Source organism: Anopheles gambiae, chromosome X (genome assembly GCF_943734735.2).
Source record: "Anopheles gambiae chromosome X, idAnoGambNW_F1_1, whole genome shotgun sequence".
Classification (NCBI taxonomy): domain Eukaryota; kingdom Metazoa; phylum Arthropoda; class Insecta; order Diptera; family Culicidae; genus Anopheles; species Anopheles gambiae.
The window spans coordinates 223,165-345,060 of record NC_064600.1 but is presented as its reverse complement, the minus strand read 5'-3'; the positions used below and the strand labels follow the sequence as shown (position 1 = coordinate 345,060).

At 47.4% G+C, this 121,896-nt stretch overlaps 8 protein-coding genes and 2 long non-coding RNA genes across 36 annotated transcripts in view; 3 read left to right on the top strand and 7 right to left on the bottom strand.

Annotated features, from left to right (window-relative positions):
- Window positions 1-2,306: 2,306 nt before the first annotated feature.
- On the bottom strand, window positions 2,307-3,569 carry LOC1272255 (uncharacterized). Of its 3 annotated transcripts, XR_009765837.1 has the most exons (4): window positions 3,277-3,566; window positions 2,885-3,183; window positions 2,625-2,813; window positions 2,307-2,528 (listed from the first exon to the last, which is right to left on the bottom strand). XR_009765837.1 is itself a non-coding variant. In XM_001238808.4 (3 exons), the coding sequence occupies exons 1-3, from the start codon at window positions 3,335-3,337 to the stop codon at window positions 2,727-2,729; spliced, it is 447 nt and encodes a 148-aa protein (XP_001238809.3). In that variant the 5' UTR covers window positions 3,338-3,566; the 3' UTR covers window positions 2,307-2,726. The 3 variants fall into 3 exon arrangements, 2 of the variants coding, with proteins under 2 accessions (XP_001238809.3, XP_061510941.1); XM_001238808.4 differs by having other exon boundaries at window positions 2,307-2,813; XM_061654957.1 differs by having other exon boundaries at window positions 2,307-3,183; window positions 3,277-3,569.
- Window positions 3,570-4,513: 944 nt separating this feature from the next.
- LOC1272256 (uncharacterized) lies at window positions 4,514-8,981 on the top strand. Its single transcript, XM_311140.6, has 6 exons — window positions 4,514-5,187; window positions 5,727-5,950; window positions 6,183-6,538; window positions 7,086-8,054; window positions 8,342-8,497; window positions 8,576-8,981. Exons 1-6 carry the CDS (start codon window positions 5,040-5,042, stop codon window positions 8,649-8,651), a joined length of 1,929 nt encoding a protein of 642 aa, XP_311140.4. The 5' UTR covers window positions 4,514-5,039; the 3' UTR covers window positions 8,652-8,981.
- Window positions 8,982-10,753: 1,772 nt separating this feature from the next.
- Window positions 10,754-27,313, bottom strand: LOC3289598 (ectopic P granules protein 5 homolog). Its single transcript, XM_061654877.1, has 14 exons — window positions 27,173-27,313; window positions 26,281-27,068; window positions 24,843-26,199; window positions 23,975-24,315; window positions 23,060-23,903; window positions 22,432-22,976; window positions 22,251-22,377; window positions 20,585-21,580; window positions 20,354-20,515; window positions 19,829-20,267; window positions 18,993-19,758; window positions 18,575-18,904; window positions 12,215-12,607; window positions 10,754-12,142 (listed from the first exon to the last, which is right to left on the bottom strand). Exons 1-14 carry the CDS (start codon window positions 27,197-27,199, stop codon window positions 11,548-11,550), a joined length of 7,710 nt encoding a protein of 2,569 aa, XP_061510861.1. The 5' UTR covers window positions 27,200-27,313; the 3' UTR covers window positions 10,754-11,547.
- On the bottom strand, window positions 27,173-58,450 carry LOC3289597 (chaoptin). The gene is made up of 10 exons (XM_061654893.1): window positions 57,953-58,450; window positions 33,342-33,575; window positions 32,374-33,281; window positions 31,495-32,296; window positions 31,347-31,421; window positions 30,616-31,275; window positions 30,118-30,476; window positions 29,928-30,042; window positions 29,300-29,859; window positions 27,173-29,228 (listed from the first exon to the last, which is right to left on the bottom strand). The coding sequence occupies exons 1-10, from the start codon at window positions 57,959-57,961 to the stop codon at window positions 28,931-28,933; spliced, it is 4,020 nt and encodes a 1,339-aa protein (XP_061510877.1). The 5' UTR covers window positions 57,962-58,450; the 3' UTR covers window positions 27,173-28,930.
- On the top strand, window positions 54,994-57,910 carry LOC133392850 (uncharacterized). Its single transcript, XR_009765838.1, has 2 exons — window positions 54,994-56,772; window positions 56,843-57,910. It is a non-coding gene; the product is annotated as an uncharacterized LOC133392850 (long non-coding RNA).
- A 2,431-nt stretch (window positions 58,451-60,881) lies between the features above and the next one.
- On the bottom strand, window positions 60,882-77,040 carry LOC1272257 (phosphatidylinositol 4,5-bisphosphate 3-kinase catalytic subunit beta isoform). 3 transcript variants are annotated; one of them, XM_061654909.1, is made up of 6 exons: window positions 75,726-77,034; window positions 75,600-75,655; window positions 71,443-72,676; window positions 66,286-69,144; window positions 66,082-66,201; window positions 60,882-66,019 (listed from the first exon to the last, which is right to left on the bottom strand). In XM_061654909.1, exons 3-6 carry the CDS (start codon window positions 71,743-71,745, stop codon window positions 65,891-65,893), a joined length of 3,411 nt encoding a protein of 1,136 aa, XP_061510893.1. In that variant the 5' UTR covers window positions 71,746-72,676; window positions 75,600-75,655; window positions 75,726-77,034; the 3' UTR covers window positions 60,882-65,890. The 3 variants fall into 3 exon arrangements, with proteins under 3 accessions (XP_061510893.1, XP_061510903.1, XP_061510911.1); XM_061654919.1 differs by lacking the exon at window positions 75,600-75,655 and having other exon boundaries at window positions 75,726-77,040; XM_061654927.1 differs by lacking the exon at window positions 75,600-75,655 and having other exon boundaries at window positions 76,890-77,014.
- LOC133392853 (uncharacterized) lies at window positions 77,032-78,536 on the top strand. Its single transcript, XR_009765839.1, has 2 exons — window positions 77,032-77,496; window positions 77,709-78,536. It is a non-coding gene; the product is annotated as an uncharacterized LOC133392853 (long non-coding RNA).
- Window positions 78,537-79,675: 1,139 nt separating this feature from the next.
- On the bottom strand, window positions 79,676-107,960 carry LOC1272258 (neurobeachin). Of its 22 annotated transcripts, none has more exons than XM_061654768.1 (24): window positions 107,644-107,960; window positions 104,800-104,973; window positions 103,369-103,600; window positions 103,097-103,293; window positions 102,899-103,020; window positions 102,557-102,803; window positions 102,333-102,479; window positions 101,940-102,245; window positions 100,756-100,896; window positions 100,487-100,623; window positions 100,355-100,424; window positions 100,142-100,285; window positions 98,314-98,900; window positions 95,153-98,219; window positions 94,832-95,003; window positions 92,562-93,311; window positions 91,651-91,760; window positions 90,657-90,914; window positions 85,989-88,929; window positions 85,568-85,908; window positions 85,263-85,359; window positions 84,982-85,178; window positions 84,747-84,898; window positions 79,676-84,680 (listed from the first exon to the last, which is right to left on the bottom strand). In XM_061654768.1, exons 2-24 carry the CDS (start codon window positions 104,956-104,958, stop codon window positions 84,590-84,592), a joined length of 10,665 nt encoding a protein of 3,554 aa, XP_061510752.1. In that variant the 5' UTR covers window positions 104,959-104,973; window positions 107,644-107,960; the 3' UTR covers window positions 79,676-84,589. The 22 variants fall into 22 exon arrangements, with proteins under 22 accessions (XP_061510752.1, XP_061510748.1, XP_061510735.1 ...); XM_061654764.1 differs by having other exon boundaries at window positions 107,663-107,960; XM_061654751.1 differs by having other exon boundaries at window positions 107,693-107,960.
- Window positions 107,961-110,700: 2,740 nt separating this feature from the next.
- LOC1272260 (protein peste) lies at window positions 110,701-114,210 on the bottom strand. Its single transcript, XM_311144.5, has 3 exons — window positions 113,314-114,210; window positions 112,056-112,221; window positions 110,701-111,962 (listed from the first exon to the last, which is right to left on the bottom strand). The coding sequence occupies exons 1-3, from the start codon at window positions 113,422-113,424 to the stop codon at window positions 110,728-110,730; spliced, it is 1,512 nt and encodes a 503-aa protein (XP_311144.5). The 5' UTR covers window positions 113,425-114,210; the 3' UTR covers window positions 110,701-110,727.
- Window positions 114,211-114,908: 698 nt separating this feature from the next.
- Window positions 114,909-121,896, bottom strand: part of LOC1272261 (protein sevenless) — a 32,459-nt gene continuing 25,471 nt past the window's right edge. Inside the window, exons 6-14 of one of the 2 annotated variants that reach the window (XM_061647048.1) lie at window positions 120,164-121,896; window positions 119,610-119,829; window positions 118,838-119,544; window positions 118,562-118,755; window positions 118,394-118,501; window positions 117,699-118,324; window positions 117,473-117,618; window positions 117,261-117,320; window positions 114,909-116,724 (exon numbers count right to left, since the gene is read on the bottom strand). The exon at window positions 120,164-121,896 is cut by the window's right edge and continues 2,399 nt beyond it. In XM_061647048.1, the coding sequence (XP_061503032.1) occupies window positions 116,246-116,724; window positions 117,261-117,320; window positions 117,473-117,618; window positions 117,699-118,324; window positions 118,394-118,501; window positions 118,562-118,755; window positions 118,838-119,544; window positions 119,610-119,829; window positions 120,164-121,896 (4,273 nt within the window). In that variant the 3' untranslated portion in view covers window positions 114,909-116,245. The remainder of the gene's footprint in view (window positions 116,725-117,260; window positions 117,321-117,472; window positions 117,619-117,698; window positions 118,325-118,393; window positions 118,502-118,561; window positions 118,756-118,837; window positions 119,545-119,609; window positions 119,830-120,163) is intronic. The other variant, XM_061647057.1, reaches the window with a different exon arrangement.

Here is a 121,896-nt window from a genome sequence, read left to right as displayed (position 1 = left end):
TTTTCTTGCTAATGCTATGATCCCGCACCCCTTGGAATGAATGAATGGCTAATACGAAAATAATAGTGTTATAATTTAATCTCTTTGCGCCACCGGGCCCCCGGCCAGCCAGAGGGTATGATCTCCTTGCTCATTGCTTGATCGGCAGTTTATGTCGAGCGGTTTCCGTTTCACCCGACCCGAGCGTGCAGGGAGGAGGAACGTGGACGGTGGCGCGGGGCTGCCTGAAGGTGCGACACCAAACGCTTCTGACCATTAGCGCGCTCATGTTCATGATCATTGTCGAGGTAAGACACCAGACACGGTCCCAGACACTGATGTATGTGCGGTATGTTTGTTTAAATGATAATTAGCGCTAGACGCGTCTAGACGCTGGACAGCAGTAAAACTATTTGCAAGTGCAAGGGTGCACCGGTCCGGATTAGGAGGGGGAAGGGTCAGAATGCGCTTCTCGGTCCAGTGGTCGAGTGGGTGGAGGTGGTGGTGCTGTTATAACTTACTAACCATGAGCAGCACGAACAGCATGCTACCTGTGCGTGTTTTTTTTATTAAACTATTTTTATGCTCCGATCCGATTTCATACATTCGTTATTTCCTTCACTGCCTCCGAGGCGATGTAATACACCGGAGATGAATGATTGTAATGGAGTTATTAGCTCGTTCGAGCGCAAGGCCGTAAACGACCAGACAGGTCGGTTTCGGGGCACCGTAACGCCGATGTAGAACGCTTTGGCCCGTTGCGAACGGCCGTAACCCGCACTGGATGTTTGTTTGTTTTACAGTTCTCTTTCTCTCTCTATCTCTCGATGACATGGCTCCACACGGTAGCACGAGGTGACACATTTGGCACTCATATTAGCCGCTCCGTTTAAGGAATGTCGTTTCGGCTACCGCTGCACGAGAACGGTGGATGGAACAAGGGGGTTTGTTGCCGTGAGAACTACCGAAATGCAAGAAAAAAAACACGAACTTCAAGCTGAGCAAACAGGTGGTGTTTAACAGCTAAGACTGGTAGAGTTCGTTAGGGTGGACGCGAGATGTTTCGTCTAATTGATTACACTGCAATCTGCGTGTAAAGGCTTGTTTTCATTAGTCGGAGTGTGTTCGGTTTTTTTTTCATTGCAAAAAATAAATACGAAAATATAGCAATGACTCGAACGTTTTGCGTATACATAATTCAGTACAAAAAATCATACTCCAGTGCTACACAGGTAGTCAGCAACAGTATAGTTTAGTAATTGTAAACTTTTTCTAAAACAATTACAATTAATATAAATTTATTTGGGAACTTCATTTCTGAGCATGTGATTTCCCAAAACTGTCGAAAAATTCAGATGAAAATGAATTCAACTCCCTGTTGATCAGATCAGATGAAAGTGTATGTATGAAAGTGTATGTATCCTTGTCACTTGTATGCTTTGTAACTATCAGCCTTATTCTATTCTTGCAAATGAGCTGCATCGACGTCGAGATTAAAATTGCTAAAATAAACAAGGGGTATCTTTGCAATTAAAGTGCTTTGCTTTGAAGAGCAGCTTGCAGCGCAGTACATCAAATAGTAGAGCTTTACGCATGACATCGCCGACATGTTCTATCGACTCGAAAGCCGGTTCAAGGACTCGACGACAAACCCTAGCGGGAGATGGGCATTTTTAAGGCGTCTGTTTTCATTTTGAACTATAACTTATGATTCGTTGTAAATTAATTTTAATAGTTTTAACGATGTTTCATCTCCTACTAGGGAATCTATATCATTGGTTTAAATGTACGATCCAATCTTTTGATGTTGATGATGATTTTAAAATCATCTTCGAAATTTGATCTGAAAGCTTGACGCCTATTTTGACTGCTCATGTCGATAGATTTGTTTTATTAGTTTTTAAACACAAAATACAACTATCAAAGGAGCAATCGAGCCAAATGTCTTGTCTCGCCTCGATCCTACTTTAATAAAAGAATGATCCCCTATATCTTATATCAGAAATGTAGTTAATTTTCTCATACAATTTCGCTCTATAGATACAACAGAGCAAACTAGGAATAAACTGCACATCTGCCAGCATTGTTTCTAAGCTCATATGAAGCTCGTATAAATAAAAGCAAGTTTACTTTTACCATTCCTGTTCGTTCTAAAAACAGTTAATTCTATGATTATTTTGTGGATTTAATCAAATTTATTAACTTTTCATCATGCGTGTTAGCATTTATAGAGAAAATTGTTTTTGCGGTTTAAATTGTGATATCATCATTGCACGTAAGCCAAACACAACCTTTTCTCGTGCTAATATAAAAAAAAACCGTTAGTGTTACTGTTACACGTGTTGGTATATTTCAACAGCGATGACCTTATCTGGTTCTGAGAGCGGTCAAGAAGAATTTGTATACATAGAAAAATAATTGGACGGATACGTTTCATACACCATTTAAGGCGATTAACTTTAGTTGCCCCGTGCGTAGGGGTTCACGTACGGCTGCAATCACTATAACTACTTTTACCTATCGCTAGAGGCACGATTGTTTGCGTCTGTCTATCGTTTGGGGAGGGAAAAGGACGAGCTTCTTACTTACTCTTACGCGCAATAGATTCGATAGAAAAGTGCAACTGAATACTGACGATTGCTTACTTGCGGATGGAATGTACGAAGAGATGGATTGAAGGTGCTAGCAGCCGATGTTCGCTGGATTTGTTTTCCCACCGGTGCTTCCCACTGCTCTACGTCCAATTTTCAGCTAGCCATAACGCTTCGCAGTAACACACCGAGGGCCACCAGTGTGGCGAGCACGGTCGACAGCATAGCCGTGGGCGCGGCACTCTGTAATGGAAACGATCACACCTATGAGTCAATGGCACACCCCAACGCCCCCGTCCCTCCTCTCTACTCACGATCACGTAGTAGTTGCAGCGGTCGCCGAGGCAGCAGGCGGAACAGGTCCAGTCCTCGTACCAGATGTGCGTACAGTACGGCATGTGCTTGGTGCGGATGCGCTGGCAGATCTCCTTCTTGGCGCAGCGCTTCGACACGTAAAACTGCTTCTGGGCGCCGAGCGAAAAGTATGGCGTGCTGCCCCACCGGATCTCCGTCAGGCAGGCGTCCTCGCCCTGCTGGCAGATCTTGACCGTGTTGAGACACTTCTCCGTGTTGCCGGTCTGGTTCGAGCAGACGTAACACTCGTGAGCGGCACCTGGAGGGAAGTGTCGGGAGCAAAACAAAGACGGCGGCGTCAAGTAATTTGGGGAGGGCGATGCACCATGGTTTGGAAGACGCGATTACTTACATTCGCCAACGAGCCCGATCAGCAGCACCGCGACCAATGGCAAGAGCTTCGAGTAGTCCATGGCTTGTGTGGCGTTTGCACAGCAAGGGAAATTATACAATCAGGTGGCAGTGTGGGGAAATATCGGGAGGATTGGAAAACTGGGATGAGATTCTGTGTGCAGGGTGGAAAAGCGCGTACACCCGAAACCCGCAAAAGGCACAAAAACAACGTAAATGGGCTACGAGGGGGAAAAAACGAACCGTAAACAGCGTTTGACGTTTGTCAGTCACACCCAAACGAAGAATGTCGAAAGGGGCGCGTAGCTGCCCATGCAGCAAAACTGCCCTAGGAACGAACCAAGGTGTTATAAATGACAAGGTGAAGTTGTTCAGAGCAAAATGACATTTCTCGACTTGACATTTCTCTTCCGTGGGCTCCGGTATAAAAATCGGGGAGGACTGGTGCGGGGTAATGAAATTTGTATGCAGAGAATGACAGATGTCCCCCACAATGTCGCCCAGCAAAAGCGATAAAAATCAACCTTCTAAATACATTATCTTTGGAACGAACGGCCTGTAGATGCGGTCGGCTTACATGGCCGGAACGGTTCAATTTGACGGTTGGTGTGCTACAAGCATTTGCTTGCGTCACAAATGCTAACCGATTATTTAAAACAATCGTTTAATTAAATTAATTAAACAAATAATTAATTTGGTTGCTAAAACCACACCCTACTTGCAAAATTACACGAAGATTAGTGATATTTTGGCTGGAAATCACAAGATTCGACTGACACGGAGATTCGAGATACGCGGTATTTTGTGGCCGTTTTCGGTCCCCATTAACCGTGTATCTCGGGGACCGCCTGTATCGTTCATCAGAAAAAAAATCATTTCATAAAAAATAGGGTTTTAACAATGAAGTCACAAAAAACAATGCACAAAACAGCTAAAAACAAAGCAAAGTAACAAGAAACAAGTAAAGCAAGTAGAAAGCATGCTTCTATAATTAAAAAGAAAATTTAATATCCTGTCATTTCATATCATTGGCTCGTTTATGGTACGATACGAGAAGCAATTGCAGCACATTTTACACGAAAAACGGCTGCTATTACTGTTTGCGATGGTAAAAGATATTGCGAACAAAGAATACCCGCTCGTCGCTATATGTGAACGGCCGCCCGACGCCATCTTGTGGCTCTCGTGAAGATGAAAAAAAAAACGGCGGCTACATGGTGCGTAAGCAAGGCCAAAAGGAAAGCGTGAAAGAGATCGTTGAACGGTTGCTCGCAAGCGCACCAGGCAAGAGCGAGCGAGATGCTTTCCAGACCTGGCAACAAGGCGCGCATATCACCACATTCCTTAGCGTCGGCCCCGCAACAACGCGGTGCGCTTGTATTGAAAGTTGCTATTCGCTCTCCTCTAACCCATCTCCACCTTTCCCGCCGTGCAAGATCGTGCCTGCGTAGGCACGCGTTTGTCGTCTCGGAAACTACCTTTCCAACCACAGCCACCTACACATAAGAGACATACACACACAGTGCGCGCGTAGGCCGACCCGCGTGCCTACGGATATACCAACACCGAACCAAGCGCCAAGCACTCCGTACACGCACACACACCAGCGTTAGCGAGCAGCAGGCGCAGCGTATCTATTTCTATTTCTACGTGTCATCCCGTCCCTGTCTGGCAGGCGGTACGCGATTAGGTTCGATTCCAAATCGCCCGAGCGGCTGTCCCCCTTGCGCACGACGAATCCGGGCCGCACCAGCACCAGCAACGATGGATGAGAGCGTACGGAATAGTACGAAGCTCGATATCGAGGGAGTTAGACAGCAGTCCGCGACTGAGGCACTGCGCGCTGAAAGTGAACCGAAGGAAAGCTACAGGAAGCTCGGCGAACCAGACGTTAATAGGAACGGGTTTGACGGTTGGTATTTAGCTAGAATATTTGCATGGAATGCATGAATGTCCCCTTCCCTAGTAGCTGGTAGTAGAATGGGTTGTTCCACGAGAACACTGAGCACAAAATTTAATGAAACAGAAGCAAACGCACCAAACGAGGTGTGTACCACATGACCCCGACAGCAATGAAACCTGCCTGTGGGTCGCAGATCTTTATCTCCATCGATCCGTCCCAGCAATCTGTCATAATCTCATTTGAACAAATCTCAACGCCATATCACTACACTGCGCTTGAGCTGATGCTGCATCGGTGCACCTTGGGTAAAGATAATCGACAGTGGGATAACAGTATCGTTGTAGCGTAACCCGTGTTTGGACTGACGTCACATGGGTCGTGCGATTGCGTAGGCATCATCGGCAGCACAGTACACCGCGCTGTCGTCAATCCGTCTCTGGCACTGCCACGGACCGGGGTTGTTTTATATTTAAAAACCTTCCTCTTACCGCATCCACTGATTCGTTTCCTCTCTACCACTTTATCCATCATGACACGCACCATCACAGCTACGACGACCATCCGGGCGGAAAACGGCCACCACGCGATGCCACGCGAGAACGGAACGGGCGCCAAGGATGGCGAGGAGGAGCGGATGCTAAATGGTGCCGGGGTGGAGCCGTCCGGAGCCGAACCAACCGAGAAGGACAAGCTCGCCCAGAAGGAGGTGGAGGTGAAGTTCATCCCGTCGCAGAACGGGGACGCCCGTATTGACATGGAGCTGGAGAGTCAGGTAAATTGACAATTGGGTGAAGCAATTAGCATCACCCGCGGCAATTACATGAGCACACACGGGTGTGTACCGCGCGACGAAAGTCTCAGCCCACGGACCATTACACGTAGCAAGTGTCCGCAGACGGGTGTAAGCTTTCGTCCTGAGTGGAAGTTGCTGCTGCAGCGGAAAACATTACTTTCATCCCTTGCGTTTTTGGTCGTCTTTCCACCGGTTTCCCTCCCCCGTACAGCAAGCACTCACCGGCATGACCAAGGAGGAGCTGATGAAGTACGCCAACGATCCGTTCTGGGTGAGGCTGCGCTGGCTGCTGTTCGTGCTGTTCTGGGCCCTGTGGGGTGCGATGCTGCTCGGCTCGTTCTACATCATCTATGATGCGCCCAAATGTGCCGCGCCGGTCCCGCTGTCCTGGTGGCAGGAGGGACCACTGGTGGAGCTGGACGGTGAGCGCCAGTTCGCCGACCAGCTTCCCGAGGTGGAGCGGTACGGTGCGAAGGGTGTGATCTATCGGCTGCCTGCGGATGAAACGTACCTGGTGGAGACGGCGGCCGTACAGGGCAAGCTAAAGCAGCTGGTCAGCACGTTCGGGTAAGTGAGAGCCGCTAATCAGTTTGACCTTGAGCAGGCCATTCGGGAGGAGGGGGCGGGTAACCGACGGTGCACACATTTTCGGCACACAAATCTCTATTTAAGCTGCTCAATTAACCGTCTCCGGAAGTGGAATTCCTTTCATCACCCTTATTGGTACGGTTGCTCGTTAGTGTGTGCCGTCTGAGCCGTTGTAGTTTGAATAGTGCTACAGATTTATCATCCATTGAGGCTACTTGGAGAATCTAGACAGCGAAATAGCAACTGCAGGTCAGATAATCTAATCGGTCGTCTAAGGGCAATGTTCCTCTTTAAGAGACAACCAATGTATCTAAAATGACGGAACGATTCAAACTGTTGAGAAACAGAGAAACAATTGATCTTACACTGCTGCAGCCTGGAGAGACTTTAACCCAATATTGACGTTCATACTCACTTAATGATGGGTTTTTGTGAAATTATGTGCATTTCCGAAGTGTGCCTGTTTCAACACATCTCCGCTACCATTTTGTTAATACCATTCCCATTCACATTTTACCATTTGCAGCACCAAGGACGTGAAGGTCGTGGTGGACATCACTCCCAACTACGTCACCAAGGAGGATGCGCTGTTCCAGGAGGCGCTCCAGAAGCCGGACAGTGCCGCCCACTCGGCGTTCGTGTGGCGCGAGGCAGGCATGAAACCCCCGAACTGGCTGTCGATTGCCGAGGAGGGTAGTGCGTGGAAGAACGCCTCCAACAACCAGTACGTGCTGTCCCAGTTCGGAGCGGATCGGTACGATCTGCAGCTCGGCGAACCGGCGGCCCGGGACAAGCTGAAGGCGACCCTCAAAGCACTGCTGGGCCAGGGCGTGCGGGGCGTACGGTTGGCCAACGCGAAGCATCTGCTGATCAACCGCGACGGTGGCGACGAGGCGCCCATGAACCTGGAGGAGGCGGACAAGTCGCTCACGCACACCGACTACGGCTTCTGGACGCACAAGGAGACGACGTACCGCGAGGGGCTCGGCGAGCTGTTCCGCGAGCTGGTGGAGCTGGTGCACGAGCAGACGGACGGCGAAGGGTTCCTGTCCGTGACGGAGGACATTCTGCGGCCGGAGGTTTTCGCCGTGAACGGGACGCTGCAGATGGATGCCCCGCTGTACGGCAACATTGAGTTCGATTTGCGCGAGGGCAGCGGGCCGGATGTGGCGCGCAAGCTGCGCCACGACATCGAGAACGCTTACCGAACGATCAGCGAGTACGCGGTGGTGGCTAGCGGGGCCGGTTCGGGCAAACCCTGGCTGCAGCTGCGCTACGATCGGGCCTCGCTCGAGCACGTGCCAGCGTCCGAGTACACCGTGTTCCACTTCCTGCTGCCCGGCGTGCCCGTCTTCCCACTGGACGTGCTGACCCGCGGTAATGTGTCTAGCGAGAGTGTGGAAACGTTGGAAAAGTTCCGCGCCACACCCTCGTTCCAGCACGGGCTGTTCAACGCGTACACCGATGCGAACGCGTCGGCCATCGCATACACACGGTAAGAGGTTTTAAACCACTGGCTTTAACGCTGCCGAATCTCGCTAACTAACCCATTCACACATCTCTCTGATCTTCTTTGTAAAATGCTTTCCTATCGCTCTACGATGCGCTAACAATAATTCACAATTACACGTTCAACACAGCTGTTTGTAAGTGACCCGTTTTCGTTACTAACACCCATTTGTTCTGTTTTTTTTTTGAGTTTAAATGTAGTTCGATTTCGTTGACTCAATTCACTCAATTCAACTGCTAACTGCTATTTACTTAATCTCTCACCTCCTTTAGGCTAAAGTCGGGCAACCCAGGATACTTTGTCGTGCTGAATCTCGCTTCGACCGACCAGAAGACGACGTTCGACTTCAGCGGTATCGATGGCATCGGCAGCGAGCTGACGGTGGTGCTGACGAGCCAGAACTATGCCGTTCCGAATGTTGGCGTAAAGTAAGTCACCACTCACCCTTCTCTCGGCTCGTTGCTTGTCTTAATACCGCATGTTTTCGTCTTCTTTTTCTTCCGTAGAACCAAGGTACCGGTCGATGCCGTACCGTTGTCGCCGAAATCTGCCCTAATTGCCACCTACGTACCGACCAAGTAAACCCGCAACCACTCAACACCAAACGTGGAGCGAGTGAGTGTGTTGGCGGGCACGGTTGGCAGGTGAATAATGTCTCTTGGACGTATAATCTAATACCTATCCTTGCTTGGGGGGTATATGCGTGTGTGCATTTTGCTATTCTATTATCTATCGCTTTCGAGCGCATCTGCAATTGCGCTGCCGCGTTTAAATTTGCTCACTTTTTTCCGCCCTTAGCCGGAATGGGTGTATATCTCATGTACGTGGCAGTTTTGCAGAAGGTGTACGCTCAGCTTCTCAATAAAGTAAAATAGCCATTAGGCTATAACAGCATACAGAACTGGAACAAAATGTTATCAATTATTATTAAGGCATGTGTAATTGCCGTAGGTTTTTTTGCATACAGAAAGAAACGAACTTACACTTACCATCAGAGCGATTAGGGACAGTGCCAAATGTTCGCCTTGCTACTCTCGTTCGCTTGTTCACTCTCTTCTTCGGTGCATTTTTTTTTTGCTGTAATTTGGTCACGCCCGTTGCAATCTGACCAGCATGTCGAAATCTCTTCCGTTGCAGTCGGCAAATGGTAATTTGAGCCTCCTCCGTTGCAGTCTGGAAACATCAATGACTTTATCCAACATTTTTCTTCTTCTTTTGTTAATCTACTGCACTGTTTCATCGCCAATCCTTTCCTTCGTTGACGTAACAGAGTATGCTACGGTTCATTAAGGTTCATTTTAAATTATTGTGCAACCGTGGCTATCCGGCTATCCAGAGGGACGTTCTGAATGGGAATCGAACTCGATGAAAAATTCATAGCCCTCTAGATGAAAAATTAGAAACCCGTATAGATTTTGTACTGGCCAACCTAGTGGTACAACCCTGTCCACTCATGAGCGACGAATGTTTCTCGTCGAACGAGTTCGTCGGTACGGCTGAATAATAAATAATAAAAAAAACACAACAAATTAAGTAAGGGGCCGCGCGCACGAGCCGCACCGTAAGCCCTACCGGGAGCCCTGCTCGACCGGTAGCCTGTAGCACACTAGGTCAGGTGTGTTCTCCACACACTTAGCGCGCATCGCTAAGTGCAGTGTAGCAGTTTGCGTGAGCGCAGTGTCGATCCCTGGATGTCGATATTAGCAGCGAACACCCATCCTATTGTTATTCACATCCCGTTGCAGATTCCCATTAAGACGATCGTGGCAAGGATGATTCGCTCCAGGCAGGGCCACTTACAAACGTGCCGAAAAATAATGGTTGTTTGTGAAAGCTGTGGAACAAAATGGGTTGGTTCATAGTTGTTCCTCAACCAATCAGTATTTTCGACGTAAAATTAATTTCCGGGATGTTGATTCCTGGTGTTGAGTTCTCGGAATCGCACCCAGATCTCGGAACCGCTTCCGAGAATTGTTGTTCGTGCGAATTCCGGATTAACAGAATCGACGACAGGTGAAGTTAGGAATCGTCTGGTGCTGTTTTTACGCCAAATATACGAACAATACGGCCAACGATCATTGCTCGTGCCTACGTGCTCGTCCAGTCATGCTCCATGCCTCAATTGCTCAAGCTGAGCGCCATAGTTCTTACAGTGCCCAGCCCACTCATTTTCCATCGCTTTTACTAGCACCTGGGAATGATTAAGCCATTCACCAACGCTTTGTTCTGCCATGAGCTCTCAGAGTCCGACGTTGCAGTCAGGTGAGCGAATTTTAACCGCACGCCATCGCACAGTTTTCACAATCCAATGCCCGGTGAGCTCGTCTGATGCATTTTGCGTACATAAGAGGTGCTTGGTTTTGATTGGCTCTAACATTTGGATAAAAACTGAGTTGGGACAGTTAGGGACTTTGCGCGCAACGTTTTGGTGCGACCTCCTAGATTAGCTCACCAGGTAAATAATATAAATGAGCAACAATCCTCCTCGAACCAACGGGAGCTGATGCGTAATATTTCCAGCGTTAGATAGGAAGAAAAGATAAGTAAGATAGAAAGTAAAGTGAGAAAAACTAGTAAGTCGTAGAGTACGAGAACCTAATACAGAATAGCATATACGTACACACACATACAATTTCATTTCGGATCCTAACACTTAACTTAGGGAATGAACAAAAACCTTAACATTCGCCTACAGATTGCCATATGTTCTTATTTTGACCATGCATAATAAGGAAAAGAAAGCCTCCCACATTCTAGCCATAAGCAAGGAAATACCCTCAACGCCCTGTTAATAATAAAGTCACTTGTTTATCAAAACTCTACGAGTCACGTCTTATTTCGTTCTAACCATTAGCACAGCAATATTGATTTGAAGAAAAAAGAAAGGTGTTGAATGTTTATCCTGAGCGTGAATGATGGTAAATGTGATCTCAAAACCGCCAATGAATAGATGACCTTTGTTCTTCTCGTTTATCGTCGAATAAGGCAGTTGAGCCAATTTGTTCGTGTGTTACTTTAGTGTGATGGAAGCGATTTGAGGAACATGTTCTATAACAAACAAGATAGATTTAACAGCAACAAAAAGTGAAAAAGGAAACTGAAGCTGTAATTCTGAGGAATGTGTTCTTATGATCTGAACACATTCTGTACTCTGGTTATATTCAAGGCGCTAGAACGCCTACCTGGAACTTACTAAAAATAAAATTTAAATTTAACTTTCAAAACCACTCGACTACCAAGTGAGTCGACGTTTTTGCTAACACACTGCTGAGTATATAGTTGTCCTTGATATGATATGAAGAAAGAAATCCTAAACATTCCTAGCGCAAAAACTTAAGCTTGTAACGATCAATGATTGCACATTTCCTCGAACATGCCAAAGGTAATGCTATGGTAACATAACAAATTAACTAAACTGGAATGAGGTAAGCAAACTTCCCGTTTTCCTTTAATCAACAAAAAATCCACACCTTAGTTACTAACGCTGAGCAACGATAGCCTCCTCTAGCGTGCTCAGAAACGGTTCTGCCCTACCGTCTAGCGATACGATAATGTCTTTGGCCTGCTGCAAGATTTGGCGCGGTTCTACGTCCACCCCGGTCGTGTCTACGATCGTTTGGATTCGGACCTGATACTCTTTCGGCGCCGATGCACCACAAACGGACTTCAAATTTTCCATCGCCGCCGACGCAATTCTGTCCCTGGACACTCGCTTCTCCGGTGCGCTCAGCAGCTTCGCGAGTGTGAACGGTTCGGTCGCCTCGCTGTAGTCGTCCGATTCTGGCAACTGTGTTGCGTCCTGCCCGGTTCGGCGAGCAGCGTAAGCGTGCGCCAGCAGCACAGCGAACGCGTACGCGACCAAACACCGGGACGCGCTCACCCGCTCGGTGGCCGTTCTCTCCTTGCCGAGGATTTTCTTCAACATCCCCACCACCCAGAATGAGCTGCTCTCGCTAACCGTGCCGAACTGGGCGATAGTGCTGCGGATGGCCGCGTGTGGTTCTGGTCGCACGGTAAGCAGGGCGTACGCTAGGGTATACCAGAGCGGGTACAGCCGATATTCGATCGGTTCGCTGGAATGGAGAAGTATATGTTCGGTTAGATTACTCTAACCATCACTCGTCAGTTTCTTCACGGTACAGTACCTGATCTTGAGCACCGGTAGAGTGGCGAGCAGTTGTTCGACCAAACCGAGCTGGGCTGCCGGATCGCCTCGCGAAACGTGCCAGTGATGGAGGAAATGAAGCTCTAGGCACAGTGGTAGACAGTGCTGTGCCAGCAGCTCGTATTGCCACTGAGAGATGGCTGTGTAACCGACAATGTTAAGCGCTTGCAGCCATGCCGGTTTTGACGGAAGTGCGAGGCTTCCATTTTCGGCCGACCGGTCGCAGAGATAGTGGCTCAGGGCGGACTCCATCAGCCGCATCCAAGGCACGGTCTGGCTGTCCAGCAAGTTGGCCGACTCGAGCACGCACTGAGTCAGCAGCTGCGAGTTGACATCGCTGTCCAGTAGGCGTATAAGCTCATCTACAAATAAACTGGAGAAGAAACAAATTAATTGTAGTCTTTGTGTAACTTAACCATAGTTTGTGTTGTTCATTTTTGAATGTTAATTATTCAAACCTTTTCATATTAAAATATGTCAACACATGATTTAATTCTCATTTGAAGTTATCTATGAATTTGATGTGATCTATGAATTATTACAGTGAGTACAAAAAGTATTTGTCTAGCAGAATATTTTAGAGGAAATGGTTAACAATGACTGGGGTTTTAACTTTAAGGCTTTGTCGAAGCAATGTCGTTTAAATTTCGTTCAAAAAACATGTCAAAAAACTTGATTTTATTGGAATTATAGTAAGCCGTATTTGGGTTATGAGTAATTTAATTATAGTAACCTATGAATTTGTGTAGCTATAAGTTTTTGTATGAAATACATTTCTTTCTGTTTCTAACCGTGCACCAAGCTGGTTGATTGCACTACCTCCAATAGATTTTTGTCTTGATTTTGGAGTTTCTTCTTCTTCTTCTTTGGCTCAACAACCGTTGTCGGTCAAGGCCTGCCTGTACCACTTGTGGGCTTGGCTTTCAGTGACTAATTGATTTCCCCCCATAGCAGGATAGTCAATCCTACGTATGGCGGCACGGTCTATTTGGGGATTGAACCCATGACGGGCATGTTGTTAAGTCGTACGAGTTGACGACTGTACTACGAGACCGGCTCAATTTGGAGCTTAAGCTACTGAAATTGTTTTGCTGACATTTGATTCTGACATGTAAAAACACTGTAAGACGACCCACAAAATTTCCGCGTTCGGAACGTTCCGACCTTTATAATAGTTCCAATCGTTCCGATACTTCCAACGATACCGACGGTTCCGTCATTCTGATACATCCCAACGTTCCATCCATTCCAATCGTTCCAACCGTTCCGACCGTTCTGATAGTTCCAATCATTTCGATACTTTTAACGATATCGACTGTTCCGATTGTTCCCTACCAGCATTAAACGGCTTTGAATGCATTCAGACGGCATTTATAGCCTTAGTCGCCTTACCCGGCGCTCTAGCACCAATCGAACACGACATCGAACATGAAAAATGTATGGGATTTGACATGTTTGTCTTGTTTGTTTGTTTGTGTCTGACAGTGCACCTCCATATGATTATATGGGTTTGTTCGTGTCGGATGTCGTGTTCGATTGCTGCTAGAGCGCCGCCTTAGAAGGCGAATAAAGATTTCAACCCAAGGACCGTAAAGATATCAGGTCAAGTTATAAGCCCGTTTTGACAGCTAGGTGGAAGAAGAATCGACGAAGAAAACTGACAGTTAGTTTTCCGCGTTTGGCGAACGCTTCAAGTTCTCGAAGGAAAATTTCCATTTTAAATCACGGGCAGTGTCCTAACAAACTAAAATATTCACCCAAATTGATCTCCACCAAATATTAACCATGCAAAACGTAAACAATCCATCAATACATATACAAGCGGAAAACCATCTGTCAAAATCGGAGCCCAGGGGGGGGATCGCCAAAACCGCTATAACTACACCTCATTATACATTCCACCTTGTTTCAACCGAAACTTTTACGGCTGTAACGGGTTCTCTTCGAAATCTTTCAACTTTTTGATTCAACGAGAACAGATAGCTTGCCGCCATCTTAGCTTGTTTATATACTGGTTATGCACCCTTACTAATGTAACTGCCAAATAGAGCAGTGACAACGCTTTTGGTTCCGAACCGAGAAAGCGTGTGTTCAAATCCTGATTTTTATGATCTTTTTTGTGTTTATTTCTTTTTAAATTAATATTTTCTTGCTATAATTAATACAAACAAAATTTATGTGAAGCAAAATTAAAATAATACCTTTTTAAAAACCATAATAATTACACTATGTTCACCCTTCATTATCAGGATAGGGGAAATATGTATCTCATTTCTCCTTTTATTAGAGTTATCGAAATGAGTTTGATATATTAACACCTTTCAACGGGTTGGTCTTTAACAACTGAATAAGGCAGACCATATTTAATAAAGTGAAATAGCTCAGAGCTTAACGCAAGAGAACATAACACGTAAATCGTGCTATCGAATCTCATGCACATATCTGGGAACACTACAACAGCGCAGTGCTGAAGACGCTTGTAAGGTTTTCTTTTGACAGTTGCAATTTCAAATTTCAAATTAAAAGCGAAATTTTTCAATGACATATTTCAAAGGCATTTAATTACTGCTAAATGCACTGCTGATCGCCTTCAATTCGCCGGCGATTACAAGGCGATTAGAAGGCATTTAACGGAAATTTGCGGGTAGGGTTAATCGTTCCTACCGTTCCAATCGTTACGATATATCCAACCGTTCCGACTGTTCCATCCATTTCAATGCATCCAATGGTTCCGATGGTTCCGATCGTTCCGATACATTCAACCGTTCCGACAGTTCCGTCGTCCCGATACATCCGATCTTACCAACCGTTCCGACTGTTCCATCCGTTCCGATATATCCAATGGTTGCGACGGTTCCGATACATACAACCGTTACGACCATTCTGATAGTTCCTATCGTTCCGATACATTCAACAATTTCACCTGTTCCGATTGGTAACCGTTCCGTCCATTCTGGTAGTTAAATCGTTCCATCACATCAAACGGTTCCGATCGATCAAACCTGATAGGATCAAAATTTTGAACCTAGTTCCGATCCTTCCGATTGAGGAACGGAACGAACCTGCTAGGTGCGCTCCGAAACACACCTCACTACAGAAAAAAATACGCATCACATCGAGCGCATTGAATTAAGTAATGTGATGTTTGATCAGTTTTCGCGAATCGTAGCTCGATAATAGTAAATCCGCGATGCTCAAACATTTCTCTTAAACACAGTTTCTGGATGAGCCACAAATTTCCGCGACAAATTTTCTACGATCACTTTGTCGCAAACAAAATCATCGTAAACAATTTTACATACCGTGGTGCTGAGGTGCTCTACTGTCACATTCACATGCTGGAAATTTCACTCTAATCCTGCTGGATAAAGACGTTGGAGCCGTTGAACGGAAACGGAACGAACCTGCTAGGTGCGATCCGAAACACACCTCACTATAGAAAAAAATACGCATCACATCGAGCGCGATGAATTAAGTAATGTGATGTTTGATCAGTTTTCGCGAATCGTAGCTCGATAATAGTAAATCCGCGATGCTCAAACATTTCTCTTAAACACAGTTTCTGGATGAGCCACAAATTTCCGCGACAAATTTTCTACGATCTCTTTGTCGCAAACAAAATCATCGTAAACAATTTTACATACCGTGGTGCTGAGGTGCTCTACTGTCACATTCACATGCTGGAAATTTCACTCTAATCCTGCTGGATAAAGACGTTGGAGCCGTTGAACGGAAACGGAACGAACCTGCTAGGTGCGATCCGAAACACACCTCACTACAGAAAAAAATACGCATCACATCGAGCGCGATGAATTAAGTAATGTGATGTTTGATCAGTTTTCGCGAATCGTAGCTCGATAATAATAAATCCGCGATGCTCAAACATTTCTCTTAAACACAGTTTCTGGATGAGCCACAAATTTCCGCGACAAATTTTCTACGATCACTTTGTCGCAAACAAAATCATCGTAAACAATTTTACATACCGTGGTGCTGAGGTGCTCTACTGTCACATTCACATGCTGGAAATTTCACTCTAATCCTGCTGGATAAAGACGTTGGAGCCGTTGAACGGAAACGGAACGAACCTGCTAGGTGCGATCCGAAACACACCTCACTACAGAAAAAAATACGCATCACATCGAGCGCGATGAATTAAGTAATGTGATGTTTGATCAGTTTTCGCGAATCGTAGCTCGATAATAATAAATCCGCGATGCTCAAACATTTCTCTTAAACACAGTTTCTGGATGAGCCACAAATTTCCGCGAAAAATTTTCTACGATCACTTTGTCGCAAACAAAATCATCGTAAACAATTTTACATACCGTGGTGCTGAGGTGCTCTACTGTCACATTCACATGCTGGAAATTTCACTCTAATCCTGCTGGATAAAGACGTTGGAGCCGTTGAACGGAAACGGAACGAACCTGCTAGGTGCGATCCGAAACACACCTCACTACAGAAAAAAATACGCATCACATCGAGCGCGATGAATTAAGTAATGTGATGTTTGATCAGTTTTCGCGAATCGTAGCTCGATAATAATAAATCCGCGATGCTCAAACATTTCTCTTAAACACAGTTTCTGGATGAGCCACAAATTTCCGCGACAAATTTTCTACGATCACTTTTTCGCAAACAAAATCATCGTAAACAATTTTACATACCGTGGTGCTGAGGTGCTCTACTGTCACATTCACATGCTGGAAATTTCACTCTAATCCTGCTGGATAAAGACGTTGGAGCCGTTGAACGGAAACGGAACGAACCTGCTAGGTGCGATCCGAAACACACCTCACTACAGAAAAAAATACGCATCACATCGAGCGCGATGAATTAAGTAATGTGATGTTTGATCAGTTTTCGCGAATCGTAGCTCGATAATAATAAATCCGCGATGCTCAAACATTTCTCTTAAACACAGTTTCTGGATGAGCCACAAATTTCCGCGACAAATTTTCTACGATCACTTTGTCGCAAACAAAATCATCGTAAACAATTTTACATACCGTGGTGCTGAGGTGCTCTACTGTCACATTCACATGCTGGAAATTTCACTCTAATCCTGCTGGATAAAGACGTTGGAGCCGTTGAACGTCTTCCGTCTCTTTCTTCTGCTTAGCTTAATGTGAGCGAGAGGGCGTTAGAGTGCGTGTGCGGCAGAACAGTGCGCCTCCCATGCACGCAGTTTTAAACTCACCGGCTAGTAGACCACACACCAGCAGCTTAGCATTGAACGCCACCGGATCAGAAGAAATTTGTCATTTCATCTCTGTCAGTCAACGCCCGTACAGCCATTACAGCAGCAGCAGTGTTGCCAACCCAGTTTGACGAGCAAGATTTGCAACGAGCAAGAAATCTTCGGACGCAGGTGTACAATTTGGTGACTACAGCAAGTGTGCCATTACCATTTGTATTGTACAACGCTACCTCTCGCCCACCAACCGGATACCGAGGATGATCAACGAAATTCACTCCAGGATCATAAACAAGCTGATGGAAATCGAAAGTGTGCTGCAAAGTTTCCCGAAGGGGAAGCGGCGCAACGACTACCTGCAGACCGTGGCGGACATTCGATGCGATGTGCAGCGCGATTTGGAGCATCATCTTCCACTAGACGGCCAACTGGCGCGTGCCAAATATGTCCTGAAGAGGGTAAAAAAAGCCTTACGGGAGTACACCGTGTGCTGTTGCTGCTATCGGCAGGAGAAGCGATATCATGTTTAGTGAAAAGGACGCCCGCGCGGGGAATGTCAGCGGAACGGCAGCATCTTACAAAGGCTGAGATGCACCAAAAACCTGCTGCCAACCTGTGCCAGTGCCGTCTGTTCATGGCGTAACAAATGCGTTTGATGTTACGACCTAAATAAAAGCAGCTGGAACCGTGTTTGTCTGTGTGTCTAATCGTACTTCATGGAACATCAACTATCAGGATTGCCGAGAATCTTCCGGTGGATGGTAAACAAATTCTAACTAAATTATTGAACTAATGAAAATCTCATTGTACAGTAGAAAAAGGTTTGGTTAAAAAGACCCAAGGCTGCCGGGATCTGGGGAAAAAGGGTAGAATAGCTGGATTTTCATATTCCAGTTCGAACATTTTTCTAACCAACAAATTGTCTAGCAATGAGAACAATGAAATGAACTGTCACTCACAGGATCATCCGAGAATGAGGCGCGAACTTTGTACCCGTATTGTTGACGTTCTGTTGTGGTAGTGTGGAATTTGCTCGAACAAATCCACCATTTCGCTACAGGCGCACATTTCCTATTTTTTCATGCTGATTCATCTAGCTTCTAACGGGTAAATGAGGTTAGGATGGGTAAAGAACTGTACCTTAGCGTATTTTCGGTTTGCCACTTTTTGACACTGGTCAGCAGCTCAGTCATCAAGGCGCGCGCCTCGAGCAGCCGGGGACAGTGCGAGCAGCCGGTGCCGCACGCGTCCGGCAATTGTGCCAGTACATCCGCTATCGACGCAACCAGCCGCTGTACGGCCGCGGTCAGCTGGGGCTTCCCGTTCGCCACCTTGCTTGCCGCCCGGCCGGCATTCATGAGCATCCGCACGACGACGCCGATGTACAGCTTGCGCTTCAACAGATACATGCCGCCCGGCACGAGCTGGTTCGCTTCGTTGCACCGCATTCCCGTCACGATTTCAAGCAAGCTGCAAAGGGAGAACGTAGAGCACCGGACGTTTCCGTTAAACTGATGAATGATCAACGCGTACTTTACTTTACGTATGCTTTACTTACAGCATGAGCGCATCGTCCAGGTCGCGGTGCGGCACCTTCGGCTCGCGCAGCAGAAAGCCTGCTTCCGCGGTCATTACGAACCAGTCCAGTGCTGGCGTCAGCTCGGCAACGTGCATCGGCATCCACACGAGGCGGGCAAAGTGGTGCAGCAGCCGCACCATGGCCGTGCGCGTTTTCTCCTCCGACCGTACCACCGGCTCGTACGCTAGCCGTACGCAGATCGCGAGCGTAGGGGCGTGCGTGCGCCGTATCCAGCCGGGCAGGGGATCGAACGGTTCGCCGAACCAGCGGCAACGCACGAACACGCACGCCAGCAGCTCGTGGCACTCGGGGCTGTGGTGCTCCAGCATGGCGTGCATCCGCTCGAGCAGCAGCTCCGACGGCAGCAGCCGCTCCCAGGGCAGATCGAGCACGAGCGTGTTGTACACGTACAGGGCCGAAATCATGATGCGCGGATCGACGAACCATTCCAGGTACCAGTGAAGGAAGTACAGCAGTATCTGGCTGCAATGGTCGGTGTCGGCGTACGCTTCGCGCACCTGCTCGATTGCGTACTCGACGCAGTGCAGCAGCACGCCGAACATCCACTTGGCCTTATCGTTATTGCAGTGTCGCGCTGTGTCGATCACGGGCGCCATGGTCGTCCTGCCGTACGGTGTGGACGGCGAGTATCCACCGGGCCGGGCGTGTGCATGGACGTCCGCACCGTACGGTACGATCCACGGCTCAAACATGCGATACACGGTGGGCAGCAGGTTGTCGTGCACTGAGGAAAAAAACAGCAGCATCGCACATTAGAAAATCGGTCAAACAAAACGTTCCGTCCGCGCGCTTACCGCATCCGATGCGATTGTCACGCATGCCGGCGGCAAGCAGGCTGTGGGCAAACATGCCCAGCAGCATTCCCAGCACCTCGATGTACGCGCCGTGCCGCCTGTACATGCCGTTCCATGGGTAAGCGCCATCGCGCTGGCGCACAAAGTGCTCGGTCACGGCCACCAGCAGATGGTGCAACAGTTCCGGCCCCAGCACCGGCTCGGTGCAGTTCGCTTCGGCAAACTGGCGATGGGCCTGGTGCAGTGCGTCCTCCGCCATGCCCAGGCACAGATCGGGCAGATGGTGGGCCCGCGAACGCAGCACGTTCAGCAACCGTAGCAGCATCACCGGCGGCAGCGTGGGCCATTGCGAGTACGCGTTGATCGTGTGCTGCAGCAGTTTGCCAAAGTTGTCGGGAAATTTGCTGCTCGCCAACGTTACCAGGTGCGAAATTAGGATCTAAAATTCAAATGAAATAAAAAAAGCGTTTATCCAATATTCCAAATATCGCTGCCGTGCTTAGGACGTGCTTGTTGATGACATACGTCTGCAAACTTTTCATCCTGCTCGGCTTGCTCGTCCGATCGCACCGGGCTGACGGTATCCGCGGGCCGCGCTTTGTACAGTCCGATCACTATCAGCTTGGCAAACTGGTCGAGCTCGTCCGGCGCGACGTCATGCTCCTTTAGCCACCGCGACAGGTCGAGCTGTGCAAGAGAACAGTAAATTCGTGTTAGTGTGAGCCCACACGTTGCGTCGGTCCCGACAGCGCGTACCTTGCTGCCGAACATGTCCACAAACAGGGTCCGCTCCAGGCTGCCGGTTTTCTGCTTCACCAGCTGGCCGTACACCTGCAGCAGCGGCCGGCACGGAATGCGCCCGTCCTCTAGCAGGGCAACGATCACGCTGGACGGTTTGTGTCCTGTCTCGAGCGCGTCCGCAAACAGCTGCCCGACCTCCTCGAACATAAGCTTCGACAGTTCGCTCCGGTACGTCTCGAGGCTTAGCCGAACGGCGAATGTAAGCGGCGGCACGAAGTTCGCATCGGACACCTCGTGCAGCAGCGTGCGCAGCATCGTCCGGATGATGGCATTCAGCGACTGGACCGCGGTCTGGTCCGTCTCGGCGCAGTAGTCGACGAACAGACTGTTCCACAGCTCGCGCAGCAAGATGGTGTGGTGGACGATGTACGGTGGAATGTTGATCGCCATCTGCAGGAACGCTTCCAGCCCGCGCAACCGTGCGTCGATGCGCTCCTGCACGGTCTTGTCCAGCGTGGCACACTTCGTGTGCACCTTGACCGTGGCGGCACCGGCACAGTACAGCACGCTACACTTGGCCTGCTTCACCAGCTGCCTGTCCTCGTTGACGTACAGCTGCCGGTACAGCTCGAACAGCTCGTCCCGGCGCTGCTCCAGCTCGGCTTTCGTCGTCCAGTACGTTTTGTCGATGTGCTGCCGCACGATCCGCAGGCTCTCGGTGATGCGCCTGACTCGTACCGCCGCCGGTTTCGCCAGTGCGTCGCGCAAATCCTGCTGCTCGCCGCGCACCTCGACCACCGGCACTGGGAGTGGATCGGTGTACGCGTTTGCTAGCCGGCGCTGGATGGCCTCGACTGGCGTAAGCGCCGGTTTGCCGGCAGCAGTCCCTTCCGACAGTTGGGCCTTTAGCGGTTGGGCCGGATGGACGCGGTAAAGCGCGTACCAGCGCTCCACCATCAGACGGTGCAGCGTGACGAGGGCCGGCTGGTTGACGCACTCGGGCCAACATTCCTTGATAGAGCACAAACAGTTGATTGCGTGAAAAATGGTTGAAATCGCATGCGGTTACGGTTAACGGATAGCGTCTGTATTTATTCGATACACGTGCTCACATTTTGAACCTCACACACAAATGTACAAAGCATTAGTTTTTGATTGAAGACATGCAATTGTATCGTTGCTGGGAGGGATAAAGGCAATGAATTCCCGCAAATAATTAGCCTTTGGCATCGATAGCTTGGACGATTTGTAACTTAAATTTTAACGTAATATTTTTGGCGTTTATTTTAATAGTAAAATATCGCAGACAAAATTTTCATATCTAAAATGGAATGAACAACGAAACACAGGCGCATTTTTATTCAATTTGAACGTGATTTTCTTGCACTTCGTTAATTTTCGTATAGAAAAATCCTGTTGGATTTTATTAAAAAAAAATGGATGTATGTTACGCTCTCCAGTCAAACATATCACCATCAAATAAAGATCTCGAAACGTAGACCATGTAGGCCATGCGATTCATAAACATGAACTTCAAACACTACTGAACTTTAAAACAACAACCAGTCATGAATAAACAAACAAATATTGTTCAAAATAATCCAACCACAAATGGTTACGGTTGTTCGTTTTGACACTTTTTAATTCAAACGCTTTCCGACCGCCGACTCTATATGTTTACCTGCACGCCCTGCAGAGTCGCCTGCAGATGGGGAACGGCGTACTGCACTGGTAGATTGATCGGATCGTCCATCGCGATGCGATTCAGGTCCGGGTCCAGCAACCACAGCTGGAACGCTTTGACGAGACTAAAAAGGCGCATAAGCTTTTATACGAAACATCGCCAAAAACGCAACGCTTACCGCAACATTTCCACCGCGGGTTTGTTCGTCTCTTGCGCGCTATGGTAGTGCAGCTCGAGACGGCACAGCGTCTGTTTCACCTTTTCCATCAGACCGGTGTCCGCGCCGTACAGTCGATCCGACACACCGTGCACCGGGTCGCCCACGTCCGTGACGCGCGTCAGCAGGGCGGCGAAAAACTGCTGCCAGACGGCCAGACACAGTGGATGCTCCACGCTGACGCGCACCAGAAAGCGGGCCAGCTTGCAGTAGACCAGCGAATCGGCCGCAGGACAAAAGTCTTCCTCGCGCGTGCGCAGGCCTCCGCTCACGTCGCGCAGTGCCGCGTCCAGCTTGAGCGATTCCTTCCGCTTGAGTGCACGCAGCAGCCTGGGCCAGAGTTCGGTGTCCAGTTCGAGCTGTCGGTGCTCGAGCTCGAACACAAGCAGCGCCAGGGCCACGCAATCGTTTGGCAGGGTGCCGTACAGCAGCGGCGGCTCGGTACCGATTATCTTAGACCAGAGCGAGTGTATGCCCGGTTGCTTTTGTTTCACCTGCGCGAAGGACTGGCGAAGGGAGAGACGGGTGTTTAATGCACATGTTGCACGTAAGATTAGTGCGGCTGAATGTAGCACAACCAATGTTTTACCTTGAAAAATGGAGCCAGCTTATCGCGCAACGCCTTCCAGGCTTCCGCGTGGCCGAACGAAACCGAGGCGAGCACGTTCAGCAAACGCAGCACCTTGGCACTGTTCGTCCAGCTGGATATTTGCGTCAACCAGTCGCACCACATGCCGACTAACGCCGCCGGCGTTGCGTAGCCACAGCGCCAGTGCGAAACCGCTTGCGACACCAGCATCGTGCCCAGTTTGCCCACCTTCGCCTGATCAAGCAGTTTCAGCGCGAGCATCTGTTCGCTCTGTTGCGGATCGATCGTGCTGGTGGAAGGCTTCGGCGGCGTCCAAACTAGCTCAACGTCATCCTGCACCAGCTGTGTCAGCAGGTCGGCGAATCGCTCGCTACCCAGCAGCGCATGGGAACACTCGGTAAACAGTAGACTGATCAGCTCCAGGCAGCGCACCACAACCGTGTCGAGGTGGTGATCTAGCAGCAGCTGCAACAAGTTCACGCCGTCCTGGCAGAAGACGGGCACCCAGTGTCCGATGGTGGTGGTAAGCATCGCGGCCAGACACGCAACCGGGCACCGTTCGTCAACCGCTGCCTTCACGTCCGCTAGCTGCTCGAGAGCGGGCACATTGCGCACCTCCACACTGGAGGGATCTTGCAAGATCTGCTGCACGATGGGCAGCGGCTGGTCGAGTGCGTGCAATCGCAGCTGCAGCAGCACAAACAGGCAACGCTCCTGGTAGTTTTCATATTCGCTTTGCTCCGTAGCGTCGGAGTTTGCTTTGACCGGAGATTGATTTTTGCGAAACGCCGCCACGACGCTGTACGCTACGCGGTTTTGTAGCGCCTTTGGCACATTCAACCCACTATAGGACGAAAGAGAGGAAATTGGTTGTAGAAACAATGTAATGTGAGCACTCACATTTACTGACGTTACCTTATTTCCCCATAATTGATGTACATTAACAGCCCCAGCGCTAGCTTGTGGTACACGTGCGCTCTGGAATAACTTAGCAGCAGCTCCAGCATCACGTTTACATCTGATTCAGTTGGATCCCACAGCATAACCAACTTCCTTTTGCTACTGAATACGTCCAGCAGTCTGCTCCCCTTCGCCTGCCAAGCATCGGCGGTGGACTGAGGGTTAGCCGTGCCGTCCGCCGCTAGCGTTTGTAGCATTACCGAAAGCACAAACACATTTTTCTCCACGATCGTATGAATCTGCTCGATTATGAGCTCGGCACAGACGAGTTCGGCCGCATCGACAGCAACCAGCACCTGGGAATGAAGGGACGAAGCAACGAAAATGGACGAAAATATCCAGTTAGAATATTTTCACTTCGATTCCAACTGTCCTGGTTCGATTATTCCCTACCTCTATCTTATTTTCGTACTAGATCTCTGTTTTGTCTTTTTGTTTGCTTAGTGTTAGCGTTAAAATTAGCTTTATTTTATTTAACATTGTTGCACAGCCTTCCTGGTAGCCTTATTTTTTGTTCTTCTCATTATATAAATTGCAAAAGGCAGATGCTAATATGTATTTAATTGTTCATGCCTTTGCATAGCCCATTTTACTCGAGTAAACCTTCGAAATTTGATAAATGAATTAGGTTGTCCAACAATTTAATTCTAAACATGTAGCTATAAACTCCAAACGTGTTCTGATTTGTTTACACTTAATTAAAAAAAAAACTTTCCATAATATGAATCAAAACGATAACGTATACAACTTTACTTTAAACTTCACTGCACGAGTATAGCACACATCTCAGAAGCTACAAATATACCGGGCTAGCTATACATACCTCAAACAGTGTTTTCGTGATTGTGCAGATGAACTCCTTATCGCTGGATGGATCCCGTGCGAGTGCAAGATCGACGAATGGTTTCAGCACGTTGTACAGATTGTGCGCTGCCTCCTGGCCGAGCAACGCTTTGCTGAACTGGTCCGTAGTGGTGGCATTGTGCGGGACGGGTGGCTTACTTTCATGCTCAAAGTCTGGCCCAAGCGTAAAGTCGCGCTGCACAAGGCAACGCAGCATCCACCAGCAAGCGCGCGAGCTGAGCAACGCGAAGGGCAGCGTCGAAAGGTGCCGGGCCAGGGCCACGCCTGCTGCGTAGATGCAACGGGCCGCACCGTACACGAGCGTATCGAAGTGTACCTGCACCAGCTCCACCTCCTCGGACGTATGCGGCCCGTGTGTGTCGCGATAGTAGCGCAGCACGTCACCCGCGAACTTGACCGTATCGTTGATGAGCAGCGCCAAACGTTGCGCAAAGTGGCTGTATCTGGCGATCCGACCGTACGTCGACAATCCCTCGCCGAGTACGGCTACCAGCCGGTTGGCGAGCGTGACTAGCCACAGCATTTCGGTGGTGGGCAGCTGCCGCACGTCTCCGCTCACCACGCGGCGAATCGCGCGTGACGTAATCGTACCAAACAGCCGCTGGAACGGTATCTGGTCAAGCAGTGCGAGCAGATCGCTTTCCTTAATCGGCCGCACCCGCTTGTCCGGCGAGCTTTCCTCCCCGTCGCTATCGACCCATTCGAAGTTGTCGGCCGCTTTTGACCCACTGCCACCCGCCTCTCTAACCGGCATCTTCTCTTGAGCGGTACGGCCCTCCGCTTCCTCCAGCGGCGTTAGGAATGTTTGGCGCTCGAGGATGGGACGCAGCAGCACGTGCGTCAGGGTAAGAATGGCCTGCAGCTCACCGTCCAGCAGATCGGGGCTCGATTCTTTACCTCCGACCGGTAGCGGATGTACCAGCACGTGTGCCCACGTGCCGATACCGCTGGGAAAGCGCAGCAAATGAAACATCAGCCAGACCCGGTCGTGCACGTTGCCCGCGCCCAACAGGTTGGTGCCGACGTGCACAAACCACTTGCGCAAATCCTGCACGTACTCGCATCGTTCGCCCTCGTCGCACCCGCTACCGGACGCTTCCATGCGCAGCGCATTGCCAATGATGCGTAGCTTGTGGCGTAGCGCCACGGTTGGATTTTGGCCGGCCTTCGGCGGATCCGAGACCTTCTTCTCCACCATCGAGCGAGTGTGGAGCAGGTGTATCAGTGCTTCCTTCTCCTTCGTCAGACAGCGATCCAGCAGCGAGGACATGGTACCCTTCGCCTCCTTAAACCGTTCTACGTTCAGCGAGGCGACTCTGATCATTCGGAGAGAGAAAAAGGAAGAAGGAACATGTTTCGATTGGATTCGAGCTTGTGCAGTGCTCTGCTCCACTCACCTGCTTTTCAGCGACACACTCACCGTCCGCTCGTCGTCGCACCGGCCCGTCGCACTGAACTTTACCTGTTGAAAGTCCCAGCATCTACCCTGCAGGCTGGCTATTTGCTGGTGGGCCACCTTGCGCTCCCGCACGACCTCGCCGTAGCCGTGGTAGCCGGCCCGATACGTCTGTATGCTTATGTGCAGGTCGTCATCGTACCCACCCGGATCCTTCGCCACGCCGTGCGGGCTTTCGGACCGGACAAACTGCTGCTCCATCGCGTCCAGATGCGCCCGGTCGGTCTGTAGGGCGATATCCTCCATCTGCTGGATGCATTGCAGGTAGAGTGTGCGGGTTCGCGGTGCACTAATGCAGGGCCGTTCGATTGGTTGCGCGCTGGTGATTGAAGGACGTGCTAACGTTTGCACGCCGTCGCTCGCTTCCAGCTTTAGTTGGCTCAAATCGGGATAGAGCATGGTGGTGGACAGGTTTGGGACGGCTGGAGCACTGCAGGGCGGAGCAGTGGGAGCAAAATCGCCACCCATTTCTTCCTTCGTTCGGCTATCTTCATTTGCTTCTTGTGATTGATATGATTGAGTTTCTTCCACCGCAGAGGGTTCAATCGATTGTTCTGGATCGTTGCTAAAGGTCGCTTCTTCCACTTCTTCGTATGCCGTTTGCTCCTCTGATGGCGATGTTGGTGCTAGTGCTGTTGGTATAACTGTTGGTTCGGTAACAGTTTCTTGCACTTCCTCGGCCTTGGCAGCAGTTGATTTTATTACACTCTTTTTGCTGCTAGTTTTTTTCTACTCGCACCATCGACAGCGCACATTTTTGACGAAGAAGAAAGTAAACAACCGGAAGGTCAATTATTGCAGAAGATTGCAACGCTGATTCAGTTCGCTCTTACCTTCGTCCTGGGCTTCACGGCTTCCATTGTTGGACCGAGCAGTGGCTCAAACGTGTACCAGAGATTATTTGAATTGCCAAACTACTCTTGACTTAGTACGACTCACACACAAAGCTCTATTGTCGATCTATCGTGCACAAGATGGATTAAACGATGACCAAGCGCACATTTCTGCATTTATCACGCACGGTATTTGGTAGGAATAGAACATCACATCATCATACCTTCACTCACAATTATAAAACAGTCTAGCTAAACTATTCACTAATCGTAGGTTGTGAAATCAACACATTAATTGCGCACCTACCCGTTTGTCCTTCGTCATTATTGAAAAAATCACAACGAAGCCCTACGATACAACAAAACAAAGAAAGGGCACAGGGAAAAATAGATACGGATTGGGCATGTTTTGAAAACACCACACGCTTGACAGCTGTTCCTTGCATAAGCTGTCAATGGACATCGATCGGCGTGACGCTTAAGTGCAGTTTCCACACGCAAACGAGTTTCCGCCACAAGCTTTGTTTGAATTGGCAGTTAGACGCTGCTGGATGAAATTCTGGCTGCGTACGGTATTAATAATGTTTAATCGCTCATATTTTCATTTATGTTTCCCATGTATTCTCCAAAAATCAAAAATATATCTTGTATTTAAATTTATATTAAGCAATACACACGATTCTTAACCAGCCAGAGGTTCTCTCGTGATGGCCACAGTACTTTGATGAACTAGTTAATGATGAGTTTAACGAACAGCTAGATGCTCCACTAGCTGATAGCATTATGTTAGTGTCACCTAGCATCCCGAAAAACTATCAGTTGACTGAAAAACAACAAAGCACCCGGATCCAACGGAATCGCAGCTGAACTGGTAAAGAACGGTAAATTCACCCTAAAGAACCTGTCGCGATGGACCAAGCTGGGACTATATAGTACCTTTATTAGTAGTAGGTCATAGGATTCATTTCACGACCCGACTCGGAGTCGGGTGCGAACCAGTCGAAACCAATCCCGAATGATGAGTAGGCACAAGAAAGCATAAGCGACTCCGACCCATTGGTGCTGCGAGTTCGTGTATTACAAGTAATACACGCGATCAATTTCAACTCATTTGACGAAGCTTTATTAATGGTTTGTTCAACAACAATAGTCTTAAGTGCTATATGCGTTCTACAATTTTTAAAAACCCAGCAAATGCATGAAATGAACAAGAAACGACACATCTACCGATTTGGAACGACGAATAAATAAGTTGTGAGGTGAGATAACGCGAACGATGACAGTGAGATGCTTTCTTACTGGTAAATGTCCCCGGCAGTCAGTTGGTAAAGATTCCTGAGTAGTGGAAGGTTGCATTTATTCCCGGACGAGCCATTTGTTGAACCGCATATCAGCCGGTCTTTTTCGTCCCCAGTATTGGTACATTTGTGAACGTTAGCAATATTCTTAACGTCAGCAAACGGGCAAACACGTGCACATAAAAAATGGGGGTTGAACATTGCGCTAGTTGTAGAGTGTTTCTTATATTAAAAAAAACAAACGCCATAAACGACAAGCTGGGGAAGGATAAAAAGGATGAGAAGGATAGAGCATTCACAGCTCCTCGAGCTCGATGTCTAGTTCGCTGCTGTAGTCGCAGCCATCGTCCAGGTAGCTGCCGACTACGGTAGATCCATTGCCACCGATCGTCTGCTCGCTATAGAGCTGCTCGAGGTAGTCGTAGAATTCACTGTACATTCGGAATAGGTAGCGCATGAGTCAGATGAGCAGGACGATGAACACCAGCACGAAGGCGATCGCGGGCACGATACCGAGCCGGTTACCCGTGCTGCCCCAGCCACACTCGAGATCCTTCTTCAGCACTTCCAGCAACAGATCGTTGTTCTTGTTGCTGCACCGGGCTTCCCTCAGCTCGTTCGCTGAATCACCACAGTCGGAGCCCTTGGCGTAGGCGAGCGGGGTCGCGTGCTTAAAGTAGTTCGTTAGGCTCGTTTCCGTCCACGGGTTAGCGGGGCATAGGTACTGACGTCGCTTTCGCTGCCAGAACTCGATCCACCTGTCAAGGAGGATAAAAGAGCAAATGTGACATTAGTGGGAGCTGTATGTGCTGTGTAAGTTACCGCTTACCCTATTTCGCAGTCGCAATTCAGCACGCTGCCACTGATCTGCAGCTCGGTCAGAAAGACGTGCTCCGGCAGGGCCAGATAGTGGGCCGTGTTCGGGTTGGGCACGCTCTGCAGCAGATCGTTGTCCTCATCGATCGTGACCGTTATGTTGCGCACCGGTTTGCCCATGTGGCGGAACAGATTGCCCGGCAGCGCTACCAGGGAGGTATTGTGCAGCCGGAAGTGTAACGTAGCAGAACGAACACCCTTGAGCACTGTGTCGGAGAGCCTGCTGAAGCCAACGCCACCAAAGGTAATGCTCTGCAGCTTGCGCGGTAGTACACCGTCCATCTCACGGCGTAAATCTGTTGCAGCCACGGCGATGGGTTTTGAGGCTTTCGACGTGGAGCCGACCGGGCCACCCATAGCGCTAGTGGCCGAGGGTGGTTTGGGGGCCTCTATCCAGAGGTCGCGCAAATTGTTGGCATTCTCCAGTATGCGGGGAATGTTAAAATTGGGAAGGGCCGGAAAGGTTGATATTGTGAGCGAGCGTAGATAGTGCAGCTTGTTCAGGACTCCTGTCTGTGAAGCGTGCGAAATGTTTTGTTAGAATCCAGAAGAACGCCCATCTACACATCCCTGGATGTTACCTCTATAGAATGCAGGTTAAGATTGGCAATGTCCAGCTGTTCCAGTGTGTCCGCCGCTCCAAGCAGGCTCGTGTTGGACAGTGTCGTGATAGGATTTCCCGAAAGGGACAGGCGCCTGGAAAGAGAGATTAGCATAAGTTAACGTATTGAAACGATTTTGATACGAAAACGAATGTTTGTGGCGGCATACTTAAGATTCGGCAGTGAGTGCGTGATCAATGGCACACTAGTAAGATCGTTTTCCGACAGGTCCAGCTCCCGGAGGGACGTCATGTTAGCGGCCAGCTCCGGCGGAATCGTCGGCAGATCATTGTGGGAGATCTTGAGCGTGCGCAGCGAGGGATTGGACAGCTCCGGCACCGAGCTGAGCGAAACGTTCGCCAGTTGCAGCTCAATCAGGCTGTTTTCCAGCCCAACGAATGCTTTGCCCATCACTTCCAACTCGTCGTTGTGGGAAAGATTCAGTACGGAGAGTCGAGGCAGGGTAGCGAAGGCCGCATCTTCCAGCCTTACGAGCCGATTGTGAGAAAGATCCAGCCAAGACAACGACTGCGGAGAGCAAAAATGTGTAAGTTCATTGGGTTCTTAGGCTAAATGAAATTTTAATTTCTGCAAGACCATGCTGCTAAGCCACGAACCTAACGTCTATGTCGAGAGAACAGATATCAGGCATTCGAACGATACTCACGCGGAATTTGTTGCTCAAATCGATACTGTGGATCGCTCCGATGTGGTTGTGGCTTAGGTCGAGCTCGCACAGCGACAGTGCCGCCATGTTCGACAGCGCGGTAACGGGTATCTTGGTAAGCTGGTTGTGCGACACGTCCAGCCGCTCCAGACCCTCGCTCAGCAGCAGACTGTCGGGCAAATACTTTAGGCTGTTGTGGGCCAGCTCTAGCACACGCAGGTTGTGCACGTTGCGGAACAGCTCGGCTGGCACCTCAGTGAGCAGGTTGTGGGAGAGCTTCAGCACCTGCAGCTTGCGGGTGCTGCGTAGTGCGTCGTACTCCAGCTCCACAATCTCATTGTCCGACAGATCGAGCCAGCTCAGATGTGGCATATTGCCGAACAGCTCGCGCGCAACGGTGGTCAGCTGGTTCTGGCGTAACACGAGCTTCATCAGCGACAGCTCCGTCGGGCGGAAGTAGCCGGGGATGATGCGGGAAATGTTGTTGTTGGAAAAGTCCAGTGCCCGTATGTTGGAGTGTATGGTGGGTTGCTGTGGTTGCTGCGGCTGCAGCTGCTGCTGCTCCCGGTGCCCGCCATTGTCGGTGGCGTTTTCTACCGTGCCAAGCGTTTTGATCTTGTTGTTGCTAACATCCACCTCGAGCAAAGTCAGTGAACCAACCTACAACAGAAAAACACAACATTATATTGCAATCTTCAATGCCTTCAACAAAGCATCTTCCTGAAGCTTGCCTGATCAAGACACATGAAATCGAATGCAGTCAGGGAGTTGTATGCCAGATCCAACTTCTCCAACTCCGGCAGATTCTGTAAAAACGTAACACAAAAGAACAGATTAGACCAAACCGTACAAACCCTTGCGAAAAGCATATCTCCCAACCTGGAACGCTTCGTCTGCGATTTTGCTGAGCCGATTGCCGCGTAGGTTGATCAGCTTGAGGTTACTCAGGTTCATAAAGGTGCGCTTTTCGATCGTTTCGATCCGATTGTCCCCCAGCAGCAGCGCCTCCAGCTCCTCCAGATCGACGAACGTGTGTGTGATCAGCTGCTTGATGTTGTTGTAGCCCAGCGAGATCATCATCAGCTTCGTGTGGATGTCGGACTGGAACGTGCCCTTGGCGAGCGCATCGATCTGGTTGTCGTGCAGCTCCAGGCTGACCAGATTGCGCAGCAGATGGAAGCTGGTGTCGCCGATCGCCTTCAACCGGTTGTTGCTCAGATCTAGCGCCTCCAATGCGGTCAGCTTGCGGAAAGCTTCGATCGGAAACACGACCAGCTGCGAGCCGAGCCCGTGGGACGCCCGGAGCGACACGAGCGAGTGACCCACGTCACTGAACGCGTCCGGCTCGATAGAGTCGATGCGATTTTCGCTCAGATCCAGCCGCTTGAGACCGCGCACGTGCGTGAAGGCGTGCGCCTTGATCACTTTCAGCGAGGCCCTGTTCAGCCGCAGCTCCTCCAGCTCCGGGCTGAAGTTAGCGAAATCGTCCGGACCGAGGCTGGCGGACGGGAGGTAGGAGGTGGTTAGCGATCGCAGGTTGCGCATGTTTCCCAGCTCGGCTAGCGCGATCGGCTGATTGCGTTGACCCACTGCCTCCAGCCGGTTCAGGTTCAACCGGGCAAAGGGAGATGCATTGCGTTGATCCGAATGGCGCAGCAGATTGTCCTTCACGTTTAGGTAGCTGTAAACGAAACAGAAAACAAGAGGATGATATCACGCGCGTGTTTCAAGAATGGCTCTGCCACCAATATACCGTACCGCAAATTTTCAAACCCACGGAACTGGTTGTCCGCCACCTCGGTCAGATTGTTGCCGGACAGATCTAGCACCTGCAGATAGTTCTCCAGCCCGGAGAACGCTTCAGGCTCCAGGTGGTCCAGGTCGCAGTGTCGCACGTACAGCTCGCGTATCTTGGCCGAACGGAACGCGTTGTCCTCGATCAGGGTGAGCGGATTGCCATCCAGCAGCGTCATGTTGGCCGTGTCGATCAGCGTGAACGAGGCGGCCGGCAGCGTTTCCAGCTCGTTGTAGCTGAGGTTGAGCGAATCGAGCGTTAGCCGGTAGTTGCCACCGGGCATCCCCGGCATGCCCTGCTGTTCGTCCTCGTCAGGCGTCAGATCCTGCAGCCTGTTACGCGACAAATCGAGCGTGCGCAGTCGGCTCAGCACGCTCACCGCATCGTACGGCACGTGCTGCAGCAGATTATCCGCCAACAGTAGCTTCGACAGCTTGCCCAACCCATCGCGAAATACGTTCGCATCGAGCTGCATCAGCCCGTTGCCGGACAGATCGAGCGTCTCCAGGTTAGGCAGGCCGGCCAGTGTGCTCGGGGCGAGCTGCGTGATAGAGTTGTCGGCCAGGACCAGTGACTGCAGCGTGCTCTCGATGCCGCGGAATGCGTCCGGCGCAACCGTGGTGATGTCGTTGCCGCGCAAGCTAAGCAGCCGCAGCTTGCGCAGATCGCGTATCGTGCGCGACGGTATGTCTACTAGCTGGTTGTGCTCCAGCACAAGCTCCCAGAGCGAACGCTCTAGCCCGTACAGTGCCTCGTCCGGCAGCTCCGTGAGCGGATTGTTGGTGATCTCGAGCCGGTACAGCCCGGTGGACTGTAGGAAGTATGGTTCCAGCTCGCGCAAACCCGTCCCGTCCATGGTGAGCATGAAAAGCTGCAACAAAGGTAGCATCATGTTAGCATATGAGTCGGTAAAAATGACGCATCACACTACCTTGGAGCTGTTGATGACTTTCGGCACCGCCGGGAACAGCACCTCACGGCAGTTGACGATGCCCAGATCTGGCGCACTCTTGGAGCAGGTGCACAATGGATTGAACGCGCACGGTGGATGGTTCTGCGTATCTATCTCGCGGGCTCGGGCTAGCGAGGCCCAAATCATTATCGCTACCGTGACGAGCACGAGCGTGTACCCGAACTTGAACATGTACTCGAGTCCAGCGTCACCCTGCAAAGAGAAGCCGGAAGCTTGCGGGTTAGCAATAACCTTTGAATAGAAGAAGCATTTAGATAACAATCTTGACCAGGTTCACAAACTGTTAACAGCTCCAATCAAGCTATGTCACATTTAAACTTAAAACAGTTAATTAAGCTCGGTTACAGGGCGGCCCAATATATATTCACATGCATGTAGTAATTCCAGGGAGAAGGTATTTAAAAAAAAAAACCTGAATACCGATATGCCTTTGTAATAATCACGGTGAATATCACTAGCACATCACGCTAACGCGCACATCCTGCATACGAGATCTTGGTGTTCTGCTAGGCAAAAAGCTCACATTTCACGACATCAGGAAAGTGTCATCTCCAGAGGTAATCAAAAATAAAACCATGTTCGAAGGAAGTAAATCCTCTTTGGTGTATTTTTCGGTTCTAATTTATGTTGACACATGCTTTAATTATAATACATATTTAAATTCTAACGCCCTGCTATGCGACAGACACAGGATTTGCCCACCCTGTCGTGTCAACCGTGAGGGATATTTTAACATATTATATACACGAATCATTCAAATTAAGCACCATCAGCATCGATGATGGCCTGTATCCGGCTCCGGAGATTAAATTTTTGAAAATTGCGCTTTATTAAAAACATGGTTGTCGTTGGTTTAAGCCTAGAATGCACCCATCTTCTCCCCCCCCCCCCCCCTCCCCGTAGGAACGATTGACTATCCGGCTGCGTGATTCATTATAAGTCTCGAAAGTCTGTATGAGGCAGGCATAACCGCGTAAATCGTTACGTCAAAAAGAAGAAGAACAACGCTTACGAAAGACAGCAAGAAGCATCGAATGAGCGTTTGTAGATGATTATTAGTGTGATTAAATTACAACTCAAAAAAGTAACATAAAACCTAACGAATTCTACTCGGTGCTTCGTACGCTGGAGCAAACTAGCCCTTCGCACGTCAGCCTTTTGCGCTTGCACCACCCAAGCCGCCCAAGTGGTGTCCACTCCTTCTTTTCTGCCGTGCTGCCGTTGCGCGTCAAAAACAATCACTTTACTGGAACCAAGCCCAAGACTATCAATAACGTGTGATAGTGATGATACGGGCAGCACGCTGGCTGACCACTCGTGGGCAGGTAGCGCCATAAATTTTCCCCTTTTTGTTTGTTGTTTTGTGGCCTTAAACCTGGTGAGCAAGCAAACTATTTAAAAAAATATCCCAAAAGAGAGAAAATACACACTAAAATACTTGGGACGGTTGGAAATAATGGCAATGCAGTAGTAGCGCTGAACCTAACACTAACAACGCTTAAGCATGGTAGTGGTATTACTGCTGTAGTGATATGGAGCTGTTGCATTCACGAGCTACAGGGTGGCGTCAGAATATTCGCCTTCACATAGGTGTGGCCGGTAGCCTGTACGCCTGATGTAGAGTTGTTTGCTCCCGATAGTCGTCACACGCGCTCACTGCGTTGTTTATTGGTGCGCTTACCCTTCGTAGCTATCGGCGGCCCCGCAGGATGATTCGTATATCGCTAAAGGGACACACTTACAAAACCATTTATTACCGCTCTGCTTCACCCATACCTCGTTTCCCCCTTAGGATAGTCTCGCCGCATTTTACATTTTGATCTAGGTGTGGTCGTCCGTATCGTCCTAGGATGAGCGTTAGCTGTATTCGGTTTTATCGCTTGAAGGCTATTACGTAACCAATAAACGTTGCCATGACGTAAGACGTTATCCTGCATAGAGTTGGATCGAATTGTGATGAGTCGTTTATTTTATAAACAAAAAAGAAGGGATATAACGTAATGTGATGACCAGGCTAGTATTGCTATCAATTAATTTACCAGTTAGCAAAACTTTATTTTATTTTAACCGCTCTGTCTTGTAAGGGATCCTCTTGTAAATCGGACCTATCGGATTAACCCCACCGAAAGAAAAAATGTGTTCGTATCCAGCAGATTCGTCACATCGCATCATATATTCGAAATATTGCAACAATTTCACAATCTATCAAAGTTGTGGAGTGACATGCGAACAAGAGTTCAAAATGCAAACGATTCGAGGCAGATTATTCAACCTGAGCATTCTGTGAGGTGATATGCACAATCCTCACCTTAGAAGCACTCAAATATATAGTGGTATACAGTTTATAAAAATGGTAACAGTTCGGTCGACGACTCCATAAATTGAAATGAACCATAGAGCGGAACCTCTTTCCTGGGAAGTTCCGGCTGTTAGAGATTACCATAAACGAGAAGCAGTACAAGGTGAGAATAACAAACATGCTGTCGAAATAGTTCGCATCACGAGGTCTGAGGCAAAGTGGTGGAAAATCCTGTGCCCTGGAAGGTGTTATACGAAGCAACGGCTAGACAACAAATAGTATGGCATTTTGTATAAAGATAATTGTATAGCTTCAGATAGTCATTCTCGTTATTGTATCAGTTCTGCTTCCTGCGCTGTATCTATCGAAGGATCTGCAGCCTGGTTCAGCTTTGGCGATTAAAGTCGTCGTTGGATATTACAACAAGGTGTAAGAAATTTCCTCTATTACTTACTACGCAATGCTCAAACGTTTGTAGTTCCGGAGACTGCTCAATTGAACGATGACATTTTTTGAACGGCCACTGCTTGAACTGTATTTGATATATCCTAGAGACCTACAGTCCAGGGTTACCTTGGGGACTACAAACTCCTGATACAACTGAAGCATTTCTCAGCTATCCTCTTAATCTAAAGTGCTAGATCATTGACTTACTGCACCAACCTACTTCCTCAAACAAGAAGAATATTGTCAGCTTAACTGTAAAAAACATTTATCTCAAAAAGCAGAATAGTCAACAATCTCGATCAAACTACTTTTTAACAATTCGCACGAGCAATAAAACGAAACATTGTAGGATTGTCTCTCCTATTCATCCAATTAAATTATTTCACTCAATTACTTCCACTGATAGCACGGTCAGAGTGCGCCTCTTAAAGAAAACTACATATCATACTTTTAAAGGGTTATGGAAATAAGCGTACACGCCATCCGAGAATGACGAGAGCGGAACTATCTACCACGCGCAAACCCCCGGTGCAGAAACGCAGGAGTGAGCTTAAGCGTAGACTAATAGGGAAAAGGAGGTCGCCTCACCTTACGCCGTTAAATGGCTGTAACGGTGCCACCCGCCGTTCATTAAATTCTACCTATCCTGCGAAAGGTTAGAAACAGTTTGTTAGCAGTTTTACGATTATTGCCATTCTAACCGGCACGATGGCCATACCATAAGGTAATGATGGTTGCGCCATGATCACCGGCACAAGGGACGTTGCACAATTTTAGATTGCGATAAAATTACAACCACGCTTTATGAGTTGTCTCTACGATGCAAATGTTTGCACATGGTTAGCTTGTGTGACAGGATCGTATAAATAAAAGTCAACAAACGATGTATGGCTTAATACATTCAGAACACGTTTTAGATTGAGTTACAAGTGAAAAGGCAAAACAAAATCAGAGAGGAACTTCACAGCCGTTGCACGCTTTGAGACACGCGAATTGCTGAATCGAAATTGCGAATTGCTGAAAAAAGAATTATTCTTCTTTACATCTATCGTACAGGCAAACGCCATTTTGGAGTGATGAGTCGAAAATGTGATGCTATTTGATTTAAAATAGTAAAGAATTATTCATTTCTTCACGTTTTTCCCCGTAAGAACATTCCAGGATGTCAGGTAAACATTATGCTTCTAAGTCGACAATGTTTGACAGTAAGAATGCATTTTTTTCAGTAAGCCACTAATATCAGGCTGTCAGAAAATACAATGTTTGTAGCGTTAAAGCCCTATACATCAAAATGATTCAAGCACAACCTACTGTGAGCAGATAATGATCTACTTAGGCTAACGATAGGCAGAAGATAGGTAAACACGGCGACCAACAGGCTCGCCACGCCAGGCGAAATACAAACAGCATAAAAGCTGATATTACCCCGCATCGGACAAGAAATTAAAAAGGGAGTGTCAACACCGTTTGTGCACATGTACAACATTCTGATCGAACGAATCTACGTAGCTGCGTATCCCTGTCGTGGTACAACAGGGCAACATGGACATGTTAAGGACTTCTCCTAAAATCTCTTCCAGAAATTTCTCGAAACAAGCCGTCATACGATTTGCGTCTCATGTGATATTGGGAATAGGTATCCCTTAAAATACTTAAACATTACCTGTTATCAACAAAAGCTGATTATTCACCTCCTCTTAACGAGGTTTGTTCAAAGCAACTCTTTTGCAAATGTCTATCATAGCCACTGTTACGGGTGCCTCGTTTGCACCATCAGCCGCTACGTCATTTGTTCGTCATTTCCGATGCGATAGTGCTGCCCTGGCGGAAGGTGGTGACGGATAGCATTTAAATGCCAAACAAGCTATTATTAAAGGCCACGCTAGGGCTGCAAAAGGGGACAGGGAACCTTTCTCCGGCAGGCGCAAGATAGGAAAAATAACCAGCAACTCCTAAAATCGCAGAAGGTGCCTCGCCTCGCCCGCGCCATCACGATCGTCGTAAAAAAAGACCGATCCCGGTGATGTCGTTGTGCAAGGCCGGTGTACCTACAGGGACAGGATCAAATACAGACACTAGGGATGTGTGTATGTAAGTATGTTTGTTTCTGTGTGTGCGTCTATTTGCCAGTTAGATGGTTAGAAAAAGGTACATATTGTCGTACCGTACAAGTCCGTACGGGCAGAGAATGCTCGCTGCGAGCCGAGTCACTAAATCGACACACCTTCCAAGGAGCCGTCGGTTCGATTAGCGGGTGATAGGATACGGCAAATAAATGGAATGCACACACACACACACACTGTGCCACCCGTGCATAAATTGTGTTAATTTACACCGTTTATTTAACAATGTTGACTTACTTTACTTACTTATCCGGCGCAGCCGACGTCTTTGTGGTCTCGCGATTTCCTCTGTCGAACCGGATGGTATACCGGCCTTAATGATTTAAAATGATTTTAAGGGGCCTGGGTTGTTCAAATCCATGCGCATAACATGGCCAAAAACTTAAGAATAACAAGCAAGATGGTGTTCAGAGCAGAGAGGATTAGCAAAACAGGATTCGAGATTTATCGCTTCTTGCCTATCCAGAATTCGAAATGATAATATTTCAGCAAAAGATACATGTACCTTTATATGACGTATGCCAGTTATGTAACACATGTAACTGAAATTTGGGTGCTAACAATAGGAAAATAAAATAAAATAAAGTTTAACTAAATAATCCCGTAGAGAAATAGAGGAAGTGTTATGGACTCGTGTCACACTTTCTAACATCTCAACGAAACCATGCACTCGTTACATTATTTCAGTGTGTAAATTGTTACAAAAATAACGCACATTACACCACTAGCGTGCCTAGGATGACATTTATGCAAGGTAAGAAAGTGAAAAACGTTTCAATAAATAAAAACGAAACGCTCCGCGCACGAATAATTTCCACCCATTACGAGAGGTTTTTTTTTGTTGTTCTTGACATTTTTCGCCAAGACAGCTAAGCGGTTAAAACAACACGCTGAAACCTGACCCCAGCCTGATACGAGCCGTTTACCACGGTGCACGCGTCAACAGGGTGCGGCCAATGGCGCCGTCTACCGTTAGGGCCCCCCGGAAATAAGGGTGTGCCATACCGGGGCCATTGCTTATCTTCCCAACTGACTGGGACGGGCCGTTTTTCCTCGCGCAACCAAACCCGTGAAACTACATTCTGCTGGTGGAACTCTCGCCAGCTCCTTACTGCGGACGCGGATAGTACTATTCAGGGGAGTGTGCAGTGTGTGCTGCCTCAGCTAACCCCCGCACCATCCGGGCCGGGAAGGGGAAAGCGAGAAACTCTTCATTGCCGGTTGCCCAGACTTGCCGACCAGCAACAAGACAAGAAGCTACAGCGCAGTACGAACCAGGCAGCATTGTGCAAGTATATGCCTCCCTTTGTGCGAAAGCGTAATGATCATTATGGCGTGGCGAGTGTGAAGGCCCAAACTATCCGCACACGATTGCGTGCCAGATAGCTAGAGATAGTGAGCCGGGGGGAAACGGAAAATACAACAACAACAACAGCATGATTCGGGGAGCAGCCTGAAGTCTCGGTCGGGGTCGGGGACTCCCGCCCTCTACCTTCAGTTCAGGATTATCGCAGGCACACTATGGGTTTTTTTTTTATCGTGATGAACGTCACCCCGCACGACTGGCTGAATCGACAGCTTTGCCACTCGCGTTGGACTCGCGAAGGTCAGCCCAAGGTGGTCGATGTTGAAGTGCGCCATCTTTTCTTTCTGTCCGGCAGAGGGTATATTAGGGGTGGGAAACCTCCCCCCCCCCTCCCCACAAGTTAGGAAAAGAAAATGCACATAGACACACACACACATACAAAATGCTCATGACTGTGTTTGAAGTCGTTAATGTCCATCGAATAGGATCGTTAAGTGAGTTCTGGAGGACAACGGCAGCAAACAGGATAGCGATAAAAAAACATTATATTGCGAAAGAAACGGAACAGTTTGAGCCGAGGATCAAACAGTTTTACCACCTACCAGCTTAGACCGTATCACGCTTCTGTGCGCGGAACCTTTCGACACTATCTAGTTCATCTACGGAATGGAACACACCGCTCAAGGAGCTGGAACCATAAAAAACGTGATTATGATAGATAATAGATTAAAAACGGAATAATTGAAAGGAAGGGAGGTGGCAACAGACTGTACCAGTGATAGGGGAAGAGAAAAGAAAAGAGCGTGATAGTCGTCGTACAATATTTGATCAACAACGCAGGACAACCGAGCTACAATATTCGTAAACAAGGGGCACATTTTACGACGCATATAGCTTATATTTTGGTACTGTGGAGCTAAAAAAATGCATATCGAGAAAGTTAAAATAATCCACAATGAAGACATCAAAACATCCAATCCTGCGCTAAAGAAATGATTAGAGCAAGTTTTTTTAACAATCATGTTGTTTATATTTTAAAACAATGGTACAATATAAAAAAATAATGTTTGACAGCAATATTATTTGTATTGCATATTTATGTTCACAAAAGACAGTCTGTTTGATGTTTGGCAGACGACACATGAATAGGTCCCATCAGGCTGATGCTTCAATTTCTTTTCCAAAGCACACGACGAAATTTCATCATCCTGATGATTATGATGTAACAAAAAAAATGTCCAAGAAGATGAAGATTGACCACGCTTTATTGCGGCTCTGTTTACAGGCCGAATGAAGTCACAATCCTTGGGGACACTTGTTTAGCATGATTAATGAGCCGATCATGTGACTTCATGGATTGATTTTCCATTCCTTGGTTTATTTAGTTTTGTCTTTTTTTTATTTTTTTATTTGTCTTTCAGGGGCAAGGAAATACGTTTCATATTTACATGTTTTTTTTCCCTGAGTTTCAACTGTGCTGCAGCAGAAGATAATTCACAGTGGTGTTCTTAGTGTTAAGTCAAAAGAAGCGTAGCATTTGACATCCACCAGGCGCCTCCATGATATTTTAAATTTCAACAATATATTCTGACACAATTTTGACACAACTAATGAGTTGTTTTCTAGTTAGCTGTTGAGTTTGAAACGTTTTATTTTTAGTTGTCAATAAATATTAATTCAATCAAATGTAGAATACAAAGCGTAAAGCTTGATTAACACCCGGTACACACTATAAAAGGAGCTGCTATGTTTGTTCAACTAAAAAAAATAAAACACCATTCTGAAATCAACAACTCTGGTATGTTTCTTAACGAACTCTTGCTACCCTCTTCTGAAGACGCTCCCGAGCCCTTCCGCTTTTCCCGCAACAACAACCAGCTTTCTAGTACAGCGTGTAAATGTTACAACATTGTTTGTTATCGCAAAAGGCTGACGGATAATAAGGCAGTAAGATAAAAGGATAGAGCGAGAGATGGTATTGTTAGAGAAGCAGAGATACCAATAGTGTTAGGGTGAAAAGGTAGAATAATATACACACACACACACACACGCAACACACCAACGATGTAGCACCCCGTCGAGCGAAAACTACATTCGAGATAATTGGAGAGGACCTTCTGCCATTCCTTCACATCGCATTCCCCTTCGCCCTTTAATTTCGCCCATTCCTACCCTTTTGACGTAGCCGCCCCACCATGCGCACCATCAGCTTCATGGCGTATAATGAGCGGCGCCATTGATACGACACATAAATTGTCAAGTGTAAACGGGCCACGCGTTCGACCAATCTAGGACACATGATGAATGACATATATCCTCCGGAATAAAAAAAAGGGGGCAAGCAGTCAATGCACGGACGCAGGGAGGTGTGTGGCGAACCAACACCCACCAAACAATACAACTACACCAAACCCCAAAACCAACGGCTAGCTCAATTTTTTGACATCATTGCTTGATCGTTTCTCCGCCTTTAGCACCCTTTCCGCTCTTTTTTTTTTTATTACTCAACAAAAAAAAAACTTAAAAAACGCAATCTGTCAAAAGTGTGGACCGTGCTCTTTTTCCTTCTTCTTCCGTCTCTTTTTTTACATTATTTTTACTTTTGCTCTTATTTTCTGTGCGGTGCTTCTTCGGTTTGACACGTGTTTGAGGATATGTCGCCACTCTGACCAACGACGCGGGACACCGCACCAGCAAATGGAACAGGGAAGCCAGGGGGACCGTGTGCGGCAGCTCCCAATAAAGCAACGGCAATGTTCGAGTGAGAGAAAGAGATGGTGAGAGAGAGGAGGCGAAAGCCGAAGGAGGAAGCAGGCAATATGAAAGACCATTAGATGCTTCCGTTTCCCGGCGTCCCGCGCTATTCACCATATCGGGTTCGTTTTACGCCTCGCCAAGCCCCATATTTTGTTACGGGCAATCGAAGTCCTCCACTCCGACGATGGGTAAGCCGGGTAGATTTACCCAGCCGAGGGAAAGGCCGACCGAAGGAAGGACACAATTTCCATCATTTAAACCGGACGCGGCAACCAACTGTTCCACCCGTTTTTCCGCGTCCGCGTGTTTGCGCTGTTTGGTAAAGCACCTCTATCCTCCCTCTCCCCCCCACCCTCTCCCCCTTCGTAGCCTCACGGGACAGTGGCAAACGGCGGAAATTGTCCGAATGACAACAACTCGGTTTGCTTTCCCTCCTTCCAGCGAGAGTAGTTCATAATAATCGCAAACAGGAAGAGTACGAGTACAGGATGCGGAAGCTGTTAGCCGCCACGACAGGCGACGATAGGTCGGGGAACGGGATTTGATGGGTCTGGCGATGGTGTATCTGGTCACTGGGAGTGAAAAACAAAACATGTCAAGGTACAGGGGGTTTCTTGTTTTTTTTTTTTTTTTTTTTTGGCCAAGGTGACCATCTGGATGCCTCTTCCCCTTAATGCGGTGTTTGGTTTCGTCAAATGTCAACCCGTAGATAGGCGAAAAGGGAGAACAGACTTCTGATTCCCGTTCTAGCAATACCCCTTTAGAAGCAGCTGCAGAAAAAAAACGGTAGATGACATTTACTTTCCATTACTCATCTTCTTTTTAGGTGACATTTTAAGCGTGAATCCTTCTATTCCGTTGATTAAATGTTGATTGAATCGTATAAACGGCGACATTTCGGGTGCAGTGGTTTAAAGACATTAATTTACCCCAATGTTCTGTGTGATTTGGAGCCTATTTTTCTTTACTTTTAATTGAATATCTGATGTCTTGAGGAGGATTTTTAAGTCCTTAAATTGCCTTTTAACTTCTGATTGTGAGAGTTTTTACGATACTAGCCAGCTCTTTTATATTGAGTTTGACAGTGACAGTTAGACGGCTGAAATCAGGTTCACGCTTCATACGAAAACACACACTACTCAAATTTTCATACTAGATAATTATTTCAGCCTGAAAAATGTAAGCAAACATCTATTCGTCGCCTGCTCAATCAGCGCATGGATGACTTAATTCTTTGTGTCAAGCATTTGGTCAAAAAAGGTAAAAAATGGTTTCAATGGATATTTTTCATAAGAACAAATACTACAATCTTCAGCGTTCTGGATTAAACTATAGCAGGTGCTTGTAACAGAGAATCTTCAACGCTTTTCATCGAGATATCTGGTGTCTGATGAAGTCTTGCCATAGCAAGCGTTTGACATAGACAAAGTCTAGTTTGACATGCAAGCAAGTGTTTAAAGCTTTGAGCAACGCAGACCATCTCTTATGTTTGTCTGTGAGGTTATCGTAGGGCAATTAAAAAGTATTCTCTTCAAAATGCTGGCTCAACTTTAAAATTCCTTGACTCCAAACCTTTAGGTATACGAAATAGCAAATTTTTTCAGAATTTTAAATATGAGCTAATCGAACTAATTCAAATTACTGTATTAAAAATTTCCAGTGAGGATCCAAATGTTGAGTTGAGGCATGCACAATGTAGCACAAGGGTAATAAAGTGCGATGAACTAGTTTCCCATTCTATTTCGGTCGTCCTAAGATCATCTGCAAGCCATAAACAAAAAGGCACTTGCAATGAAATATCTCTACTAGAGCCCGTTTCTCCTCGACGGAATAACGGCTAGACCCTGTATTGCTGGATGCACACATTCTGAAATTTTCGAACGCGACGCTGGTTTGTTGGAATCATGTGTTGTGCTTCGTAAACTAGCGGGTTGTCTCGATGGACCGTACAATACAACCCATTGCTAGTGCAGTGCATTCCATCGATAATTAGTGCCACACATGTCGCGCAACTCCACAGGTATACCTGCTGAGCGGCACACAACGAATCAGCTGTTTCCTATTTACCCGTCAGCGCGCTGTACTGTTGTTGCCGTCCCTCGGCACACAGCGTCCTCTATGTGCCTTGAACTCGCTGATTACTACAATTACTTACAAGATGGTTAACCCAACCCAACAGGAGGAAGAAAAACAAAACTTCTAAACGCTACAAAACAACACCTTCGATTGTTTTTCTTGTTCGGCTCCTCGCCGCCACCCCGTTGGCGACGATGCGGCATAGCGTGTAATACCTTTCTCCCACGGGCTTTGCACTCCCCTTCCTCAGCACCAGCAATAGGGGTGAGTGCGTGCGTGTATCTTTGTGTGTTTTGTGTGCGGCGAAGGGACACAAGCTACACAAAGCGAACAGCGTGTAGATGCGTGGGAGGGTACGTATGATGAGTAAGTGAGCCGGACGGGCAGATGGATGACTCAACCGTATCGACCCGAAAGCGAGAGTCCAGAAGACGAGCCTCATCCTCGTGCGGTCGGGCGCACTATGGGCGCACTGTGGACGGGAGTGGACGGACCACGATGTTATTGAAACAGTCAATGCAATCTTCATTTTGGGAAGCGATGGCACTACGTACACACATTATATAATTTTGTTGAACATATTTTTAAAGAAATTGAAAAAATAAAACAAAAAGCAGTGACATAATTACTGCTTTGCGTTTTGGTACACTGAGGCAGAAAATCGAAACAGACATATTCTATTTTAATGCAGCTTCATTTTAACTGCATTGTAAATGCTACAATCCGACCAGTTTGTAACAAAGCGCGATTTTACTTTCCACGGTAAGTTAGCTCCCACTACTGCTGGACCTGCTGCCCTCGCCAGAGCCCATTGTGTGTATGTGTGCGTGTTTGTGCAGAAATGACCGAGCCTATTACTTCACCCATGAGCGAAATGCAAATTCAAAAGCAAACACAACGCAAGAAAAGGAAAAATGGGAGGACGCTGGGGTAGAAGAAAAAAAAACCTCAACTCCATCGATTGGGCACGGACAGTGGGGCGCGGGACGCCTACCTATTGTTAAGACGCTGTCAAGACTGTTGTTGTTGGGCGACCAGTGCCTCGCTGCGACCCGGTGCAGCAAATCGATCGCAGCACGGAACCCCCAAATGGACCGATCTTCTAATGCACCGGCCCCATCGTGCACGCGAGTCGAGCGTAGAGGAGCGGCAGTCAGAGCGAGACCGATGCGAATGCAGGGGGTGATTGGTAGGCGCGAAAAAAGGGAACACTGCACAGGGAAGTGTACCCCGCTTTTCAACCCTCTAGTGCTCTTTGTTCTCATCCTCTCTTTCGCTCCTTTTCTCTCTCTCGCTCTCTCATACACTTTTTGTCTGTCTCTAACTCTCTTCTTTACAATATCATCCCTTGCTCGGTGTCTCTTTCTTTTGCTGATTCATTTGTCGTTACACAACCCTCCCACCCTGCGAACCCGCAAACCACCAAGAAGAACCGCCCGACCATGGCCCATTGCCATTCCGTGCCATACGTACCCTCCAAAAACCAGTGACGGTCTCGGCCGCTCCCGCTCAATCGCACGGCGCTCTTTTGTGTCATCGCGACACGCTCCCCTCGAACAGGCCGCATGCGGGTGGTACTTCTCTCTCTCCCTGTCTTTTTCTCTCTCACTTTCTCTCTCTCTCTCTGTCTTCCTCTTTCTCTTTCTCTCTCTCCCTCTCTCTCTCTCTCTAACTCTATCTCTCTCTCGCTGAGAGTGAACCCATCCGGCATCCCGCAGCCCCATTGCTGTGCCCGTTTCGATCGAACTCACGCGCGCGGGTCAAACCCGCGCTGGTTGGGGACTGTTTGCTGGAGAAGATAGGAGGGAAGGAGAAGGGCATCATCCTGTGCACGGGCCAGGGAGTGTGCTCAGGGTGCCTGAGTGCTCATCAGCAGGGAGGGCGTGTGTGTGTGTGCGTGCGCGGGCACCGGCGGGTACCCCCCGGTTTTCCAGAAAAGCGGCCCCGTGAAAAAGTGTTGTGAGCGCTGCTGGACGCTCGGCAAGTCACAGTCGGCTGTTGTTCGCTTTCGGCGCCGGACGCAACTCAAGAACCGGAACACCGGAGGAGTTTTTGGCGAAGACTTCCAAGCGCGGCACGCTCCTGGCTGCTGTTGCCGTTTAAGACATTTATAGCTCTATCTTGTGCCCCAGTGTTTGTGCATGTGTGCCGCCGTGTTGTTGTGTTTGATGTGTGTGTTTTTTAATGTTCTGTTCTAATGTGTTGTTGTTCTTGGGCAGTGCGCCCTGTCCGAGAATGCAATTAGGTACAGTGAGTGTTTGTCGGCCTACCAGGAGAGACCAACACAACAACGGTGTTATTTGTGTGTCTGAGCGTAGGTCAGAACATTCGGCAATAGAGGTAGGGCTAGGTTAATTTCCATCCCGAGAGCGCCCTACAGTACGTCGTGAACTCTTCGGTGTGTGTATGTGTGTGTGTGTGTGTGTGTTTTCCACACCAACTCCAAACTCTGTGACACATCTGTCCCTTGGAAGGCATTCCAACGCCTCGAACCTTAAACCTCCAACACTCTTACAATCAATATCAAGGCACATTTTCCCCCCGTTTCAATAATTCAAAACCCTTTCCGTGCTTCAACGCCAACACTGCACAATTGTCGAGCGCGGAAAACTGCGGTTTCTGGTGCACTCTGGTTGCCTCTTTCGGCCTCGGAGATGTTGGAAAGATTGGCCACGAAAGGTAGGCCACGATCATTGTTGTTGCCTTCTTATGCTTTCGAAGCTTCATGTTGCCGAGCACGCGACGAAGGTACACTCAGCTGCTCCGCGCATATGCTTTTCGATCCTCAGCATCATTGCTGGAATGTACATACATTCATCGTATATATATTTTGAACCCCTTTCCGCTCGATTATGATGCAATATTGCAGCAGCCTTCAGATACATTTGTCACAAACACACACACACACACAAACACATGCGAACCGGAGTACACTGATGACATCAAACATTTGCATCCATTTCGCGCAGCACGATTGCGAGGCTGGGGTGACTGGGCAGGCAAAAACCGACTATTCCCAATCGGCCCGCCAGTCGAGCAGACCTATATATCGGGCGAAATAAAGCTGGCGTCGTCTGGCTGGGACGTGCTGTCGCCAGATTGGCGCTGACACGAGCAGATCTAATGCAACAGCTTCCTCGCCGGTCGCGGACGGGGGTGCCATGTTATATCCCAGACGTTTGCTCACTAGAAAGTGGGATATAAGGGGTGGGCAAGACAACACTGCTTTATTACTTTTGAGATGCTGGATGCATTGGTGTTGTCTTGGAGCAATGGGATTGGAACTAAGCAAGGTGACTAATTCTCTTGGAGGTATAAGTTTCTCTTCTTTGATTCTTCAATTTCAAATTCTCCAAAGTGTGTCATCTCCAAAGGTTCGCAAAGTTGCCTAGTCTCGAAAAATCCAGAAAGCAACATTAGATAAATAGATGCTATTGGTCCCTAGTAACGCGAGACGTTGCGAATAAAAACAGCAAACATTGAGATTCGTACTCGTGCACTGTCTTTCGTTCGGATGATGGTCAAGCGCATTCTCATGTGACGCTGGTATTGCAGTATAGACCATGTGATGCAGAGTCGCATAGTACTGTGACCCACCAGCGACCAGCTATACACATTTTCGTTTGTTTTTCCAGTAACAATAAGAAATTCAAGAAGACACCACCGACACTGCCTCTCAAATGTGTTCCAGATCGCACCAGCAGCAGCAAATTGTTGCTGTCGGACATCGGAGTCGGCACCATCCACCAAAAAACCTCCAGAAGACTTTCAATCAACCCACTCAAAACCAGCGGAAACAAAGAACTCGCGACAGTACAGCGCAAGTAAGAAGACACCCTTTCCCCTATTATCCCTCGAACCTTCTCGCTCCCAGCATCAACCATTTCACGCCCTGTTCTAATTCGCTTGGTTGCTGTGCTGTGAAGGTCATCCCCGGCACCATTCTGGACACTGGAGAGAGAGCCCCGAAGTGAGATGAGCGCGATTGCTGCTGTGTGGTCGTCGCACTTGCACGCATGGCGTTATCGGAACCCCCTGCCAGTAACGCGAAACGTGACAAACTAGCAGTAACAGTCAATTACCAATGTATCGAAGGCTATCAGATTTCGAGCATGGCGATGGTAAGGAAAGAGTGCCCATCGAGAAGAACACACTTTTGTTGCAACAAAACATTCATCCAATTCCCGAACAACTGCAGCCCCAGTCGCAGCAGCTTGGGCCTTGGGTGAGGGGGCGTGGGTGAATTGGAACGGGAATAGAGGAGAAGAAAAAGAAGAAGAAGAAGAAGAAGAAGCAAAAAGCTTCTTGCCCATAACACACATACGAATGTATGCGGGGCCACAAACTGTACCAATTTTTATGTTCCTTTGTTTGAAATCTCGCACCTCCGTGACCACCCTTCGCGCTATGTACGCTTGGGAGGTTTTCTGCAAGAGATGGGGAGAGCAGTTTGATTGTCTGCGGTTGGAGTTTTTCTTTTTTGTTTAGTTGGTGGGACCTAATTTTATGTGTGAGGCGTCTTCGCTCACCCGTCTTCACCGGACCCGCTTCTATGCCAGTTCGATATATCTTCCCATCTGGCACCAACGCCACCGGGGCCCTACGGACACTTCGAATCCGTCTGAGAGTTTGGTGGCGGTTTGTCTTATTAGTTCTTTACTCTGTAGCGCTTACACAGAATCGCTCGGTATCTCTCGCACTCTTGGATTTCTTGTTCAACTTGTTCCCATCCTCAGCAACAATTGGATGCACTATAAACGTGCCGCTGCCTTCTGCTCGTCAAAAAACGACCTAAACATGTGATACACATGTGCATTTCATTGGGCCAAACTCGCCCGTCCCACCACAGCGGCGTGTTTAATAGTGTCCAAAAATAGAAAACCCATTTCGCCCGGAACAATTAGAGTCGTCCGAGCCAGCCCAAACGTCGCTCCCGTGCCGAGGTGTTTACTTCCCTGGATCCCCCTGCGCACACTTCCGGCCATTGCCGACACTAGTCTTATATAACTTGGCCGCTTGTTTGGAGGATAGAGTTCGTGCTCGCGAATATGCAGCGGCGAAGCGGTGGAATTAATACTTTAACTCACACACACACACACACATACTTGGAGCGATTGCATCAGAACTGTAAGCCACTCATGGCCACAGCTCTGCCAGAGGAAGGTGGTTTTAGATGGGCATGTATCTCTCCGCTCCGCTCCAACGAACATAAATGCACATACACATTGTTGGTTTGGTTTCAGTTTCAGTAGCGCCGAACACGGTACACGCAGTCACGGTTGCACATAATTTGCATGTGTGGGGCGGGCGCATGGCAAAATAAATTTAAAATAATCAGAAAAATACACAAAAATCAAACCACGTTTAGTGTTCGTTCGGTTTATGCTTCTCTTGAGAGAGAAATACGGAGCGACGTTTTAAGGCAACAGAGCGGCACAGCTGGGAGTGTTGTGTCCTTGAACGTTCCCGCTAGAACGTCCCGTAATCTTCTTTCCCAACACCCCAAGGAGCCCAAGGGGATGGGATAGGTAGGTGGTTAAGCTAATGGTGGCCGTACACGAATAAGCAAACCGTCGCGAAGATGGGTAATTCCTCTCGAACTCTTCTTCATCTAATACCGTTGGAAATGGTGGGGGGAAATTGGGGAGCCTAGGAGGGAAGGGGCACATTTTGGAAGCATTTTATTCTCACCCCTTGTGCCCTTGTGAGCCAATGGGGCGAATGGAGGAGCGGAGAGGGGGGGGGATGTTCGTTTCGCGCACAACGAACACGCAACGATCCGAACTCGGAAACGACCCCCGATCGGCGAGATACCGCGTGGGAGTGGTACGTGCTGGAGAGTGCGGCAACCATATTTGGAGTAGCTCCCGAGTAGAAGTAGGAAGGGCGAGGTGGATCGAGCAAGATGCCGTGCCGTGGTGGTTACTGTTACAACCATTCTGCACCCGCCCTCGCTGTGTGTTGAAGTTCTCTTTTTTTAATTGTCATTGTACCTCCCTTGCTGGCTCGGTGCAAAAGAAATAACGACAACAAAAACCCACTGGGAGAGCACGACCAGTCAAACGGCCAGCCCAGTACTGGAAGACATCAATCGGGGCAGGGTTGGCCCAGAGTGTGCACTCGGTACGCGCTCTATCAACAATCATTTAGTGTGGCAAATTGAAAGGCGAGCGAAAGAAGCGGCACTTTAATGGCACTAGGGAATGGGTGGGCGAGGCCTGGTCGGCCCTAATGAAGGTTGCTTCAAATAATGGACTGCTCTGTCTTCAAGAAAATCGGGCAGCGGTTGCGGCGGCAGCGGTCGAAAATTAAGACGACATCATGGTCCGAAGACGGGAAACATGTCGAAGCAGACTTGATGAAGAGCAAACAATCCTTCCCCCCCCCCTGTTCCTGTCAAGATATCATGTCTCGCAGGCCGAAGTGATTGCTGCTAGTTCCTAGCACAAAAGCGTTTTTCAGGGCTGAAAGTATAGTTTTGCCCATCATGCTCTGCTAATGTTGGAGAGTTCGTACGACTTCGTGCAGTACTGCTCGAACGAAGCGTTACCCCGAGCTTGAGATCGTCATACGCGCTTGATCTCCAGCCATTGCGCAAACGATGGGGGCGAACCGCCTCCACACTGCAAAACCGTTGCAGCATTTCATACCAAATACAGCGTTATTGCGGCGGGCTCGGCAAAGCAACGGGCGAGGGTTCGAGGGTCGACCGTACGAAAAACCTCTACTGCGTTGTCTGTGGTCTCCCCATTTGACCGCAGCTGGCACGGACTGGAACCAGTTTTCCGCTGCTCGATGCCTTTTAGAACTTTGCCCGCAACGCATCGGGGTGGTTTGACGAAGGGTTTTGCCGCACACATTGCCGTATTACCCCCGGGACAGGGGAAAGCAATCTGAATCTGTTGGAATTATAGTGGGAGGTAGCTGGAGAGGACCCAGAAGAAACCAGGTCACTTGATCTTCTGGTTCACTCGCTCTGTTTCGCTCCGTTTCGCTCTTTCGCTGGACCACGCGCACGCTAAAGATTGTCGGGTTGTCGTACCCTTTCCAAAACTCACCCGCAACCAGCTCACCGACCGCTTCCCGTGCATTCCCGGGAAGCTCTGACTGGCTAGCCGGCTGGCGCTACTAAGACACCCACGAGCGGCCAGAAGGTACAGGCAGAAATAACTACTCATACTAACATGCACCGCCCAGCAAGGGATGCCTGTTGCACGGGGTCAAAGCAAAACCGAACCCTATCGCCCCTTCCTTCCGATGCTCATCTGCTGCTCGGTTTCTGTTTTTCGATAGCGTGCCTTTCGGTGTATGTCTGTGTACATTGGGGTTTTGTTGCGGCAAATCGGACTCGTGAGTTTGCTTGCTTGCTGGAGCTACTACTCTACCATTCTCTCCTCCCTCCCTCCATCTCCCCAGGGAACAATAGATGGAAATCGCGAGCACACACCCGCGTTGATGATGATGATGTCATGTTCAACGCTCTCCACGTTTTGCAGCCAGATGTTCGCTACGGGAATGCCTTTGCCACTCTCCAGCTTCTTGCTGATATCGTAAGTAACCCCCTATACAAACATACACACATATGAAAACACGAGTTGTATGCGGCTGCAGCATACGGCTGCATTCCAAAATCAGTTGTAAATATTTATTCTTTAGCTTATATAGCCCCAAATATACGTCAAGCCTGACAGGTTCGCTCCACCGAACTGGCTACGATTTTGAACGAAGTCAGTAATGGGCATAGCGTATTCTAATGTCAATTCCAAATCATTCCTCTCCGATACCTCCACCGTAGTGGAAAAAATCGGGGAAAATAGTCTTAAAATAGCAAAGTAACATGTACCAAACACTTATCTTATTTCTCGTTGCGTATTCGAAGATCGCGTGTGGGCCGGAGACCTTGCTACGATTAATAATCGCGGGAAGAGAAGTTCCAAAACACCAAACAGAGCTTGCCGACAGTAACATACAGACGCGCCGTTAGCGTTTCGATTTTGGGTTTAGCCAAACCTCCAACGGGCAATAGAAATACAACACAAACTACGGGAACTCCTCTTCAAGGTCTTTTATGACGTCCCCATTACAAGTCTGACGAGTGCGAGTGTGCATTTGGCTGCTATATAAGGGCGTAGGTGTAACGATGCGTACCTTAGTTACGCACCGATGACCACAAGTTGAAGCAAAGCTTAGAAATGGAGAATGACAACCGCCGAAATTTACAGAGCAGAGTATATGAATGAATGGATATGAATTATCAAGCAGAAAAAATATGTTCGAGACTAAGCTAGTACATTTTCGAACAGTTTAGGTAAATTGCATCAGGATGACTAATTCTATTGACACATAAATTGGAGAAATTAAAAGAAAACCAGAGTATGAACAAAATCGGGATGCAGTCAATGGGCATGGGATGTACTCCCAATTCAATATTAATCGTGATGAAAATACTTGAGAGCCGTCAAAAGCGGTATAAAGGAATCGTGAGCACACCGCCATTAATGACATTCCATTTTATGGATCTCCCGTTTTATTTAATACTTCCCTTTCCCCTAACAAAGCATATCAATAACTTTGCATTGGATTAATGAACGTCCTGCTGCCGTTAGTTTGTTTTTTTTTCTTCTTCCTCCTTTACGGACACCATAGCGTGATGTTTGATGCACAAGCATGCTCAAAGCAGCAATGTGGTACGTATCTAAATGTGAACTAAAACTGTGTCTCCAGTGAACAGACTCTCGTGGGAGTTAAATTCCGTGCAGGGAACGCACATCCCAGCCGAATCATTCAATTTCTGTGTAGCTAAATGCTCACACTGTACAGCTTGGTACCCTTGTAGTGTGCTGCTTAATTGAAATGAATAGCGAGTTGATTCTGCCAGGCTGAAGGTTCATCCAATATCAATTTAATTAGCAGGAAGCATTGCAGAAAGCGTTGACAAAATGCCTGCTAGCTGAACAAGGATTAGTGCGCAATTTGGCGGTTGTTACTGTGTTGGAATTTCAGACAGCTAATGCGTTCGCCAGATTTACAGTGCAAAGCCCAGGGTACGCTAAAGTCGTTACATTAGGCAAGGCGATGCAAACATCTGGACTACTACGCGGCCATTCGTAACATCTTACTTTAGCTATCTGAATCTATAAATCTATACCCATAAGAACGAACCAAAGAAGCGCATAAATGCAAACCTCTGAACGCTGGAGTTCGAGCGCAAGGCTTGATGTGACCTCTTGAGCGAACTAATTCAATTAAGTGTGGAGTATCTTCTTTTCCGTCATTTCCTTTCTCTTTCTCGGTGTGTGCTATAAGGCAATATCTTGCTCACGGTCTTCGTGTACAAAGAAAAGGTCACATTTCCTTGGACACGAACCAGCAGCTTTCCCAGTGTGCAAATAAGGTGTGCCTTCGGGTAGATAGTCTCCTCATCATATGTCGGGTGGTACATTAATGCCTCCGTAATATGGTATTACCAGTAACGCTTTTTGGTATCCGGGGCCGGAAGCAGTGGCCGTATTATCGCGAGCCTTAAGTATACCGTGATGCTACTAGAGCGTCTAGACTTTGCACTATAGCGGAAAACCGCCCACCTTGATACGCTGGCGAAACCAGTGGGTTGAGTTACCACGGGCATCATGTTATATTGCTGTCTATGAAACGGGTGTGCGCGCGCGCACTACATTTAACGGTATTGAGTGTATAGGCTTGGAAAATGGAAATACTTCCACTTGCGAAGAGTAGCACCATGCATACCCACAAGGGGAGGGAGCACCATCTTATGGTATGAAAAAAGGAACGATGGTCGTTGAGTGCAAACCAGGTCCCCTACCGACACAATCGAGGATCCTGCGGCTAAACCTAGAGGGGTAGTGCATATTAATGTCCTAATTAAATTACTGCTCAGCACGGCACGACGTACCGCTGCACTCGGGCCTTAAGGGATCTTTTAAACCACCAACACGGAAGCTAGTAAAAGAAATTATTTGAAGCACTTGAGGATTTTGTTGTTTCGCCTGCATTAAGCAAGGGGACAGTGCAAAACGAGGCCACCCTGGGTGATGGGTGTCTCATCCTTACGTTTTAATTGCTAAAACATCTGCATTAATACGCTACTACCATATGGTAGAGTCTTTGTGGAGGATGTACCTAAAATAGCAAAGATTTTTATGAGATTTGCTGGTAATTAGAGTATGAAGGGCGAATTGAAAAATTAGTGAGTGTGGCAGTATAATGAGGCAACGGGAAGACGGCGATCAAAAGTGCGATGTTTGCTGAGGAACCTTTTGCGGTTAGCATTTTTGCTTACACTAAGATGGAGTGAGAGCATGATTCTTATATATCAATATACGACACATAAATAAATTCGGTCCCCTGACAAACCAGGGAGACCCTGAAGTAGCCTGACATACTGCAAGTAAATTCATGCTGAAGCAATGATCTACACCAACTTGTAGCATTTAATCATCAATCTACTAAATCTGTTGTATCTACTGTTTGTATTTGTTTGTATGTATGGAAAGTAGATTGAGAATCTTAGAACGGGACTTCTACTTTTGGATTGCAATAACGGAACACTCCTTCAGAAATGACTGTACTTCGTCTAAAATGTTGTATTCACCTTCATGTGGAGGGCAAAACTTGAAGTACAGCTAATCCAAACTAATGTTTCAATGTTGAGATGAATAGTAATGACCGTCTCTAATTACTTCGACTGCAAATTACAAAAACCGTCCCTGAATCTGGCGAAGTATTTAGAATAGCTTTCTGAATGACTGTCACACCTGCTATTAGTTACTAAGAAAAGGTAGTTTAGTCATCCACATCATTTCTACGTCACTCAGTTCTGAGCTCGATCGTTTTTTTGTTCTTCTCTCTCCATACCACTCTCTCTCTCCACTCTGCTCCCTCTCCAACTCTCTTGCAAAATCTCTCGCTGTCTCTCTCTCGCTCTTTTTCTATTTTTTGCTGTACAATACCCTACAATACACTAAACTCAACCCAACCGTGTCCACGAGTGCCAACTGTGGGCCGATCGCGGTCAGCAGCCCTCTTTCCATCCCTCTCCCTCGGAGGGTTGAGCCGGAAACGGAAACCCTTTGTGCTGTCAGCTTGGGTGATGGTGGTTGCATATTATCTCAACCCCCCCCCCCCCCCTTCTCTCCTTCTTCCGTCACTTTTTCCAACATGCATGCAGATTAATGTACCTCTATTGTACTTCAGCTTTTTTGGGATGTGCATTTTGAGAGGATCGCGTCATCGTTCCGATTCTCCGATTTGGTGATTCGGGCGGGAAAAGGGCGAGAGGTGGTGGGCACGTAGTTTAGAAACATGGCGTCTCCCGTTCTGGCAAGAGTTATACAACAACAACACACACAAACGCACGGCAAACAAAAGCACAGTGACGTGGCGTTACACGAGCAGCCGAACCTGAATGGCGTATTTCACGTTGTCGTTTTTTTGTGTTTCCCCCGTCCCACCATATTGTCGGTTGACAAAGTGTGTTGCGGTTTTTCAACGCTAATAATGCCACATGAAATCCAATCATCAGATAACGCTAGGTCCCAACCATTATTTGAGGAATTGTTTTGAGAACATTTTTCTTTGCATTCTTTGCTAAACCTACAAAATGTTACAACTAACCAACTTGGACAAATTATTACCTCCAACTTTAGTCATCGTTGTACAGTACTGCCACTTTTTACCCGAATTACTTCCGTTGGGGTGAGTGGGACAGGGTTTGAATAATTTACATGGCAGGCCGGGTTTGTTCCTTTGTTTTTTTTTCAGAAAACTGATTGGAGCGACATACAACTTCAGCCTAACAACAATCGATCTTCGGATAAAAACAACATCAGTGAACTGATGTCCAATCAAATTAACTGCCATACTGCACACAAGCGAAAATTGCATCATGTGTTAGAAGAACTCAAAACGAACTCCAACTCCAACCAAGTAAGCTACAATGTAAACTAACATTTGTTTATCTTTCATCTCATTAGAATTAAATCTAAATACAAATTAATTCTCTCGAATTAGTATCTTCGTGAGCAACGATCTATGTTTTTTCTTCTCGGAGAAATTAGATTCTTATCTATGTGTACCTTCTGAAAACGACGGAAACTAATTAAATTCGTGTACGTAAAACTAACTAAAACCAACCCTTTCCAATGCATAACGATTTCTCTCGGCCCAGCCTGAAATTTGCTAAACCTGATACGTGTTCGAAACCAAGGTGAGCAAATATTCAGGTGTGTCGACGAGCGGTCACATTCGTCGCTCCTCCTTCTGGGGGTTAGTTTGGTTATGCAGGCATACAGGCACACGGGCACTAGGTTTCGTGGCTCCACACCTTCGGCTCCGAATGGCTTCCTGCACGCTGATGACTATGTAAGTTAATTACCCGCAGTGCTAAACGATATAAAAATATTATTAACTGCATTTTGGCCATTTTTTGCAGACTAACAGTGCATTAGGTGTGGCGCACCAATTGAAGATGTCATCAGAGAACTCGTGTTTGGTGGGGGAAGCACGATTATTTCTCATTTACTATCCAAAGCGAAGCTGTTGCCCAGGTACTGCGCGCTTCTTGCTGCAAGAATGCCATTGGGCCATCGAGCGGAGTGCTCAAGTCGGCAGCACCGGTACCGCAAATAGCATTCCAATTTCCTACTTCCTGCCACCTTCTGCCACCGTCAACTGTTACACAGTAACTCGGTGTGGTGACTGTTCACCACGAACCATCATCGTTCGGATATAACCTTCCCGAGAAAGCTTTAACCCCCGCGCAGTGGACGGGTTACACATTCAGTAGATAGATTGGAGAACGACAAACACCAAATGGAGGTGTGGGGAATACTAGGGCAATATCACATACTGTGTGTTAGGCTCTTGAAACACCCATTCAGGCAAAGATGTTGTACTGCACGCAACGCATGCAGAGCGAAGACAGGCAAAAGGATGTTAGAAAAGTAATTTCCGCTCTCACTATCTGCACATAAAGCATCGCAAGCACTAGGAACGAGTCCAGCAATGACTGTCACATTTTTCGGGAAAGCCAGATTGTAATGTCACGTGCCTCTGTGTTGATGCTTCATTGGAGAGACAGGACGCGGAAATGTAGCTCAGGCTCGCTCAAAAAGGCAAAAGAAAACCGATTAACACACGCCATGAACATGACGCCATCAACTATCGATCTTCAAGTAACGGCACCGCTATCTCACGCACATTACAGGATTCGACAGTTTCGCTTGGAATCCGCGAGTGTCACAAAGTCTCGCCCGCCATTGGACACAAGGCTGTAGGGAAGGCAATAGCGACACTACGACTGTGCCAAATTAGATTAGTTAAAGGCGTAATTCAATTAGAATAGCAAACTCCGATGTATTGCTTCGTGGTGTAGGGGCGTGAAAGAGTATTTTGAGACATGTTAACGCGACGATTAGAATCCGAAATTATTAATTATTTGGCTACAACATACTTATTCGAATACATAGCACATGAGCTGCGAAATAAATTATTAACATGATACTTAGCGTATGGTCAAAGGAAATATAAAATAAACACCAACCCGAGCCATTGAGCCGTTTCGCTGCGTCGACGATCCAGCTGTTCTGCAACGTGGTGGTTGATTGATCGTAGCAGCACTAGGCACACTAGAGCACACCGTGTCACTAATCCCGGCGCACTTTGTGTTGTATATAGCGAACAGAAGAAACCCAAACTGTCCGTATGCGAACTCTGCTGCTGTAGCTTGATTGTTGATGGCAATACGGAGCAACAAAAGAAAGACGGTTCACAACTGATCCGCACACGCGGATCCAGTAACACCTAGACCAGGAGGTTAGGTTTTCGACACTCGCGCTCTCACACCTGTGAACGACCCTGCGTTTTGTTGTTTTGTTTTGACGCGCGTAACGTCAGGCGACTTGACCACACTGAACCAACACTCTTAACCGTCGGACAAATCCGATAGCTACCAGTAGGTGACGACCAGTTGCAAGCCCTTTTTTGAAAACACCAACTGCCGAGATCACAACCGGACAGGTCCGCGTTCGATGAACTAATAAGCTGCAATGGGCGCACTGGGCGAACTACGCGCGCTCCGTTGCGGTCATCAGCTACGTATACGTTCTGCCAGAACCCCCGAAACCCTCAAACCAAAATGTGTCCCGGGAGGTGTGTGTCTGTGTGGTGCCTCTGTCTCTCGCTCGTGGTGTGCGGTCTTAATCTAATTATCTATGCACTGCCGCCTCCATGTCGCTGGGCCGACTTTGTTTTACGCTTCCCCCGGTGCTGAATGTCCCGGGGTGTAGCAGGCGTTTCCCCAGGACTGGAGTGGAACGACACACGCCGTCCAAATTGCTGAAGGCCGAGCTCGGTGTATGAACTTCGAAGGGTGATGCAAAAAATTGGAGGAACCCCCCGGGCAGGCTAACTAAGGCTCAAATACGCAAAACAAAAAAGTATTTCGTACCCTAGATGGCCGAAAATCCTAAATCGAAGCCAAGTAAGTCGGCATGCACACGTATACGCTGCTGCAAAGTGCAAAGTGCGCGCGTGCGCTCATACCCCCATTGTAATTTACTAATTTTTCATTTGCTTAACCTATTCGCCATCTTCCACACTCCGGCATGCTGGTAAGAGCGAGCGCAGAGTCTCATAATCCTCGGACCGAATCCGCCCGCGAAAGGGCCACTAATGAATGGGAAGAGAAGCGTGTGTGTCCGTTTCAGCTACGGAGATTCACCGCTTTGCAGCAGTAGGCACCCCTTCTGCCACCATGGGGGTTGTTAGTCAATTAAAGAAGATGCTCTCCATGTACTAGGGCGGACCTAAGGCATACTTTGGTCCGGTTAGATTTTTAACCCCGCGGGGCAATCTTTAGAGTTTAATTGTAATTAGACACAATTTAGGTTCTATGGAGAACTTTTTTTTTTATTTCCTTGTGCACCAGTGCCACTTTCCATGTCGAACTTCGAACCAAATGCAGCTCTAAGAGATCAGAATCATCCATAGATGAGTGTTTCAGTGTAAACTACAGATGTAAGAGTAACGCTCTTGTTGTCTATAAACATTTTAATTGTAAAATGCTCTGAAGCAGAGTTCGGACATATATTGTTGCACTGCTAAATCATCATCCTAGCCTAGTAATGACTGACTTAACAAGAGATGGATTACGTAATCTTGGTCAAACAGATCAGTCTTAAAGCGTTTTTAAATTCATTCGTATGTTACATTTAATAAAAAACGAATGTTTCAGACAAATTTTGCAAAGTATCTTTTAGAGACTTGCATTACAGATGATAACATACAATATCCAGAGGTGTACCTTGGGTAAGCCGACACGCATAGCACTCTTTTGCAATACACTCAGCACAGTACAGTACCTGTAAGCTTGTGTATCATCAGTCAGCAGACATCCGAACCTGCACCAACGCAACGTTCCTGCCCCAAAATCCAATCAGGCATTTGCAAGGATTCTATAAACGGATTTACTGACATCTGACACCTCCTATACGCGAGACCGAGCCAAACGGTCTCTTCGACTTGTTCGATGGGCCGCCCTCGAAACAGAAAAATAAAGCAAACGTGTTACTTGGAAGGCTGAAAGTACTACCACCAACACCGACACCGTTGTAAGAGATCATTTACATGCGAAGGCTCCTGTAATAAAACATCTACCTAACCACTTCAATCCTCACTACAGAGAGCGTACGGAGAGAATTGGCGACTCCCGTTGGGTGAGGTTGCACACGTCAGTGAAACTTGATCGACGCAAGGTTTAATTCGTTTCGATGCGGTCCATTTGCTGATGGAAGGGGGGGGGGGGTGTCGGGAGGAACAAACACTAAATTGCTTCAAATCTGCTGTTACTGTTAACGTTTCTGTGTGTAGCAACAAGTCACGCAACAAGTAAAGGAGAGGTGCACCAGAATCGGAGATCACTTCATAGCAAGGGAATAGAGTATCGGCTCTGAATTATCTCCACAATATTGTGTCACATTCAATTTCATTCCCCGTACCCAAATATTAATTGCAACTAAATTTTATTAATCTGCCATTTTTACTTGGAAGTGGACTTGTACTGATAATTTTGCTGTGATCTACCGTCTCCTGGTGTCATGTTCGTTGCGTTAAATCTTTTAAATCGATACCTTCTAAACTTATGGAAAAGTATAATAAATCTATTTCCCTCCACTAAGATATAAAATGTATGGAGATATATGACGGGACTTTAAAAATGATCATCGAACAAGACAATAAATGTAAAATGTGAACTCTTTTCCTAAATGTGTTTGATCGAATTCCGCCAACAAAGTAGATCTATTTACAATACGTCCGGGTATTTACCATACGTCTGATATCATCGTAGATGCAATACGTAATGTATCGAGCAGCTATCTACAGATGCTGGGGAGTTAAATCAATAGGAGACGAACAGGATCTCGTTAGAGCTTCTCGTTTATGTTTTAAATTTTAGCACAACAATAAAGATATTTTGTGAAAAGTACAGTGATTTTATTTCCCTTCTTCGTAAACTGTTTCAATCCTTGTCCGCGTGCCCATCGCAGGCACACGTACACATCGCATAAACACACACACACATATACACAAAACAATCCTTTGCACACCTTCCATTGTAAACCAACGCTCCAACTTGCTAGGACCATTCGCAATCTCAATGTGTTTTATCACTCTCCTCTGTCTATTACTAATGCCTGGTGCGTGTAATACTTCGCCTCAAGCTGGTTCGCATAACAGTTTCCTACCTGTTCTTATACGCCTGTACTTTATGTTTGTGTGGTTTGAATGTGAAATGTCTGTTCTTTTCTGATTGATTGTGGTATGACATATGCTAGATACGTGCACATCTGTATCTTCTACTAGCCTCGCGCGTGGGTGTGTTTGATATTTTGGAGCAATTTTGTTAATAGACATAAAACACACTCACTTTCACAAACACACACATACACACACTCGCGCGATTTAAGCAGCATCGATACTACGTTTCACGTCGTTGGGGGAGGGGGCCGTTTTCAACCGGCTCTTCTCCCTCCCTGCTATAATCTTCTTCATTGACCCTTGCCTATCACATCCTCAGCTCAGCTCCAGCAGTCTAGTCTATCTTAGCAACAGTGTTTGTTGATCTCTTTTATGTGATTTCTTCTTTTAATCCCTGTAGCGTCCCCATTTGATTCCTTCGTTTAACCTTCTTCCAATGTTATTTTTTGCTTCCACTTTCTACTGTACTAGGTAGAAGGTGAAAGTCGATTAAGTTTGCTATATGATGTGAATCAAATCGCTGCTCCTCGCCTTCCAGTTTAACCGTTTTATCTCAACGTCGTACTAAAACTCGCACAGCAGATCGAAAAGCTGTACCATGGAGAATTTTTTTAAATGATTAGTCATTATAGGATACATCTTACACGCTAGTAGTATTCAATTGGGTGCCTACAAATATTACATATTTAATAAAATTATGTGGTACAATATAGCCCGCCCTTCCCTGCTCTTTCTCAGCGTCTCTATGCACACGTTACATCCAGAATCTATCGCTACCTATTGTTCGATCTATTGATATAAATGTTCACACATCACTTTTGCGGCTGTGTGATGTGCAACATATTGAATAGTGTTAGTCTGCTTTGCCATTTAATGATTTATCTCTTGCCAACATTAATTTTGCATAGTTTTTATACATTCATCGTGCACGTATTTTATCCTAGATTTTGTTGCGATTTCAGATGCGCATCCGCGGTTTGGTCAAGTTATGTTACGTTTCTTCTTTTAATTTTGCAGTGACTTGTAGATCATGATGACAATTACAAGGTGTTTTGAATCAAGTAACCGAAAAGTTCAATCGCTTAGGGGATTGTTGCAAATCAATAGTGGAATTATGCAACCATACAGGCTACCCCAGTCTAATGAGGACTCCACAGTGTGCTTGCAAAATTTCACTATCGGTTTGCAACATTCCCCTACGCGATTGAACGATTCCATTATATGAATCCATACACTGTATTTGTGTCACGCAGTTTGATAGTGAAGTTCTTACTAAGTGGAGACGATTCGGTTTGGCATCGAGTCTATCCGGGCTTATAAGAACCGATGCATCGATCGGATAGACCACCGCATCTGTAAGTTAAGCAACAGTTTTCTGAAACTATGAGAATTTGTATTAAGCGAGTGGCATCCAGAGTGTTCAAAAATGTGCACGTAACCGCACAAAACGACAGCGCCTCTTTCGCGCTTGCGTTGAATTCCAACAAGCAAAACATAATACAGAAAACATAGATTTTTGATTTTTTTACAAGCACGAAAACCACGCTTTCGTGAATCTAGCTGATCTAAATCGCTTAACGCTGGCGGTTTTTAGTGAGCTTCATCAGTCATCTGTGGCAAGGCAAGAAACATGGGGCTGAAAATGATTGAGCTTAAGTAAGAACATCGAACGAAAGACCGAAACATTACAAAGGGCCACATGAATGATCAATAAGTTACAGATAAAAAAGCTTCAAAATAATTACACCCAGTACATATCACAAAACACATGAGAAATTTAAATATCAAATCCTGTACAACGGGCTGATAAATTAATTCAAAGAGTCCTCAAAGTGTTATCAACAATTACGACAGAAATTTAAGCTCAAATTCCACATTGGAAAATTTTAAGGTAAGTTTCAATCTACAGATTGTCCTAAAATGGCAAAGCTTCCAAAGGATCAGAGTGGCGCCATAAGTGAACTTTGAAGGTACTGTTGGTTTACCTAATCGCATATTTTTAATTAAAACAATATGTATAGAGAATAATGCTCATAAAGCTCATTCATTTGCCGCCTCATTTTCTTCGCTTGCAGATGCTATCACCTCTTCACAGAACTGTTTGCTATGTACAATTATCAATGTGTCTCATCCTCCCAATAACTTGCCACAGACTGTCTTGTTGTCGGTGTAAACAAACTATACAATTCACTAAAGCGCCCTTTAGTTTGGTTTAACAAAATCCGGAACATTCTCTCTCTCTCTCTCTCTCTCTCTCTCTCTCTCTCTCTCTCTCTCGCTCTCTCTCTCTCTCTCTCTCTCTCTCTCTCTCTCTTTCTCTTTCTCTATTGGTAGCGATGCATTGCTCCATTTCCTCATTTTCCTATCATTACGTATATCTGCATGAGCGAGTATATCGTATACAGTGCACATTCGATAGTCCGCACACCTTTTTGGATTCGCCCTTTTCATGAGATGATGACTGCGATCAGTTAAATTTAATGAAATATTAGCCAGCAGATAAATTAAATTTAACCTATTTCAAAAATGTCAGGCTTTTCTGTAAAAAAAATAAAACGTGAACATGTATACCGCATTCCAATTCACTCATGAAGCTGGAGAATCTATTACAGAATAGCGAATGTGACACTGTGAAGCAAAAAAAAAACAATCTAAAATATCATCTAAACACTAACTCATTTAAAATCGTGTAACCGAACGGCTTACATCAAAGCTATCTACGCTACCTTGGCGTACACCGCCATATATGGTGCATATAATGAAAGCAATAGAGCTTTTTGTAGATCGGAATACCAGGTATGTTTCTTTTTATGTTATGGAGGTTGCTGGGGTAGTGGGTGGGCTGCAATGAGTGGCGCCCGAAAGCACACCAAAATGCACCCCGTGTTACTGTGCACTCCCTACATTTGGGTGCGGATGGAAATGATTGTATAAAATAGGAGCTTCTCTTCCTCTCTCTCTCTCTCTGCCCCTTTCTTTTCTGTACTACTGATATACATTACGTATGGTTGTGCTCGTAGAATGGATTGTGATGCTATATAAATAGGTGGAGTGTAAGCGCTCCAGTACATTTTTCCTGCACTAATTACACACGCCCATGTAAGAGCGTTCGCATTTTTGAAAAAAAAAAATCATGTTTTGTGTTTGCTTAACGTCGGGGGAGGAAGGGGGTGGGGGTCTAGTCTGCTGCATAAAACGGAGTGTTGTGAGTGTGTTTTATGACATACATAATGCTGTTTAGAAGGGTGGGGGCACTTGTGCTAAATCTTAAAGAAAAAAAAAACAAACACACAAAAACATGCTTACTGCTTTAGTGTAAAGCTCAGACAGCTGCACTATTGCACGAACAGTTTGAATGATTTCACATTCTTTTAAAACACGTAAACTAAAAAAACAAAAAAACACGCATACACTCACACAAACGGGACATAAGGTTTTGTGATCGACACAACTACTGTGAAGACGTGTGCCACGACTGGGTGCACTTGTTTTCTGCTACCTTCGATCCTCGATTACTGTCGCATAAGGGACACACTTCAAGGGGTTTTTTTTCAATAAAGAGATAGAGTGAACTTGAACGAAGGAATTTTATATAAATCAGCTAGAACACACAGAGAAGCTATGGGCATCAAACGATGAGCAATAGAATCGCTCTAATGACTTTGGAATATGTACAGACAAATAAAGCGTCTCGAGAAGGTCAATGAATAGCCTTCGGTCGGAAAATTTCATTGCGTATGTCGTTTGATGCTACCTACTGTCAGCACCTGTTCAGCCGCAGCTGTAATGTCCACGAAAATGATGCAAAATTGCTTCCCACTTGTACGCCCTATCTCTATATACAGCCTTTGCACGTGCCCCTCTCCGGTAGATGAAGTTGTCACAAGAAACGCAAGCGGTTTGGAAAATAGCAAAATTACAGGTGCATCATGTTTTGCATTGCATTAGAAATGGAATCCTATTCAGCTGTTTCTCTCAATTGCATTTCGAGTAATATTTCAAGTGTGGAAGTTCCTGGAAGTAATATTTCAAGTGTGGAAGTACATTCGTTCGCATCTTGTGGTTTCTTAATACTGTCCCCATCCCCCGTACGTTTGCGTATAAGCAGCGTGCGTCAACATGTTCAGTTATAGTTGTACTGAGAAGTGGTTACAAAAACAATAAATGAAAAAGATACGTAACTAAGTATAGTAATAGTAAATCAATCGGTTGTTGACCGATTCCAGCTTGCACACGCTCCCTTCCTCAGCATATTCTTCCTAACAACACACATTACCGTGCTTCAATTTTTTTCAAATGTTACCTAATGTATAGAGCTATAGCATGTATAGCCATGTGTGTCACATACACGAAGCCTTCTCTGCCTTTTCTGTGAATTAACTCGCTCAAGTTTGCCGTCCTTCCTTGCGTGTCACACGCCCTTTACGATGTCATTGTTGCTGCCAGGGCATGTGCCCAGGCAATTTCGCACATCGCGCCAATGCCATGCGGGTACGGAACGTGCCAAAAAAAGTATAAAAAAAAAATCAATGAACACGCATCACACCACGTCGGAAGCGCAAGGTCTTGGAACCTCTCCGACAAAACACAAATACCATCAGCACTCCCTACTCCTCCCTTGTCTGCTGCATCACTTTCCGCGGCAGTTCTGCCCACTTTCGCACCTAGCTGCTCACTGCCAGAGCTACATCGTCTGATGGTTCCGCCCGAGATGATACTGGTGTCACTGTCGATTGTTTTTGGAGAAGTTGTGCGATGCCCAGTTGAGCGACGTTTTCCACGAGTTGGCAAGCGCTTCACTGAACTTGAGCTTGAAGTGGGTACGCGCCTCTTCTTCCGTTTTGTCCAGCACCTACAACAACACAGAGTGGGCAATAAGAAGAAGGGACACCTGCGTGGGCGCACAATACGTACCAGCGTTTCCCGCAGATAGTTTAAATCCTTTTCGGACGACAGCTCCGGGAGGCCAGTTGAGATCATCATCGAGAACAGCGACAGTATCAGGCAGCCGTGCTGGCGTAGAATAAGGAACGCCTGGCGAAAGCAAAGAAGCAACAAACACAAAAACAATCAATAAAGGGAAACGCTTAAACAAATTACCTTCCCGTACGCACGCACCTCTTCGCAGAGCGTCTGGAAGCGACAGAACTCCTGCGCCTCCCGATCCGTCCGGCCGTTGTTGATCACGTACACGAAATCGTGCGTCAGCACGAACGGCACGCGCTCCCGCCGGAAGCCAAACTTCTCCTTGAAGTGGCCCAGTATGTGCCCGAAGTCGATGTGAAACAGCTGGCCCGTCTTCTTCACCATAATGTTGTCGGAGTGGCGGTCCGCCACCCCCAGCACGTACGTCGCCACGCAGTAGCCGGCGCAGCTGAGCGTAAACTCCTGGATCGCCTTCGCCAGCAGGTCCTCGGTGCCGTTGTGCTCGCGCAGCCACGCCAGCAGCGAACCCTTCTTGAACGGCGAAGTGGCCGAAAACATGCCTCGCTCCTTCTGGATGTTCGCGATCGTTTCCGCATTCAGCACCACCTCGATCAGGCCGAGCTTGTGGTCGGTGCTGATGCAGCTGTACGGGTTCATCCGGAAGTCGTACCCGTGGCTCTTCCAGATCCGGTCCATGATGCGCAGCATCTGCAGCGTCAGCATATCCTGCCGCAGGTCGTCCCCGTTCTTGAAGATCATGTGTATGTCGTCGCCGTTCGCGTCGCTGTTCTCGTACACGATCCAGAGCGGGCGCATCTTCGAGTCCATCACCTTGCACCGGTCGGTCCGGACCGCCTTGCACCGGTAGCTCGGGTTGAGCGGGCTGATCAGGTCGCTGGTCACGTGGCCCTCCTTGGCGAGCTGCTCGATCAGCAGCGTGCGGCCCTTCTCCTTGCTGCCCTTCTTCACGTTGTCCGAGCAGGTTTGCAGGTAGCGCAGGCACTGCATCTGCTTCAGCAGCACAGCCACATGCTCCGGGCTGCCGAGCAGGTACGCCTCCAGTATCAGCCCGAACCGGACCTGCACCGACGGCACCGAAATCTCGGAACGCAGATGCCAGAACAGATAGTGGCCGATGTGCTGGTTGTGCAGGGCGCGCTGAAGCAGAAAGTACACCAGATCGCAGTTCAGGTACGACTCGTGCTTGAGCGCCTGCACCAGCTGGAGCAAGTACAGCAGCAGCTCGTCGTCCTCGATCGTGCGCAGACAGTCCACGGCGTACCGGCGCACGTACTTGTCCGCGTACGCGTAATCGAGCAGCTCGAGGGCCCGCTCGACCAGCAGCTTGGGCCACTCCTGCAGCAGCGACACGATCTCGGACACCTCGTCCCGGTTGTTCCACTCGACGCAGTAGAGCAGACAGGGCAGCCCCTGCGGCATCTGCTTCATGCACTCGCGCCGCTTCGCCCAGATCGCGTTACGGTCCTGCTCGTGGATGTCGTTCAGCCGGTCGTTGTACATGTACGCCGACATGATCGCCCGGATCGAGCGCGTGTCCTCGGCGCTCTCGCGATTCAGATGCTCGTTGCGGTGGCTCATCTTGGCCGCGTGCGACAGCAGCTCCTCTTCGCCCGGGTAGACGATGATGCGCCCCTCCGGACCGTACGTCCCGAAGCTCAGCAGCACCGACACGACCATGTTGTCCCGGTTCGGGTTCGGCTCGACCGTGCCGAGCGGATGCAGAATGTCCTCCGACTGCGCATCCTCCGCGTAGTCCCACGTGTACAGCGTCACCGAGTCCACCTTCAGCTGGTTCTTGTAGTCGTACACCATCGTGTTGACCCACGCGATCGGATTGATCAGCCCGTCCTTGGTGCGGCGCGTCCGTATGCCCGTCCCCTTGGCCGTGCGCATGTTCTCGTACACCACCAGGCACAGCCGCGCCATGCGCGGCACGTTGCTTACGTTGATGTCGAACAGGATCGTCTCGTTCCAGGTCGCGGCGCCACTGTTCACCGTGACCGTGCGCGTGCGCTCCGTTTTGCACAGCGACTTGCCGCCGTGAAACAGACCGAGCTGCACGCCCAGCTCCTTGTCCGACTCGACATTCAGCCCGCGAATCTCGTGCACCGTGCACTGCAGCTTCGCGTCGATCTCCCAGCTGGTGATGTACTTCACCTTTCGCAGCGTGTGCGACTGCTGCGACTGGGTGTTGTAGGTACTGCCTGCGCTACCGGCGTACCCGCTGCTGCTGCTGATGCTGCCGCCGTACAGCGAGCTCGGCTTGGCCGACGCCGACCACTGCGTAAAGTCTTCGCGCGCGTCGTAGATGTCGTTCTTAAACACCTCCACCGTGCGGACGAGCCGCGGCACAAACGTGGGCGTCTCGTCCCGCGACAGACAGTCCTGCACGTACTGGAAGCTGATCATCGGGTGCGCCCCATAGATGTACTCTTCCCGCCCGCACACCTTCAATATGTACTCCGTACTACTGTTCTCATTGCGCGCCTTCGACGGGTTCTGCTTCTTGAGGATGCGTTTCAGGACCTCGTCCGGAGTCGCCCGGCACGGTACCTTCACCGTCAGCTGCATGTCGGTGCTGATCGCCACCACGCAAAAGTCGCCGTTCGTCAGCCGCCGGCTGATCGGCTCGGGCACGTGAGCACCGCTGACCAGCTTGGCCGGGTACTGGTAGGCTATCCGCTCCATCCGCGTCATTACGGCCCGCCGGCTGCCGATATCCTCGCTCAGCATGCTCATCTTGGCGCGGAAATCGTTCACCTCCGGGTTGACCAGCGTCTTCACCGGCAGCTTGCTGTCCAGCAGGCTGCTAATGTTCTCCATCAGCTTCGTGTTCTCCGACACGTTGCTCTTCTCGACGAAGCGCAGGATGCCGAGAGTGGGCTGCACGTCCATCAGCCGGGTTTCGGCCTCATTTTCGTACGTCGTGTTGCTGTTCGTCCGGCCCGCCGCCAGGGTGCCGAAGCAGTACTTGTTCTTATCGCCTAGATGGCAGTACAGTGGGTACCGTTCTGCCTCCTCCCAAACGTCCTGCAAATATTACGGGGGGAGAATTATAATAAAAAGTTTGTTTTAAGAATTGGATCGTCTAGCAGCAACGCTTTGAAGTAAATATTTGCAATCATCAAAGTTTAAAGTTCTGCATCTTTTTTTATCCATTTCTTGAAAATGCTCTACAATCTTGAAAAAATACACAAAACAACCAACATTAAACATTATTGCTTTGGCTTCCGTTCCAATCTTGTGAACGTATTTGAAACCCGTCGATTGGGTCTAACGATTTGACGTCTATTGCGATTTCGTCGGCCTGTCTATATAGATATTTCGCATAACGAGTGAGTCCCTGCAAGGGATTAAATTTGTTACACGAGGTCCCCTGTTATTTCCGTGTAATTTTGTTGTTGTTTGAAATCATTGAAATACGGTGTCGTTCGCTTCAATTCTGACGTAAAGTTAGAAGAAGGAAAACCAAAAATTTCGAAGCCGCACAAAAGAGCGAATAAATTGTGATGAGCCACTCGTCACCCATAAATAGCAATGAAACATATATACATCGCGCTGAGCTGCTTCCAACATGTGGATGCATACTTCAGTCCCGACGTCATAAACTCCACCCATAAAGCATTCCCTATGCCTTGTTTTTTTCAACATGTCTAAGGAATGCTTTGTTATGAGTGTCACTTGCTTATTGTATGTTTACATATTCTGCATGTTGTCATACTATGAAAACTCCAAAACTAACAAATAAGATCAATAAGTTTTGATCAAAACTTATCTGTCAGTAAATTCCAGACAGTTGCGATTCAAAGCTTAGAAAAAAATCGCGTATGACACAGGGATTCCCACGATTTATTGTGTAGCATATCTGCTATACAGAACATATTGTAATACACACTATCAGCCATAGACACATTGTAACACACGTAACACGAAAGCCAAGCCACACCATTGTAACACATTCATTATAACACATTCAGTAAATCAGATCATACCATACACACCCGGAAGAATTCTGGCCACACCGTTCATATAAAAACAATTGTGACACACTTAACAGAACCAACCGAAAACGTACAACATAAGCAGGAACAGTTTATGCATTATAACCCAAAGCAGAAACAGTATAAGCATTAAACCCAAAACAGGAACTTAGTGACAAGAACCATCGTTCTTGTCAACAAAAGACAAACGTAACTAGCTGAGTGAAAACAATAACTTTCCAACATCCAACTCGGAACCAAATGTGAGAAACTCATTTAAAGAGTTAGTTAAGTCCTCCTACCCAAGGTAAGGCCTCTAAACTCCAACGTTTCCAGTAAGGGAAACCTCCTAAAGGTTTCTATGATCGCCTGGTCGATCAAGTGTCGAAACGTCCGCTTCGAAACAGTATCCACCTCAGTTCTGCTTTTTTCGGCAAACGATGACCTTCCTCAAACGATGTTTGAAGGCCACCCTGGCCAACGCGAGTTCAAAGTTACTACATTGCGATCGACCCAAAATCGAACATACTGTGACTATCTCAAAACATACCACATGGCGACCGTAACAGTCATCAAACATATTACAATTGGTTGGTTCCCTTCAATTTTTGGTAGGTTCCCATATTTTTTTGGTGCGTTCACACGATTTTTTGGCAGTTTCCCAGATTTTTTTGGTCCATTTGTATTGATATCCAATCGGAAAATACCAATAGATTATGGAAATGAACCAAAAATCTATGGGATTCGTATAAAAAAAAATCGTGGGAACGCACACAAAAAATAGCAAAATGTTTGTAGTGTAGCAAACTGTAACGTAGGAAGAAACGTGACGTAACGAACCCCATGATATTAACTGTCGATTGTGACGACTCCCTCTCTCCGACCCCCTTCAACCAAGGCACCACATTCCGCTAGAAGCGTTTCCATTGGACGCAGCATCCCGCAAAGGTAGCGGAAGGAGAGAGAGAAAGGATATTCACTTTCCTCGTCATCATTCCTCTCGTATGATAAGAGCATGTGATAAGCGCACAAAAAGAGAGAGTATCCTTGTTTGAACTGGCCCCTTAGCAATGACGTACTATTTGGTTGCGTGGTAAATAATTAATAGCGATATCCGTTTTAGGGCTGCATAACCGCGAAGGTTGTTAAGTAAAGAAGGTGAATCAACGATTACATACTATCTATTTGTTATTCGAATAAAAAAAAAACAAACATTTTATTTTGCGTTTAGTAACAGATGTAAACCCCCCCCCCCCCCCTCTACCCCATGTAACAAATCGTTAATAAATAATGCTAACAACATCTTTGACACTATAATAAGATTTGAGGTGTTAGTTCGAGCACTTACCGACTTCAGTTCATCCAGTGTAATATGGATCGGTATGTACATCGTGATCATCACGCCGTTCGGCATCAGGAAGATCAGTTCGGTTGACTCGTCCGGATTCTTCCAGAATCCGTAATCAAACCGTGGTCGCTGCTGTTGCTGCTGCTGTTGCTGCTGCTGGTGGGCCTGCTGCTGCTGTTGCTGCTGCTGCTGCTGCTGCTGCAGATAAATCCGGTGTGGAACGGACCAGCTAGAATCGGTTCCCCCCGGCATCGTGGTAGTGTTGCGCTTCATGGTAGTCGTCGCGTTTCGCATCCGTTGCATTAGCCGCACACCCTTCTTCCGGTCTCTCGCCGAAAGGGCTCGCCGATGCGCATGTGTTTGAGCTACGCACAAAGTGGGGGATAAAATCTTCAAGGCAAGCGTAATTCGAGCACACCACAGTTAAGAGGGAACAACACACTACAGACGCACCCCACCTCTCGTGTGCCTGTGTGTTCTGGAGTGTTGGTTTCCTGCCACCGGTCTTACTGTGGCGCCTTGGAATGATCCCGTTTATGAGGGGGTGAAGCGCGTGTTGATGGAGTAAGAGACGCAAGAGGTTCGCTCGATGTTTCTTTTGATAGCAAGTCGTCTAGTCTAAGCAGCTGGTCGCGCATGAGGCAACAATTGTTTGTTTTACGCATATAACACCGTTAACATTACTTTACACATGCACACGGTCCAAAATATCTAACTGTATCGTTTTACTGTACATTTGCCGAGATGAAGTTCGCGGGTTGCGTTTATCGTCTATTATACACAAATCATCACTAAATACTTGAGACGGTACAACTCATATTTTGCACGTATGGTAAATCACACACCTAGCCCCTTTTTTAGACTTTAGCGCCCACAAACACACACACATATACACACACAATATTGCACTTCAACCAGGATTCATTCCCATAGCTCACATTTCTTACATCCTCCTGTACAATAATTTCTCGCCTGAAATCGGTCTACCATTGCGGCTTCGATCGCGGAACGGTGAATGGCGAATGTAAATACATTTCCAAATTGTCCAAGGGTCGTTCGTTGGGAATCCAATTTCAAATGATGCTTCGCTTACTGCTCAGAGGGATCTTGCGCACTAAATGGAACGAGGGGACTAGCTTTGGCGCACTCCTTCCTCCAGCAATGCGTGTAGCTAAGACTGCTTCTTAGCCAGTTGCTGGGGGCCAATCTAGCGTCAGCTCACAGCATGTTAGCCCTAAAAAGGAAAAGAAACACAATACATTCAATTAAACATGCTGATGACCTCACACAGTGGTCGAGATGGCGCGACGCGGGATGTGCGCATACGGCCAACTCGATACATGCGCCCTAAGACTGTAGGCAAAACGTTTACAATATTTATACAAAAGTAGCTGGATAACCGAGGCGGCAAAAGCATCGAGGACGCAACGGAAGACGAAATGGTCGTAAAAATGAGGCGTCGCGAGCTTGCCTCCATGCGCGGTTGAGTGTAAATCAAATGAGCAAACCCCACGTTAGGATTTCCATCACATTTCTCTTGTGTGCGTTTTCCTACGTCGAATATGCAGTGCGGGTGGGCAAAGCAGCATACGCGCTCCGACTTTGTTATTTGTTTCTAAGCAATTTGCTCTTAGCAGCATCAACTCATGAATGCACTTTTATCGATAATACTAATCCAATTCGGGCAATCTTTAAACTCTCACTGCTGACACTAACACTATACTTTTGCTAAACACTTCAATTGAAAAGGTTCATGTCTGTGTACGCTCAGCAACGCTCGCCCAAACTAACGTCTTTCCACTATGCCTGCACGAATCGACACGACACACTGCGGGAAGTGATCCTTCCAAGCAGCCTCGACGACTGCCCGTTGCCGGCAGAATTTTTATTACCTCAACTGCAACCCAATGCACCGTTAACGGTTCAACAGAAAAATGGAAAGCGAAACAAAGATCCTAGCTGAACAACACAGCAGTAAAACAATTTCCCAGGCACACAAAAGCAGAGCAAGCAGTCGTGTTTTGCTACTTTCTTTGGCGGCTACGAATTACCCGCCAGGGTACGAGGAAATCGTGCCGAAAATGGGAGGCAAGCGACACACATCATCACGATCCTTCCATTGAACAATAGTGCACCTGGAGATGGGCCACCAACGAGCAACCGTGCGCTTTTGTATTCGTGCGCTTCCGTTGCGTTGAAGTCTTTTTGGTGAGAGCGAGACACAATTTTCGTGATAATTTTAACTGTACCGTTACATCCACCGATCCGGGTTGCTATCGAGCCAACAGCGATGGAACATTATCGGGCGAGCAGACGAATCAATTCTAAATTGAAGTCTGACCTTTTGTTCGACTTCTTTTTTCATTGTGTGTAGTCATGTCTGGCGCGTGCTGCCAGCTAAAGAGTTGAAAGTCAGACTGTTGAATTTGGTCGGTCGACACACGGGAACGATACATAATCTTTCGTTTTTTGTTTGTTTCTGAACTTAAAATCGTTAGTCAAATTATTAGCAAACAGTCCAATAAGATTGTTTTTATCTGATTCTTGTTTAACACGTTCAGCCCGGTGGCAGACCTCAGGGCCTTTTCCAATGAACAATGAATCCCATATGCCGGTGGCAGTGGTTGGTCTTTTGCTAGGGAAACAAAAACATATTGTATTTGGTCTGGACACACTTGCTAGGAGACGTGATAATGCCCAATGTACGTTTATGTCGACACTTATTGTCGGTGAGATAGATTCGCCAGAACTATTGGCTAGAGTCAATATAAATGTCCCTCCTAATGTGTACTGTAACTACAGACTAATAAGAACTGACCTTATAAGACGTGCATACAGCGAGAATGACCCTATGACTGCGATGGCCCGTAAATTTAATCAGCGTTACACTTTATTTGACTGGCACCAACCTACAAAATTCTGTTGATCCGTCTTGACATTGTATACTGCGTTCAATCTGCTCTTTGTGATAGTTATTTAAGTTCTAGTTTTAATTCAGTGACAAGGCTGCTTGTTTGGCCAATCACTTAAATACAATAAACAATTAAACAATAACTGAACTCTTCTCGCAGCAGTGGGTAAGTAAAATAATAGTGTTCTAAGAATGATTCCAGTTGATCAAAAACCTCATCCCACATACAACAGTATTGATGAACGGAGTAGAGTTAAAATTATAACGGCAAAATTTATTCTTTCTACTTGCATGTTAGGATCAAAATCCACAACTTGCGTTCTAGATGCCGGCGGAACGGAAAGTTGATGAAAATCAGCGCCGGGCTGAACGTGTTAACGTTGATTCGAAAACCGAACTAAAAGTGCGTCACAAATTTTGGTTCCACTTCTTCAAACTCGCGAATCTGCCAAAGGGGTTAAAAGATAATGAAAAGTGATGGCTGCAAACATGCATCTAACATTGAACAAAGGTCTTCACTTTCGCAATACCAGTTCGGATCGGTCCGGAGCTACGCGCCTAGCGGATTTAAAAGTAGGTAGAGTTGTTTTAATCCCTTTTTTAGTATGTTTACAGTTGACTCCTCTGTGGGCCAGAAGTGTAAACAAAAAGTGCGTTGCTCTTCCAAAAAGTGCGCTAACGGGGTAACGTTATACAAAGAAACGGCCCTAGCCGCCTTTTCATCGAGTGCTCACGACACCTCCCCCCCCCTCCCCCAATGCTCAAGACATTTCCAGTCGGGAGGTACGAAAGATGCATTGTTTATGTTTTCGTTGGTGATTTAACTCGTTTGTTGACATTCTGTGCCCATTGATGTTGATCGCAATTGATGAATGATTATCGCAATACACCAATTCCGAAGCTAGGCAGCAGCGATTTAAAAAAGAAGTTAATTTTCGAGGCTAAAATATACAATATGGCGGTCAGCAAGTGGGGTACCCAAATAGACAAAATTCGTGTTGGACCGATAGCGTATGCAAATTTCCTCTCATGGCCCAACGTATCTGCCGTGCTTCGTCCCGCATCCGTGCAACACAGAACGTGCAGACAGATACTATTATCCCGGACTGTCCGGATTTGTATCAATCATTGCCTTGCTTGCCTTTTCAAAAGGATGCAACAAAAAACAAACTTATAACACTAAATTGCCCGCAGCATTCAGTGACAGTGAGCGGCGGGGTGATTTTCTCGCTAACAACACACGAACCCGCATTCGGTCGCGCAGGGTGTCCAATCCATTTCCACCATAGCCGATCAGAGAGCCTAAAAGGTGTAAAAGCAAATCGATCGTAGCATTAGCAGTAATGGTTCAAGGGAGAGGGACATGCCTTACCCGCCTGATGGATGGTACCATCCTCCACTCAGTGCATGCCGTTGCTGTCCAGTGACCGACATCTCTTCATCGGGAACCATTCGTACGGGTGCTGGAGCTGCCGGAGTTGGAGCTGGTGGAGGCTGGCGGTGCGGACGCTTTCCGGCTGCAAGTGCATCATGGTGGTATCTAGTTTCGTTGCACACATCTTGACACACACATACACAAGGACAAGACGGACACGTAAAACAGGGAAAGGTGCAGGTAGCGTTGATCGCGTTGTCCGTGAAAGGTTTAGCAGAGCGTTTGGTTACGGAGGGGAGGGGAGGAGGCTGGCGTTGGTTGGTAGGATGCTATTGATTGTTGACACGGGCACACACAGGCGCACAAGCACAGGGTCACGCTTGATTGAAGTAAAAAATTCGTGTCACAAAAACAATGCTTTCTTTCCTCCACAATCACCACCACCTTCCTTGGCAGCATCAGCTGCCCTAGCGAACGATGACAGTCCAGGGAGATGGGGAGCCTGCTAGTTGTTGCAGGATCTGCTGGTCAGTTGATTGCAGAATATCGGAGACGGTCGCCCTGCACTCACATACACAGCACACTTTACACACACATATATTCACACACTGTCCGCCGATCCATCGCTGGGTTCGTCAAGCGCACGGATGCACTACTGGCTGTGGTAGTGGCTGCTGCTGTTGCTGCCGCTTGCTTCTTCCTGCTGTACACCGTCGGTTCGGTCCGGCAGGCAGGTAAACAAACAATGGCACACAGGCCGGGGACGGCGGCGATGGTCATACAGGTGTGAACACCAGGGAACACCTCAAACAATCTGCACACACACACAGACACACACGCTCACTGACTCACTCACAAGAACTTTTCTGTGCCGTTGTTCCGTGCCGTTTGCCGTCCCTTGGCCACTTGGGTGTGCGTGTCTGCGTGCGGCGTCATCCTTTGGTTTTCCGGCACGTTGCGCCGTGTGGGGTCACTGGGCCCCCTCCTGTGGAGCCCCCTTCTGTGTGCTGGGCTTGGGCTGGACGTGGGGACCGTGTCCCGTTGCTGCTGGTGGCCTCTATGATTGCCGACGGCTACAACTTTTTCGGTGAAGACGCACCTGCGTACCGCGTTGGATGGTTGGAAAGCCGGACACGACACGGAGAACGGCCACTCTTTTACCTGCAAACCTTGGCGTGCCAGACCAATAACCAATGGATCGATACACGGATGGTTGTTTTTGTTGTGTCTGGCGTGCGTGTGTACGAGCGCGCGCGCGGTCACCGGGTGGAAGGTTTAAGTGAGTATGTGTGTGCGCGCGAGTGTGTGTGTGTGTGTGTGTGTATGTGCATATGGTGCGTATGTGCACGCGCGTTTACAGCATCGGCTCGAAGAGGTCGGCAAACAAAAACACAGGGTGGTAAAAGGGTAAAAGGGGTAAAAGTAAGGCTCAGCCGTTAACTTTTGCTATCGCTAACGTACACTAGATGGCGCTACGGTCGCAGCCACCACCGAGTGACCCAAGTTACATTATTTCGAATGTCAAAAACAAAGCAATCAGCTGATGATATATTTACATTTTGTGTTGAGATTTCGTTCCAGTGCGTGAAATCAAAAAGCAAATTGTGTGTAATTTAAATTGAGCTTCCGTTTGATATTTTCATTAACGATGGTAAGTAGACACTCATGTTCGAAAAGACAACTTTGTGTTCGTTATAGATGTTGACGCATTACGGCGGAGTGGTACGGAGCAAAGGCAAAGGCGACCAGACAACCAAATATGTTTTTAGTAAGTGTTTTATATGTGATTTTAAAATATATTTGATATACTAATACGTGATCGGATATAATACGGACGTCACACGAAGCGTAAACTCAAAAAGTTTACGCTTGATTTGTATGGGAGAGCGTAAACTTCCTGTCAAAAGATTTCAGGGTTGTATGGCTGAAATTCAGTTTACGCCAAAGTTTACGCTTCGTGTGACGTCCGTATAACTATAGGCTTTCCTCTGGACCATTGATGGAAAGAGAAAAAGCTGCATCATTCCATCGGAAACAAGGTAAGATTATAACGATGACGATGACGACGACAACGACGAATAGATGCGTGAATAATCAGTCTAGCAACGGTTTCATCCACAAATTAGAGTGTCAGGAAAGCAATTTTATAGCATTAGCATAATTATACAGTGTATTAGCTGCAGAATAGAATAGCTACAGGTAGCGTTAATCTAAATCTAGTTGAAGCACAAAGATATGCGGCATGTTCTTGCTTGAGGATAATGTTAAAGCAATCATTTTGAATCAGTCTAGCAACGGTTTCATCCACAAATTAGAGTGTCAGGAAAGCAATTTTATAGCATTAGCATAATTATACAGTGTATTAGCTGCAGAATAGAATAGCTACAGGTAGCGTTAATCTAAATCTAGTTGAAGCACAAAGATATGCGGCATGTTCTTGCTTGAGGATAATGTTAAAGCAATCATTTTGAATGTATTATGCAATGTATGTTGCAATGTATACATAAAATATATAAACAAATTATGTTCGAAACAGGGGCTAAAGCTGCAACCAAATGTTAGAGAAAAAGAAAAATTATTAATATATATGGGATTACGCAAATATCGAAAGTCAATGTGTCACTTTCAAAGCACATCCAATAAAGGATGAAAACAATCATCAGGATGTACTTTGCGGAAGTGATACTCCACCAAGAGATGAACCTATGCCGGGTGCACTAAGTTTTGCAACCGAGCTGACGGTTGTGCCACAGCCGTTCGAACAACATAATCAGGCCGATAATAAACTGGGCTACGAAAACATCATAATTCAAACTAGTCTAAAGCGTATAAAACAGCATGAAATTGGTGCAGGCATGTAGTTATTATTATGCAATTCTAAAATCGCATTACTGAAATGCTCAAACTAATGTGTTGGTTTTTAAACCATTCGAGCACCTATGTTCATGAAAACCATATTTGTCGCCCTTATCACACTAGACAGTGTGCATTCCGTGCTGTACGACTTTGGTGCTGCGCATTGTGCTTTTGCTTGTCGGGACCTCCTAGTAAAGCTTGTATTGAAATCGTAGCGATCCACAGACACAGGATGGGGGCTGTGTGTGCGATATGGAAAATCAATACACGTACATGAAATTGGCGCGCTTCTTCGATACACAAATTAAAACCAAATCGACAGCGTTGTTGGCCAGGGGAGTGATTTAGAGAGTGAAAAAAAAAATTGTGCTAGTGTTTCAACAATTTCAGATTTTTATGACGATTTTTTTTCAGTTTTCTGTGTGACAAGCAAGTGATTCTGTGTATCGAAAGATGTAAGTATTATAATCTTTTTATACAAAAAAAATAAAACAAAAAAAGGTGGCAGGTATCGGGTATTGGGGGCGTTAACACGTTCAGCGCGACGCCGATTTTCATCCAATTTCCATTCCGCCGGCATCACCAGCGCAAACAGTTGAATTTCGACTTAACATTATCTCATCACAATTAACTTTTTCTTTCTTTTTGCAACATTTTCAACGTTGATTATTACATAAATTATGTTGTGGGTGCAAAAAGTTGTTTGACCAACGGAATATTTCTTGGAAAACGTTTCTTGTACCTGCGCACCGCTGCTATTCATGCTGGTAAAGTACAGTTATGGCCAATGATTGTTTTCCCAGTGGAAAAAATATAAATATAAATATAAAAACAATAAATAAATAAATATAAATATATAAAATTGGCATGGCATATGGCATAAATTGGATTGTTACACTTTGCTATTTTATTCAAAAACAAAGCAGAAAAAATGCAATGAAACACAAGGATTGATGATGATGATAATGATATCGGATTGTAATAATAATGAGACAAAAGCATAGCATTTTCTGCGGCGAAAAAGAAGCGTTTACTTCGTACTTTCGTGATATTCTTTACAAAGTTAAGTTGACGTTGCTCTTTGTAGTCAGTTTTGATGAATGAAGAAAGAAAGTTTTATTTTCTTATAATTTGTGTGTTAGCTTGTTTGCGGAATGCGCCCTTTTACGTTTTTTTTTTCATTATAAACATCTAACCCATACACTTGCGGCCATGAGAAATATAAACTAATTAAGTACCTGGCATTCATTTTATGTGTGTATGTCTGTTTTTTTTTCTGTTTCTGCACAACAACCACTTCCACCCACCTAGTTCTTCGACACGTAGTGTAGCGTGTGAAAGTGTTTTTTTTCCTTCGGATTTTTTGGTAATACCTGCTTGCTAATACACTTACTGCAAGTTTGAATTGTTACAATAATGCAAACCAACCGCCGCCCCCTCCCCTCCCAATACAATAGTTAGGATTTAATTTTCCGTTAAATTAAGTACGTATGATGCGCCTTCTCCTAATTGCCCGATTATTGCGACCCCTCGGGAATGTGAAGGATTGAGAAGCACAAGAAAAGAGCTTAATTTTGGGGCTGGAAATGAAACTTTGCTATAGGTATGAACCATTGGGGGCATTTATTTTCCCATCGTTTGGAGCTTGTATTCTTCCTTGCATAGCTTGTGTATTGACCAATACTACCATAAAAAATCTGTTTTTTTACACTTCCACTGTTCGCCTTTCCAATAGTGTATTCTACACATAACATACCCCGGAAGGAGGAAGAATAAGGAGAAGGGGGAGGTTCAAAACTATTGTTGGAACCGATAAGAGAACTTACATAGTGTTTTTAGGACAAACGAATTTGAATGTCACGAAAGGTTGAACGGGTCTCAGCGGGACGCGGGGTACATAAAAAATAAACAATCGAACAAATTATGCACATCAATAATATGACTACTTACATAACTAATACAACTAAATAATACGTTGCGTCATTTCAATGTTTAACCATTTCAAAGATTGCATGGTTATTTTAATCATGCTACCGCTCTTCTGCCATTGAAAAAACCTGCCAAAGGCGTTCTTTGCTTTGTCGCAAAGGAACTGTGATTTAAGTAAACGTGTTCCATGTAATACCATTACAGTTAACGTTTGCTTAAGTACATACATACGAGCACCTGAGGGCCAGGTTGCAATCGACAAACAACATGAAGTATTAAGTAGCACACCGGCAATTGCAGGCTGGGCGCCACTGAGAGGAATGGCAGAAGTCTTTCACTCCATCGATTTTTGTTTGCATACGAGATGAAGACGATATTGTAAACTGTCTTACAGCGTGTGGGTTACTGCGGGATAACATTACCGAAACGTAACGAAACTCAAATTACGCGTTTGCACAGAAGATTCCTTTATAGAACATCAACAGAAAAAAAATCCCTGTGGACAGGATTGATTTTTGAGTGTTTTTTCTTCCTCCCTTAATTGTTACTTTTTTGTTTTTGCTTTCGGCTATTTCCCTATTGCGCTTGCAGTGTGTGTGTTTTTTGTTTTGTTTCATATTTAATAATTAATCTACAAATGTCCAATAAGTGCACAAACGTGGGTTGCACATAAGTTCCTCGGTATCAAATGCTAGCCTGTATTTTTCTTGCTTTGGTACACACACACAAGCCACTTCTCGTACTGCTAACGTTTACGGCGTACCCACTCTCTTCCGTTCCCATTTGCCGACATTTGCCCACACACCTTTTTCCATCCTACTAGTCGGTACCTGTTTTCTTCATGTTTTCTTTTTTACTTCCAGACCTAGCTTAAGAAGTTTAATTAATGTTTGCTGTTTTAAGCGTTTATCAAACTTACTTTTTTTTGTTGATTTTTTCCCCATTAAGTACCTTTTTGTTTTTTAAATACTACACGAGCACATTTAGGCAGGATTTTTGTTTTTTGTGTGTCTTTTTCTTTTAAACATTTGCTTACTTAGAATGTTGTTCTGCTTTCTGTCTCTGTTTTTTTATTTTTTGTATTTTCCTTTTTTTGCAATTGATTTTTTGTATGTTTGCTTTTCCTTTTCTGTGTTACTACTGCTCTCAGCTTTTGCTGGCTGTGTGTGAGTGTCTCGCATCCTCAGTTTCCCACAAGTTCTCATTACTGCTGATATCGATTTGAATGTATCGTACTGTGTGCGTGCGTGCGCGCTCGCTTGCTTCCAACTTTCACTTGTATTGTTTTAATATTGTTCTATTTAATATTATTTTGGCACGTGAAATAAGGTTTTGCGTTAGTTGCATTTTTCTCTCGCTCTTCCGCTTTCTTTTTTTAATATCTCACATTTTCACTTCTATGACTCGTGTTACGTTTTTACCGGCGAATCTGTGAGTGTAGTGTGTGTGTGTGTGTGTGTGTGTGTGTGGGAATGTTTTATGTAAAACGAACGCGTTTACGCGCGCTTCGCCCTTTTTTGTAGTTGCAGGTTGCCTTCATTAAACGTTATTACACTACCGATCAAATCAAAACCAAATGCGAGTATGTGTGTGTGTGCGCGCGCGATTAAAAAAATAACAAAAAATCAACCGAAAGCCATACTATGGGGACAATGGGGTAAACGAACGGATTCATCTGCGCCGAGCTGTACGGAAGATTATTAATTGCATTTGCAAACGCGCGTTTCGATGAAGTAAGGGGGTGGAAGGGAGAAGAGGAATGATATATTCGGGGGAGCGTTTTCATAGTTAATGTTTTTTTTTACGTTCAGCTTTGGTTTCTTTACTCATATGTTTTTTAATCGTTTGTATGTAATGGCTAATGTAAATATTCGCGGACGGATAACCTCAGAATGTTGCATATCTCTCTAACTCTTTGCTTCGCCTTGTGTTTTTTTATCGCTATCTCTCACCCTTCCGTTTTACGTCTTGTCCTTAACCCATTAATATTACTACTGGCGCTTTATGCTATAATTACGCTCGTCTATACGCCTTGTAGATTTTCACCTCCACCACCACCATTGCACTACCATTTGGGGAATGTATCTTGCGCATAGTACATACACACAAATTCGCCAATTTCTCTACATTACCGTCATTTCCCGTCTTTTGTTTTTAATGTGGCCACGCGCTAATCAGAGGCCAGAACATGCGGCATTTGATTTCGTTTGTGTATGTTTGTTTGCTTGTTCTTTTTTTGTTTGTTTGTTTTACTTTTCTACCTTTGCACTTCTCTCACTCTTACGCCCGTATAATGTAAATGCAGTGTGTTACTTCTCCTCTGTTTAGTTCCACAGTAACCGTCTCCTCCCCCCCCATCCAATTAACATCCACCCCCACCTATATTGCAGCAACTTGCTGTTAGCTCAATATATGTATAATATATATACTTTTTTGTTTTTGTTTTGCTTTATAATCGATTTCTTTAAAAGGCTGTTATTAAAATCTTTACAATTTGGCATTCATGTACTAATGAACTTGCGTTAATGTAAATCGGTGTTCTGTATGTGTGTCAGCATGTGTTGGTTTTGTGTGTATGTGTTTTGTTGCTTTACGGTAGTCTAGGTAGTTTATCGATATTGTTTACAACTAAGTTATTGCGTTTCATTTGCTTGCTTATCCTTTCCTGTTCCGCGCCAACAGTCCTATTAACGATACTTGCTCGGGACCCAAGAGTAAATAGTCCTTGCAAAAGGACTATAGTAAGCTATCGGGGCACAGAACGCATTTGCTTGCTTATCTTTATATGCTGCCAAATATAGAAAAAAAAGTTTCTTAAAACATCCACACTTGGACGGGGTTCACAAAAAAAGGAACGCTAACAGTACAGTAGTACAGTACAGTATTACACACATATGCACACGGACACGTAGGATAAAGCTAGTGCTGAACTGGAATAGCTCCAAGAATAAATATAAAAACAAAACATTACTCCACCTCAAGCACAACGTGTACAGGATTCAGTTAAAAAGAACAAATAGAGCTGCAAATCTCAAATAAAGCTTCATACCGTATAATCAACTGTGTCAACACGACAGGCAGCACCTGAGTCATGCCGCCGCGTGTGTCCTGTCAGCACCGTGACAAAACGATTCACCTTAGAGCCCCATGCAGGTTTCACTAGCTCTCCCTCATATGATCAAAAATCCGAGGTTTTTTTTCTCTCTCTACGCACGGTTTCCATATAAAGGCTAGCTAATTTTAAACCTCCTATCCGTTTTTGTGGCTGTGTGATTCTTTCCTTCCATCCTTCTCTTCGTATTAAAATGCTTCCCTAGTTGCTTCATGCTAATGCAATGCAGTAAAACCACGGAAAGGTGGGGTAAGGGGAGTAGGGGGGTGGAGCTATCGGAGTGCGGTTGAAAGGGGATTTTATGTGGGGTATCGTTTGCCTTTCTGCTTTCTGCTGCGCCTATGCCAGCCCCACAGCGACAAAACATCTTGGATGTATGCCCCACCCGCAAAATGGAGGAATCGTTCGCTTCACCACTTCAACCCTATCATCATCATTGGAATGCTTGAGTTCCAGTTCTGTTTGCTTAGTCTTTTGTGTGTGGGTAGGTACGTGTACGTGTGGTTAGGGATGTCACGTACGTAAGTTGTTTTTTTTTGCGAATAAAAGTATGGTTTAAGTACATGCGTCGTTCGCTGCGTCACACTATTTCGTCGGTTCTGCTCAGAAAACCGAGTCGTCGTGCAATTTGTCACTAAAATCTATGTTGCGATTAAGGATGCAGTTAATTGAGTTTGGCAATTTCTAAGTGTCGGTGCACTTCACGGTTTGTGGCTTGCATATATGCGCGTTTTTTGTGTGTGTTAGCTGTGGTGTTACTTGCACCACTACAAAGGGTGAAGGTAACACGGCTCGAAACGGTAACCACAACCTTTCCCGCGCCTGTATTCCGCTGTTCTGACGGAAAGTTGATTGCACTTCACGCACACGTTCGTCCTGCGCACGGCGTCCTACTCGGTGCTGGTGCCGTCACGTTACATTTCGGTTTGACTAGCGCCTTCAGATCGGAGCAGCAACGGAGGCTTCAGTAGCGCTGCTGGTACTCGTGATGCCAGCGGTTGAAGTCGATATGGAACACGATGATGGATCCAGTCGCCAAACCGGCCAGCAAATACCTGTGCGGGAAGTAGAGCGCAATGGTTACTATTTGAGTAACGATAACATGTAGGAAAACTGCTTACTTCTGGTCGTGCGTGAGGGCCAGCGAACGTATACCACTGTTGCAGGCCGGGAAAGCGTACAGCGGTGCGAGGTTGAACGTTCGCCACACCTCCACGATGCCCTTGTTACCGGCGGTCATTAAATACTCGCCATCCCGAGACAGCAGCATGCACTGGAAAGCACGATAACGAGAGAGAGAGAAAGAGTAGGCTACAGTTTGCACCCAAAATGCTGCTGCGAAGGCAGACAATCTACCTGCAGATTATCGTTGTGCGACTCGTAGCGCAGCAGCTTTCCGTTGATCGTGTACGCGGCCACGCTGCCCTCGTCATAGTTGACGACGATGAAACCTTCGCGCGAGAGCGTTATGTTTTCTGGCGAGATGAAATCCTTCGGCGCCTCCAGCGACCGCAACAAATCACCGAACGTCGTGTGGACTAGTACCGGGCCGTCTGGAACAATTAAAATAAAAAAGATGCCAATGAGAAAAGTTTACTAGGCAAAGGGAATGAGAATTAAAAGGGTGGCAAACATACTTATCGAACCGGAAACAACCAGACCGAGCTCGGCACTGATCACCACCGACGTGACGGCCGTCTCGTGTCCTGTCAGCGTAGCGCGAGGTGTTGGTATCTGGAAAAATTGTTGATATTAAAAACAGGCGATCGAAACTGTGCAATACGGAGATGAACTGTCAGTTGGTCAGGTAAGTCAAGTATGTTCAAGTATGTATCGAGACAAACATTGACGACAACGTGGCCTTAGACCAGGTGATGCTTTAGAGACAAAAACGACTTGGAATTGGAGGCAAAATCGCTCAGCTGCCATGCCGGAGCCTTACCTCGCCCTCGCCAACAATCGACTGCGTGCGGGCATTCCAGTGCCACAGCAGTATGGTGCAGTCGGCCGACCCGGACGCAATGTAGCAATCGGACGTGATGTTACACTCCGACCGCGACAGGCAGGTCACCACGCCAAAGTGACCGAAGATGATCTGCACGATCTTGGCCGTCTCGGTGGAGAACACGCGGAAGCTGTTGTCCCAGAAGCCGCACGCGATCAGGAACCGGCTGTCCACGGTGGTGACGTAGCAGTTCGACTTGATCTGCAGCTTCTGGCTAAAGTTGTCGCCCAGGTGGCGCCGATTCTGCTGGTTGCTGTTGTTGTGTCCATTGATTTGTGCTGCAAAAAAAGGAGAAACGCCCGAAACGATAGGTTGATGAGGCCACCAGATTGTGTTGCTTGTTTTCAAGAATACATACACAGCAGCGGATCCATAGTGAGCGGCAGGTTTGCGTTCAGGTTTTGCGTCGACTCGGCGTAGCTCGGGCTCTGGATGCTGGCGGTGTACTGGCAGTTCCAGCGATTGACCGCAAACTGGTGCCCCGCAGTCACGGTGACGACCGACGGCAGCGGCAGCTGCGGGTACGTGTTCGCCGAGATGTGTATGATCGGCGAGTTGAGATGGAACTTGAGCGACATGCACACGTCGTCCGGCATCGTGTTGAACATCATCGGCGACAGGTGCATGGCGGACGACCGGGGCGGATGCGGCTCCATCAGCAGCAGGCTGGGCGTTTGACCGAAGTTGCGGATCTGATTCTCGATCGCGTCCCGCGTCACCGGATCTCCGATCGTGTCCAGATCAACGCTGCCCTCGTACGTGAGGTAGTAGAACACGTTCGTCGCCCGCATCGCTTCCGGGCCGCGCTGCTTGTAGCCGAAGATGAGGTCGATCCACTGGTGCAGCTGGCAGGAGACGAACTCCGACTCGAGCGCCATCCGGTTGATGCGCACAAACTCCTCGGGCGTTTTCGCCCACGGCGGCAGCTCGACGTCCCCGACCGTGCTGCCGTCGTCGCGCTGCCCAAGCCGGTAGTCGGACGCGTTGTAGAACATTTCCGGCAGGAAGTACCACTCCGGAATGAGCTCCTTCACGTCGGACGTGTCGCGCTGGCAGTTCTTCCACGACAGCGCGACGGACGAGAACAGCCGATCGGGATGGTCAAACTTGCCGCCCTGCAGCGCCAGGAACATCGTCGTGAACGGCTCGATGCGGATCAGCCAGTTCAGCACGAAGGCGGCGGTCGAGTAGTGCGTGCCGTAGTGGAACGGCGGTATGCCGGGCGTGTCCCACGTTTCGTACCGCTCCTCGAAGTACTCGCGCCGGCTCGGATTGAGCGCACCGATCGGTTTGGAAAGGTCGCGATAGTTCGACGGCTGGCTGAGGTCGAGCTCGCGCGACTCGTAGTTGGTGATGACCCAAGGGAACACCGGGTACTGGTTGAGATCGTTGTACGTGCGGCCCGCGATCGTGTTCAGGAACATCAGATACTCAAAGTTGGAGATCTCGCGCCGCTGCCACTTCTGCGTCATGTTCGAGTTGCGCATCAGCTGCCGGGGCGACATCATCGACGCGCGGCGCGTTTGCGGGATGCCGTACTTGATGCCGACGCCCACCCGCGGCAGCGCCTTGATCACCTTCTTCACCGTGTGCTGGTCGGGGAAGGCAAACAGGATCGAGGTGCGACTAGCAAGGAAGATCTCGAGCGCGACGTTCTGCAGCAGATAGCGACGGGAAAAGATGGCCCGTATCTCGGAGAAGTACCACTTGCCGTGCAGATGATCGCAGTACTTCAGCACCTCCTGGTCGATCTGCTGGAACTCGCCGTTCTCCTCGTCCACCTCGAAGTACATCTCGGTGGAGGTAATTGACATGGTGCCGGGCGCCACCAGGCCGGGCGCGATCAGCTTCGCCTTCGTGCTGATGTTGACCGGGCCGGTCAGGTCGAGGTCCAGCTCCCGGTCCTCGATCAGCAGCTCCGAATCGTCCAGCAGGTCGGGCTGCTGCGACCGGGGAACAGCAATCTGCGAGTAGATTTCCTCCCGCGCCACACCACCGCCACCACCAGCCAGTCGGGCACTGGTCGGGGTTGTCGTGTCCCCACTACCGACCGCTTCGTCTGCGCTGGTTGCTGCGGTGCTGGCGGTGCTGGAGGTGGCCGCTGCCACCGTTCCCCCGGTCGTACCATTCTCGAGCGACGCCTTCAGCGTCGCCTGCGGATGGCTGGAGCCGCGCGGGTTCTGCACCATGCGCTTCCGGCGCCGCGCGTCGTCCTCCCACGCGTCCAGCTTCCAGAAGATCTGCTTCTGGTAGTTCGCGTTCATGTCGCCCCACGCCCCGTGCCGGTTGCCCATGATGTTGCGTACCTTCTCCAGCAGCCGGCTCGCGATCACGTTGTCCCGGCGGCGGGCCGCCGTGATCAGATGGTCGCACATGCGCTCCTCCTCCCTCCGTTCGAGCAGCGTTTGGGCGCACTGGGATTCAAAGTCAGCGTGCTTCAGCACGTCGTCCGCCCGCATGCGATTCAGTATGAACTCGGCCTCGTTTGCGACCCGCACGATGTGGTCCTTCATCGCGTGCGACAGCAGCCGGCCCTCGTTGATCAGCTCGATGAACGCGAGGCCCGCGTGCTTCTGCAGGCTATTCTGCCACTCCTGCGAGCAGAGCAGCATCACCAGCTCCACCACCGAATGGCTGTTCTTGAACGTCGTCAGCCCCTTGCCCTCCATCAGCAGCTCCTGGCCGTGCGAGCCGACGAGCGTTTTTGACAGGAACGGTGCAAAGTCGACCATGATTTCGCGCAACAGCGGACAGACTGGACCGAGCGCTATTTCCAGCTTCTGGGTGAGGCTGGCCTCGCGCGACGGTATTGCCAGCGGCAGCTGGCTCACAAACGGCGCCTTCAGGTTGAGGTCCTCCGGCCGGCCACGTACCGAACCGCCGGTCGGACCCACCACCTGGCCACCGTATCCGTCCGGTACGCGCACCACGGCAATGTCCGACTCGTGCTTCACGCCGCCGGTACCGCCGGCCCCGCCGCCCAAGTTCACGCTCGCTCCCGTGACGCCATCCATCCGGCCACTAAGCGCGCTGGCCATCGGACCAAGGCTTCCCGCGCCCGTACCGACACCGCTACCGTTGCTGCCGGGCACACCGCCAATGCCCAACGCACCACCGTCCGTGCGCGGCGGCTTCAACTCGCTCGCCCCATCGTCGTTCAGGTTCACGTCCGTCCAGCTTTCATCGTTCGAGTTCGTCGGTTTGTTATCGTCCGGCATAATTTCGCTCGATGTTTCCACTTCCTGTGGATCGTTCTCGGTCGAGTTCAGATTCAGAGAACCGCCATCGGAGTCGACGCTCTGCACACACACACATACGGGGGAAGAAATGGTGCAATTAGTACGCTTTTAGATGCGTGATTTGAGCAATTGCTTAGTGTGGGTAAACCATTGAGAATCGTTTGAGCTAAATTACAGGATTTCCCAAGTTTTTTGTGCTGCTAATATTGATGTCTTCGTTATAAAATGACAGTTTTTAAAAGAGTTGTTTCAATTTTATCAAACTCTTTCACAATCACAAACGTCCTATTAGCAAAAACATACCAGTGAATACAGTGAAGGCTCTCTGAATATAGCGAATCTTGAACAGATCTTAGATAGATATTCGTCTTAGGGAAAATTAATCACTGTGTTGTTATGGAATATTGAAGCAGTAACTATGTAATTATGGGCTTTGACAGCAAAATAAAAAAAATATGAACTGTTTTTGAAATAATCCTTAGAGAATTAATCTACGCTGCCAAATCGCGTAAGCTACTAAGAGAATTTCCGTCTTAGGCAGACAATCATGGATAAGAAACAAAAAAAGGAATAGGACACGTATCGTAGACTATCAAAATGTTCTTCTGAAAGAAAAAATTCATTTGAAAAAGAGACTACATTTTATAATGATTTCGCTCTATTTAGAGGTTTCAAAGGCTATAAAAATGGATTGACCACAACTGAGGTACAGCAATTTATTACAAATTTACTAAACAACCTGTGAAAAAAATGATTCCTACGAACAAAGTTGAAATAGTTAAAGGTGACTGTATTGTTCACACGTTTGAAAATATTACAATTATTAAGTGGATAATGCTATACAAATTCAATTCTGGTTGGAAACCGTTATTACTTTTGAAAAATCAAGGAAACTTGTTTTAAAAAAAATGGGAAACCCTGTAAACGAATCACTCTTGTTTTATTTATTTTATGCATAATGATTGCTAGTTGGCAGGTGAAACAAGCTTCATGAAAAACTGCACCAGCTCTTTGGGGACCAGAAAAGCGGCGATGCACACCCTAATGCTGTTTCAGCTACAAACGTTCCACTTCCCGGGAAATGGTTTCAGAAACAGGGGGAAAGATGGAAGTTTTCGTTTGTTTTGACATGTTTGCTATACACATTCAAATCGCTTGATGGACTCGTCTCGCTAGTACAACGCTTGACATGATATCGTTCTGAGTTTTGAAATTAGCACACATAATGTACGGTTTAGCAAAGAATGCATTTTGTAAGCACATGCAATACAGTGTAACAAACCAAAAAAACATCATTCCTTTTCAACGTTTTTTTTGAACATAAAATCAATATATCTGCAAATGGAAAAGCAAACGCGAATCGTTGCATACTATAGATGTTACTACATGCAAATTGGCACACAAAAATTTATATTTTACATCGGTAAATGGGTTGGTATGATAGCTTTGACACACTTTAGCCAACGCGTTAATTGAATTTTGTCAAAACGCGCCAGTAAAAAGTGTCAAATAATTTTCGGGCATCTCCGAAAAGGTACAATTAACAAACCAAAACTACACACTAACTACAGGACAAGCAATAACTACAAGTAACATGGAAAGCGTAACTACCACCACTACAGGGAAGGGAAGAAGTTGGATGTCGCAAACCCCAAAAACAAGCACTACATTTAGTCTTCGAAGCGAAGGGGGTAGAGGAATGAGGAAGAAATACGGAACCGGATACGGGTTTGTGCTGTGCCACAAATCATCTCGCTCGCTGTGCTGCGCTGGTTTGCCTCATTTACCTTCACCTGTCCCTGGGGTACTGCACGCTGCGCTAGCTCCGAACGTTCGTCGCTTACGGCGATGGTTGCTGTCGCGGACGGTGCTGTCACTGTGGCCATGGTGCCGGTCAGACCGACCGACGAGAGCATTGGCTGCTGGTAGCAGGAATGAAGGTGCGGTTCGCCTGTGTTAACCGCCGCGGGTAGTCCTGGATGATCGGTCGGATGATATTGCTTCACCGTCGACGTACGCCTCGAGTTGCTAGCGGAAGTTACGGCCTTACCGAATGGGAATCGGCACACATATACGCATAGTTTAAATAGGTTAACGGGTAGAGAGCGATGGTTATTAGAGAGGAAATAGAGTATTAGGGAGTATGAGGATTTTAAAGTTTTTTGGGCGTTCAATTTGGCATCCAATTAGGAAGAGATAGAAGGCAAATGAGCAAGGAGTAAAAAGTTAATTATAAGTAAATCATTAGGGACGTATTAAGAGGAAGTAGGGGGGGGGGGGCTTGTTAGGATGTGAGGACCATGGTTTGAACATTAGAACAACAATCCAGTTAATATTACTATAAGCATGCAACGCAGGAAATATTGTAACATTTAGCGTATTTAGAACTCATGCACAGTTCAACATTAGCAAAAAAATAAAGGTACACCTGAAACTCAAAAGTTTCCAAATCATAGCGAACGTTTCAGAAATATATGCAATTAACAAGTAACCTCAACAAGAGTTTAGCCATTAAGCGATTATGACCATACGTTACACTGCTGGATCGTTTTCATTGTGCAACTTTAGTCGTAGTTTTGCAAAGTCAGTATCAACAACGGTTAAACGCGCGTCAAAATACGACAAGTTTTTCAAAAGTCGTTAAATCAATCAGATCAATTGTGCGAAAAAAAACTAAACCGGTGTTCAACCTCGATAGTTTGCGGGTTTCTCGCTTGTCTTTTACGGTCGGGACATTCGAAGCGTTCGATTGCCTTTCAACACTCTTTGCCAAAAACTCACCTTTATCGACAGTGGACCACTGGAGTGTGAATCGTTGTCCGCTATAACGGAGGAGTTGTTCTCGTCGACCACTATCACCTCGTAATCACCTTCCTGCATGGATTGAGTTCCTATAGGGAGGGGGGAGGAAATAGAAGAAAAAAAAGTTTAGTTTTGGCTTCGGCGACGAACCCGTCATACGCAAGAGTAGGAAGTATTTCCTTCTTTCTCTCTTAGTCAATGTTTTTGTGTTTGTGTTTACCGCTCTTACGACGGATAAACTGGAACAGGAATAAATTTACACAAAACATAACAAAATCATTGAAGACATGTAAACACGGCCGACAAAATACAATCCAATAAATAAAAAAATCGAACAGAACAAAAATGACCGCATCGTAAAGAAGGAAAATAGAAACGATGGTCGAAAAAACAATTCAATAATAAAACAAATCAAGTCAACAAGAATGTACAAAACGAAATGGAAAATGCAAATAGAAACGGCAAACCTAGAGCTAGTAAACAAAACAAAAAGACAAAACTTGCAACCCAAAGGTAGAAAAAATAAATAAATCAGCGGCAAACAATTGGCAAAATAATGGAAACGAAAGCAACGAAAAGGAAAGAAAACAACATAGACCAACCAAAAAGGCAAAGGAATGCTAATCGGGTGCGTGTTTAGGTACAGAGTGATGCGCGCGTGTATAATGTGTGCGTGCCTCAATTTGTGTTAGTTGTTGCCCGTTGCATCGATCGTATCGGAAGTTCGAACGATTACACAGTAATTTTCCGGTAAAAAATTACTGTATTTTCGAAGAAACATACGACGGGGGGAAGATTTGCGTGTGCATGTATGTGTGTGTGTTGGGACAAAAAAAAAGACGGTGAGGAAGGTGACAGTGTGTGAGCGACAAGAAGGAGTGTTGTCGTGCCTTTCGATAGCTTGCCACCGTGACCAACGCCGACACCATTGTGCAGACCGGCAGTGACAGTGGTTCCAACAGTCCGTCCGACAGCGCGCAGCCCAACGACCGGTGCGCTACCTGCACCGTACGAGCCGACCCCGCCCGTATTAATTAGCGCCGTAAGGGAGTTGTTGTTGAGTCCGTGCTGCTGCTGGGTGTAGTGCTGGGGCTGCTGCTGTTGCTGATGGTGCTGCTGCAGATGGCCACCGGCGATGGCGGCAGCAGAGGCGGCGGCGGCAGCAGCAGCTGGTGAGTAGCAGTTGAGCATTTCGCTGGTGAAGATACAATTGCCTGGCCCGGTACCGAAGCCTTGTCCGTTGTTGTTGTTGTTGTTCAGTGTGTTGTTCGTTGCCGTGTTCGTGGCAGTTGCTGCATGGCCGTAGTATAGTGGCAAGGTGCTCCCGTTCACGCTGGCCCCGGCAACGTCCTTGTGATTAATGCTACCCCCTGAAGTGTTGTTGTTGATAAGGTTGCTATTGTTGTTGTTGTTGTTGTTGTTATTGTTGTTGTTGTTGTTGTTGTTGCTGTTAAGCAGGTTGCCACATCCGCCGGCGGACGAGGAGCCGGACGACGATGAGATGGTTTGCGACGAGGAGGAGGTGATGGTGTTGCTGCTGCCGTGCACGATCGTTGGCTGGTGGTTCGGATGGGATCCGGGTAGGAACTGTGGGTACACGTGGTGCGACCATTGCGGAAACAGTGGCCTATTGCTTGACTCTGTTGTATTGATTTTTGTTTTTGGTTGGTTTTAGTCGACAGAGTTCAATTTCAGTTGAGTTAGAATCGCAGGGGTGGGAGGATGTAGGTAGAGTAAGTGTTAGTATAGTAGCAGCATTTAGTAGTTGAAGCGTAGCAGGTTTTGAATCGAGCAAAAAAGTTGCACATTTAAGATGGCGTGAGCGTTACATAGGGCAGGATAAGTACAAAGATAGTACGCAGTATTCGCAACACACATAGTTGAATCGAGCAAATTAATTGGTTGGATGACGTTTCGTTTGGTCATTGGTGCGTAATGCAGACCAAACCGGGGTTTTGTTTTTAATTTCAAAGCAGCGTCAGAGAGATAAAAAGAGAAAAGACAGAAAGAAAACACAATGGGGAGAGAGAACATTTTCTTGATTTAGGTTGGCATGTAAAAAAGCTGAAAAATCGAGTTGCTCGAGTAGCAGCTATAGAATCGATATTGATTATTGGCTAACGGCAGAATAAAAATAACAAAAATAATATACTATAAAACCCATAAACGTTAACGCTAAAGCTATGTTGAAGCAAAACTGGCGGGGGCAGTATTTTCTTTTTGGACATATTTTGAGCGAGGTTAGTGAATGTTACTACTTAATGAAATATACGATGATATTTGAACAGAAAATACATATTTTCTTTTGTAAAAAAGCCAAAGTATTTTATATGTGATAATTTATCTGTGAAATCAGTACACGCAATTGCACCAACAAACTGTACACAGCCCTAAGGAAGATACTTAGACGTTGTAAATACTATAAAATTTGAAAAAGCTAACAAAAACTTGCTCAATTCTGTTCTCAAGGTGTTAAAATTAGTGATTTTCATCACTTGTAGTTTGTTTATAATCAATCACACTTTCCTGGGGGTCTAGTTACTTATAAATAGTTTCTAGTTAATTGACTTAATCTTCTTCTTCTTTGGCTCAACAACCGTTGTCGGGCAAGGCCTGCCTGTACCACTTGTGGGCTTGGCTTTCAGTGACTTATTGATTTCCCCCCATAGCAGGATAGTCAGTCTTACGTATGGCGGCACGGTCTATTTGGGGCTTGAACCCATGACGGGCATGTTGTTAAGTCGTACGAGTAGACGACTGTACCATGAGACCGCGGCTTAATTGACTTAATAGGTTACAAGCAATGGTAATAGGTTACAATCTTGGTAATAAGCATTAGTTGATTCATCATGTAACAAAGCTTTTTGTATAAACAAATCTTATCAGAGATCTAAGAAGGCGAAACTAAACAGCTAAGAAGCACATACTGATCTGGAAGTGCTTTAAAACCGCATTACTACCAACGATTGTCATATCGTAAAACAAATACAGCTCTCGTTGCTGCTGAACGAAAACCACCCAAAACAACAGTAACAACGAAAAAGAGATTCTTGATAAGAACGCAAAAGAAAAGAAAACGAACCAAAGACCAAAAGGACCGAAAACGAAAGTTCCTGAAGAGGGTGGGGGAAGGTTTGTACGACGCACTGTGTGTACCTACCCTGTGTTGGCGTCGAGCGATGGATGACCGGCGAAGAGTTGCGGTGTATCTGCAGCTCGACCGGCGGTTCCAGGATGTCCCGATACTTCGACACCATCAGCACCGAGATGAAGTACACGATGGCGAGGGACAGGAACTGTGCCTGCTTCGTTTCCTCCTGAAAGAGTCGTTTCTTGAGATTATAATTAGTTGCACCTTGACGCATCGGCAGGCCAGCCCGAAGCATGGGCCATAACGGGGGTTGAGGGAAGTGTGTTGATGGAAGGGATCTGGGGTGGGATTTGCACAGAAAGCGAACGCACACCTGGTTGTCACACTTACCACATCGCGGTATATGACCGCCCGCAGCCGATTGATGTCCATGTCCTGGAGCAGCTTTTCCGGATCCTTGACCGGGCTCATCGGCCCGGACAGCGACTCGATGATCGTCTTGGACGTTGACTGGGCACCGCGTATCAGCGCCTGCAGATGCACCCCGCCCGGAATGTCCTTGAGCGACATGCCGTTGTACAGGCCGCGCGTACGCTCCTTGCACTCGAGACAGTTGCGAACCGCGCAGGTGCATACCAGCCGCAAGCACTGGCGCAGTATGCCGCCGGACGACATGTTCTTCTCCGCCTCGAGCTCGCTGAAGTTGAGCGAGCTGGCAAATATCAGCACGTCCGCCATGTTGACCAGCCGCTGCAGGAACGAGACGGCCACGTCGAGCGGCATGCCCTGCGTCGGCTCGAGCACGTCCAGTTCGGAATTGGGCGAGGTAGCGCTGGCCAGCAGTGGCAGCAGCCCACCGCACGCAATGATCAAATTGTCCGCTAGCTGCGAGATCAGATGCACCGTGTTGACCACGAAGATGGCATTCTCCGCCGAGTTGACAAAGTCGAGGACGCTCTTGGTCGAGTGGCTGCGCCACACCTGGATGTCGGTTTCGAGCGAGAAGAGCACGTCGGAGAGCAGACGCTGATGGATGTAGGACCATTTAAACTCCGGTATGCGGAACGGGGGCCGGGTCGGGCCGGGCGAAAACATGGGTCGTGTCGATGATGACTTGGAACGCTTGACACCACCACCGCCAGCGGTACTACTGCCACTTTCGTAGCTCATCGGTTGCACCGGTGGCGTTTGTGAGGCCGTTGTCGGTTGCTGCTGCAGCGGCTGGGCGGCTTGTTTCGGGTGCGATTGTGCATCGAGATACTGTTGTGTATTGGTGGACACGCTAACGGCACGCTTGGATCCGGTACTGATCGTACTATTGCTGTTCGGTTTGCCACTGTCCGCCGTACCGGTAGCGGCTCCGTCACTGGCAGTGTCTACGCTAACAGCACCACCAGCACGCTCATCGGAAGCATCGAGCTGTTCCTCCGTCTCGGCCACCAATACCTCCCCATCATCCTCCTCTTCCTCCTCTTCCTCTTCCTCTTCTTCCTCCTCCTCTTCTTCCACTTCTTCTTCGTCCTCCTCGATCAAACTGTTGCCACCGGCGCGCTGCTTCTCACTGATTGCCATACCCTCCATCGCATCCGACACCACGGAAATGCGCTGGTGCTCCTCACCCTCGTGAGCGTGGTGATGATGATGGTGATGGTGATGATGATGGTGAGGATGGTGACGATGGTGATGGTGGTGGCGCTGCACATCAGTACCACTGCCATCCTGCTGTTGCTCGCCGACCACTGCAGTGCTTGCGCCTTTCTCCGCCTTCTCGACCGCATCCGTTATGATCGATTCCACGACCTCCTGCATCTCGGCGGCAAGTGCCGTCGCACCGTCACCCTCCTCATGCTCCGATGCAGGGAAGCACCGATCAAGGAGCTCCTCCACGATGCTGTCCACTGCGGCAGCCACCTTCCGTGCGTCCGGTTCGCCCTGCAGCACCGGCGACGCTGGCACGGTTGCTCTATCATTTGACCTATCACTGACGCACACTACTGACGGCGAGCTGCTGACGGTGGACGGTTCCGACGTGCCGACCGGCTCAACACTGCCGCGGGTCGATTCGTCGCCACACTGCTGGTTGCTGTCGGCGCCAGCATCCATATCGCCTCCTTCCCCTTCGACCGCTTTGAGTGAGTTCTGGTTCATCTTTACGACCTCGTTCACCGCCAGCTCGATCTCCTCGTCTTTGATCACTGGCGAGGAGGTCGGTTCGGCCGGTGCCTCCTTGGTCTCACCGTGCTGCGGCTGCTGCTGCTCCACCAGCATATTGGCTGACTTGTCGATGATTTCATCGACGATCGTTTTCACCACATGCTCGGTGGTGGTGGTGTTGGTATTGGTGGCTGACGTTTGGCTGCAGGCGGTCGGTTCGCTGCCAGGCACCTGCTGCTGCCCACTACCGAACGCTCGCTGCTCATCCCCTTCCTCATCATCCTGCTCTTCATCCTCTTCCTCTTCCTCCACTTCTTCCTCTTCCTCATCCACCCCATCGGCGTCGTCGTTCTCTTCCTCCTCTTCACCGTCCATCCCATCCTGCGGGCCATCGGGCAGGCACGTTTCGTCCTCCTCGAGCAGGTCCGGTTCGCCTCCCCGCACGTAACCATTACTGCCCGCCGGCGCGTCCTGAAACGCGATCGCCTGCTGCTGCTTCACCATCACGCTCGTGTCGATCATCGTTTCGCCCGTTTCCGGCTCGCAAACGCACCCGGGCGCCACCGCCGTTCCCGGCGATACCGCCATCTGCTTCACGCACTTGCCGTGCATGTCCAGCTCACCCTCCTTGCCGGTGCCGGCACCGGTGCTCCCGTTCGCACCGTGCTCCCAGCCGCTGATAGTGCTGATCGGCCGCTGCTGGCGCAGCGCCGGATCGGTAATATTGTCCGTCCTGTGCTTCTCGTAGTGCTCGTACATTTGCGCGAACTGCAGCTTAAACTCCTCGTACGACACCTTCGAGTGGACGATCGCGAGTGTGTCCACCCAGACGCGCCATCCGCCGTACTCGTACTTGATCGCGTGATGGAGCAGCATGCGGAACAGCGAGTACACCATGTCGGACAGCTTCTGCTCCTCCGAGTTCTTCGGATGGATGTACGCCATCGCGATCAGCCACTCCTGCCAGACGCTCATCTGCAGTACGGTGCGCCTGTTTTCGCGATTGTTGTTGCACAGCAGCGTCATGTCGGAGAGGAACAGCTTCTTCACCTCGATCAGCTGCTCCGACTGCTTCGACTGGCGGATTAGCGTGGCCACCACCTTCAAGATCATCGGGTTTTCCAGCCGGTAGTGGCTTTCCGGTTCGGGATGCTTGGCATACAGTATCTGCTGCGAGATGTGCTCGGTCATAATCTCGTACAGCACGTTGTACGTCGGCAGCGAGACGGACTCCTCGTACAGCAGCAGCCGTTCGGCCAGCAGCGTATACAGATTGTGCGGCGACATCACATCGTACTTGCGCCTGTCGATTCGGGGGGAGGGAAAAATAAGTAACAAAAACAACAACATACGCATTAAGACGCAACTCTGACTGTCAGCAATGTTACGAAACTTACTTGTGCGTGCTACGCGACAGGAAAAAGCCCAGCAGCTTGAGTGCCTGCAACCGTATCAGCTGACTTTCGGCGGCGAGCAGCTTGAAGATGGTGCGCACGCCATGCTTCACGTCGAACGCCGGTACCATCGAGCTCGGATGCTCGGACATCAGCGAGATCAGCATCTGCAGCACGTCGTGCAGGTTCTCGTCCTCGTGCATCGTCATCAGATAGTTAAGGATGCTCTGCAGCTCGTCGTCCTTCGCACCGTTGCCGATCATGATTAGCTGCTTCAGGAACAGCAGGATATACGCACGAATCGCAAGGATGTCCTTTTGGGCCGGCCGGGGTCCATCGAGACCCTTCGGCGTGATGCCGCTCTTGGCGCGCGGGTTCACCACCCAGTAGTAGAACTTGAGCGTGTGCACCGTCTGCAAGACGGTGCTGACGCGCCGCACGTTGCTGTAGATCTGCGTGTCGCTGAGGAACTCCGTCGCCAGGTACGCGTACAGGCGGGCCTGTACCGTCGCGGGCGTGTAGATCCACAGTGACGGATTGAACAGCACGTGATCTAGCAGCTGCCAGGTTAGGAAAGAGAAACAGAAGAGCTTCACTTTAACTTTGAATTTCGTCTGCCCTGCCACAAGCCGATTCAATTTAGGCATGCAGCAAGAGAGTTAAGTTACGCAACATCAACGTACGAAACGGTACAAAATATAATGCAATTGAAAATCAAGAACAATATACAGAACATTCCCTCTAACTAGTTCAACGCATCGCAACCAAAGCACGGCGAGAGATTAAAAAACGAAACAATTACATTTTAACTACCAAAACATATGATAATAATAATTTCAAGACTAAAGGTTGTATTCAACCCTCAACAATCACACAAAAAAAGATACATAAATAAGACCACTCCAAAATGGAACATGTTTGTTTGAACATTTGACAGTGTATAAGAAATGTACACTTTCACAAACAAAATAAACAACAAAACAATGATAAGGATGCAAAAATTTGATCAACATAAGAAGGACATGCATGCTAAACGGAATCAGGAGCTTGTTTTGTATAGAATGCAAAACCAAATGTTTTTATCTTTTTCAACATCAAAAAAGTTTTTTTTTTTAATTTTATATATACAGGCTTTATTCTATTCTGAACGCGATTCGATTCGAGTCGAGAAAATGAACTCCAAAGTGAGCTTTTCCATACAAATGAACACACAAAAATCATCAACTCGACATCGAGTTGAATCGATCATACGAATAGAATACGCCTGATAGTTTGTGTGATTGATTGTTTTAGTTCGAGTACTGATTCCAACGTTGCTGTGACAATTAAGAACCAGATAGTTTTAGTATGCCATACAACAACAAAAAATACATCCATAAACACGATGGAAGTTCAAAACCAAAAACCTAAAGCAAATACAAAAAATGCTAACAATTAAACATGGATAGTAAATAACGATCAGTATGCATCATGCAGAGTTGAAAACGATTCATTGCACGGATATGAACTGCAAATGTTCGACACGCGGCTTGCTAAACGCTATGTCCAGCCTCGCTTCTTCTCATCGCCAACGCACTATTCACGTTTTGGCTTGCTTAAAAAGCGTCAACCGCGAGCTTTGAGAAAATCTAAAACATAAATGTTATTGTCGCCGCAGAGACAGTTATGCTTCCTTCCGGGGTTTTTTTGTTTGTTTGTTTTGTTTGGTCCTTCGTTGTGTGTGCGTAGTGTTTCCGTTAGCCAGGGCGGCATCGCTTCCGCTCCTTGCGCCGCGTTTGCGGCCGTGTAAGCTCGTACCAGTTGCCGGCAACGGAAGCTGGGCCAGACGTACCTGTTTGAGCAAGAGATCCGAGTTGGCGGACAGGCAGGTCACCAGATACTTGGTAAGACTCAGAAACGATCCCAGCACGTCTAGCGAGAGGTGATCGCGGGAGGAACGCTGAAGCATGAAGGATATCACCAGGAAACCACGATTCTGTAGAGGTAAAAGAACAAACAATAAAGGTGATTTCGGTGCTGGACGTATAAGCTCCCGTGCGCTTACCTGTATCATGTGCTGCTGTACCGTTTGTGAACTTTCGACGAGTTCGCAAATGAATCCAAGCAATTTGGCACTAAGTAAAGATAGTTAAAATTAGTATATAGTTAAAAAACAACACAGAATTCCCATTCCTACCATAGCGTTGGATCCTTTCGCACATCTGTGCCTTCGTAAGGCATATCAAGCTGGGAAAAGAGCGGAAACAGCACCTGTATACCGCCGATGGAGTTCAGCGTACAGTGGATGGAATGAGTCACGACAGCCTTTACGTCCTAGAGAATACAAAACCAAAAAAAAAATCGACACGAAAAATATATCAAAACGATTCAGTGATGCATGACACAATCCATAAAAGGGTCTGGTAGCAATGGGCTGTGATGTAACCCCAGTTACGCAATGCTTACCTGCAGCATAAGCGAGTGCGGTGTGTGCACAAAGTACGACAGATTGCCCTTGGGAGCCGACTGTAAGCACAGCTGACCGTCGGTAGCGACCGGATTGTACATGAAGACGATAGCGCTGGACAGTTTGCCATCGTACAGTACCTAGGGTGTGGGTTTTATTTTAAAATACAACCGGCGATCGACCGTTATAAACCACGAGGTTTGGAGGGGGGGAGAAAAAGCAGAGCATACAAATGTTGAATATGGCGGCAGGATACAAAATAATCCGAAGGGAAAAGCGCACTTCTGTACGATGGACGCTAGAGTTCGCTCTCGGCACCGCTCACAGTTTGGAGGATGGAGTTTTGAAGCGAAAAGCGACGGGCAAAACCGAAAGTACTAACTAGTAGGTGGATCGGTCGTAAAACTGAACAGAAAGGAATATTTTGCTGTTCGTAGAAAGACGCGATACAGCACTGGGAAAGGTAAATACAAAATTAAAACGAAAAGCAAGAAATTCATGCATTCAAAAGCTACATATTTCTAACTTGATTTTTCCCTTTTTTGTTTGGCTTGATACACACACACACCCGCGCGTGAGACAATAGGTGAGGCATACAAAATGACACGCGGTTTTCATTCGATTAGACAGGCAGCAAAGGGTTAAGAAGGGACTGAAAATACCTTTATGTAAAAAAGCAGAACTGTTCAGTCTAGATCAGTCAGGTGAAAACTAGCGATCTGAAATGACCTTTCAAAGGAATTGACTACGCAATATACAGTAGGTGACCACTGGCTGAGACGTAAACAAACTCCTGTTAGCTATGGATTGTTTGATTTCTTTGACGATTAATTGAACGAACATATAACACTTCTTTTTTTCATTTATGTTGATAAAAAACTACAGTACTTCATGCTCAGTGCACATTTGCGATAAATTTCCCTTCATGAGACTCGGGATGTTTCATGTTTTGACGTATAAGTGTTTTTTAAACTGAAAATCACTACAGTTAGCGAACCTCCAGTTAATCTGTATGGTACAGGGAAAAGGTGTAAATAATTGACTTGGCTTACTGTTCGATTGATTAACAAAATCTACAGGAATATTTACTAAGGTAGGTGGGATATCGAGGGGTCGGAGGGGTTGGGTTGGAAAACAGAATTGACAATATACGGAACATAAAAAACAATAAAAGCATGCTTACGGATACTAAATCAAACGGTTCGCCACCGGAGCCCGGGGCGGCGGAAGCAAGCGCAACACCGGGACTGGCCAAGGCCACGGTCGTGGGTGAGGAAAACGAGGATGGGTGGTGGTCGGCAGCGGCGGCACTAGTAGCAGCAGCGGCGGCAGCAGCAGTGCTACCACTCACGAGCGTTCTATGGATAGTGGACTCGGTCGGAGCCAGTGGCGTTGGGGAAAGCGACGATAGGATGGCTTTCGCCTCACTCACCCGCTTGTGGTTGTCCGGCAGATTCAGATAGCACTCGTTGTCAAAGCGGAACTGGGACTGCGGAATGGTGAAAGTGACGATGGGTAAGCCATTGTTAGCTGTGAACGTCGAGGGTGGAGCTGTCGGGAAAATGGAATTCCTTACCTTGTAGCCAGGGCCGAGCCGATGCATTGCACAGATCTGCTGCGTGGTTAGTGCCTCCGAGAAGAGATAGATGGCGGCCATCTGTCCGCAGAACACGCGCTCCTCGTCCAGCTCCGGCGTGGCGCCAACGTAACACTTGTCGAACGGCTATGTTGACAGTGAATGGTTAATTCGGTTAGCGAAACTAGTTCGATGCGACTGCTGTCGCGAACCTCAGTACTCACATCGTTCGTCGACACTAGCCAGGCCATTTCCGTGCTTGACGCTAGCTGCCCATTCACCAGGCACTTGATCTCACTCTTCGTCCACCGGTTGTAGATATATACAATGGCAATCATGTACCACTTGCGCGGCTGAAACTCGTACTTGACGCAGTGCTGGAAACCCTTACCCTTCACCTTCATGGACGTTAGCACCAGGCAGTTGCCCACAAAGTGTGCCGTGTAACCGACACCCTTGGACGTTTTAAAACTGTTTCGTTAGCGCAAGAAAGAGAAGATATCGTGAGCTTGGCAAAGAAAGGGTTACAATGTGAAAACCAACGCTAGGACGCGACTAGAACGTACCAGTATAGGTAGGGCTTTTCACGCTCTATGTTAACCGAGTTAATCGGATCCAGCCGAAACCAGGTGCTAAAAGTGAATCCGTTCTCGTACGGCCATTTCGCCAACGGTGGCAGCACGATTGCCTACGCAAGAGACGCAAAAGACAGAGATGAGTGCGTGATACGAGCTGTATCCGTTCGAAAACCACGTGTTACGTACCGAACCCTTACGGCCTGGGAAGCTGAAAAACACGTCAGGCCCGTTCCGGTGTGGCATCTGCTTCAGCACGTTCAGCAGCTTGGCCGAATGGCGGGGCCATTTCCCGTTCACCGCCTTCATTGCGCCGAACAGCAGCTTCAGCTCCTTCACCGTAATACTGTAACTGGCGAGCACACCAAGCATCTCGATGAGCAAATCTAGCGACGCAATGGGAGAAAGGGTAGTTATGTGGTTTAAGTGGCGGCTCAGGGGACTCGGCGATTCCGACATACCGGCCACGATGGGTTCGGCCTGCTGCAACCGTGCCAGCACATGCTCGATCAGGCCGATCTCGGTGCACGCCTGAAGGTTGCGGACGCTCTTCTTCAGGATCGCGATGAACACGCTCCACACCTCAGCCTGCAGGTTGGCCGGACAGTGATCCAGCAGCTCGAGCATGTGTTTCACGTTCTGCGCGTCCTGCACGACGAAGTTAAGCTCCATGTCGAATTCGCCGCCGACCAGCTGCGCACGGGAGAAATGGTAAAGCGGGAGATTAGTGATTCTTGTAGCTAACAATTCGTTTTCGAGGGAGCAACTTCGCTCCAACTTTCACACCAGAACGCACAGCACAGCCCGCGCGACAGTGGCAGGAGCTGAAGGTGAACGTTATCGGAGTTTGCCGGTGCGTTTACGTTGCACTCGATCAAAGTTTATCGACAGACAGAGATAGAAGAAAACGAGCGAATGTGTTTGCTGCCAATAATGGTATAACTTATCACGTTGCTCAATCGGCGTTACAATTCATTAAGGCATTTCATTGCAAATTTGGTATTTGGGTTGTAGCAAACGGTTATTTACGTCCGCTAATAATTTACCTAACATTTTGGAGCATTACTGTTTTCTACTGTACTCTGTTTTCTAAGGAAAGGCGAAAATTAAGCATAAGGGGAATTGTCGGCGCGCAAACACCCAGTAGATGAAAATTGGTGCCCTGATGGGCTTACTACCACTGCTCGAAGACGTCGTGCGTCTTGGGATTCGAGATAAGAGTGCCAACTACCGATAAAAGTGGCACGATAAGGCTGCTACCCTCTCTCTCTCTCTCCCTCTAGAAGGTGCACCATTGGAGGGGGGACCAGAATCGACACTTGAAGGTTTCCATCCGCGGTGCGGCGAATCATCAATCTGCTGCTAGGCGTTGGAAATCAGAGCGCTCGAAAGCTATTACTTTGTATGATAAAGCTGTTTCTGATAGTAGCAGCAGACCATCGAGCAGACCATCAATGCTAACAAATGCTGTTACTACTTCCATTTCATCCCCAGGACAGATCTCTGCGCCCATGAAAATTTGTCTGTTTGTTTATGTTTTTTAGGTTCAAATGTTCCGTGAGCAAGTGAAAAAAAAACTCTAATTCGTTATCATGCCTGTCCTAATTGTTTCTTTGATTTAATCTAGCTCCACGGTACACCTTTCCTGGCCGGTTTTTGACATCAATCCGATGTGTTCGGACGGCAAACCTGCTCGACACCCTATGAGTACGGCCGTGACGACACTGCTCGTTAGCACCATCCATCGGTCGTGTTAATTCAGCTAGTCTAAAATGTTGTGTCTGTAAATGACCATCTTCCACGGACAGCCTGTGACGTTAGAGCTTAGATTCGAACAAAACTTGGCGATTATCCGACAATCCAGCCGGAATGTTTACGTCGCGCCCTCTTACCAGATGCAGCACCGTGTTGACCACCTCCCGGTTCGACACCTGGCCCACCTCGATCAGCCCGATCAGGACGGCGAACTTGAGGTTGTCCGTCATCGACATTTTCACCACTTCCTCGGGTCGCTTGATGTCACACAGCGGCGGTCGCGTAAGATCTGCCATGGTGTGTGGCGTACTCTAAAATGAGGAGAAACAATAGATGGATTAGGAAAAACAAACGAACATGCAAACGTAATTCTGATAATGCTGTTGTTGAGTATGCCGAGGAAAAGGAGCAAAATGACTAGAACAAGGGAGGTTGCACTCCCTCACATTAATGGTCTAACTACACGTAAATTCCGGCTGACACATGTATGCTCGGGCGCCGATGATCGATGGGTGATGGGTGTTTTTTTTATTCATGTGCGCCTGTTGTATCCGTGTGTGTGTGTGTTTTGGTGTGTCTAGTGCGAATTAAGATAGCGCGAGTTGTTTGCGTAGAACAGTACTTGTCTTGCTCGCGCTCCCCTCTCTACCGTGCTCAACTGCTTCCACGTAGGCCGCTGCACCTGCAGCTTTTGTACGGGATTTTTTTCCGCAAGTGTGATGTCGCGGTTCGCGACAGCGTAGATATACGTCTGTGCAACATATATCAGTACAACACGACAAATGATAAAGCAAACATCATAAACACAAATGCACACACACACATACAATGGCCGCATGATAGAATTCAACCCCATAAAGTCACCACCACCACTCACTGTTAAGGGGAAGAGTGTAGCAATCGAACACACAAACACAGCACAGCGACGGAAACATGCAACCGCACTGTGTTTTGTGTGTGTGTGCGCGGATGTATGTTGAACAACCCCTTACGTCACCACGTCAGCGGAAAGGATTTTGTGCGTGTCTGTTTTGTGTGTGTGTGTTTTTTTTTGAAGCTTTTGAAAAACGGTTGGTTGTTGATCGATGATGTTGATTGAAGCGTTGAGGGCGCGTGAGGGCGACCGGTGGTTTCGGTACGCACTAGTCCTGTCCCCTGCCTTCGGGACACTCCAACGGGCGCTGGGTGGCTGATTGTGACACCCAAGCGAGAGGGATGCGCATGTGTCTTTGCTTGTATGTGTGTGCGTTACCGTGCACATCGGTCCTGACCACTGGAACGGTCAGGCGCACACCGGATACCCATCCCCGAGACACGATATGTCGGCTGAGTGGTTGATGAAGATTTTCTTTTAGCGTTTGTATCTTGTCTTCTTTGCGACCCCATCGAAAGCCACAAATTTCCACCCCTGTGCTCTAATTGTCACCACCCGAGGCACACAGCATTTCGCTCCCCAAAAGGATAGACACACACACACATATGTAGCTGTTCACCTTTGAGAAAAACAGGTTCATTCTGTGCTTGTTTTTCTCGCCTTGGGCCAGAAGTCGTAAAAAGGGGTTGAAATGAAGAAATAAGGGGTTACAAGCGGATGATGGGGTTCAAAATTTTATCTTGCACACGTGCGCTTACACACACACAGACACACGCGCACATAATCGTACACTTTAGGAGATACGCACGCAACAAAGCACACACAAACACGTAGAAACAGGGGAACGGATGCGCGCGCGCACACACTATACACACTCATTCACACACAGCTACAGACACACAAACGCACATCATACATATACAAATTATTTTTCCCTATATTAGCCCTGTTCGACTCTCAACAGTGTGAGTTTTTTTCATTCTCTCTCTCTCTGTTTTTCGATTTTTTCCGTTCTGCTTTTACTTATTCATAGTCACACATACATACACACATTCACTTTAGATGACAGTTCGTGGTAGAATGTAGGTGGAAGACTTGAACGATATGAAAAAAATGGGGGAGGGCACCCACAAGGGCGGGATGTGTGCGTGTGTGTGGGTGGCTGTTGAAGATAAAAAAAGGAAAGGGTGATGAGATGGGGAGCTTTAGGATCGAAATGGATCGCACAATTCTAAGCGACCGGTGTATGCGAGATTTTACACACACACATACACGTACACTCACACATACACCAAAAGGTACCAAAAGTCGATGACGACGATTCCGAAATTCGTCCAAAACCCATTTAGATAAAGGTGCTTTGATAATAAAGCAAAAAAAAAAAGAAAGAAACGCCCCGCTCCGTCTCCCCCACTCCCTTGACTAACACAAATACACACGCGCTTGACAATGGTGGAGCAGATGGGTTGATCAAGAGAAGGGTGTGAAAACCCCCAGATGGACGGAGCTTTCGGGAGTGCTTCCTTCGGACGGGATTTTCATGTGGGGGATGGGGGGAGGACAAAAAGCGAACACTTTTCTTAGTGAACATATCCTTCCGTACTTAATTGCTCCACCGCCGCTGCACCATCCCCTTCTCGGGTGCTCCTACCAATGCTCCTTTCTGGAAAACGGGAGCGAAACGGTTGCACCACCTGGTTTCCGGTTTACCTTTCCCAGCTCGGTTCCAGCGTTTTTCCTCCGTTTTCCCTTTTACCCTTCGTTCGCCCGTTCACTCTCCAGACGTTTGCTATGTTCTGGATGGCAAAAAGATGGACACTAGCGTTGACTGGCTGGCTGGCTGGCTGGCTGGCTGACTGGCTGGAAGATGATCGATTTTCACTTTTTCACATGCTTCTTCTTCCGTCCTTTAACTTTCCTACCCTGTCTCGCTCTCTTCTGCCTTCTCTTCCCCCACCCCGATTACTTCAGTGTTTGCTGGCTCGTCGCTGTGGTTTGTATCGTACTATCTGATTTTGCTCTACATGGGACAGTGATGATGGTGGTGGGGTGGTGATAGTGACAGTGGATGGGATATGCATGTGGATGTGAGGGTGGCGGTCCTCACCGAAAAAAGGGCCACTCACTGTGCAGCGGTGTCCGCGTCGTCGCCGTACCTACACTTTAGCCGATGTGGAGTGCGACCCGCCGTAGCCTGGTTCCCTTCTGTACGACCCAACTGGAGAACACAGCTGTGGCCACTGGGTAAGCCACCATGTACACTTTTGCTGCCCCCGAAAGAACGCACTTGAACGCCTATTATACCTTTTCCCTTAATTAAATGGTCGAGATTTGTAATGGGACGAAAAAAAGGTTATCGCGTCCCCGTTGACAGCACCTGTCAAACTGGTTCCGATTGTGCTCTGGCGAAGCGAACGCGACACGGGAGCAAGATATCTGCTTCTTCCTCTTCTCGGCAACGCGCAGTTCACAGGTTCGCAGCGAGAGTGTTAGATAGTGCAGAGAGACAGAGAGAGAGAACAAGAGAGAAAGAGAGGAAGAGAAGCATATTTTGTAATGCGTTGGTAATAGTGTTGGGTCATACGATTCATTTCACGACCCGACCCGGAGTCGGGTGCAAGCCAGTCGGAATCGATTCCTGATCTATCGGGTCGACCCGAACTCGCTGCACCCTCGGTTCAAACTGAACCTACTGTGGCCCGACCAAGGATAATGTATTTAGAAGGTTGATTTTTATCGCTTTTGCTGGGCGACATTGTGGGGGACATCTGTCACTCTGTGCATATAAATTTCATTACCCCGCACCAGCCCTCCCCGATTTTTATACCGGAGCCCCCGGAAGAGAAATGTCAAGTCGAGAAATGTCATTTTGCTCTGAACAACTTCACCTTGTCATTTATAACACCTTGGGCCCGACCCGACCCGAACTCGCAGCACCAACGGGTCGGAGTCGCTTATGCTTTCTCGCACCTACCGGAGTCGTTGCACCCACTGAACCTACTTGTACCTTTCGGGTCGACCCGAACGACTCCGGGTCGCTTACGGATGGCTCCGACCCGATAGGTTCGGGTCGACCCGCCCATCACTAGTAGGTAAGTGGCTTGCACTGACATCCCGCTGACTTTGTGTGTATGCGCTACAGCTGTGTAGGTGTATTGGTGAATGGATAATTTGCAGGGTTTGTCATAGCGTTTTTAAATTTAAAACTATTTCGCGTTTGTGCAAATCGCATGCGATACAGTCTGTTCCCGACTTACGCGGTTCTCGGCTTATGCCGATCCGGAGATACGCGGTTTTCTAAATTTGACAGATCGAATATCAAATCAGTTAAATCAAATCAGTCACGTTTAAGACAAACACAATTTATTTCTTAAATATTCGTGTGTTGCAGTTGATGGTCTAGTTTGTTATTTTAATAACCCTGTCATTTACATCATTTACAAATCTCACGCGTACGTCCAACAAAACCCGGATAGTAAATGTCAAACAACAAAGCAATATGGGTGCAGTGGAAGAATTTCCAAATTTTATTTTGCCAGATTTTGCACTAACAACACAATAATTTTAACAATTTTAACATTATCTATTTGCTAACAAATGTATCCTCATATTTGCAAATGAATGCTTACGTCATACCAAATACAATCGACGTACAGTCTGTTCCCGAAATATGCGGTTAATGCATTCGGTGTAACTCAAATATCGACAGCCCAAAATACACTTGATAAATTGGTATTTGCAATCAATATACAGTCAGGATTGAATAGTAAACCCTTTTTAGTTGTCATGCTTCTTAATTGACCCCAATTTAATTTCAATTGAACCCTGTCGTAGGTTAAAGGCTACAATAGACCGTCCCCCGTAGCAGGGACTGGATATATCTAGAAAGCCTGTATAGGCCGGAATGTCCGTGTAGGAAGTTACGCCAAGGAGCTTTTCAATAAAAGTTCAATGCAATTAAACGATATGGGTTTTTTTATGGATAGCCCTGTTTTTGAAAAAAAAAAACACAAAAATGTCAAAGCCTAAAAAAATCAGATTGTTGCATAATATAACGTGTCAACTAAATAGCACACATTAAATAGAAGGCAGGTAATCGCAATACAACTAACGAGATATCCGGCTCTAGTATCACTTTTTACACTTATCATCAATTGAATAAGATTCATGCATAAATTTCACACATTTATAGCTTTTTTATTATTTTAGAATGCAAGCTAAAAACTTTTTTTTTGCTTTTGAAACTCCTTGGATCAAATTCTACACTTTAGACACATTAACCGTTGAATTTAGAAATCAACGTATTTCCGATTCCATGTAATTTAAGAATCGCTTGATTCGGGAGCTGGCTGTACAGTGGCGCACATTCTGTACCTACCTCTTCATATACAATCGTAACTGCTCGATTTCATCTGCTGGAATTACAAAAGCTCTTGTTGCCAGAAACTTCAAAGTTTTTGTTGAAAGATGGAAAGATGGTAACAGTAAGAGCTTTAGCCCTTTTCAAGGACTTTCTTTAGATGTGGAACATACAGTTGCATAACTCTTTTTCATATATTTTGTATAATTGGTTCCAAGGACAACACAATTCTATAACAAAGTTAACATCATCTATCTGAAAATGTTAGAAATCCTATTAAATATTTCAACACATATTTATTTGAAAATGATATTTTCTGTTTATTTTCACAACATGATACCAACCGCCTCTTCTGGTCGCCGTTACAGATTAATTGATTTTAAACATTAACAGCACAAGTCTTTATAAATGTGTAGTAAATATTACAAACAGCTTTTGTCCATGGTGCTCTATTCTCCTTCTCTTTTCAATGTTACAACATTACCGTTCATGATACAAAAATGTATTAATAACGCAACAATTGCTACACGTTTTGCGAGATTTTGCTCGTTAAAAGGGATATTTGTTGAGCATTTAGATTAGTTGGTTCGTTATAAAATTCGTTACGAAGGTTACTAGTTATGATAGGGTCAACTGTACTTCAAAATGTAATATGGAAATATCCTTGTTGTAATATACTTGCATGTATTGACCTTTTTATATGTACTACTTCTGTTGTATTTCTTTTGGCTTTGTATAGTAAATTTAATGTTTTTTTAAATCTAAATTTCAACACGTTCGAAACAAAACAACGCGACTGAAATATTTGCATAGTATATTGCTTTAAATGTATTACTTTAATAAATTATGTTCACGCCCACCATCGCTCAACTGCATACCAATGATGCGGTATTGATCGTTATTAGTTTTGCTCGGCCGTTGCGCCTTCCAGCAGGCATACACTACCGCTAACAAAATGATCGTAAGGCCCGCGACGCAACCAGCCAGCGCTATCTGATGCCCAACGTCGAGTAGATGCAGCAACTGCCGAAGCTTTGCTGCCTTCAGCTCGCTCAATCGATAGTACCGAGCAAAACGAAACAGTGGTATACGCAGCTCGGGAACGCTCTGAAACAGCGCAATATGCTCGTTTGGGCGCAGGAACGTGTGGTACGTTAGATCAATGTTTGACTCGATTACCGTTCCCGTGGTAGGTTCCAGCAAATAGTACAACAGGTCACTGTCTGAAGAGAACGAAGTACTTTCATTGCTGGAAACATGCGCTTGGTTCGATTCGTACAGTGGGAATCCGTTACACTCGTTCGTGTTCAGTATACCATATCTTCCCAACCGGATGGACGTGTCCGGACAGCTCTGCATGTTGCTCTCCGACATCTGTGCAGAGCGGAACGGACGTACTAACCGCACCGCGTATCGGAAACCCATAATACCAGCCACGAGCTGTTCGCGATCAAACTCCAGCGTTAACCTGCGACAGAGCTCGGGCAGAACAATTACAATAGCTTGGTCGCGTTCGATGCGAGATGGAAAAAACTCTCCAGTAAGGCCGGCAAATCCGTCGCACGGATGAAACTCTCCGTGCGCCGCAGGTACTGAAGCAGCGCCCCACGATCGTACCGTTCCGTACTTCGAGCGATCCTTCAGCCCGACGTCCAGACTGTAAACTTCGCTAGCACGTCGGGTAACGTTGAACGAGCGAAAGTAGGCAAGCCGTTCATCCTGACATGCCACACTGCGACGTTTGGTGGGGCAGACTAACTTGCGCAACGGTTCCATCATGGGTTCCCGATATCCGGTAAACAGCAGCTGTCCGATCGTTCTAGTCACGGTAACGGTCTGGCGGAAGTTGTGCAGCATGAAGGATAGCTCGCGTTGCACAGAGTAGTCCATGCTGTGGCCAAAATGGGACGCTAGCAGGGCGACGAAATTAACGCTGATGATTCGTTCCGATTCGGTACCGTTGGTAGTTGTGCTGTGGGGGCCACTGGGCCGGAAGAAGGTTCGTTTGCGATATGACAGCGTACCGTTTGCTTGATGGTACTTGACGTCTACCACCTCGGCGACCTCTGTACGTGGGCGTGCGGCGTACGGCGAATGGTAATTGAATTCTAATTAGTATCATTGGGTGCTTAGTTTACTAAGGCACTACAAATACACACCTTCATACTGAAAAGGTCCGATCTCCTGAAAGCTAGCCGATGAAGCTTGATGCTCTAGAATCGCCTGCGCATTGCTCCAGTTGTACACGTAGAACTGCCAGCTTGGACGCTCCGTAGGACGACGCCATTCTTTGTACAACGTGGATCCAGGTAGAAGTGATTTTTCCTTAGAAGTTGACCAAAAATACGAAAACAACAACAACAAAACAATTAACCTCATTAACGGTAAAAAGCTTACAAGAATAAGAATAAGGGCTTGATGATCACGCCACCAATGCGCATCCCCATATACGCCGAACCGTTTTTGTTTTGCCGGTTTGTTTTTTCGCCGTGCACGTGCGGAGTCTATTAGAGCACGTCGTTGATACCGATACCGGAACAAAAACGAAATCACCTTACAACGGTTGACCCCACTGAGTGCCCCACAGCTGAGAACGGTTTTGTAAGAGGACTGTGACAACCGGGCGCCTATTAGTTGTGCATACACGATCATGTCAAGTTATTGTCGTCATCTCAATCAGGTTTGCGATAGAATTGCGCGGTAAACAACCGCACACGGCGTCCTTCTAGCTCGCTGCCAGGGTTAGGTGGCAAGGAAATGTGGAATATATTAATAATAGAAGATACGCTAGGAAGTGACGACGATTCCGTAGATTAAAAGAACCAGCCGTCGGAGGCCTATTCCGTTAGTGAAAAGCACTGTGTGAAACTTTTTCAATATTTGTAATGCATCTTTTGTGAATTCGGTATGAATTGCAACTGATAGATGATAGTAGATTTAATTTCTTATCTACGAATGGTGCTAATCATTGGTCACATTTGGCGATTATTATGTACTTATGAATAATAAGATTCGCTTTGAACTCTCTTAGAACTCTTTTAGTGAAACGGTTCTTAGTTAATGGTATATTCTAATACTGAATTAATATTTCTTAATAAGTTCTCAATGCTGGTCAAAATTCACGTCTTAGAACTCGCCAAGTCAAAAATATCTAAGTAAATGATGTACTCAGGCACTAGTGGGTTTTTTTATAACGTTGGTACTACGCAACGTTGGTCAAGATACACGTCTTTGAACTCATCTACTCAAACGGTTCTAATTGTACGGCCTTTTCTAACACTGGCAGAGCAATAATTCTAATAGAAGCACTACGTAACGTTGGTAAACTTTGTTATCGTTACTGCTGTATATACAATAAATGTGAGTTTTAACGAATTTACGATAACCACACACATAAATATAACCACTTGCACTTACCTCTGTCACCAGTATGTCGAAAATGTCCCTCCAAGCGAACAGAAATATCAATCCTGTTCCTACTTTTCCCAAACCTAATCCCACCACCAGATACCACCGACAGCAGCCCATCGCCTGGAATTGCCGGAATGTACACTTTCCACTTGTCGATGGAAGGATCGTTCGGCACGTTCGTGGTTGATTGGTGATAGATGAGCCAGTGGACCAATCGGAAGGATCGAGATGACCTGCGGTTGACTGTCGATTTTATCCGAGCTTGTGCCACTTCCAACCAATGAATCGCTGCATGACATTCGCGAACGATACCTTAACTACAAATGATTCGCTAGTGAAGAGTGCCAGCAAGCTAGCCAGCAGCCGCAACTACTTTCGATCTGATGGTGGGGCGGCTTAGGTAACGCGACTAGCTCCGATGCACTTTGCTGCAAGGCTGAGTAGCGTTATTTTTCTCAGCCCCTTCCACTGCAGTTGAAACTTGTGGCTGCTTGTCATGTGCGTCATGTGAAGTTGTCGCAAAATACCTGTGCCGTGACTTCGTTGACGGTAAACCATGTGAATGCCATTAGCGGTATATGAAATATGTGTGGAAGACTTGGTTTGGCAAATGAAGAGTTTACACTTGGCAAATATTAAAAATTTAGAGCTCTAGGTATCATTTCAAAATCTAATAAAAAAAGGAACTTAGACGAAATGATAAAACAATGAAACACGTACATCGTTTATTAGAAGCAATGCGAAATGTCTCCATGTTTCGAACTATTAGGCACGGAGAGGAAGAACTGCAGCTCACAATTCAATGTCCGGAAGCGCTGCCGAACGGAAGGTGCTTAAAGTCGTAAGTGATGTACAAACCTTGATCTAGTGCGCTGGCGTTACAACGGTGTCAATGATTATCGACCTCTCGTGCTCTCACACGAATTCTCTCTCACTCTCTCTCTCTCTCTCTCTCTCTCTCTCTCTCTTTCTCTTTCTCTTTTACTCTCTCTCTCTGCTTTAATTGCGTCTACAGCCATTGTATCAGCAGTACAAGATCCTGCAGACCTTGTCACAGTTCTCGTCAGCATAGCGCCCTTTCACTGGACCGCGCACTGGCACCAGAGGCTACCCGCCTCGCAGGCTGTGTGTGTCGGTAGCGTAAGTCTGTAGAGTGTAATTATTCATACGCTCTACCAATTCGCGTCCATTCATGAGCTCTTAGTGCGTGGTGCGTTGATGTCCAGCGGGAATTTGGTGTCTTATCAGGTTTCAGTCATTTTTTGGGAGGGGGGGGGGGGGTGGAGGTGAGTAACGATTTGATTGTTTTAATGTAATGAATTATCTGCGTTTTCTTTCATTGTCGCATCTAATCTCGGAGCGTTTGCTCCATAATCTGGCACAAACCTCTAATTGTGACAGTTTACAAATACAACCGAGAGAGATGAAAGTAATCGAACGGAAAAAAAAACAACACAAAACCGATATTTCGCTCAACAAATCATCCGTACGCGGACTCGATCGATTTCACAAGTTACGACACGTTATCAAAACCGGTACAGAAATAACTGATCTGACTTTATCAGCACTGGGACAAACAAAAACAACAGAGACGCACGCAATGAAACAGTTAATGTTAGCATTTATTTGACACAGGAACAGAAAAACAGTCAGTACTTCTGATTTTTTTACATTGGTTTGGCGCATCCGGGCGTATGCCTGATTTGAGCCGCTTAATAGCTTGTCGGAAGACTTTCCGAGTTTGATATGAATGAAACGATTTGCTTGCTTTTTACCGTTCAATCTTAAACAACCTTCATATATGCTCAGCAGCTGCTACCTTAAAACTAACAATCAAAGCTAACGGTTTTGGTATAGGATGATTCACGTTGGGTGTGAATGATTTCCTAATTTTTGTTTTTTCCCTTTTTTTGTTAAATAGTATCCCAACGTGAAATATTAGTTGCTCATTTACGGTTAATCTTTCATTCCCTTACAACAAATTGCTTAACGCCTAAGTATTTGCAGTATTTTTCTCATCAAACGCACTGAGAAGCGAAGCGTCACCGAAGGTCGACTTTTAAGACTTTTAAGAAATAGGTTATGGTAATACAGGTAGTGTAAATATGATTTCGACCATCTTGAATCGCAGAACGCATCTCGCTAGTAGGGTTTCGGGGACAGTTTCATTCGACATTGGGTTCGACTCTTGCTCGGTTTATAAATATTCGGTTCCTAAGATTGACTTCGTAAAGCCATTGAAACACGTATCGCGAGTGGTATCGTTTGTTGTGTTGGTATAATACTTGTGTTGTCATGTTGCAGTGTTTCATAAGAATGTTACTTTTAGAATGTTCGACAAGAACCGGTCGGTTGCTCAAGGAAGAACTTTAATTTCGTACCCCGTTAGGTTCTTTCTTGCATGTGTACAGTTGATATATAAACTCTATGATCAGTATTTACAAAGCACCCCTATGTTAAATCCTTGCTATCAAAAGTACACCTATCCGAGCTATACGACAGATCTGTCTAGCGTGTTTTGTTAACGCTTGTTAGTAAAACATTTTTTTTTGCGCAATTATTGAGCGTTTTGCTATACCGAGTAAGATGTTACACTTAATACAGACAACCAGTTGCTGTTGGTTACCATCGCTCGGGTACTCTAAGCTATCTCTAATTCTTTTATTGAGCTGGTACAGACACCATGTTCGCGAAGCGCTGTTTCTGGGCATTTACTGAATTAACATTGGGCATTGTACTATAAAAAAGCCCGTACAAAGACATTACATCGCACTGATTCCCACACATTTGTTTGCACAATCCCTCGCACCTATCGCACCATTTGCAGCCTTACTTTTGGGACTGTTTACAACTCTATGTAAAAACCAGTCGCCATATCACCTGCGCTGACGATCCGAACGGCAACATCAACTGTTGCTACTGTTCGGTCCGTCTCCGCTCAGCTTCTCGTTTGCCGTTCCTCCCGTTCGATAATACTACTGCTGGTGGTGCTAGCGGTGGCGGCACATAGTGAAGGTGGTTCCACCTGTTGAGAGTCCCGGTTAGCACCCGTACTCGCACTGTCTGGCAGCAGCACCGATAGGTTTGGTAGGAGCACGGGCACACTTGCCTGACGCTGCGATGTCGTTTGGGGGGGATGGCTGGTAGTCGGTATCTCGGCAAACTGAATCTGGCCGCGGCTATCGGTGATCGGTATCTCGTACCCATTGTCGGTGGGCATTGGCGGTATCGGGCTGACCCGATCGACAGATGCGACAAACCCGTCCGGCTGATCCAAATCACCGCTGTCCTCGTACACCAGCTCCAGGTATTTGGGCGTATTAGGACCGGGACATGCAGTGGCGCCGCTGCTGCCACTGCTGGAGGTTGGTGGAGTAGCGATCAGGCCAGCATCGCTACCACTGTATCGTAGCGACCCTGCAAACAGATGAGCAGATATTTGTGAGGGAGCAGATCTTTAGGAAAGTAGCACAAAATACGCAGCACCTTGCACAAGCAGTTGAAAGCAAGCGTGTGAGATTAGGGATGAGCGGTAAAATATTGCAGTAAGTAAACTCCTGATCTATTCCATAGTGAAGAGGTTCAGTATCAGTTTACCTGAAACAGTTGGAACCCTTTCTGTAACTCATTGGGATACGATGAAGATGCCATAGCAAAACTAGACAGCTTCAAGTTCAGACAGCGACAAGTTCAGAAGGTGTACTAAGTTGTGTTTCAGAAAAAAAGAATACCTCACAAAAATTCATTTCATTTCATTTCATTTTCTTAGAGGTTCTAGAATCAAGGTTCTAGTTTCAAGTAACGATCAGAAGCCATGATTGAAATTTCGATGAAACGATGACAATGACAACGAGCAGGCATGTTAATGACAGTTCAGTAGTACTGGTAGGTGCTAGTTGATGGTTTTGGATGTAATTCGGGCGACATCGTGCCGAGGTGCAAAGGCTATCTACCTGACAGTGGTGACACCTGGCCACTTTCGGACACCAGGTAAGCCGGATTGGTAACGGCCTCTGCAACGAGATGAATGAGTTTGCTTGATTGCGGAGCAGTGCACAAAGAAAGTGTAAAGTGCGCGCGCACGAAAGTGTAAAGTGCTCAAAGATAGGACGCGCGCGTGTGTGTGCGTGTGTGTGCGAAAGCATTTTTTTACGTGCAGTCCTACCTTGCTGCAGCTTCGCCGGAAATGGTGCGATGATCTGCGTATCTTCGCTGGTATTTTCGCGCAGCGCTCTCAGTACCTCCAAACAGTAACGGAACGTCGGTCGCTCCTCCGGGGAAAATTTCCAGCAGTACTTCATCAGCTCATACCTGTCGGTGGAAAAGGTGGTCGTGTATAATTTAGATCTTTGCCTCCCCCCTCCCATCTCTTCTCCGAAGAGCTAGCTTACATTTCGTTCGGGCACACCTTGGGCCGGTCGAGATGGCCACCCTCGCGCACGTGGTTTAGCACTTCGACGTTGTTTTTCGCCTGGTACGGCTGTTCGCCGAGCGTCATGATCTCCCACAGCAGCACCCCGAACGCCCAGATGTCGGACTGCGAAGTGAACACACCGTCCACCAGGCTTTCCGGCGACATCCAGCGCACCGGCAGCAAACCTTCGCCCTCCTTCCGATAGTAGTCGTTTTTGTAGATGTCGCGCGCCAACCCAAAGTCACCGATCTTTACCACCCGGTCGCGCGGATCTGTCGACGACACGAGACAGTTGCGGCAGGCGAGATCCCTATGCACAAAGTGCATCTCCTCCAGATACCGGCAGCCGGACGCCACGTCCTGGCACATCGAGATGAGGTCGAGCATCGTAAGGCGGGCGGCCTGACCGGGCAGGGAGCGGCTGCGCCGCAGATAACTCAGCAGATCGCCACCCTGCATCAGCTCCATAATGATGAGCAGTGCGTCCGCTTCCAGGCAGACACCCAGTAGGCGCGTAATGTGCTTATGCTTAAAGTTACTCATCAGCTGCGCCTCCTGGAGGAACTCCTGCTTCTCGTGCAGTTTGGCACCCTTTTTAAGTGTCTGCAAAAATAATAAATTTTAAATAGTGCATACGTATCGAGCAGCTGTGCCCCATCACCTATCACTTACCTTGATGGCTACTCGAGTTTCCGCCTCGCCATCAACACCCTTAACGACTCCCTCGTACACTTCGCCGAATGCTCCACTGCCCAGCAGCGACGAACTAGCCATGAAGATCTAAAGAAATACAACGGATGAGTGTGATGTGTAGATGATCTTGGATTTCCCTATCCATACCTGATCGAGACGAATGCGGGGCAACAGAGCTATTTCCGAGTCTGTCATTGAGCCGGAGCTGTACAGAATGTTGGTAGTCTGAACGAAGTTACCACGCCGTGGCAGTTCTCGCAAGTTAGCCAGCTCCACGTCTGACAGTCGCGCATTAGCCGGATCCATTTGAAAGTTCTTCATCTTGTCGGTTTGGCGAATTACTGCACGCGTGTAGACGAACAGACAACATTATAGCAGATATTTGCGTACACGTCTGGTAGTACATCAAAATACAGTACTTACAAAATATAACAGTCAGAGCGACAACCACGACAATCGTGCCGAGCGTACTAACGAAGGTGGCAATGTAGATGATGGTGCGCTGCACGTACAGCTCGGGCCCGGTCGGTCGGCTTTCGTCACTGTACGGGCCCCAGCCGTACGAGTTCCGGGCCCGTACCCGGAACAAATTCCTCTGGATCGCATGCCGTTCCGGGATGATCCAGTAGACGTCCGTGCCATTGTACACCTGGCTCCAGCGCTCATCGTATGTTTCCAGCTCGCCAACCGTGGCTGTCCCATTGCTACCTTCCACGCCGGGCGCCAGTTCACCGGCTGCGGTGTCGTCATCGGGCGACAGCACAAATCTAGCCGCCCGGTTCAACTGGCTGACCAGCACCTCGAGCGCGTACTCTTCGATGATGGCACCATTATCCTTTGCCGCTTCCCAGCTTACCTTGTACACGTCCTGGCGCAGCTTGGTTACGATCGGGCGACCCGGGGCGGCCGGTTTGTCGGCTGCCGTTTCAAAGATGATGTCCCGCTCGCGTGGCCACACATAAGGCTCGTCTCGATACGGATAGTGCAAAAGCACTACAAACTGATACCGCGTCTTGGGCATCAGCCCGTTCAACTCGTAGTGGTAGTTGTACCAGTGTGTGCTCGGTCCCTGCGAGTCGTACATCGTCGTCCAGGTGCTCTGCCCAACGATCGCGTACTGAATCTTGTACCTGTATTGGGAGCGAAAGGTCAATCAGTAACAGAAGCAAAAGCCGGCATCTCACAGGTTACGCACTTCTGACAATTAACCGGCGGTATCCAGCGCAGCCGTATGCCGGTTGAATTGAGCGACAGCAGCTGTATGTCGCTTGGTTCGGGAAAGGTCTGTATCTGAAATTTGTCGCTGTCGCTGTAGGCGTGAAAGTTGGAGTACGCACGAACCCACACGATGTACGTTTGGTTCGGCTGCAGGCGCGTAATCTCCACCGTCATGGATGTATCGTCCATTTTGAAATCTGTCAACGAATCGATTAGAGGTTAATTAGAAAGGTTTTAGTTATACACTGTGCGTGCAATCGAACCGTTGGTTTTTTTCTAAATATTGTGTGTGCATTATCGTCAGTGCATTTTGAATGCAGTGTTTTATTACTATGGCAAAAATTGTCTTGAACTGTCCTCGTTAGGCACTGTTCGAGTAGAAATATGCTGGTTATCGCATGTAGTTTGAACAGCAATGAACAATCTTAATTCCATACAAAAATCGCTGTTACTTTCGGATTCTGATGATCCGAATTCGAATCCGATAGTACCGGTTGCCCATCATCTAAACGGTACACCACCAACACATACCTGTAACAACCTGCTGCTGTCGGTTCTTATGTTCGTCGGGCTCTGCTCGCCAAATCTCGTACCAAACGTGATGGCTGTTCTTCTGGCGCGATGGTATCCAGCTTACAATTGCCTCGGTCGGGCTGACGGGCCACGCAGTAATGTCCTCCGGTCGGGACGGTGGACCGACGGCCGTCCGGAACACGACTGGCATGGAGCGCTTAGGCAGCTCGGTGATCGAAGGTTCGCCCCCAACCAGCAGTCGCTGAGCGGTCGTCGCCGCCGCTAGGTAGTAGCTTGTGAGCACCACCCCGAATCGGTAGTTCGTGAACGGGCGCAGGTTCCCGATCGTGCGGCTGCTCTCGTACGAGTAGTCGATGTGCAGGTCGGCAGACGCTTCGTCCTCCTGCTGGTACAGGATGCGGTAGCGTACGGCTGGTGGTCGGCGCTCACAGTCGGTGTGTCGTTCCGGTTCGGGAAGTCGCAGCGTGATCGAGCTCTCCGTGTTGTTGTACAGCTCGGGCAGGTATTGGATCTGTTGTACTACCGGTACGAGACAACGCTCTGGTGGGTAGGCTTGTCGGTGCTGCACTGGCAGTAGGACAACGGCACCGGTCAGTGGGAACTGTTGGGTGGTAGCGTCGCTCGTTGGTGCGCCGTCCCGTGCACGCACCGACACCGTCCCATCATCTGGACCGATCCAGTACAGATAGCCCTCATCCTGCACGATTCCATGCTGACCATCCACGTCAAAGACGCCATCGTACTCGCCACACAGCCGTTGATTCCACTCGTTCTCGACGTCCTCCCCACTGCAGTTGAACGGAGTCGGCTCACGGTCCGGTTCGTCCAGTGACACGATATAACCGGCACGGGCGTACCGCGACACAGCCACCAACTCCGCCACACCAGGCCGCACCTGCAACAGATCGATCACAGCCGGTTCCGCCGGTAGACTGACCATCCGATGCACTGGATCCGACCCACCACTCTCGAAGCGGTTCAGATCATACGCATGCAGAGTGCTCCCGTTGCCGGACGGTGTCTGTGAACGCACATACACTGCCCTCGCCACCCAATCAACAGTGAGTGCCGTCGCACGAGACGGGACTTGTGCGATTTTGCGCTTCCCGTCTGCCTCGTCGTACATGAACAGCTCGCCGTTAAGGTTCACCCACAGCAGCTTGCGCTCGTGGCGCAGCTCGGCCAGCAGCAGGGCTGGCACGGCCGTCGCCACGATCGGTGTGCTCTCGCGCCTATCGAGATCCAGCAGTAGGATGTGATCTTGGGTCGCTACGTACAGCAGTGGCAGAGGTCGACCATCTGCCAACCGAATCGAGCGCATCTCGCTCGGATCGCCACTGTGGTCGACGTTGCAGACGCGCACCTGTAGGTAGTAGGTCATGTTCGGCTGTACTGCGCCTGGAATGAGCAGCTCCGTATGTCCCGTTTGCACCTCCTCCCCATCCAGCACAGTCCGGCGCACATCATCCTGTCCAGTCGACCAGCAGTCGACACGATACGCCACGATCGGCCCGTTCGGTTCGACGGGCGGTGACCACCGGAACACAATACCGGTGCTGAGCTCGTGCGTCCCAGGCAGGTAGTGATGCTGGATGTAGGCACGGGGCGCCACCGGTACCGACGGTTTGCCTGCTGGCGTGTGCCGTCGAACGGTCGAAAACCCGGACGACCGCCAGTACGTAAAAGCGTGCACCGTTATGTCGATCGGAGTGTACGGCGGTATCGGCCAC

Coding starts and splice junctions, on each gene's coding strand:
- LOC1272255 (XM_061654957.1), bottom strand. CDS start 3,337: ATGGACTACTCGAAGCTCTTGCCATTGGTCGCGGTGCTGCTGATCGGG. Junction 3,184..3,276: donor GATCGGGCTCGTTGGCGAAT/GTAAGTAATCGC, acceptor ACTTCCCTCCAG/GTGCCGCTCACGAGTGTTAC.
- LOC1272256 (XM_311140.6), top strand. CDS start 5,040: ATGGATGAGAGCGTACGGAATAGTACGAAGCTCGATATCGAGGGAGTT. Junction 5,951..6,182: donor ACATGGAGCTGGAGAGTCAG/GTAAATTGACAA, acceptor TCCCCCGTACAG/CAAGCACTCACCGGCATGAC. Junction 6,539..7,085: donor CAGCTGGTCAGCACGTTCGG/GTAAGTGAGAGC, acceptor TACCATTTGCAG/CACCAAGGACGTGAAGGTCG.
- LOC3289598 (XM_061654877.1), bottom strand. CDS start 27,199: ATGGAAGCCGTGAAGCCCAGGACGAAG. Junction 19,759..19,828: donor TGACAATCGCATCGGATGCG/GTAAGCGCGCGG, acceptor TTTTTTCCTCAG/TGCACGACAACCTGCTGCCC. Junction 12,143..12,214: donor CTACCGGTGCTCAAGATCAG/GTACTGTACCGT, acceptor TCTCCATTCCAG/CGAACCGATCGAATATCGGC.
- LOC3289597 (XM_061654893.1), bottom strand. Junction 30,043..30,117: donor CACTCACTGCCGAATCTTAA/GTATGCCGCCAC, acceptor CTCTCTTTCCAG/GCGCCTGTCCCTTTCGGGAA. Junction 29,860..29,927: donor TTAACCTGCATTCTATAGAG/GTAACATCCAGG, acceptor CACGCTTCACAG/ACAGGAGTCCTGAACAAGCT.
- LOC1272257 (XM_061654919.1), bottom strand. CDS start 71,745: ATGCAACGGATGCGAAACGCGACGACTACCATGAAGCGCAACACTACC. Junction 69,145..71,442: donor CACTGGATGAACTGAAGTCG/GTAAGTGCTCGA, acceptor TAATATTTGCAG/GACGTTTGGGAGGAGGCAGA. Junction 66,202..66,285: donor TCCAGACGCTCTGCGAAGAG/GTGCGTGCGTAC, acceptor TGCTTTCGCCAG/GCGTTCCTTATTCTACGCCA.
- LOC1272258 (XM_061654768.1), bottom strand. CDS start 104,958: ATGGCAGATCTTACGCGACCGCCGCTGTGTGACATCAAGCGACCCGAG. Junction 100,624..100,755: donor CGCACTCGCTTATGCTGCAG/GTAAGCATTGCG, acceptor TGTATTCTCTAG/GACGTAAAGGCTGTCGTGAC. Junction 100,425..100,486: donor CGAAAGGATCCAACGCTATG/GTAGGAATGGGA, acceptor ATCTTTACTTAG/TGCCAAATTGCTTGGATTCA.
- LOC1272260 (XM_311144.5), bottom strand. CDS start 113,424: ATGGGCTGCTGTCGGTGGTATCTGGTGGTGGGATTAGGTTTGGGAAAA. Junction 112,222..113,313: donor TCGACATACTGGTGACAGAG/GTAAGTGCAAGT, acceptor TCAACTTCTAAG/GAAAAATCACTTCTACCTGG. Junction 111,963..112,055: donor CGGACCTTTTCAGTATGAAG/GTGTGTATTTGT, acceptor GCCCACGTACAG/AGGTCGCCGAGGTGGTAGAC.